Source organism: Sphaerodactylus townsendi, linkage group LG13 (assembly GCF_021028975.2).
Source record: "Sphaerodactylus townsendi isolate TG3544 linkage group LG13, MPM_Stown_v2.3, whole genome shotgun sequence".
NCBI classification, from domain to species: domain Eukaryota; kingdom Metazoa; phylum Chordata; class Lepidosauria; order Squamata; family Sphaerodactylidae; genus Sphaerodactylus; species Sphaerodactylus townsendi.
This window is the reverse complement of record NC_059437.1, coordinates 4,838,684-4,982,862: the sequence shown is the minus strand read 5'-3', so window position 1 is coordinate 4,982,862 and position 144,179 is coordinate 4,838,684. Positions and strand designations below refer to the sequence as shown.

The window sequence follows — 144,179 nt, the reverse complement described above, 5'->3', positions numbered from 1 at the left end:
ACCCCCCCCCCCCCCCACCCCCCCCCCCCCCCACCCCCCCCCCCCCCCACCCCCCCCCCCCCCCACCCCCCCCCCCCCCCACCCCCCCCCCCCCCCACCCCCCCCCCCCCCCACCCCCCCCCCCCCCCACCCCCCCCCCCCCCCACCCCCCCCCCCCCCCACCCCCCCCCCCCCCCACCCCCCCCCCCCCCCACCCCCCCCCCCCCCCACCCCCCCCCCCCCCCACCCCCCCCCCCCCCCACCCCCCCCCCCCCCCACCCCCCCCCCCCCCCACCCCCCCCCCCCCCCACCCCCCCCCCCCCCCACCCCCCCCCCCCCCCACCCCCCCCCCCCCCCACCCCCCCCCCCCCCCACCCCCCCCCCCCCCCACCCCCCCCCCCCCCCACCCCCCCCCCCCCCCACCCCCCCCCCCCCCCACCCCCCCCCCCCCCCACCCCCCCCCCCCCCCACCCCCCCCCCCCCCCACCCCCCCCCCCCCCCACCCCCCCCCCCCCCCACCCCCCCCCCCCCCCACCCCCCCCCCCCCCCACCCCCCCCCCCCCCCACCCCCCCCCCCCCCCACCCCCCCCCCCCCCCACCCCCCCCCCCCCCCACCCCCCCCCCCCCCCACCCCCCCCCCCCCCCACCCCCCCCCCCCCCCACCCCCCCCCCCCCCCACCCCCCCCCCCCCCCACCCCCCCCCCCCCCCACCCCCCCCCCCCCCCACCCCCCCCCCCCCCCACCCCCCCCCCCCCCCACCCCCCCCCCCCCCCACCCCCCCCCCCCCCCACCCCCCCCCCCCCCCACCCCCCCCCCCCCCCACCCCCCCCCCCCCCCACCCCCCCCCCCCCCCACCCCCCCCCCCCCCCACCCCCCCCCCCCCCCACCCCCCCCCCCCCCCACCCCCCCCCCCCCCCACCCCCCCCCCCCCCCACCCCCCCCCCCCCCCACCCCCCCCCCCCCCCACCCCCCCCCCCCCCCACCCCCCCCCCCCCCCACCCCCCCCCCCCCCCACCCCCCCCCCCCCCCACCCCCCCCCCCCCCCACCCCCCCCCCCCCCCACCCCCCCCCCCCCCCACCCCCCCCCCCCCCCACCCCCCCCCCCCCCCACCCCCCCCCCCCCCCACCCCCCCCCCCCCCCACCCCCCCCCCCCCCCACCCCCCCCCCCCCCCACCCCCCCCCCCCCCCACCCCCCCCCCCCCCCACCCCCCCCCCCCCCCACCCCCCCCCCCCCCCACCCCCCCCCCCCCCCACCCCCCCCCCCCCCCACCCCCCCCCCCCCCCACCCCCCCCCCCCCCCACCCCCCCCCCCCCCCACCCCCCCCCCCCCCCACCCCCCCCCCCCCCCACCCCCCCCCCCCCCCACCCCCCCCCCCCCCCACCCCCCCCCCCCCCCACCCCCCCCCCCCCCCACCCCCCCCCCCCCCCACCCCCCCCCCCCCCCACCCCCCCCCCCCCCCACCCCCCCCCCCCCCCACCCCCCCCCCCCCCCACCCCCCCCCCCCCCCACCCCCCCCCCCCCCCACCCCCCCCCCCCCCCACCCCCCCCCCCCCCCACCCCCCCCCCCCCCCACCCCCCCCCCCCCCCACCCCCCCCCCCCCCCACCCCCCCCCCCCCCCACCCCCCCCCCCCCCCACCCCCCCCCCCCCCCACCCCCCCCCCCCCCCACCCCCCCCCCCCCCCACCCCCCCCCCCCCCCACCCCCCCCCCCCCCCACCCCCCCCCCCCCCCACCCCCCCCCCCCCCCACCCCCCCCCCCCCCCACCCCCCCCCCCCCCCACCCCCCCCCCCCCCCACCCCCCCCCCCCCCCACCCCCCCCCCCCCCCACCCCCCCCCCCCCCCACCCCCCCCCCCCCCCACCCCCCCCCCCCCCCACCCCCCCCCCCCCCCACCCCCCCCCCCCCCCACCCCCCCCCCCCCCCACCCCCCCCCCCCCCCACCCCCCCCCCCCCCCACCCCCCCCCCCCCCCACCCCCCCCCCCCCCCACCCCCCCCCCCCCCCACCCCCCCCCCCCCCCACCCCCCCCCCCCCCCACCCCCCCCCCCCCCCACCCCCCCCCCCCCCCACCCCCCCCCCCCCCCACCCCCCCCCCCCCCCACCCCCCCCCCCCCCCACCCCCCCCCCCCCCCACCCCCCCCCCCCCCCACCCCCCCCCCCCCCCACCCCCCCCCCCCCCCACCCCCCCCCCCCCCCACCCCCCCCCCCCCCCACCCCCCCCCCCCCCCACCCCCCCCCCCCCCCACCCCCCCCCCCCCCCACCCCCCCCCCCCCCCACCCCCCCCCCCCCCCACCCCCCCCCCCCCCCACCCCCCCCCCCCCCCACCCCCCCCCCCCCCCACCCCCCCCCCCCCCCACCCCCCCCCCCCCCCACCCCCCCCCCCCCCCACCCCCCCCCCCCCCCACCCCCCCCCCCCCCCACCCCCCCCCCCCCCCACCCCCCCCCCCCCCCACCCCCCCCCCCCCCCACCCCCCCCCCCCCCCACCCCCCCCCCCCCCCACCCCCCCCCCCCCCCACCCCCCCCCCCCCCCACCCCCCCCCCCCCCCACCCCCCCCCCCCCCCACCCCCCCCCCCCCCCACCCCCCCCCCCCCCCACCCCCCCCCCCCCCCACCCCCCCCCCCCCCCACCCCCCCCCCCCCCCACCCCCCCCCCCCCCCACCCCCCCCCCCCCCCACCCCCCCCCCCCCCCACCCCCCCCCCCCCCCACCCCCCCCCCCCCCCACCCCCCCCCCCCCCCACCCCCCCCCCCCCCCACCCCCCCCCCCCCCCACCCCCCCCCCCCCCCACCCCCCCCCCCCCCCACCCCCCCCCCCCCCCACCCCCCCCCCCCCCCACCCCCCCCCCCCCCCACCCCCCCCCCCCCCCACCCCCCCCCCCCCCCACCCCCCCCCCCCCCCACCCCCCCCCCCCCCCACCCCCCCCCCCCCCCACCCCCCCCCCCCCCCACCCCCCCCCCCCCCCACCCCCCCCCCCCCCCACCCCCCCCCCCCCCCACCCCCCCCCCCCCCCACCCCCCCCCCCCCCCACCCCCCCCCCCCCCCACCCCCCCCCCCCCCCACCCCCCCCCCCCCCCACCCCCCCCCCCCCCCACCCCCCCCCCCCCCCACCCCCCCCCCCCCCCACCCCCCCCCCCCCCCACCCCCCCCCCCCCCCACCCCCCCCCCCCCCCACCCCCCCCCCCCCCCACCCCCCCCCCCCCCCACCCCCCCCCCCCCCCACCCCCCCCCCCCCCCACCCCCCCCCCCCCCCACCCCCCCCCCCCCCCACCCCCCCCCCCCCCCACCCCCCCCCCCCCCCACCCCCCCCCCCCCCCACCCCCCCCCCCCCCCACCCCCCCCCCCCCCCACCCCCCCCCCCCCCCACCCCCCCCCCCCCCCACCCCCCCCCCCCCCCACCCCCCCCCCCCCCCACCCCCCCCCCCCCCCACCCCCCCCCCCCCCCACCCCCCCCCCCCCCCACCCCCCCCCCCCCCCACCCCCCCCCCCCCCCACCCCCCCCCCCCCCCACCCCCCCCCCCCCCCACCCCCCCCCCCCCCCACCCCCCCCCCCCCCCACCCCCCCCCCCCCCCACCCCCCCCCCCCCCCACCCCCCCCCCCCCCCACCCCCCCCCCCCCCCACCCCCCCCCCCCCCCACCCCCCCCCCCCCCCACCCCCCCCCCCCCCCACCCCCCCCCCCCCCCACCCCCCCCCCCCCCCACCCCCCCCCCCCCCCACCCCCCCCCCCCCCCACCCCCCCCCCCCCCCACCCCCCCCCCCCCCCACCCCCCCCCCCCCCCACCCCCCCCCCCCCCCACCCCCCCCCCCCCCCACCCCCCCCCCCCCCCACCCCCCCCCCCCCCCACCCCCCCCCCCCCCCACCCCCCCCCCCCCCCACCCCCCCCCCCCCCCACCCCCCCCCCCCCCCACCCCCCCCCCCCCCCACCCCCCCCCCCCCCCACCCCCCCCCCCCCCCACCCCCCCCCCCCCCCACCCCCCCCCCCCCCCACCCCCCCCCCCCCCCACCCCCCCCCCCCCCCACCCCCCCCCCCCCCCACCCCCCCCCCCCCCCACCCCCCCCCCCCCCCACCCCCCCCCCCCCCCACCCCCCCCCCCCCCCACCCCCCCCCCCCCCCACCCCCCCCCCCCCCCACCCCCCCCCCCCCCCACCCCCCCCCCCCCCCACCCCCCCCCCCCCCCACCCCCCCCCCCCCCCACCCCCCCCCCCCCCCACCCCCCCCCCCCCCCACCCCCCCCCCCCCCCACCCCCCCCCCCCCCCACCCCCCCCCCCCCCCACCCCCCCCCCCCCCCACCCCCCCCCCCCCCCACCCCCCCCCCCCCCCACCCCCCCCCCCCCCCACCCCCCCCCCCCCCCACCCCCCCCCCCCCCCACCCCCCCCCCCCCCCACCCCCCCCCCCCCCCACCCCCCCCCCCCCCCACCCCCCCCCCCCCCCACCCCCCCCCCCCCCCACCCCCCCCCCCCCCCACCCCCCCCCCCCCCCACCCCCCCCCCCCCCCACCCCCCCCCCCCCCCACCCCCCCCCCCCCCCACCCCCCCCCCCCCCCACCCCCCCCCCCCCCCACCCCCCCCCCCCCCCACCCCCCCCCCCCCCCACCCCCCCCCCCCCCCACCCCCCCCCCCCCCCACCCCCCCCCCCCCCCACCCCCCCCCCCCCCCACCCCCCCCCCCCCCCACCCCCCCCCCCCCCCACCCCCCCCCCCCCCCACCCCCCCCCCCCCCCACCCCCCCCCCCCCCCACCCCCCCCCCCCCCCACCCCCCCCCCCCCCCACCCCCCCCCCCCCCCACCCCCCCCCCCCCCACTGGCAGGGGCTGATGGGAGTTGTAGTCCATAACATCTGGAGTGCCAAAGGTTCGCCACCACTGACCTAGAAGGTCAAGAAATAGTTAAAGGAGGCCACTAAATATAAAACTGCTAAGTATCAAAAACACATCTGTATTTATTACATATCAAAATAATCTACGTTTATAAAATCATCTACATTTATGTGACATATTGTTCTGATAAAGTTTGTTGTCAAAAACTATTACAAGATAAGAAGGAGAATATTACTAAATGGGTAGCAAAATTCTGTCTATTCATTATGAAAAAGAAAAAATGATCTGAATATGGTATCCCCCTTAGATATTTTTATTTTGTTTAGTATTCTTATGCTGTTTGGTGTGTTTACTAAGTATAATGATATATAGAGGGATAGTGCTGGAATACGGGAGAGAGATCTGTATTCTTGTTTTGTTTGTTTGTAGATATTTTGGAGTTTTTGTAATACATCTGGTCATTGACTGTAAATAAAGTCTTCTTCTACATTTATGCTCACAGCGTCATAATTACAATACACTGAAAGGTTCAATACTTTTTTGACCCTTAAAAACAGTTGCGTTTTGTCCGATTGGCCTTCCTCAGTAATCAAAAGTAATACAATAATATAGTGTTTCGCTACCAGACTACAAATTACAACATTTTTGTGACTGAGACCAATTATTAGAGAGTTGTTTAAAATTGGAACCCAGGTCTGTCCCACCAAAACCTGTCCTCTTAAAGTGTATGATGCAATGTGTCAGTCATGCCCAATTCTGCTATGGCAAAATCCAATAATGCCTCAGTCATGGAGAATTCTTTTAGTCTGGAGCAAAAGGATCTGTTTTTAAGGGGGCTGCCCCCCAGGCTCATGTGGGCTGTGGGGGGATGGGAGCAGGGGGTGCAGGGGTGCCTGGAACAGGTGTTCCCCCCGGGCACCATTTCCCTCGGACACGCCTCTGGATTTTCCCAACTTGGATTTGGTACCCCCCCCCTTCTCCTACCCCCTTGCCATTGGGGCAATATTGTTTTTTCAACTATTTCTTTCTCCTGCCACCCCATCAAATGGCAGTGGGCAAAGAAGTGGGAGGCCAGGAAATATGCAGCTGAAGCAAACGACCTGGTCTCCCTGCCTAGAGATTTGAGAGAACTGAGCACGTCAGAGTGAAAATATTAGCACAGGCCTCTGTCCGATGAGCTCGTAAATTACATTCAGGCTAGAAACTGCCCACCCAGGCCCCATTTCGTTCTGTGAATGGACATGGAACAGAATGAAGTGGTCAAGTCCCGAAGCGCCAGGACCAGACCACTTCAGACTTGAAGGGATGGGTTTCCAAATGTTCTGCCAGAAAACCTGTGCAGGGAAAACCAGCACAGTGAGCGGTATTGGACCATCCCTTCCTCCCATATGTCCTAATTTTTTACTTGGAGAGAGAATTCAGAAGTGCTGTCTTCCAACTCCAACCTGAAGTAGTATAATTCATTCTGCCTCCTTGTGGGGAATCAAAACCAGTTCTCCAGATTAGAATCCACCTGCTCTTAACCTGAGGTGACCAGATGGTCACCTTCGCAAACCAGGACAGGTGGGTGGCCCTACGTGCATACGCGCATGCGTGCGCAGCCACAGAAGCGCACTGCCTTTTGGGGCGCTCCTGTTTTCCGCCGTGTCACAGGGCGGGAAACGGCAGTGCCCCCCAGGAAGCCTGCGCGGTGCATCTTCCTGCGTCACAAGAGAGGAGGCTGCCGCAGACTGCTCTTTGGCGCCTCCAGAAGGCAGTGCGACAGCCTTCCAAAACCCGGGACATTTGAAAAAACCCGCGGGACACGGGACAAGTTGTTTCAAGGCGGGACTGTCCCGCCAAAAGTGGGACGTCTGGTCAGCCTATCTTAACCACTACTGCACGCTGGCTCTCTTTGGGGATGTTTCTTCAGAGATGAGCTCTTTGGCGGAAACCTGATGGCAGGGCCCCCTCCTCCAGCTGACGACTTACAGGGAGTTGCCACGGGAATCAGTTAATATACTCCTAGTATTAATTATGTTATGAATAAAACTTGCATTTGAGGCCATCTCTACAAGCGGCTACCTCCACAAGCTCCTTCCCTTTTACTTAGGGTTAAGACACGTTGTAAGCTGCAATAACGCAGTCCAAATTCTGGTCACAACCTAAGTTTGACCCCAGCAGAAGTCGGTTTCAGGTGGCCGGCTCAAGACTGACAGCCTTCCACCCTCCCGAGATTGATGAAATGAGTACCCAACGTGCTGGGGGTAACATATTGATGCCTGGGAAGGCAGTGGGAAGCCAGCCTGCAAACATAGTCTGCCTGGTAAATGTTCAGATGTCCAGTGGTGGGATCCAAAAATTTTAGTAACAGGATCCCACGGTGGTGGGATTCAAACAGTGGCATAGCCGGGCATTCTGGGGGCGGGGCATTAATAATTTCTCTGTTACTGTAAAAAACTCTTACTGTAAAAAAAAAGTTCCTAATTTCCAGCTGGTATCTTTCTGTCCATAATTTAAACTCATTATAGCAAGTCCTATCGTCTCCTGCCAACAGAAACAACTACTTCTCCTCTAATTGACTGCCTGTCAAATACTTAATACTTTCAAATACTTAATTTTGTTTCTAGAAATCAGAAGAAGGAGACTTTCCTTAAACAAGGAACTTCACCATATTTCTAAAACATGTTTTTAAAACAGCCCAACAAGGGAGAATTTATCCCGTTTTCTACCTTTGCTAACCAGCCACGTAGGAAACAACAGGACTTTATGATTTTTGGACCGAATGGAATTTCTAACGGAAAAGCAGACCCAATTAGTAGCCCCCTCTCGGCACGCACAAATAATTAGTAACCCACTCTCAGGAACTGGTGAGAACCTGCTGGATCCCACCTCTGTCTATTTGCCTCTAGACGTATGGGCGCAACCTGTCCATCACCTGGAGAAAAACGTCTAGTCAATTTTAACTTGTAGAAAATGGGAGGTGGATGGTTGGCAGAGGAGAACATCATGTGGCAAATAGCATCTCATTAAGCCTCTGATAAAGGAACAGGGCAGTTTTCTCCGGGTTATTGGCAACCCTCGGCACGTTGCACCCACACATCTTCTGGAACAACAGTCAAGCCCGAGGAGGTTCCCGGGGCAGCCGCCCCGCCTTGCCGTAGGCCGCCCGCTATTGCTCTTCTGGGAGCTCCTTGAGTGCGAGGCTGAACATTCCTGCTCCTTACCGTAAGGGGCTCTTTCATCACGCTGGGCTCCTTCAGGTCAGAGCATGCCCCTGCTTGCGTGTCTGGCGCACGTCTCCCCTGCCTGCATTCTTGAGCGGGTGATGCTACAGGACAAGTTCAGAGGCGAGGAGCTGGGCTTGCTTGCCTTCATCCCTGCCTCCCGGGCATCCTGGGTTTGTCTGAGAAGCATCATGCGGCTTGCCTGGCATGTTTTCCCTGGCGGTGCATGCCCCTGCTGTTATTCCTCAGCCTCCTGGAATGCCACCTCTGGCGGAAAGAGTTAGCCGGCTGCACATCATCTGTTCCGTTCATCTGTGCCCCCCTCTGTTTGATCAGCCGGTTTTACCGAGTTCTTTTAGTTGCGCTGGATTTGTTGTCTGGTTTGGGTGCCAGTTGTGTTGACTTTTTAAACGGTTTTTACTCTAAGGCGCTCAGTGGGCCTTTTGGGATACTAAGCTATGTTTTTTTAAAAAAATTAAATCAATAATTAATTACCGCTCCAGCAGAGAACCACAGTTCGGGAGGGAGGGAGAGAATTCTTTCCAGGTGTGATGAACTGATCTCCTATATGACTGACCTACAGGCTACCAAAAGTGTACAGAGATATCCTGTCACCCCATAAATTTAGCTGGGTGTAAAGGGCACGGCTGTGTCATTTCTCTGTTACTGGGAAAAACGATTTCGCTGCTGTTACATGCTGTACTTTAAAAGGTCACAGACAACAACAGGACTCTGACAAATCAGGTTTGACAACTACACCGTGAGTCAATCATAACAAAACAAGATGCCTCAAAATGAGTAAACAGCCAAGCAGAGTGTTAAGAATAACTGGTGTTCTACTTGACAGACAGCCTAGGGCAGTGATGGCGAACCTTTTCGAGACCGAGTGCCCAAATTGCAACCCAAAACCCACTTATTTATCGCAAAGGGCCAACATGGCAATTGAACCTGAATACTGAGGTTTTAGTATAGGAAAAATGGTTGGCTCCGAGGCCCGTGTTACTCAGGAGTAAGCTTAGTAGTAGTCAGTGGCTTTGCTCTGAAGCAACTGTGCAACACTTCAAATGGGTGAATCACGACCCTAGGAGGCTTTACTCAGAAGCAAGCCCCATTGCCAGCAACTGAGCTTACTCCCAGGTAAAGAATCACACTTTAGTTCTTTGCATGAAAACCAGTGGGGTTTAACAGGGGGTTTAACAGGGTTACCTGCACTGCTTCTCCAAACCTAGGTCTTAGGTTTAATGCTAATAATCGAACCCAGCAGCCCAAGCCAGCCTGGGGGGTGGGGGGAATCTGTTTGCGCATGCCCACAGAGAGGGCTCTGAGTGCCACCCCTGGCACCCGTGCCATAGGTTCGCCACCACTGGCCTAGGGTTGCCAGTCTGCACGTGGGACCTGGAGGTCTCCTGGAAGTAAAACTGATCTCCAGATTACGGAGATCATTCCCCTGGAGAAAATGACTGCTTTGGAGGGTAAACTCTGTGGCCTGACATCCCACTGAAATCCCTCCCCTTCCCAGGCTGTACCCTTAAATCTCCAGACATTTCCCAACCTGCAGTTGGCAACCTAAAAGAAGAGGAGGAGGAGGAGGAGGAGTCTGGATTTATACCCCATCTTTTTCTTCCTTAAGGCATCTCAGAGCATCTCACAAACTCCTTCTCTTCCTCCCCTCACCACAGGAAACTTGTAAGGCAGGTGGGGCTGAGAGAGTTCAGAGAGAACTGTGACTAGCCCAAGGTCACCCAGCTGGCTTCATTGGGTAGGACTTGGGAAACCAATCCAATTCACCAGATAAGAGTCTGCTGCTCTTGTGGAGGAGCGGGGAATCAAACCCTGTTCTTCGGATTAAAATCCACCACTCTTAACCACTACACCACGCTGACTGGACAGAATGGCTGATGGGAAGATTTTTTGGGGGGGAAACCAGTGGTGGGATCCAAAAATTTTAGTAACAGGTTCCCGTGGTGGTGGGATTCAAACTGTGGCATAATGCCAATGGGGTGGGCAGGGCACGAAGGGGGCGGGGCATTCTGGGGGCATGGGCGGGCATTCCGGGGGCGGAGCATTTCTGGGCAGGGCTGTGGCAAGGACACAGCCACTGCGCCGGTCCTTGGGCGGGAAACGAATGCACGCAGGCGCAGGCTGCCACACACGCCGGTGCACCTCCTGCTAGACTGCTTCAAGTTCTGCGCACTACTGCTGAGAGGAGGGGCATAACTAAGGCAAAAATCACATGGCAAAATCACCAATTAGTAGCCCCCTCTCAGCACACACAAATAATTAGTAACCTACTCTCGGGAACCTGTGAGAACCTGCTGGATCCCACCTCTGAGTAAATGTCATAATGTGACATCACCCCATGGGTCAGAAATGGGGCAGGGCGTATACAAGGAAGTACCTTTACCTTACCTTCTTTGGCTTATATAAATTCCCAAGACAGCTAGCAATGTTTCAGCACAACATAATAGCTCAGGGATGGAGACAGTTTTCAATCATGGTTAAACTCTCTATCGCTCCTTGACTGCACCACCAATATAATGGAGGCTACTCTTTTCCATTAAAAAAAACTGTGAAGATCAGTTCCCAGAAGAGCTTTTCTTTGTGGGTGAGACTCTGAAGAGCACAGTTTAATATATACTGTGCTCCCAGACCTATTCGCCTCAGAATGGTATCAATTACTCAAATCAAAAATTTACTCTCTAGCTTTACTATTTGAAGATCTTTGTATAAGGTGACCAGATTTTCACCTTTTTAAAGCGGGGCGTGCGCATGCGCACCCGCAGCTACAGGAGCACACTTCCTTTTGGGGCACTCTCCGGTTTCCCCGCCTGTAACAGGGTGGGAAAATGGGGAGCGCCCCAAAAGACAGTGCGCTCCTGCGGCCGCGTGCGCGGGAGGCTGCCGCACTGCCTTCGGGGCGCTCCCCTGTTTCAGGGGAGTGCCCCAGAAGGCAGTGTGGCAGCCTTCCAAAAATCGGGAAATTTTTTAAAACCCTCAGGACACGGGACAAATTACTTAAAAGCAAGACTGTCCTGCCAAAAGCGGGACGTCTGGTCACTATGTCTTTGTATGTTGTCACCCAGAGAGATATTGCAAACCTTAAAAAGCAAACTTTTAGAACAGGAATACCATATCTTATTGGGGCAAGCAAATAAATCATGCTTCCCGCTTTCCGTCGGAATAGTACCTGAACAGGGACATGTAGCTAAATATCTTGAATTATTAACTGAACCCCAACAGAGATGGATTATCACAAGAGCCAGATACAATACTTTCCCATCTGCCATTACGAAGGGTTGCTATTTATCTATCCCTCTCCAGGATCGGGTTTGTCCACACTGTAAAAACCAAGAGAAGACTCTTGCTCATATTATACTCAACTGTCCGAGATACGTGGGTCTTAGGAATTTCTCTCCTTGGCTGGCCCCAGACAAATCTGAAAGAGACTCTGACAACTGTGCTCTGGGGGTTCTATTAAACAATACAGGTGTCATGCTCTCGGAAAAAGCAGCAACATTTCTTTTACAAGTGACAAAACTTTCTAAGTAATATCTAATGCTAGATACAGTGTCTCTGTCTGTGTTTTGATCATATTCTTGCTTCGTACATTACAAATGTCTGGTAAAGTTCCAGAGCTTATGTTATATGCCTAATAAAGCTTGTTGTTGTTGTAAAATGTCTTTTTGGGCAGTATCCAGAACACTTGGGAATATGATCCAAAGACCAGGTGTGGGTGGTTTCAAGGGTTAACAGAATTGTTTTGTAAACACCTGCTAAGTGGCCACCCGACTGGGGAATTTGCACTCGGGACCAGAGGAAAGAAAAAAAAACCTTTTGCTTGCAATGATGGGACCATATGGAAGACTGCAAATAGATTGTTCTGCTCTGCTCTGCTCTCCCCCCCCCTCCCTCTTTCGAGTTGAAAGCTTTTGGCTTTCCATGTGTAATTTCTGTTGACTTGAAAGCTCCCCAGGCAATGGCTAATTTTCATTTAAGACTGCCTCTTTCCTCATTTGAGAGCTGAATGATTTCCTTCTGTGGTTTTATCAATGGACCAGAAGGACTGATAAGATTGCTTCCTTCCTGGGCGAGCTGCTCTTGGACTTCTGCCATCCATGTTGAAAAGTAATATATTTCCCTTCCTGTCTTGAGCTGAGATGAAATGGAGCGGGAAGCAGAGTGGCCTTCATTCACAAAAAAAGAAAAGGAAGAAAACGCTTCCCGAGGAGCTGCACAAAGAAAAACAAATTTGCACCAGAGTCCTTTGGGGAACCTGTCTTGCAACTTTTTCGAAAATATTGGTGGTGGGGAGGACAGAACAAAACTGTTTGGGTAGCCCCATCTTCTTCCCATCAGGTCAAAGGATCTCCCCAAAGACTAGTGTTAGGTCTTGGAACCTTAAGCCAATAAGCAGACTCTGAAGTATCAATCAGCAGCATTTATGGATGAGGTATTGAAGCATCATACGGCTGAAAGACCCCCGCCCAATTTCCCAAAAATTCGTGAAAAACAGTCTTTGGAGCCAAGATTGCCCCAAGGTTGGCAGCAGATAGCGAGAGAGCCACCTGGCTTCCTGCCCCTATGAGACAATGGATGTAATTCTTTTCTAATGGGACAGGAGTTCCAGGGGAAGCCTGGTTTTCTACAAAGCATGTGAAGCCATAAAGTAAAGATCAGGGAAAGAATGTACAGATGGCAATGGTTACATATAGCAGGCTGGTTGCATGTATCTCAGAGCAGCATTGATTTGTTATTTCAATCAGTTACACAGAATTAGGAATGCATCTTAATCACCCATCCTTCTGACAACTAGGGTGCCAGCCTGTAGGTTGGACCTGTGGATCTCCTGGTATTACAGCTTATCTCCAAACTACATTTACCCTGGAGAAAATGGTGTCTTGGGAGGCCTTGTACCACACTGAGGTCTTTATCCTCTCCAGGCCCCACCCCCAATCTCCCAACCTGGATCTAGCAATTCTACTTCCCGTCCCCATCCTTTGCCAGTGGCCAGGGGGGATCTGGCGCTCCTACCAAAGACCTCCTCCATCTTATGTCAGATCTGCTGTGCTCCTTGTTCAACCACTTAAGGAGGATTAAGAATTGCCTCCTACCGGAACATGCTCACAGAGTTCAAACAGTCCAGGGAACTTCAGGCTCTTAATCCAATGGTTTCATGTTAGGTTGGAGGAGACATCCCTCCAGTTAGCCAAACTGGAGGCACACTGATGGAGTTGGTACTTCCTGAGCTCAGCATATCAGGTGAACTTCCCAGCTGCCCAACTCTCCTCTGGCTCTAATAGTAATAATAATAATAGTAACAGCAGCAGCAACAACAACATAACAACAACAGCAGCAGCGGTTAGCAACTGGAACTCTGAAAAAGGAAACAGAATCACTGATTTTAGTGAGTGGGTTGGGGAAAAATCTGCCTACCACAACGTCTATGTTATGGCATGCTCTGTGAGTTGTCTGTATTGTTCAGCTGAGCGATTAGAAGAAACTTACCTCACAACACATATAGTGTAATAAAATTGCCGCTGGTCTTTTCAAACATAAGAACATAAGAACTAGCCTGCTGGATCAGACCAGAGTCCATCTAGTCCAGCACTCTGCTACTCGCAGTGGCCCACCAGGTGCCTTTGGGAGCTCACATGCAGGATGTGAAAGCAATGGCCTTCTGCTGCTGCTGCTGCTGCTGCTCCTGAGCACCTGGTCTGCTAAGGCATTTGCAATCTGAGATCAAGGAGGATCAAGATTGGTAGCCAAAGATCAACTTCTCCTCCATAAATCTGTCCAAGCCCTTTTTAAAGCTATCCAGGTGAGTGGCCATCACCACCTCCTGTGGCAGCATATTCCAAACACCAATCACACGTTGCGTGAAGAAGTGTTTCCTTTTATGAGTCCTAATTCTTCCCCCCAGCATTTTCAATGGATCCTCCCTGGTTCTAGTATTGTGAGAAAGAGAGAAAAATGTCTCTCTGTCAACATTTTCTACCCCATGCATAATTTTATAGACTTCAATCACATCCCCCCTCAGAAGTTTGGGACCCAGTGGGAAAGGAGGAAATCAGGGGCGAGAAGAATCTCATCTCGCACGACGTGTGCGGCAAAATGGCCACAGGCCTTCCCAAATGTAAGTTTGGAAGCCAGAAGGGGAGGAAGTCCGCTCGGGGTGCGATTTGCAGCACAGAAATGGTGAAAATGGTTGAATTCACACCCTTCCATTGTGCCTCCACTTCACTGTTCCAAATCTTTTTTTAAAAAAGGAGGAGGTAGTCGGAATTTGGTTGTGCAGGTCTGCATATCGTCAGAATGACTCACAGCGGAAGCTGTGGCGTTCATGCCCAAAATGTGTGGAGGTAGCTGCGGCAGGTGTCATGCTAGTCCTGATCTTCAATTAGGTCAGATGACAATTAATTCTGACAGGAGAAAGAGGCTGATTGCTTTAGGCTCAATTTAACGCGAACAAACCCCTGCGTAACACAGTAGTCTTCAGTCGAAGGAAGGATCTTGCAGTGAAACTGTTGGGTATCCCCTCCCCTCTCCAAAAATATAATGAAAAAGAAACAAGGACTTTTAACCTGGTATGAAGCGGGATCAAATACAATTGCGCTCAGAACGATGCCAGAACATTGCAGGACTGTCCTACCAAGAGGCAGGGCTGGAATTTAACTCGGTTGGGTCGTGAGTAAATTGATTTACGATATTGGGGTAGATTGGTGGGGAGCATCAGTTGAAGCTAAATCCAGATAAGCAGATGGGGTGATTCCCCACGGTGAAAAAAATCCCATGACAATCACAATGAAAATCCCGGCTTGGGCAAGGAGTTCCCACGTCTTCAGTGCCCAACTCGGCTCCATCCCGGCCCTGGCGAGCACTCTCCCTCTCATCGGCAGATCGGTGGGGAGACACAGGGGGAACAATCAGTTTATTTTTCTTGCCCTAGGGCCGTGGTAGTGAACCTTTGGCACTCCAGATGTTATGGACTACAATTCCCATCAGCCAATTGGCCATGCTGGCAGGGGCTGATGGGAATTGTAGTCCATAACATCTGGAGTGCCAAAGGTTCGCCACCACGGCCCTAGGGAGTGATGTGAAACATTCCAGCCAATCAGAGTGCAGTAGGCTGGGCATAGAGCACGCAAAACCTTTGTGTGTGTGTGTGTGTGCGCGCGCTGATCATGGCTACGAAGACGTGCTCCTGCGAAGAGAGGAGGAGCAAGCTAGCATACGTGGGTAGCAACGATGGGGGTTGCCATGGCTGGCACGAGGTAAAAAAAACTACCTGCGCTTCTATAAAGCTGTGAGAAAAATTTTTTAAAAGCAGAGAGTAGGGGTATTGTGCCCACCCCAACACAACCCCAACAGCCAATCAGAACGAAGAACAAAAGAGCCGCAGAGCAGATCGCGGGTTCGTGGGAAATAGTTGCATTGTTTGATACCAGGATTAACTTCGAACGCACGCTGCAGTGGGGAGGGAGAAACTGTGATAAAAAGGCACTGTATCTTATGGAAACGGGGGGAAACGGGTTTATTTTTTCAGGGGGATTTGCCCAGGGTGTTTGGTGGGTAGGTTTCCAGAACATGAGGATAGAAGAAGAAGAAGAAGAAGAAGAAGAAGAAGAAGAAGAAGAAGAAGAAGAAGAAGAAGAAGAAGAAGAAGAAGGAGAAGGAGAAGGAGAAGGAGAAGGAGGAGGAGGAGGAGGAGGAGGAGGAGGAGGAGGAGGAGTTTGGATTTATATCCCCCCTTTCTCTCCTGCAGGAGACTCAAAGGGGCTTACAATCTCCTTGCCCTTCCCCCCTCACAACAAACACCCTGTGAGGTAGGTGGGGCTGAGAGAGCTCAGAAGAGCTGTGACTAGCCCAAGGTTACCCAGCTGGCATGTGTGGGAGTGCACAGGCTAATCTGAATTCCCCAGATAAGCCTCCACAGCTCAGGTGGCAGAGCTGAGAATCAAACCCGGTTCCTCCAGATTAGATACACGAGCTCTTAACCTCCTATGTCACTGATGCTCCTAATTAGGCTTCCTAATTGTCCGAGCCAGGATGGCTTGGTTGCCAGATCACTCCCCTCGACTACCAGTGGAGGGATGGGAGGTAGAGGTGCCAGCTGCAGGTTGGAAAACTCCTGGAAATCTGGGGCTGGATCCTGAGGATGACGGGGACCTCAGTAGGGTACAATGCCAAAGATTCCACCATCCAAACATCCATTTTGTCCAGGAAAACCGATCTCTGTAGAGATAAGATGTGATTCCAGGGGATTCCCAGATTCCAGTTAGATGTTAGTATTCCTAGGGCCAAGTGGGGAATTCCTGACCCCCGGCACTAAATCTAATTAATAATTAATAATTAATAGATAACAATTAATAAATAATCATTAATCATTAATTATTAATGTATAATAAATAATAAATAATAAGCAAATTATTATTAATAATAATAATAATAATAATAATAATAATAATAATAATAATAATAATAATAATAATAATAATAATAATAATAATAATAATAATAATAATAATAATAATAATAATAATAATAGTGACAGCAGGATTGATGAGAAGCAACTGGAAAAACTTACACGATACGAGGATTTAAGGACTGAACTACAAAGACTCTGGCACAAACCAGTAAAGGTGGTCCCAGTGGTGATCGGCACACTGGGTGCAGTGCCTAAAGATCTTGAACGGCACTTTGAAACATCACTGGCTTGACAAAATCACCATATGTTTGCTGTGTCACTCCTACTCGGCTCTGCACTATTATTTCACGATACATCACACAGTCCTAGATGCTTGGGAAGTGTCCGACGTGTGATGTAATACAAAATCCAGCATATTGATCTTGCTTGCTGTGTGTAACTGTTTTGTATAATAATAATAATAATAATAATAATAATAATAATAATAATAATAATAATAATAATAATAATAATAATAATAATAATAATCTGCCACCCTTGAGAAACTGAGGTGGGGGGGAATGGCCTCTGCAGTGATGTTCTAGGAATTTCCTCTTGTCTCTATGGTCTTTAACTCTGAGATTAGGGGGAATTCCTGGAGCATCTCCTACAAATGATATCGCAACATCATATCTTCACCAAATTCCTCTGTCCCTAGCCATTGCCCCCCAAACATCCAAGAATTTGCCTTGAAGTGTTGGAACCACTGCAAGGAACTGTAGTTGGATGAACAGTGGATAGAACTGCATCCCCCCTGAATGACCCCATTCTTAGTTGGAAGGCACATTGGCAGAAGTTTGCTGCATGGCGGAGGTGAATGTCTGCCGCAGCAAGATTTCTTGTATGGATGTATTTCCTCTAGCCCCCTTTACACTTTCTACTCTCTCTGTGGCAAGCAAATCCACTTATAGCATGATTTTAATTTTGTCTTGCTGCTGTAGCAGAACAGTGGGCACAGCTTTGTCCTGGACCTCTTCCCTCCACCCACAGCCAGCCTGCTTGGTCTCACCCCACATTCCCTCATACTGCTTTGCATGCTTCCTCCTCGCACTGCGCCTTGTTGCTGATTATTTCCTGCTTCTTGTTGTGCCATATCGTTTCCATTGCCCGTGGCCTCCCTGCTCCTGCATATCTTTAGATCAGGGGTGGGGAACCTTTTGTCTGCCAAGGGCCATTTGGATATTTATAATGCCATTCGTGGGCCATACAAAATTAAAAATTAGCCTACTATATTTAGTCACACATTTAATTAACTCCTAATGTGATGGCTGGCAGCCTCTAGTATCCAAATAGAAGTCAAAGTTCTCTGTGTTAATTGGCCACTAATTGGAGAGGGGCCACAGAGCCAGGGGCAGAGGTGGGATCCAGCAGGTTCTCACAGGTTCCCGAGAGTAGGTTACTAATTATTTGTGTGTGCCGAGAGGGGGCTACTAATTGGTGATTTTGCCATGGGATTTTTGCCTTAGTTACGCCCCTCCTCTCAGCAGTAGCGCGCAGAACTTGAAGCAGTCTAGCAGGAGGTGCACCGGCGTGCGTGGCAGCCTGCGCCTGCGTGCATTCGTTTCCCACCCAAGAACTGGCGCAGCGGCTGCGTCCTTGCCACAGCCCCGCCCAGGAATGCCCGGCCACGCCCCCGGAATGCCCTGCCCAGCCCCATTGGGACTACACCACAGTTTGAATCCTACCACCATGGGAACCTGTTACTAAAATTTTTGGATCCCGCCACTGGCCAGGGGCTTTGTATATACAACTGGCACAGGTGGGAGGCTGAATGCAGCCCATGCTGGGGCTCTTCTCCACCTGGCCAACATGGCACAGGGCAGTAGCTCCTCCCCGGTCGTGCCGTACTCCTCCAGAGCCTCCCCTCGGCTCGGCACTCACCCGCAAGCCCAATGCCCTCTGCTGCTGAGCCAGCCCTGCCTGGCCCAGGAGGGGGCCACCAGCCTTATTGTAGCTGCAAGGAAGTACTGGGAGAAAGCACTAGGGGAGCCTTTGGAGAGCCTCCGCCACCGTCTTCTTTGCGCAGGGCCAGCCTGCACGGAGGTGTGCACCGTGTTTGCTCAGATATCAGTGTCCTTGGGAAGCCCTCCTTCTTGTCTTCTTGATGTGCCTAATTTTGGGGCGAGGGTGGGATGGGTGCAGTGGTGGGATCCAAAAGTTTTAGTAACAGGTTCCCATGGTGGTGGGATTCAAACTGTGGCATAGTGCCAATGGGGCTGGGCGGGGCACGACGGGGGCGTGGCCAGGCATTCCGGCGGCGGGGCATTCCTGGGCAGGGCTGTGGCAAGGATGCAGCCACTGCGCCAGTCCTTGGGCAGGAAATGAATGCACGCAGGCGCAGGCTGCGACGCACGCCGGTGCACCTCCTGCTAGACTGCTTCAAGTTCTGCGTGCTACTGCTGAGAGGAGGGGCGTAACTAAGGCAAAAATCACATGGCAAAATCACCCATTAGTAACCCTTTCTCGGCACACACAAATAATTAGTAACCTACTCTCGGGAACCTGTGAGAACCTGCTGGATCCCACCCCTGGATGTGTGGCGACGGGCCAGTCCAAATGAGTACCCAGCTTGGTGGGGGGGCATTCCGGGGGCATTCCGGGGCAGGTGGTGGTGCATCAGTGGCGCAGGGCACTCATGGGCCCCGGGCGCAGATTCCCCTCGCTCCACCTCCACTCATAAGAGTAACCACTTGGTACCTTGGTGGGTCAAACTGCACGGGACGTTGTGATTAGAATTCCAAGCCTGTTATTTGGAGCTGCGGCGGGATGGGAAATAAGAGGAAGACTCCGAGGAAACCTCTGCAGAGGAAGGCAACGGCAAACCACGACTGCTTTGTGCTTGCCTTGAAAGCCGTTTGCTGGGGTTACATCTAGGGAGCAGTTCTAGGCAGATTAATTTTAAAAGAGTGTAGTTGTAGAGTCGGAGTCTCATGTATTATTTGGCCCTTGTTTTTATATATTGCAGTGGAATTGGCAGGTCCCTCAAAGGTAAGGTGACCAGATGGTCACCTTAGCAAACCGGGACAGGCGGGTGGGTGGCCACGTGCACACATGCGTGCAGCCGCAGGAGTGCACTGCCTTCTGGGGCGCTGCCGTTTCTCGCCCTGTGACAGGGCGGGAAACGGCAGTGCCCCAGAAGGCTGTGCGCTCCTGCGGCCACGCGGCAGTGCGGCAGCCTTCCAAAACCCGGGACATTGGGAAAAACCCATGGGATGCGGGACAAGTTGTTTCAAGGCGGGACTGTCCCGCCAAAAGCGGGACGTCTGGTCAGCCTACTCAAAGGATATCAATAACCTTTCCACTTGGTGCCCCCATCTTGTCTTTCCTAATTTTGTGTGCACAGGACGGTCAAAGAGAGCCAGCTAGGCAACCCAAAAGCTCTTTCTGTTCGTTGTTCTCACAACCCTACAAATCTGCTCCCTGTGTTGTGACGTTCATGAAGTGTGGGGAAAGCACGTACCCTTTGGCTCTGTTGTTGGCAGGGGAAGAATTAACATGGCTATGCAAACCCTCAGCCAGAGAATCTGCTCGTGGATTTGCATGCGCAAACATTAGAGGCAAGTATTTCCCAATTTACAACTTCCTCGTAATGATTACTGGAACAGCTCTGTCAAAACAACGGCATCTGTGTTACGGAAAATATTTGTGGCTGAAAGTTTGAAATGGCCCAATGAAAACTAGTTGCCTGGAGACTCCCACTATTCAGAAAGGTGTTTTGCAGCTGACTGGTATCTGCTCTTAAGTAAGGTCTGTATGGCAGGAGGCCACCTTGCAAGTGTGACAATTACACTTATACTGGAGTGAAAAACATTCCGCCGTGTGCTGACGCTCACCAAACCAGGTCGTCCAACAGTGATGCCAGGCCGAAAGGGCTGCTGTACTGAGACCGCAACCCAAAAATTAGGGGTGGCCAACTTATGGTGCTCCAGATGTTCGTGGACTACAATTCCCATCACCCCCTGCCAATTGGCCAGCCCTGCTGGCAGGGGCTGATGGGAATTGTAGTCCATGAACATCTTGATCAGCATAGGTTGGCCACCCTGCTTGAAGAGGTGATAACACGAGGTGATAACAACCAGAGCGGAGACATCCATCCATATCATCAAGCATAAATAGAAGCATAAATAAATCATCACCATTAAAACAACAACAACAACGACCCAGTAGTTATCAGAAAGCCTGTCTAGAAGCCAAATGGGGTAGAAAATGTTGACAGAGAGAATTTTTTCTCTCTTTCTCACAATACTAGAACCAGGGGGCATTCACTGAAAATGCTGGGGGGAAGAATTAGGACTAATAACAGGAAACACTTCTTCACGCAACGTGTGATTGGTGTTTGGAATATGCTGCCGCAGGAGGTGGTGATGGCCACTCACCTGGATAGCTTTAAAAAGGGCTTGGACAGATTGATGGAGGAGAAGTCGATTTATGGCTACCACTCTTGATCCTCTTTGATCTGAGACTGCAAATGCCTTAACAGTCCAGGTGCTCAGGAGCAGCAGCAGCAGAAGGCCATTGCTTTCACATCCTGCCTGTGAGCTCCCAAAGGCACCTGGTGGGCCACTGCGAGTAGCAGAGAGCTGGACTAGATGGACTCTGGTCTGATCCAGCTGGCTTGTTCTTATGTTCTTATGTTCTCAAAGCAGTAACAAAAGCCTTTAAAATGTTGAGATGGCCAAAGAAGGTCAACCAGAAAGATGTTTAAAATACCAGAGCAATTAGAAATGGCATAATGTTAAAGGCGGGCCGTTTTATAATGTCATTAAAATATCAAAGACCCCTCAGCAAAAAACCTGGTTGAAAGAAATGTTCTAAACCACAGGTGTCACTTGCAGCCCTCCAGATGTTATGGACTACAGTTCCCATCATCCCCTGCCAGCATCATCCTGCACAAACTCACCACCTATATCCCATTGCCCCCTCCCACCAAGCCAAAGGGCTCCTACTATCGCCCTACAACAGTGATGGCGAACCTTTTCGAGACCGAGTGCCCAAACTGCAACCCAAAACCCACTTATTTATTGCAAAGTGCCAACACAGCACTTTAACTTGAATACTGAGGTTTTAGTTTAGAAAAAACAGTTGGCTCCGAGGCGTGCGTTACTCGGGAGTAAGCTTGGTGGTAGTTGTTGGCTTTGCTTTGAAGCAACCATGCAACTCTTCAAACGGGTGAATCATGACCCTAGGAAGGTTTACTCAGAAGCAAGCCCCATTGCCAGCAACCAAGCTTACTCCCAGTTCTTTGCATGAAAATCAGTGGGGTTTAGTTCTTTGTATGAAAATCAGTGGAGTTTAACAGCGCTTAACAGGGTTACCTACACTGCTTCCCCAAAACTAGGTCTTAGGTTTAATGCTAAATGCTAATAATTGAGCCCAGCGGCCCAGGCCAGCCTAGATGTGTGTGAGGGGGCACTCTGTTTGTGCATGCCCACAGAGAGGGCTCTGAGTGCCACCTCTGGCACCCGTGCCATAGGTTCGCCATCACTGCCCTACAAACTACAAAGCATTGCGAGCCTGGGAGCAGTTCACACTTCCCTGTGATAAGATCTGTGTCCGGGATGTCCTGGGGTGGTGAGGGGAAGACACCGGACCTCTGCCCAGTATCAAGAAATGGTAAACCCCCCCACCCCCTGCTCTACCTGCCATCCGTCACTGGCAGGCTCAGTCCTGACACTAAGGTTGCCAACTTCCAGGTGGCAGCAGGATCTGTCCCAGAATTACGACTGATATCCAGGCTATGCTTATCAGTTGCCCTGGATGCTTTGGAAGGCTGACTTTATGACATTATACCCTGCTGAAGTCCCTCCTCTGCCCAAAATGTGCCCACCCCAGATGTTACACCCAAAACCTCCAGGAATTTCTCAACTCACAGCTGCCAGCCAGAGGTGGGATCCAGCAGGTTCTCACCCAGTTCCCGTGAGTGGGTGACTAATTATTTGTGTGTGCCGAGAGGGGGTTACTAATTGGGTCCGCTTTTCCATCTCCACGCCCTCGCCTCCCCGAGAGGCATCCTGCCTTTGAGCGTGAAGGTTCCACATAGCAATTGCGACTAATAATGTAACTCCCTGAACTGGGTATAATCCCTTCCAGGTCCTGCAGTTCATGGATTCTCAGCCTTTCGTGCCTTTTATCTCCCCAGTCTCTATCAAAGAACCGGTGTGTTTCACCATTGCTGGGTTCAGATTTGTGAGTTGGGGCATTTTCTATAATGGGATGATGATTTAGAAATGACCTGGTGCAAAAAAATTGGGGGGGGGTCGTGGTGGGGTGGCTGCCCATGGGGGGGCATCCAACGCAGGTTTTGCCCAGGGCTCAGGTTTGCCTAGGTACGCCTCTGCCCCTTTTTGCTGAGGGGGGGGGCTGGCGAGGGAACCTGTTACTAAAATTTTTGGATCCCACCACTGCTGCCAGCCCTAAATGACGGGTGATCATCCTAAACACAGGCTCTATGAATGTACAGTTAAGACACACTACAAGAACACTGACCCCTGTTCCTACCAATATGCAATTTGTTTCACTCCCCCCTGATCAGGAACTCTGCTTCTCAAAGGTCCTGATCACAGGGGTGGGGTCTGTTTGTGCAGAGCCACACCCACAGGAAGTAAACATGCACAGAGGGGGAGTGCTGTGATGCACCTTGGCCCTTTGCGTGCCTCCCCCACTTGTGCATGGCTCATGAATATCATTGGATAGGATCAAAGTGGGGGCTACTTGATGCTGAAAACCAACTGCTTTCTACTCAGCACATGAAAGGCATTTTACCGGAGGGCTTCTACCTTCCCCCCTTCAGTAAAGGGCTACCAAGATATTTCTATAATATATCTTTGCCGCACCTCCGACGTACCCTAATGCTAGCCCGACTGAACGTCCTACCCTCAGCAGTCCTGAGCGGCAGATTTCTCCAGATCCCATACCAACAAAGACCGTGTCCCTGCTCACAAAAAGCCATCGAAACAATCGAGCACATTGCGAACTATATGCTTCATCTAGAAGACAATATATAGACCCGTATACTGAGAACTATGCCTACTCATCAGACAAGGTCAAAGCTTTCTATCTGCTTTGCGATCAGTCTCCTCAGAGATCCCTAGACGTTGCCAAATTCTTGGCGCTGGCACAACAGATTCGCCACAGATTTTAGTTTATTTATTTATTTATTTATTTATTGTTTTAACTGCTGGAAATGTCTGAACCTACTTATTTTAACTTGATTCTCCTCAACCTCTCTGTTGTATTTTAAACTCATGCCAATAAAAGGTTGATGATGATGATGACAAAGTGGGGGCGGGGACAAGGGGTGCTGCCTCCTGTCTTACTTGTGGGCTTCCTGGAGCCGTGTGGTTGGGCATTGCCCCCAACGAACACTGCCAAACAACGACCTGTGTCAGAAAGCATGCTGGAAAATATGCCTACAGGAGAAAGCAGGGCACGTGGTTCTGATTAGAGTTAGGAGAGATGGTTGCAAAGCCCAAGCATGGTTAATTCTTTCCAGTGAGGTAGCCTTTTTTTTTCTGCTTGATGTCAGCGGAAGGAATTCATCACCTCTCCGGACAGACTCACAGAACCGCACTGGGGAGGCGACAACACGCCGCAAACAAAGGTGTGGGCTGAGCATGACTTACATTCCGTCGCCCTTTGTGGTTTCTGCTTTTCCTTTTCCTTTGTACACCGGACCACCTCCACCCACTTTGGCATTCAAGGCAGAATCCCCACTCAACAAGAAGAAGAAGAAGAAGAAGAAGAAGAAGAAGAAGAAGAAGAAGAAGAAGAAGAAGAAGAAGAAGAAGAAGAAGAAGAAGAAGAAGAAGAGGAGGAGGAGGAGGAGGAGGAGGAGGAGGAGTTTGGATTTATATCCCCCCTTTCTCTCCTGCAGGAGACTCAAAGGGGCTTACAATCTCCTTACCCTTCCCCCCCTCACAACAAACACCCTGTGAGGTAGGTGGGGCTGAGAGAGCTCCGAGAAGCTGTGACTAGCCCAAGGTCACCCAGCTGGCGTGTGTGGGAGTGCACAGGCTAATCTGAATTCCCCAGATAAGCCTCCACAGCTCAGGCGGCAGAGCTGGGAATCAAACCCGGTTCCTCCAGAGTAGATACACGAGCTCTTAACCTCCTATGCCACTGCTGCTCCAGGGGGGGGGGCGAGGGGAGAGGGTTGCCACATCCAGGTTGGAAAACTCCTGGAGTTTTGGAGGTGGAATATGGGGAAGTCAAAACCTCATTGGGGCATGGTGCCATAGAGCAGTGATCGCAAACCTTTTCGAGACCAAGTGCCCAAACTACAACCCAAAACCCACTTATTTATCGCAAAGGGCCAACCCGGCAATTTAACCTGAATACTGAGGTTTTAGTTTAGAAAAAAACTATTGGCTCCGAGGCGTGCATTATTCAGGATTAAGCTTGGTGGTAGTCGGTGGCTTTGCTTTGAAACAACCGTGCATCTCTTCCAACGGGTGAATCACGACCCTAGGAGGGTTTACTCAGAAGCAAGCCCCATTGCCAGCAACTGAGCTTACTCCCAGGTAAAGGATTGTGCTTTTGTTCTTTGCATGAAAATCAGTGGGGTTTAACAGTGCTTAACGGGGTTACCTACACTGCTTCCCCAAAACTAGGTCTTAGGTTTAATGTTAATAATCGAGCCCAGCAGCCCAGACCAGCCTAGATGTGGGGGGAGGGCACTCTGTTTGTGCGTGCCTCCAGAGAGGGCTCTGAGTGCCACCGCTGGCACCCGTACCATAGGTTCGCCACCACTGCCATAGAGTCTACCTTCAAAGCATCTATTTTCTCCTGGAGAACTGATCTTCCTAGTCTGGAAATGACCTGTAATTCCAGGGAATCCCTAGCTCCTACCTGGATGCTGGTATCTCTCTCTGTAGGCAACATCTGGAGAACATGGCTGCTTTGGAAGGTGAACTCCTTGGCCTTATACCCCACTGAAATGAAGTCCCCCCCTTCCCCAAATCCCGCCCTCCTCAGACTCCACCCTCAAAAATCTCCAGGTATTTCCCAACTCAGTGCTGGGAACCCCACCTGAGGGTGGTACTGCTGGTCTCAATTTCTCAATGGATGCAACGTTAACAACTCCACAAACAACCAACGCGCTGCATCAACCGCTGCTTTATCAATTGCGCTAAGCCCACATATAAAGTGCAATACATAAAGTGCAACCAGTGAAAAGTGCAAACAACATCAGAGCCTAGACTCTTACAATACTGCACATATCACATCACCCTACAACATAGTCACGGTGACTAAACGATGTCTTCTTCACTCGGTCCTATGTCTTCGTCCGTATAGGTACTTGGACGGGACCTCTTCTTTGAAGAGAATCAATCACTTATCAATAGCTGCATATACTGCATTCCAGTCAGTAGAAGTAAGTCTATATGGCAATGCGGACCGGTCTGAGCCAAGTCCGTCAATTGAATATCCAATAATAAACGGGTTGCGCTACTGTAACCGTTTTTGATAGATTCTTCTTCAGATTACAAGGGAAACTGAATGGATGTGAGGGTGGTCCTGCTGGTCTCCCAGAACGACAACTGATACCCGGATAACAGGGCTCACTTGCCCTGCACGAAACGACTGCTTCGGAGGGCGGACTTGGTGGTATTATACCCCACCGAGGCCCCTCCCCTCCACAAGCCCCGCCCCTTTCCAGGGTCCACCTCCACATCTCCAGTAATTTCGCAACCCGGAGTCGCCAACCCTACCTGAAGGCAAGTCGTTTGGTGCAGACTATGCTCCCTGGTTGACTAAAGCTGCAATTCTAAAAAATGCTTTCGTGGCAGTAGGCCTCGCTGAATCAAACAGGAGTTGCTTCTGGGCCAAAGTGCTCAGGACTGATCTCTCAATAAGGTCTTTTAGCCCAGCACAGAGACAGGGCTTAAGTGGACGGTGAATGGAAAGAGGTCAGGCCATGAGCAGTGAATGGCTCAGGCGCACGGAGGGCAGCTTCCTCTGTGGGTGGCATTCGGGCTGACAGAAGCCTTTAATTATTTGGTTAATTTATTTCCCACGGCCCTTCCGCACAGTTTTGGCATCGCTGTCAAAAGGCATTTATGCATGCACTACTTACCACACGGCTGAGAAGCAGTCGGCTCTCTAACTTTGCTCCACAGTGGGGTGTTCTTTGTTTCCCTGAGTTTCTTGTTTACGCAGGTTACCCTCCTGTGAAGTATTCCTAGCTGAGGTGGTCTGCCATTTTTCCCACCCGCCCACCTCCTTGTCGTTTCCACGCAGCCTCCTTGGGGAGGTGGTCTGCCTCCTTTTTTGTTCAAGCTGTAGTTGTATTAACTCAGTATTAACCCAGTATTAACTCAGCCTTGTCAATTTCATTGGACTCGCAGATCCAGAGATAGACCTCCACCATTAAAATAATAATTAAAAGCCCTTCTGATTATCTTGAAATAATGGCCTGAAGAGTGGAAGGAGCTACTGCAGTGTGGGCAGGGGAAAGCAAGGAGGTGCAAGAAACCCCGAGGATAGCTTAACTCATGATGAGCTCCTTCGCTTTCCCTGTGAAGGGAGAGAAAAAGTTGCACTTAGCTTTCGGAAGCTGTGGGGATTCTCTGAGTTGATGGCAGGGCAAGTGCCTAAGAGGGGGGAAAGGTGTGCATAACTGAGAATCAAACCTAAGGGAATGTGCTCTTAAAGTAAAGGAGACTATATGGCCTTAGACAATGGTCGATTCCCCACGGACAATTAATCGTGTGGTACTCACACGAAAAAGCAAGCTTTCAGGTATGCCTCCTCACTGCTTGAGCAACTAAGGGGGTTTCTTCCCAGTTCTGTTGCTCGTCTCCCCCCTTATTCCGCGTTTTCTCTGTACCTGCTTGGAAGAGCAACTTTGCCATAGTTCTTTCCAGTCTCGAGGGGAAGGACGGGGTGCTAATCTTCACTATTTTCCTGCCCTAAAGAGTGACGCAGATCCCGTTGACCAATCAGCGGTCGCCGGGACTTAGCGAAGCGCGCACAACGTTTGCTGGTTTCGTTTTCACCTTTCGGGTCCGAAGAGACTGCAAGCGCTAGGAGGAGACAGGAAAACGTGCGAGCACGGTAAATGTAAGATCGAGCAGCCGCTTAAACGATTTGCTATCCACCGGTTTAATCACCTAAACGATCTAACCCCGTGGTGGCGAACCTTTGGCACTCCAGATGTTATGGACTACAATTCCCATCAGCCCCTGTGGCCATGCCATGCTGGCAGGGGCTGATGGGAATTGTAGTTCAGATTATGGGAATTGTAGTCCATAACATCTGGAGAGCCAAAGGTTCGCCACCACTGATCTAACCTTTTACACAAAAGGCAGGGGTGGACGTGCTTACACGTCTAACGTTATGACGTGATCATGTTTTTTGCTGGAAAGAAAGGACCCGCCCATACCGTGCATGGCAGCAAATCGGGAGAGTCAAAAAACGAAGATCCATTTGTTTGTGGGGAGTGCTGCATTTCCGGAACCTAATATAGATCTACATGTCTTCGCAGACTAAATGGGCAGTGGGGAGGTTGAAACCCCGATGAAAAGGTGCAGTTTATTTTAAAACTTGGTTTAAACTATATTACATTTCCAGTGGGGAATCAACCAATGGCCTGGATCCAGACTAAATTGGTAGTTTTCTCTGATTCTCTTTAATGCCGTTTATCCCGCCTCCTGTCATTCCTCAGCATCTCCTGTCCCCTGCAGAGAAGGGATGTGTGGAGCTGGACGGACTGTCTGCAGAAGGGAGTCAGGAAAGTGCCATTCTGCTATTGCAAAATGAAGTTTGGGTCACGTGGTCAGCGTAAGAACGAGACGAGACGCGGAGATAACATCTGGTGGAGATCGCCAGCAGCAGGAGCCCGGAGGTCGCGCAAGTCTTCTAGCGAAATCTCCCGCCGCGGCCGTTCCCGGGCACCTTTTATTGTTATTCCCATCGCTGTGGTGTATATGCACCGGGGGGAGTTCCGGGAGAGCTGAGGCGGGAGGTCGGCATCATCATGTGATGCATGATCTCACCTGGCTACGTGCGGAGATATTTTAAGCTGCCTGGAGCCTAATCCTCACCTGGGGGCAAGCATCTCCATTGTCCCTGCGCTCGGTGACTGAGCCAGATGTGCTCATGACCCGTGACTCATAGGTAGATGAGGAGGGGGTACCAGAAGGCCGGTGAGGTCCGCTTACGCCCCAACGTTTCTACCACGTTGGTGCATTACTACATCTCCTCCTTTACATTTTGTGAAGGGGACCAAATGCCAGGCGGGCAGATTTAAAGTACGCTTGTCTCCGCCCGTCACGCTTGACCGAGCTGCTGCAAAATATTAGAACTTGGTTAAGGGTAAGGGAAATTCGAGGGGCTTACATTGTGGTTACAGGCAATATTAGACATACATTGAACGTAAACAAGATCCGATAACGGCATGCTACTAAACCAATGCAGAGCTGTAATAATAGCACTCAACCATCTCCCGCAGCCAGCTCCAGAGGGCTGACCACCAATGGGGCAAAACATCATACTTCAGATTGTGATACAACTTCCAGCACTGCACTTTCATATGAATCAATTGGGAATTATCAGAGAGATTAAAGCAACACATATCAATGCATATCTCCGCCAACCTTGGTGATGCAACAACAATAAGTAATCAATAGCTGCACGACATCTGCTGGCCGCTTTGACGAAGTTCCCGCTGCTCCTCGGAGGCCAGGGCATCCAGAGCGGAGGTAGAGTTGATAGACTTCAAGATGGGCACAGCCAGAACGCCGATAGTCTTAGTGTTACATGAACAGTCCGACTCCTGGCCGAGTCGAAGGAACATATAATTGTGAGCCGCTACCGCCCGCAAAGGGCTCCAGGTGAGGGCTGAGCCGGGCACCGCGCTTCAGTCTTGTTTCCGATGTAAAACAATGCAGACGGCAAGGTAGAGAGTCCCGCAGATAGGTATGGAATGCAAACAACAGCAAATACTATAACTTCTAAAAAATTAAGGCATGCAGTAACTTCAATAATCAGTCGGTCATAGTATTCTCAACAATTCCCCTTGGAGGTCGGCCCAATGGGCAAGAAGGCATCAGACATTGCTGGCAACAATATATACACAAGACATGCATGTTTGTAGATAGGCTACATCATATAAAATGAAAACAATAAACATAGCCAAACAGCACATAGGCTAGACATGTAAGGAAGGAAGGCAACCCGTAAGTGGTTGCATAATTGTCCAATGCATGGCTCTTGCTGTTTGACTACCAAAGCTACAGATGCATGGTATGCTTAGAGTCCATGGGTTTTCAAGATGTGGAGAGCTTACTGATAGTCTTTAATTATTCCGCCGCTGAAACAGCTGAGAGTCCCAATGGGTTAATCTATCAGGAATGTTCCTGGCTGCAATTCCAAGTTTCAGCCAGGCTTAGAGAGGGTTACATCTCCTCGCGGAAGAATGGGTGTACTCGGTTCCATGAGAGGTCCTCCATCTTGCCCAGGCTGGGGTGATCGGCTCTCTCAACAGGCTGGGCGGGTCGATCCTTCCAGGGAGGCCCGCCCGACTCGATGGGCTGGCCTGGCATGGCGAAGGACTCTGTATAGAAGAGAGAAAAATGTTTAATGCCCCAGGGTTTGTGGCGCGGCTGGCTGAGTTAGTTCTTATAGATGACAATGGAAAGTCCGAGCCCTGGAGGGCAGGCAATTTTGATAGAGAATAGAGAAGAGTACTTTGATATGGTCTGCCGGATGAGACCTTGATTGGGTCAATAGGGGAATCACCCTTCTTTCGCTTGTTTTGGGCTGCTTTCTTAGGTGCAGTTGGCCCATTCCCGGTTTCCATCACTTGCAACACGCTAAGGCTTATTAATAAGCGTTTAACCGTCCGGCTATTTAGGAGAAGGGAGAGGTCACAACCAGGTCGGCAACTTAAACAATCTCACAATTATAGTCATATCGTAATATACAGCATTCATAGGAAAGATTTAGAGAAAGATGCAAAGAGAACAGTTCCTGGGCTTCTGAGGTTTGATCACTGAAAGCAATTTGAGAGGGGTTTGCAAGAAAACCTTTGTCAGATCCCAGATCTAGAGGTGGGGTACAGCCCATGAGAGAGAAGGTGGGTGTGCAGAAAAGAAGGCGGGGAAGGGGTTTGAAGTCAGCTCTTACCTTCCTCCTGTAAGGACTTTGGCCGGTTTGATTGCCACCTTCACATGAGGCTGTGTAAGATAGGTGGTTAGAGACACCCCGGCAATCGCGACTGCTTTCAGCAGGAAATGAGCATGAAAATAATTCTGCCCACCACCGTGGCAGTGTAGGCCCAGATGGATCTACATGGTGCTGGTTCTCAAGGAGAGGTTTGAAGAAGAGTTTTGAAGGTTTAAACTAAGATGGAAAGGCTGAAGCAGGTCCCATCGGGTATCCTAGAGCACCATCTAGCCGTGTCCCGGCGAAGGCGGATGCTGTAATGGCCAGGCCTTCAAGGCATTGGCAATATAATCAGAAGGAGAAAAACTTTTAATTGAAGCACAAGAGCATAGCTTTAGAAGTACGGAAAATCCCTCTTATGAGGGGAAAACTTTAGGGTCTCTTGGAAAGGGGCAAGACATACAGAACATACAGGCATACAGAGCAATAAGTAAAGTAACGGTGGAGGATTGCGAATTTGATTTGAGATCTTGCTCTCTGGAGGTACTGACGATTTTGCTGCCACTGAGCTTTGAGCTGTGCCTTGCACAGGCTCAGAGGCTAATGATCTGGTTGGAACCTACAGCTGGAGAGGCTAAGGGGCCGCCGGGCGACTTTTGGCTTATGCCGCCAGCGGTTATCTCCCCTTCCATGCCTCATTGTCCTGTAGATTGGCTATGGGGGGCATTCTGAGGAGGGCTCAAAACGCAGTCCCCTCTTCCGCTTTCAAAGCATTTCGTTGCAATTCAGTGACTGTGGACTCTGCAGATTTTGAAATGCGTGCCATCTCTGGGGCACTGGTGGAGGCATGGTGACTTTGGAAGTAGAAGCGCTGGCAGAGCAGGAAGTATAGACGGGGAGCAAGCTGGCAAGACCGCTTCCAATGGTCTCCGGGTGGGGATGGGATCACTATACTGAGCTGGGCAGCTTAAGATCTCATGGGGAGCCCGGGAAGGGTTTGAGGTGCGGATCTTGGTTCCGGCTGTGAGATGCCCGGCTGCCCCATGGCATTGGGAGCCTCCGTCTTAGACTTCCTGGCTCGCCTTCTGGGGAGACCTCCCTCCTCGTCAGGTTGTAGGCCCCCCCCGCCGGCAATTCCTCCTCGAAATGTCCTGGCTTGCCGCAATTGAGACACTCCGCCTCCGCTGGCTGTCTCATGGCAGCCGAGAGGGCGGGCGGCTAGAAGGCTGGCTTGATGGGCTTAAAGACCCTCGACATCCTGGCAAGCTTTGAGCATGCCGCCAGCTCGGGTTCCTTCCAGGCCTGACGCTTTGGCGGCACTCAGCGGAGGCGTTTCTCCTGGCATACGCTTTAAGGAGTTCTTCGCCTCTGGCCTCCTCGCCGTTGTCAATCTGCTCTTGAGGGCCTCTGGAGCCTGTTCACAAACTCAGCATAGGGTCCTTGAGGCTTCTTACCGGTGCTAGAAAACTTTGGGTTGGCTGTCCTGCATTGGGACTTTCAAAAAAACGCCTTTGTAGGCTTATCCAGAGGCGACCGTGAAGTGCGGCTACCGGCAGGGCGAATTCTGTGGCATTGGGTCAGCGAAGCTTCGCAGCCATAAAGCTGCGCAGGGTGTAGGCCGCCAGAGGGCGGCTGCCCTGCTAAAGCATTGCTGGCGAACTCCTCGCCTCCCAGATCACAATTGTGCAGGGCTCAGGAGCATGCGCGAAGGTGGTCTTCCAGTCGCCCAGAACCATTAAGTGATTCCTCGCTGATTGCCTCTAGCATGCCTCTCAATGAAGTAGTGATTCCTTACCGCCTTCGCATCGCTTTGCGAGTCAGTGAGGATGTTATAGCTTTAAAGCTGGCTGCACCTCGAAGCAACCCGTTTAACAATGCCACCCTCGGTATCTGTGAAATGGACGGGCACAATGCGAATATCGGCATCGCCTTCCTCGCCAGGGTTTTCTTTGCAGATCGCGGCCATTACTCTGCGAAAGAGTTTGAAACCCGCCATTACGCGGCTTTGACGGAGGTGCAGTGGTTTCGAAAATGAAGGCGGAGCAGAGGCTGGTTTCCGGAGTTTGAAACCGGGCGGAGGAAGTTAAGGGCAGAAGGAGGACAGGGCGCCCAACGAAGTGGATAGAGAAAATTCAGTTGAATGCAGCTGCGAGCGATCAGCAGGCAAGGGAGCCATAGGTCTGCAGGCTTGATGCATATTAACATTGTTCCCCATCGCCAGTAGCGCAGGCAGGATATCGGCGCCATGAGGCTCCAGCGTAAGAGGTACCGATGTTTTCCTGCAGTCCCTTTAAGATTCAATGTCCCCTCTGCGTACCATGGACACTGAGCTTCAATCTCTCAACCACCCTGGCGAGTTCCCTTCTTTACGGGACCTCTGCCGTGATTTTCGGCTTAACGCCAGTTCGCTTAACGCGGCTTGTCATAAGCCCTGCTTTTGCGTTTTCTCCTATACTCACCGGTGTTCCATCGGACGAGAGTGTCCTAGACGCTTGTTCTGGATGCCATCCAGAGGACAGGCGAAGGTCAAACGTGGTCCCTGGATGCGCCATCCAGCGGACTTCGGGTATCGGGGCTCTTCCCAGGCGACGGTGAGCAGGGTGGAGGTTCGAGGATTCCCGGGTTTCGGCACCAGCTTGTAGTCGACCCACGTGGTCAGCGTAAGAACGAGACGAGACGCGGAGATAACATCTGGTGGAGATCGCCAGCAGCTGAGCCCGAGGTCCGCGGTGGTTCCTTAGCGAAGTCTCCGCTGCGGCTGGTTCCTGGCACCTTTATTGTTATTCAATGCAGTTTTGTAGAGGGAGGACCGGGGAGTCTCGAGAGCTGGAGGTATGGAGGTCGGCGATCATCATATGATGCATGATCTCACCTGCAGCTACGATCGCGGAGGGTTTGAAAGCGCCTGAGGTTTCCTAATCCTCATCTGGGGGGTAGAGACCATTGTCCTGGCACCGTGACTGAGCCAGACAGTTCATGACCCGTGACTCATAGGGGGATGAGGAGTGGGGGTGTGGTGCGACCAGAAGGCCGTAGGTCCGTTGGCGTCCCAACGTTCTACCACGGTGCTGCTGGGTCAGCAGTGCATTACTACAAGTCAGGAAAGTGCCATTCTGCTATTGCAAAATGAAGTTTGGGTCCAATCCAATATATATATATATAAACCTTTATTAGGCATAGAATCCATATAACAGCCAACATTGTCCAAACAAGTATCCCATACATGAGAACCATCGCAGGTAATCATTTCAAAGTTTCTATAAGGAACCTAGCTACAAAAGTTAAAATCTCGGAGGCGGAATTGTTTAGTAGAAACATAATCTTCCCCACTGTAGAGTATTCATTAAAGATTACAGGACAAAGAGCCAAAAGTCTGGTCCTAGATCCCTCGTACTTGGGGCAGTCGAGCAATATATGTTCCATGGTTTGAATTGCTGTGGTACAATGAGGACATTTCCGCTCTTGCAGGTCGATTTTTTGGAACCTTCCTTATAGCATAGAGCAAGGGAAGGAGTTACATCGAGCCCTAGTGATTATCCATTTGTGCTTGGGCTCCTGAAGTAAACTCAAATAATCTGCCATGTGATTGATTTTAAATTTGATATTAAAAAAGAGGGGGGAGCAATTGCTTCTCGCCTTGTCCTGCAGAACTTGAAACTCTTGATCTAGCAGTCGCCTTTTTAATTGAGAGAAGATTTCCGAAGCAGGCAGCATTTGCAAGGCTTCCCAGGAAAATCCCAGGGACAGTATTTTAGTTTCCACTGCCCACCACCACTTAGATTCATGAAGCTGGGGGAGGATAAGATCCAATCCAATATTTATTTGCCCATTTGCAAGTTTGCATATCTCTACTGTCCAGGGAGAGTAAGTGGCAATATGTTTGCAGTTATCTTAATTCAAGTGTATCTTTTTTAAAAAAAAACAACAACTATGCTTTTTAAAGAATGACATCTGTTTTCCGGGTAAGAACACACACACCCCCGCCTGCTTTTTTTTTTGCAAACGCTTAACAATATATTGAAGAAGACAATGTTTCATTGAAAGCATTGTGTTGTCTTCAGGAAGTGTCAGAGTCTCATTCCAAACCCCTGAATCATTCATTTATTTCCTTTCTCAGGCTCCATAAAGAAGTTGTTCGATGCCAAAGGATGTCCCTCGACTATAAAAAGGCCCCCCCGCACACCGTGTTTTATTTGGCCCACACATGCATGTCAAGTCCTGAGGAGTAATGAGTCTCTTAATTGAGACATTCATTCACAAGAAGACACATCAGCGCTATGTATGGGCTGGCTTTGACTCATCTGTGGTCAGACCAAGCGTCCTGGTATATGCCAAGAAATGAAGGAAAAAGTTACCAGCGCTTCAGGAGGAATAAAGGTTAAATTTTGGATCATGTTAAACAGTTCTATGGTGGCCGTTTCTCTGTTGCAGGTTAACAGGGATGCCAGCGCTGGATTTGGAAATTCCTGGAGCTCTAGGGGTGGAGAACATAAGAACAAGCCAGCTGGATCAGACCAGAGTCCATCTAGTCCAGCTCTCTGCTACTCACAGTGGCCCACCAGGTGCCTTTGGGAGCTCACATGCAGGAGGTGAAAGCAATGGCCTTCTGCGGCTGTTGCTCCCGAGCACCTGGACTGTTAAGGCATTTGCAATCTCAGATCAAAGAGGATAAAGATTGGTAGCCATACATCGACTTCTCCTCCCTAAATCTGTCCAAGCCCCCTTTTAAAGCTATCCAGGTGAGTGGCCATCACCACCTCCTGTGGCAGCACATTCCAAACACACATTGCGTGAAGAAGTGTTTCCTTTTATTAGTCCTAATTCTTCCCCCCAGCATTTTCAATGAATGCCCCCTGGTTCTAGTATTGTGAGAAAGAGAGAAAAATTTCTCTTTGTCAACATTTTCTACCCCGTGCATAATTATATAGACCTCAATCATATCCCCCCTCAGATGTCTCCTCTCCAAACTAAAGAGTCCCAAACGCTGCAGCCTCTCCTCATAAGGAAGGTGCTCCAGTCCCTCAATCATCCTTGTTTAATGGAGATCAAAGAGGGCATATTTGTGGGACGGTGACGACTTCAGTAGGGTATAATGCCATTGTGTCATCCACCAAAGCAACCATTTTCTCCAGGGGAACGGATTTCTGTCATATAAAGGTCAGTTGTAATTCCAGGAGATCTCCAGGCCTCACCTAGAAGTTGGCACCACTAGGTCTATATAGTAATCAAGTGGATTTCATCCTGAGAGACAGAATTAAGAAGCTTTTATTTTGTTTCTATTGTAAACGGACTAGGCCAGAGTCTCCAACTTTTTCTAGCCTGCAGAACCGGTAGCTAATTTTCTTTCTAGTTTAGGGAATGGTTGTAATCCCACCACTGAGTCCTTTTGGAACCGGTTGTTAAATTATTTGAATCCAACCACTGCTTGGATCCCACTTAGAATTTGTGTGTTTGTGCAAGGAGGCAAACACTTCTGCCAATTGGCAAAAATTGCCCTTCGTACCAGCCAGAAGTTCTGCATGGGAACCTTAGCAGACTTGGTGCTCAAAAGCAGCAGCAGCAGAAGGCCATTGCTTTCACATCCTGCATGTGAGCTCCCAAAGGCACCTGGTGGGCCACTGCGAGTAGCAGAGTGCTGGACTAGATGGACTCCAGTCTGATCCAGCAGGCTTGTTCTTATGTTCTTATGTAACCAAGCCATGCTTGTCCAGGGGGAAAATGGTGCCCTAAGACAGCCATTCTCCATGCACCCTCCCACTATGCCTGGGGGCGGGGCTCAGGGTTGTGGGCCCCCACCCCCAAGTTCTGCCCTAGGCCTCAATACCACCTCCCGGCTCCCCACCGGCAGCCGGCAGTCCCTTCTGCCCTCCCCTCTGGGGAGAGCAGAAGCAACTGCAACATTCCGTCCTGGTCTCCTTTGCTTTTATAAGCACAGTGTGGGGCTTGGGGGTGGGCCCCCACCCCCAAGCGGCAGAGCCCTGCCCCCAAGCCCCACCTCTGTGCTTATAAAAGCAAAGAAGTCGAGGACGGAGCCTTGTAGTTGCTTCTACTCTCCCCAGAGGGGAGGGCAGAAGGGAATGCTGGCTGGAAGCCAAGAGCTGGGGTGTGTGTGTGAGGCTTGGGGGGCGGCGTCCTCGGGCTTCCTTGGCTACACCCTCATCGATGATGACATGGGCGGGGCTGAGGGCGCCAAAAGATGATGAGGCAGCAGGACTAGTGGCGTCCGGGGACAGAGGGTACACCCTGTCCCTAGGCAGATACGCCACTGCATGATTGCTGTGTAATACTAATAGGAGAGCACAGGAGCTGGCTTCTAACAGCACAGGCAAGTGGAGGCTGAAGGGTTAAACCCAGTCTTCCTTCCCAGCAGAGCCCTGAGGTAAATAGAGGCTGTGTGCGCAAGTCTGAAATTTGCATTTTATTGAGAAACCAAGATGTAAAGATGCAGATGTCATCTGTTTCAGCCCTTGAGGTCAGATTCACCAACACTCCCATAGCATCAATAATAGGAAAGGAGCAAGGATTTTTTTTGGGGGGGGGGTTGATCCTGGAACTGACATCATCCTTTTTCTCCTGCCGTTGAGAGTTTTGGAGTGAGTCCACATGAGCACAGACCATTACATCAGACCGGAAAAGCCACAAGGATTTTGCAGGAAAGCTCCATGAACTGAACACGGCTGGCCTGTTGACAGACTCTTTTCTCTGAAAAGAAAAATGAAATGCATATGACTGTTTTCCATCCTCCTGTAATATTTTCCATGTGTTCTTAATAGTAGTGACTCCAAAGTTCTCTTGTGTGTTGGGCGGGGGGGGGGGGGCGCAGGGGAGTTACGTCATAACCTGCTCCAAGAAAGAATGGGAACTGGAAAAAATATCCAGGTGAGCTGGAAATAAGAGTAAATGCCGGAAAAAAGAATACTTTCAGAGAGAAAATGGAACCCTTCCATTAAAAGCCTGGGCAAAAAGAAACGTTTCAGAGAGATAGTAAAGTCAGTAGAAATTTATTTCTTTGTTTCAATTTATATGCTGGCCTCCTTGAAAGGGCTCAGAGCGGCTGATAGTAATAAAACGTAACATATAAAACTCGATTGAATAAACAATTAAAACAGCTATAATCATTAAAATCAACTCTAGGCTGGGAAAAACGCAATTAAATTAAGAGCAACTTAAAACTTAAAAACTTAAAACCAGAATTAGAATTAAAACCAGCAACAGATGTTATTGAAAAACAGATAAGTGAGCCGCCTCGAGCCCTTCGGTGGTGAGGCGGCCTATAAATCTAACAAGCAAACAAGCAAACAAACAAACAAACAAATAAATAAGGGGTTAGGGGTTTAGGGCCAACAACAGAAGTAAGTGAAGTTGAAGACAATTGCAGTTTTGGACCTCAGCTGAAAGCCTGCGGAACAACTCTGCCTTCCAGGCCCTGCAGAATTGTATCAAATCCCGCAGGGCCCTGATGTCAGGTGGCAGAGCGTTCCACCAAGTAGGGGCCAGGGCTGAAAAAGCCCCGGCCTTGGTTGAGGCCAATCTGACAGTAGACGGGCCAGGGACCACCAGGCGATTTGCAGTTGCTGACCTCAAATTTATCTGCGGGAAATATGGGGCAATGCAGTTTCGGAGAGCTCAAAAGAGCAGTGGTGTAGTGCCAATGGGACAGGGGGCGTAACACCCTGGGCGCACGCCACAGTGGGGGCAAGGCTGGGGTGTGGAGGGGGCGGGGCAGGGGTGTTCTGGGACGTTCTGGGGTGGGGCAGGGGCAGGCAGTGATGTGGCAGGGGCGCATGGCGCGCGCATGCCCCGGACACAGTTTCCCCTCACTCCACCCCTGCAGCAGAGCAAAAGAAAACAGTTGAATTGGCCCCGGTTTACTGAATGTTGTTTCAGACTGACTACACTGGTACAGGAAGTAATCTTTGAAAGGTATCATATCATTTCCTGCTGACCAACATGGCCCAGCATATTGTTGTTTGGTGAGTTCCGAAGAACTGGGACTAGCCCAAGGACTGCGGAAACATCTGGTTCACCAGGCAAGCCTCTGCCACTCAGGTGGAGAAGTGGGGAATCAAACCTGGTTCTCCAGATTAGAATCCACCTGCTCTTAACCACTACACCACTCTGGCTTAGAAGATGTACCGGTAATTCTGTTTAGGATGACACTCCAGAAGCTTTAGAGGCAGGGCAAGGGGAGGATATGACATCATACTACATGTTGGTGTCATCTCCGGGCAGAAATCATAAAATTTCTAGAGTGTCAGCTGACACGCCGACGTCACATATGGGTTTTTGCCTGGACATGATGTTGACATGTAGCAGATGGTGTCCCCTCCCCCCCCCACACACACACAACATGCACAACACTGATCTCCTACTGGCCCCTGAGACAACAGTGGGAGGGCCCAGTGGCAGGAGAATATTCCTACCTTATGGATGTTGAACTGACGGGAGAGTATGAACTAAATACTTACCTGAATTAATATGGATGACCCTGAATCTATCTGTTATAATTGTTAAAAATAGGTTGAACTTACCTGTTGGATGTTGTTGACAAGGAATGATTGTATTTATAACTAATGAAATATAAAAATATGAACAATGATATAAACTCAGGTATATAGATATACGTATTTGAAAAATTAGTTATAGCCAGAGTGCAACAGTAGCTGTAGTCCTATTATTAATATTTACTGTTGCACCCCCTTTTCTTATAGGAGAATATTCCTACCAGAAGTGGACCACTGGCACCCCAATGGCTCCACCAACATCACAGTTTAGCTGAAATGGAGTTGGACATACCTTCTATTCCCAGTGATCAATTAGGGGAGTGTCTCAAGGTCTTTTGCTGTTGAGGCCAACTTCACCTTCTCCTCATCCTCTACCCACCCCAACTGGGAGCTGGAACAATGAATCCTCTGCACCCCAAAGCTCCCTCCAGCGCATCCTAGCCAGTCCACGCAAGTTGATATTACCTTCCAAATGCTTGCAAGGTCCCATCCCCTCAGAACAGTTCAGCCATGGTTTTGGGTGCTGTAGTAACCATCACTGACCATGATTGCTTACAACAGCTAAATTCGAGTCCACATCACCTCAGAGATGAAGAAGATTTGTGGGGTGGGGGGGGGGATGAGCTTGTGAGAGACAAAAAGGCTGATACAAGGGGGTGTCTAACGACGGGAGGTTTGCCTCTCGAAAACTCCTCCCCTGAAAATCTTGTTGGCCTCTCGGGTGCTCTCTGGAGTCAATTCTAGCTGCAGACCAAGCTGGTTACCCTTTGAAGCTGGCGTGATTGTTCAGGTGATCAAAAAGACGGCCGACGTCTCACAAGAAGGAAGGACTCTTACAACCACTGGGAAAGCCTTATTGGTCATGTGCGGCCCACTGAGCAGCTAGGGAAGACAAGACAAGAAGAAGAAGAGTTTGGATTTACATCCTCCCTTTCTCTCCTGCAGGAGACTCCAAGGGGCTTACAATCTCCTTGCCCTTCCCCCCTCACAACAAACACCCTGTGAGGTAGGTGGGGCTGAGAGAGCTCCGAGAAGCTGTGACTCGCCCAAGGTCACCCAGCGTGTGTGGGAGTGTACAGGCTAATCTGAATTCCCCAGATAAGCCTCCACAGCTCAGGCGGCAGAGCTGGGAATCAAACCCGGTTCCTCCAGATTAGAAACACGAGCTCTGAACCTCCTATGCCAGTGCAATACCATCTCCTCCAGGGTCTAATTCAGGAAGCCAACTCGCGGCCCTCCAGATGTTATGGACTACCGTTCCCATCGTCCCCTGCCAGCATCATGCTGGCAGGGGATGATGGGAACTGTAGTCCATGGCATCTGGAGGGCCGCGAGTTTGACACGTGTGGTCCAAACTGAGGTGGGGCTGGAGGACAGGATGGGAGGCTGGTGTCGGATGGATGGGAAGGTGTCAAATCCTCCACCCTCAAAAAACTTTGCTGCCTGAGTTAGCCCAACAGTAGAGCAAGTCCTGTGGATAAAAAGGGGGACGTTTATTCTCCCACCTGCTTCATCCTACTGAACCCCAGTGCCCGAGGCCTCTGCTCTGATCCGCTGTTGAAGGTTCAGTTCTGTTTGCTGCATTTACGTACTCATCAATGCCCAGTCTCCTACTGACGGAGAAGAGGATGCTTGGGTAAGGGCCATCATTCAGAGGCAGAGAATCTGCTTGGAATGCAGGAAGTTCAATTCCCAGTACCTCCAGCTGTGGAAATTAGGTAGGAGGTGAGGCGAAAGACCTCTGCTCGGATTCCAGAGAGCCTCTGACAGTCTGAGTCAACAACCGTGGTCTTGATGGACCAAAGGTCTGATTCCGCAGAAGACGACGTCACGGGTGCTCCTGGCTCTACTGAAAAAGACAAACGAGCAAACAAAAACCCTCGCTCTGATAGTCCTACAGTCTGTTCTCAAGAATTCAGCAGCTGCAAGATATGACAGAGCTGGGCCTATGCGATAAAGGCAGTGGTGGGATCCAACAATTTTAATAACAGGTTCCGATGGTGGTGGGATTCAAACAGTGGCGCCGCCGCACACACGCCCCTCCAGTCCCTATTGGGCAGGGAGGTTGCTTTAGTAACCCCTTCTCGGCACTCAGAAAAAATTAGTAACCACTTCTAGAGAAGTGGTGAGAACTGGTTGGATCCCACCTCTGGGTAGGGTGACCATCCGTCCCGATTTTTGCGGGACACTCACGCTTTTGCGTAGAGTGTCCCGGGTCCCGCTGGGCTTATGCCATTGTCCCGATTACGGACAATGGCCCGCAGCAGCACACTACATTTTGCGGCGGCGCTCCCCAGTCAGGAAACAGGGAAGCGCCCCAGAAGGCAGCCGCAGTGCCATATCTCTGCATATTCTGTGACTTTCAAAATCCAGTCTTCTTTTGTTGGGATTTTATTATCCCTCCATTTGTATGCATATAAAATCCTTGCTGCAGTTGAAATATACATAAAAAGTGTTCTGTTTTGATCAAGAATACTTTCCCCCATCAATTGCAACAAAAATGCCACAGGTTTGTTTTCAATTGTTATTTTCAAAATCTTTTCCTTTTCGTTTAAAATCATACCCTGTTTCCCCGAATATAAGACATCCCCAAAAAATAAGACGTAGTAGAGGTTTTGCTGAGGTGCGAAATATAAGGCATCCCCCGAATGTAAGACGTAGCAAAGTTTTTGTTTGGAAGCATGCCCGACAAACAGAACACAGAAAAATAAGACATCCCCTGAAAATAAGACATAGCGCATCTTTGGGAGCAAAAATTAATAGAAGACACTGTCTTATTTGGGGGGAAACACAGTATTCCAAAACAGTGTTGCCTGTTTACATGTCTACCACACATGAACAAAACCCCATACTGTTATGAAAAAAGAACCATCCCGTTGAATATTTTCTAAAAGTATTTGAGTGGCAGCAGTAGAGCATTTGAGGGGCGCCACGTTGGGGACCCCGAGACAAAACAACTCCAAAGACTGCCAGCATCTAAACCTCCATTTGTTAAATCTTTCTGCCATTTCCCTCCCAAGCAGTCGGCTGCCTTTGAAACTTCACCACTGATTCAAAGCCTGTTAGGGATTTCCCTGCAATGTGACATTTCTCCTTGCTTTCCACCCCCTTTTCCACTGGAAACCAAATTCCACTGCATGTGGAAAGCAAATATATTGCACCGTGTCTTGGCCTTTCGACTTCAGACAGACACATGGTGACTCAGCTCTGCTCTGATGTTTGACCTCAATCTCAAACCATATATTGTTTGGTAGTCTAGGAATGTCCAGCCCTGCGTCTGACCTTAGACAGGAATTATTGCAAGGGCTTAGCGATACATAATGTTGTCATCTGGACGGCATGCCTGAAAGCCGGTCCAGAAGTGTTGCTCATGCACCACCTGTTGGTGAATGTTGGAACTGCTACCTAATAGGAATACGACTATGGCCCTTTCCACACAAACCTTTTTAAAACGTTTTGAGGCATGACATGTTTCCTTCCACGGAGTCATGCGTTGTTTTCCCCCACTTTGGTTCTGAAAACATTTCATATCAGCCTCAGAACCTTTTCAGTGAATCTCCTTTAAAAATTATTATTTAGGCTGAAATATCTTCAGAACGGTTTCATTGCTATGCAATCTCGTTAAGACGTTTTCCACACCTCTGTGCCATTCCCAAACGTCCACCTTCGTGCCATTTTCTAGATCATTCCCCGATCCCCCTCACCTTATTATTATTATTATTTATTAGGTTTATAGACCGCCCTCCCCCGAAGGGCTCACCTGTTTTGTAATCATTTCTGTGAGTTTCTTTATTTTGGGAGGGCAGGTATGAGGCAGGGATTATATGAGGTATGGAGAATTGTAACATGAAGGCGTGATGCCTTGAAGCATCAATTCATTTAACTAACTAAAAAGGGAGCAGGGGATCAGAGGGATTGTATGTAGGTGATTGATATGCATTCCTAACTCAATGTAACTGCTACAAGATATAACCAGCCTGCTAAATGCTACCAGTGCCATTCTGGGGTATTCTTTTCTTGATTGTAATGGCTTCACACATTGAGTAGTTAACTAGGCTTTCCCCTGACACGTTGGTCTCAAGAGAACTGGGATTGTTTCCACTATATCGTGGGGGCAGGATGCCAGGTGGCTCTCTATCTGTTGGCGACATTGGGGCGTCTCAGCTCCAAACTAACTATTCTCACATTTCGTGGGAAAATGGGAGGTGGAACTTGCCCTTGGATGGGAGCAGGGGTGGGATCCAGCAGGTTCTCACAGGTTCCCGAGAGTAGGTTACTCATTATTTGTGTGTGCCGAGAGGGGGTTACTAATTGGTGATTTTTGCCTTGGTTACACCCCCTCCTCTCAGCAGTAGCGCGCAGAACTGGAAGCAGTCTAGCAGGAGGTGCACCGGCAAGTATGTGTGGGCAGCCTTCCGCGCCTGCGTGCAGGTATCTGCTTTCCCAGCCTGCTGATCGACGCATTGCGGCCCTAAGGCCCTGCCACAGCGCCCCGCCTTCATAGCAGTGCCCCGCCCCTGGAATGCCCGGTCACGCCCCCGTCGTGCCCCGCCCAGCCTCATTGGCGCTACGCCACAGTTTGAATCCCACCACCATGGGAACCTGTTGCTAAAATTTTTGGATCCCACCACTGGATGGGAGACTACTGAAGAAGTCAGGGGGTTCTAGAAGGAGGCAGGCAACGGCAAACTATCTCTCCTCATCTCTTCCCTTGAAAACTCTGTGAGGGGTTTTCATGAGTCGGCTGCAACTTGACTTCAAATTCTCATTTTCTGTCTCCTTTCACAAACCAGAGCATCAGATGCACCTGAAAGAGAGGACTCTGGTCTGTGTTGGTATGTACCCTGAAGTGACAATGGGAGCTCTAGGAATTGCCAAAAACTATAGTTTCTAGGGTTTTTTTAAATATTTATAACCTTTAATGGCATAATTTAGTTTCTAGTTGTCAGGCCTTTGCCGGATTAAGTCTAGGACTGTGGTGGCGAACCTTTGGCACTCCAGATGTTATGGACTACATTTCCCATCAGCCCCTTCTAGCATGGCCAATTGGCCATGCTGGAAGGGGCTGATGGGAATTGTAGTCCATAACATCTGGAGTGCCAAGGGTTCGCCACCACTGGTCTAGGACATCAGGAAAAAAAATCAAGATTGAAAAACTACTCTCTGACAAAAATCCTCCAAAGGTCAGACAAGTTGCGAAGTTTTGAACCAGAGTGTATAAAGCTCACCAGACATCAAGCATGAAATATTATTAGGGAAACTTCAGGGTCATTTTTAGTCTATCTTGGGTAAGGCGTTCTTACAGTCTGTGAAATGATTTTAAATAATCATTTCAATAAATAAATGATTTAAAATAATGTTTGCTGCCCATTTTAACATGTATCTTAGGTTAAATGTAGTGTTCTTTTAAATGGCCTGGTCCCGTAATACATTTTTCTCCTTTTCCTCCTCCTCTTCCTCCTCCTTTTATAGTTTCTAGTCATTCCTAAAGTTACACATTGTCCCCTCTGGATTGCACCTAGAAGTTTCTCGTCATTTCTAAAGCCTCCCTCCCCCCACCCCTCCTGTTGCTTCCGTGGCTTGGCCTAGCAATTCTAGCCACATTCCACACATGCGTGTGCTCACACAGCCTGCTGGGAGTTTCTCCAAAGTTCTCTGGGCTTCCTGTTCCTTTATCTGCAAAGTGCTGTCAAATCACAACGGACATGCAGTGAGCCAGAGGTGGGATCCAGCAGGTTCTCACAGGTTCCCGAGAGTAGGTTACTAATTATTTGTGTGTGCCGAGAGGGGGTTACTAATGGGTGATTTTGCCACGTGATTTTTGCCTTAGTTACGCCCCTCCTCTCAGCAGTAGCGCGCAGAACTTGAAGCTGTCTAGCCGGAGGTGCATCGGCGTGAATGGCAGCCTGCGCCTGCGTGCATTTGTTTCCCGCCCAAGGACCGGCGCAGCGGTTGCGTCCTTGCCACAGCTCTGCCCAGGAATGCCCCACCCCCGGAATGCCCGCCCCCGCCCCGGAATGATCCGCCCAGCCCCATTGGCGCTACGCCACAGTTTGAATCCCACCACCATGGGAACCTGTTACTAAAATGCTTGGATCCCACCACTGCAGTGAGCTCGTATGATTTTCAAGGCATGAGATGTTCACAAGCAGTTTGCCATTGCCTTCCTCTGTAGAGCGACCCTGGACTTCCTTGGTGGTCAACCACCCAAATATTAAATCGGGTCCAACCGTTTTTAGCTCCCAGGGTTTAACAAGATGGGACGGGACTAACCTGAGCCACCGAGGTCAGGGTGCTATCCCTTTAAGAGGAGCTTAACAGGCAGTTATCTACCAGGTGATGTTATTTACTTTCATGCCATGAAAAGCTTGGTCCTCCATGCTATGCAAAAGGGGAAGGTACACAACCAAAGTGAAAAGAAGAAAACTTGTACCAACCAGGCTACATGATGGGCTGGCCTCCACGCGGGCCAGGGCATTTACTGCCCTGGCCCCTGCCTGGTGGAACGTTCTTCCTCCAGCAGTTAGGGCCCTACGAGGCCTCGGAGAGTTCCGCAGGGCCTGCAAAACTGTGTTGTTCCACCGGGCTTTTGGGGGGTCCGGCCGCTGAGCCCGCCCCTCTTTTGTTGCCCGCGCACTGGCTATATATCTGACCATCTGCCTGCCCCCTCCCACCCAGGGTTTGTCCACTGGGGTTTGATCCCAGACGCCTTTGATTATCATTCATTTTTTGTAGGTTACTGCTGCTATAGTTTTAATAGTTTTAAGGTTTTGTATTGTTTTAATTGGGGCTATTCGATTTGTTTTATTGTCTTGTTATTTGCTGTTGTACACCGCCCTGAGCCCTTCGGGGGTAGGGCGGTTTATCAAATCGAATAAATAAATGAATGAATGAATGAATAAATAAATAAATAAATAAATAAATAAATAAATAAATGATAGGCAGGCAGGCAGGCAGGCAGGCAGGCAGGCAGGCAGGCAGGCAGGCAGGCAGGCAGATAGATAGATAGATAGATAGATAGATAGATAGATAGATAGATAGATAGATAGATAGATAGATAGATAGATAGATAGATAGATAGATAGATAGATAGATAGATAGATAGATAGATAGATAGATAGATAGATAGATAGATAGATAGATAGATAGATAGATAGATAGATAGATAGATAGATAGATAGATAGATAGATAGATAGATAGATAGATAGATAGATAGATAGATAGATAGATAGATGATAAATACTTCAAAAATTTGATAAATACTTCAAAAATTTACTCCAGTGGGAGACAACATTTTTGAAGTAATTATTGTAGCCTGGTTGGTACAAGTTTTCTTCTTTTCACTCTGAAAAGTTTGGTCTGCAGAATGCCACACCGCTATTAAAGGAACAGGCGCTTTTCTCCAGTCTGACTGGCAACACTCCTCTCCCCTCCTCTCCAGCTCTGCCGCTGCTGAGTGTTGCAGCTGGCTATTTAAATAAAGGCAGTTTTAAAAAGTGGTGTTCGTTGACGTTCATTTGGTGTTCGTTTACGTTTATGTTGCCAATATTGTTTAGGCAATGCGCATTTTCACACAGCCTTCTGGGAGTTGCCGTTTTCCCCACCAGTGTCCTTTCACCACGCTGAGGAGAAATAAAAGGGCTGCATCAGTCACAGGAGATAAAAAAAATAAAGGCCAAGGATGATTGTGCAAAACATATTTGATTATACGGTTAATATCCCCCAAATTCCCTATGCATTTCACCAAGAGGCTTCTGTTAGTCTAGCAGTAATTCTCCAAAAAGAGTATCAGAACACACTACAGATGAGATCTATTCTGTTGGTGGAGATATTTTTTTCTTACGCTATAATGGAAAGAACCACCCCCACCCCTGATCCAACCCCAACTTGTTCTTGAGGAATAAAATAATGAATACAATGCAAACTGGAAGGGAGAGCGGGTGCTCAGCTGGAGCCGGATCCAAACATAAGGGAATGGTTCTTGGCTGCTGCCCAGTGGTGGGATCCAAAAATTTTAGTAACAGGTTCCCATGGATTAAAACTGTGGCATAGTGCCAATGGGGCTGGGTGGGGCACAATGGGGGCTGGGCGTGGCATTCCGGGGGCGTGGCATTCCTGGGCGGGGCTGTGGCAAGGATGTAGCTGCTGTGCCGGTCCTTGGGCGGGAAACGAATGCACGCAGGCGCAGGCTGCCACGCACGCCGGTGCACCTCCTGCTAGACTGCTTCAAGTTCTGCACGCTACTGCTGAGAGGAGGGGCGTAACTAAGGCAAAAATCACGTGGCAAAATCACCCATTAGTAACCCCCTCTTGGCACACACAAATAATTAGTAACCTACTCTCGGGAACCTGTGAGAACCTGCTGGATCCCACCTCTGCTGCTGCCTGTGACGATCTCAGCACTCCTCTGCCCTGCGCTTTGTACGCAAGTGTCTCCAACATCTGCTAAAATCCAGGTGTATATTTCCAACTGTGGCACTTGAGGAAGATCTACATCAGTTTTCATCAAATGGTCTATTTGCCATCTTTATGTGCTTAACTCTCATTCCTTACAGCCCGTCTGATCCCCCACGGTGGGGGAGCATTGGAAGGCCAAGCCAGGTTGCCTACAGTTATGGTTTTAATATTATATCATGCCTGTAGAATGTCCTGTTATTACTGAGCTTTCTTAAGCAATCTGATGGGAAATCACTCATCATCGTCCTCTTGGATTGGAAGAAAGGTTTTTGGCTTTCCAACTGGCTGTTGACATCCATCTATTCAACCCTGATCTTCTTTTCAAAAGAAAATAATGTGGTTTGCTAGGGGGGAAAGTGTGCCAATAATTACAGTCAGATAAGCTTTCGGAAAGACTCTGCAGCCAAATTCACTGGGGCTGGGATCCAAAGAACAGCATAATTCTAATCCTTGATTAAGTTATTCCACACAATTGACCTCCGCTTAACTGAGACTGCTATGGAATAAACCACTTGTGGATTTCAGTGGCAGCCTTCACGTTCTTCATTCCAAATCAGTATTCTTAATTGGACTTCTCAGGAGGACATCAGTTTAGGTTTGCTATTTACTAACTAGTGCTGCGTGTTCTAGTAATAAACATGGTTTTAATGCCAGTAATCTTTTTCAGACCCTTGTTGGAGTCTGGTAAATTGCAGTACTGAAGTCAAAACTCTGCTTATGACCTGAGTTTGATGCCGACGGAAGTTGGTTTCAGGTAGCCGGCTCCAAGAAGGTGGTGGATTACGATCTTTTGACCCACTGCCTCGCCATAGCTGGGGTTCTTGGTACTGGAGAGAGCATCCTCAAACCTGGCTTGGAAGTAGGACGGATGGGCTGCCGGGAGGGGACAAAGCCCCAGTTACTGGCTTGGGGGTTCAGCTGAATGGAGATGCTGAGTAGTGCGCACTATGAAAAAGAGGCCACAGAGGAGGAGGAGGAGGAGGAGAAGGAGGAGGAGGAGAAGGAGAAGGAGAAGGAGAAGGAGAAGAAGAAGAAGAGGAAGAGGAGGAGGAGTTTACAAGCTCCTTGCCCTTCCCCCCTCACAACAAACACCCTGTGAGGTAGGTGGGGCTGAAGGACCATAATCCACTGGTGACTTCGAGGCTTTTCTGAGCATTCAGGCTACCTCTTCCCACAATTGTCCGCTATCTAGATTTTCCTCTGCTTTGCTTCAGTGTTTCCCAAACCTGATCTGATATTATTGTTCAGGAAGGACCACGGTTAACCCCTGTTTGCCAGCTGTGTGTGTAGGAAGACTCAACCCCATCTGGCTTCCAACGCTCCCCCCCCCACCAGAAAGAGGTGGGGTTTTTTGCTTCCAAAAAGGAGCAATTGACATGCTGCTAAAGCATTAGAGGCTGTATGGATGTGTCAATTCACCATTTTACGCTATAGCAAGATGTCAATTACCAAAGGTAATTGGTAACTGCTATATTATTATTTCTTTTAAGCTCCATCAAGCCATGGGGTGTGGTCATGAGATACTGGGCTAGCAAAGGATGCTGGTGGTGGTGGGGAACTACCACGTGGACACTTAGTTGTCGCTGCTTCTGTATTTGCAGTGTCTATGGCAGCTTCCTAGAAAATCTTCGCCATGTGGAAGCAATCTTTAGGTCAAATTATATCGGACATTCATCTGTGCTGAAGCATGACCGTTTGGGAGAATTCAGATCTGTTTGTGTATGAGAGGTGTGGAAGGTATTGAAAGGTGTGTGTATGAAAGGTGTGGAAGACATTGTCCCTGTGTGTGTGTGTGCGCGCGCGGGGGTGTATAAAATGCCTTCACATCACAGCTGACTCCTGGTGATCCTTTATGGCAGTGATGGCGAACCTTTTCGAGACCGAGTGCCCAAATTGCAACCCAAAACCCACTTATTTATCGCAAAGTGCCAACACGGCAATTTAACCTGAATACTGAGGTTTTAGTTTAGAAAAAACAGTTGGCTCCGAGGCTCGCGTTCTTCGGGAGTAAGCTGGGTGAAGCAACCGTGCAACACTTTGAATGGGTGAATCACAACCCTAGGAGGGTTTACTCAGAAGCAAGCCCCATTGCCAGCAACCGAGCTTACTCCCAGGTAAAGGATTGTGCCCAGGCTAGCCTAGATGTGTGTTTGGGGGGTGATTTTCTGCCCCCCCACATGGTGAGCTCTGGGCTCGCGTGCTACAGAGAGGGCTCTGAGTGCCACCTCTGGCACCCATGCCATAGGTTCGCCACCACTGCTTTATGGGGGTTTCAAGAGAAGAGACTGGCAGAGGTGGTTTGCCATTGCCTCCCTCTGCATAATGTCTGTGGCATCCCAAGGAGGTCTCCCATCCAAACACTAACCAGGGCAGAACCTGCTTAGCTTCGGAGATCTGACAAGATCGGTCTAGCCTTTGAGATGTATCGTAAGAATTTGTACACAGGAATGTTGCCAAGTCACTGTTTCAGGAAAGAAATGCTCTCCACCTCACTTCATGTATCACTCTGCGGGCGCAGTCTCCATTTCAGACATGATTCGCCTGCTCCAGTAGCTTTGCTCCTGTTTTGGCTACGAGATTCTTGCCAGACTGTTTCACTTTTGGCTTTGTTCTAGTCCAAAAGCTTTCTGGCTTAACGAGATGTACGCAGAACATTGTTTCAGGACGAGTCACAAGACAAAATAATGAAGTTGTTCAGCCAAACTTTCCCCCGCTCCTGACACAGTAATAGATAAGCACGGCTGATCGGAAAGACATGCAACTTTAAAAACTCTCCGAAGATGAAAAAAAGAGAAATAAAATTGGGAGACAGATGGAGGACAGACAGGTCATTGGTGTGTTGTGGGAGAGCTATTTACAGTTTCGGTCTTGTGTTCCATAGTCCACCTCTCTGATCCCTGCAGGGTCAAGTCCATAAAAACATTATGAGCTGGCACTATCGGCCTGACCATCAGAATGCCATATTCCAACCCTGTTGGAATTAAAAAGGCACACACACACACACACACCCCACACATCATTATCATCTAGATTACAGGCATCAAACTCGCGACCCTCCAGATGTTATGGACTACAGTTCCCATTACCCCCTGCCAGCATAATCCATAACATCTGGAGGGCCGCGAGTTTGACGCCTGTGATCTAGAGCAGGGGTCTGAAACCTGTGGCTCTCCAGATGTTCATGGGCTACAAATCCCATCAGCCCCTGCCAGTGTGGTCAATTTCTGCCTATAGGCTAGTTTTCTATGTAAAGGAGGGAAGGGTTGTCTAGAGAAACCACATGAACTCCTGTCTGATGTGGTACAGCCCCAACACTCGTTTACTGGTCCCAGTGAAAAATGGTCCTCAGTGTACATTAGAAAGGGAACTGCACCTACTTTTGCTTCTTGATGAGTGCTTGATGTTTAGCATCACATATGTGGGTACGTTTGGGATGATCCATCTGGGGAGTGGGATTTGGGTAGCTCCAGTTTTCTCAGCAGATCTGTCTGAAGCTCCAGCAACATTTTTTTTAAAAAAATTATTATTTCAAAGACAAATCTATATTAATAAAAATGTAAGTGTTCGTTTGTTCGAAATTCCAAATCTCCAAAAGTCCTTCACCGTTTGCTCTGAAATTTGGACACAACGTTCCATTCCACTCCACATGTGTTTTTATGCATTCCTTTCGAATTTTGACACAATGTTGCATCAGCCAATCAGGATGCATTCTTCTTCCTTCACATGCTGTTGGTAAATGGACCCTCAAAGGGGTGCCATACAAGGGAAGTTATGGACCCTCAAGTTATGGACCCTCAAAGGGGTGGCATGCAAGGGAAGGGGAGGGAGGGAGGGGTGGCATGCAAAGGAATGGAAGGGAGTTAGGGGTGGCATGCACCAGATGGCATTTCACCAGATAAGCCACAGCAATGCGTGGCCAGGTATGGCTAGTACATTAATAAAAGAACCAAAGATAACAAATATCTTTCATTCTCATCAAAAGAAAAGTATATCAGCCTTTTTACAACCAGAGCATCATCTTATAATAAATTAAAATCCTCAAAATTAAGTAATTGTGCTGACATTCAGATTGGGCAAAGGCACAAGTAAGATTTAAGGGAGGAAAAAAAGGGAATAAAATAGGAGAGTAGAGAGAGACAATAGGTGAAGAAGAAAGAAAAAGAGATGAAAAGACAAAGACATTGGATAGAGAGATAAGGAAATAGCAGAAGTGATAGGGGAAATGAGAAAAAGCTCCAGCAACATTTTCTCTTCAAGCCAATGCTGCTCCTAACATCCTTTGCCATTATCCCACTGACTCCAGAAAAGATCCCCATGGGTGGATTCTAGCTATTAAATTAGCTATATACCTTTTTTAAAAAGACTTATAGAATAGGCTGACCAGACGTCCGGCTTTTGGCGGGACAGTCCCACCTTAAAACAATTTGTCCCGCGTCCTGCGGGTTTTTTCAAGTGTCCCGATTTTTGGAAGGCTGCCGCATTGCCTTCTGGGCGCAAGGCAGGAAACGGGAGCGCCCCAGAAGGCAGTGCGCTCCTGCGGCTGTGTGCATGCGCGCGCGGCCGGCCGCCTACCCGCCCGTCTTGGTTTACAAAGGTGACCATCTGGTCACCTTATTATAGAAGAATTAGTTAGTGGCAGCTTACCAGTGTGTGGGTCGTCTTTTGCCAGCGCACTTCTGGTCAGGACAGAGCCTTACTTTGAAAGTTAGGCAAACAGTTTGTGTCGATGTTCCCAGCAATTTTCATTATCTCAGCAGGCCCTAAAGTAGAAAACAAGCAGAAGTTTCTACGTTATAGATGAGTCAACCACCAGGGCAAGGGAGGCAAAGTACGAGATGCTGCGTGTTGCTCGCCGTATAATTTAACAAGCAGCTTAATAGATAAAAATAGGGGCATTGTTTTTGCCAATAAAATTTGACTGCTTTTCAATCAATGCATTGGAATCTGTGTAATGAGGAGGAATGGAGCAGATTGCATTTTATGGTCCTGAAACTGTTCTGCATGTTTATCCTTATGGCAAGGATCTAATTAATCTGCGTTAACGTTATACCAGCACCCATTAAGGAGACAGACGGAGTACATTAAGTTGTACTGTAGAGTCTGCTGCATTGTCTAGGTTACGAGAGCATGGTAGTCCCTCTCCGTGGGCATCTCAGATTGCTGCCAAGGTGTATATTCTTTTATGCCATTGCTGGAAGTCAGTGTTGCCTCAAACAGTGTCAAGATTATTGCCTTTGTTTCTGTTTTTATGGAGATGAAACTCATTTTCTTACATTAAATTTTATCTGGTGTTGGGCATCCAATGTGGCATACAGACAATAATATAGGGCTCCACAATGTGGTACTCATGGGCACCGCGGCATCTGCTGAACCTTTCCTTGTGCCTGCCAAGATTCTTTGGAAAGTAGGTGGGGCTTTTACCTAGCACGATTGGCTATTAGAGATTGGACTGTGCATATTCTTTTTAAATGTTGCTTTGGTTAAGGTGACCAGATGGTCACCTTTGTGAACCGGGACGGGGGGTAGGCGGCTGCGCGCAGCTGCAGGAGCGCACTGCCTTCTGGGGCTTGCCGTTTCCCGCCCTGTGAAGAAGAAGAAGAGTTTGGATTTATATCACCCCTTTCTCTCCTGTAGGAAACTCAAAGGGGCTGACAATCTTCTTGCCCTTCCCCCCTCACAACAAACAACCTGTGAGGTAGGTGGGGCTGAGAAGCTGTGACTAGCCCAAGGTCACCCAGCTGGCGTGTGGGGGATTGTACAGGCTAATGTGAATTCCCCAGATAAGCTTCCACAACTCAAGCGGCAGAGCTGGGAATCAAACCCGGTTCCTCCAGATCAGAGTGCACCTGCTCTTAACCACTACGCCACTGTGTTCAGCTTTCTTTGGATTTTCCCACCCCTCCCTGCCTTTTCCCACCCACAGAACTGCAGCTCTGCCCACTCTTTGGGCCAGCTGTTCAGGAGGATCAGAGGGGTTTCTTTTTATTTGTTTAACATTGTAGGTCTATTACAGGAGCTCTAGACCACGGAAAACCCTGACGAAGGGGAAAAAGTGCAGAAGCAAATTCAGAAACAGCAAGGAATGGGGGGTGGGCAAAATGGAAAGCTGTGATTGGTTCTTTCCATTGGGGAAAGGATTTGGGGGGAGAAGCAAGCAGGAGCCAGGAGCGGCAGCAGCCGTAGAGATCCCTGATATAAGGCCAAGACCCATGCCACACTCTGCAGAAACGTGCTTAAAGAGTCACATTCTTTTGATACACAGATCTGGTCTACAGCCTTGTTAAAACAGATGTCTTCTCATTTTGTAGAATCTTACTGAATTAAAAAAAGACTCTTCTGTTCTCTTGCCACGCTTGTTGGTGGATGGTACGATTAATCTGCTATGAGGAACAATCCCATCCTACCGAGGGGGAGAGAGGCTGTGATCTAATGTGTCTCTTCCAACATGAGACTCTATGATCCCTTTGTGAAGAGAGAGAGCTCCCTTTGTTGAGGAGGCTGTTCGGAAATAAAAAATAAGTATTTTTAAGCCCCTGTTTTCCTCATTCCTGTTTGGCTGTACAAGGAACAGAAATATCTAATACAGCAGCGACATGAAAGGGCGTTTCATTTCCACACCTAACCTCAAGCTTTGGCAAATGGTAAGGAGGAAAAGAGCTTTTCCGCTTGCTTCGTTGTCACAAAACCAAGTGTGGCTGTCACCATGCATGAAACTCTTGTACTCTGTAAAGGAGTGCAAATGCATGGCTAAATTGTATTACAGCAGTCATGCTGGGGTACCAAATTTTCAATCGGCCCTCGTTGCTGTGCCTTGAACAACAGTTAGCACCGTGGTGGCGAACCTCTGGCACTCCAGATGTTATGGACTACAATTCCCATCAGCCCCTGCCATCATGGCCAATTGGCCATGCTGGCAGGGGTTGATGGGAATTGTAGTCCATAACATCTGGAGTGTCAAAGGTTCGCCACCACTGAGTTAGCAGATGACATGCATGATAGGACTGGGGCAAATCCTTCCTTCCTTCCTTCCTTCCTTCCTTCCTTCCTTCCTTCCTTCCTTCCTTCCTTCCTTCCTTCCTTCCTCCCTCCCTCCCTCCCTCCCTCCCGCCCGCCCGCCCTTGGATTTAAAAAAAAGTCTTTAGGGCAGTGGTGGCGAACCTATGGCCCGGGTGCCAGAGGTGGCACTCAGAGCCCTCTCTGTGGGCACGCTTGCACAGAGTTTGTCATGTGATAATAGTGTAATTATTTCAGGGAGATTATTAGCATTTTTAGTGGTGAGATTATTAGTGGTGAAGTCTCCTTCTTTGGAGGTTTTTAAAGAGAGGCTGGATGGCCATTTGTCAGGAGAGCTTTGATTGTATTTTCCTGTATGGCAGGTGGTTGGATTGGATGGCCCTTGTGGTCTCTTCCAACTCTACGATTCTATTATTCTAGCTGCAACAGAGCTTCAAAATTCTCCGTTCTGTAATAATGATTGTCATACGCAATTTGTTTTGGCTTGATTTAAACCAATGTATGAATGTATGAATGTATCCTAGAACTCTTCTCAGTTAAGAAGTCCACAACAGCAGTTCTCAGTCATCGACACTGAACATTAGTTTTCTATACATTGTGTCAGGGAGTACAGAAAACACAGCATCAGATGCAAAAACCGCACCATTAACAATTACCTGTTTAGAAGTTATATCCATCAGCATTTTCTGGTTGGCCGCTTGACAAACAAGAGAGTCCATTTCAGCTTATTTGAAACTTTTAGAAAAAATAATGTACTCACTTTTCTTCCAAAATTCACACTTCCTGAAAACTGACCGGTTTGGGTGAGATTCTTGCAGTTTGATTCTGAGCTGTAAAGAGCGTTGTTGCGCCCCCTAGTGGTTCCTGTATGACAACGGCCATGATTTTAAAGAATGAAACAGCAGAGAAATTTCATCCGTGGAATGTAAAGAAGAAAAGCAGGCTGAAGGAACAAGGAAGTGGTCGTTATAATTATTTAATTTCCCCCAAAAAAAGGATAGATTCAAGCACCAGCTCATTTTGCAGACTCAGGGATTGTTTATGAATATTCTTGTGATAAGGTTACATGTATGTCACATTGCATACCCACTTAGCACCAGGACAGAGTGAGTAGAATTTTCTATCCTTGCAGGCAAAATTTCCCTCTTTTAACTTTGGAGATTTTACAAGCACAAACATGGAGTTAGAGTTTGGGTTAGTGATATAGTACAAGGTACCAGAGTGCAGAAACCAAATCTTCAGAGGAAATGGGAAACCTAGCTTTCAACTGGTGTCAGATCTTTGGTGCCTTTCCCCTTATATCTCTACAATGAAAAGTGCTAGAGCCTGATTTTTTTTAAAAAAATGGAAGCTGGAAATACAAAGAACCTATTACGTTTACTGTTATGTTGATAGAACGATATTTACTTGCTGATTAAAAAGTCCTCCAAAACGGTTCTTGGTGCGGGGAGAAATGGCAACTGTGGGAAAATGAGACTGGGAAAATCCAAATTTCCCAACCTACATTGCAGCCATTCAGGCTTAGCTGGGGACCTTTTCCAAAATTTCTGAGCAAAGCAGGTTTGGGAAAGATCACAGGTAATACAGGAAAATCCCAGGAGGCACATACCCTTAACTATGTTCAGAACCTGGGGGGGGGGGGGGGGACAACAGCATCAAATGTAGGGCAGATAACCTGTGTGGAGATTTGGGAATCGAGCTTGATGAAGACAGGGTTTCAGAAGTTACTTCTATGCCTTAAAGTCCACCCTCCAAAGCAGCCATTTTTTCTGGGGAAATTCATCTCTGTCAGCTGGACAACAGGTCCCCACTGGAGGTTGGTAACCTTACAACCAAGCAAACACTGACATGGACCAATGCCTGCTTAGCCACATCACGTCCTTTCCACCCTCCCAAAGTAGCGAGATTATGTCTGACAACATAAACAAAAGTGAACTTATTTAGCAGTAATTCCAAACAGGCACAAGGAACTTGGCTCATCCTTGGAAGTCACGTCTGCAACTGCCCTTGCACTCAGCACGCAGGATTGTGATACACGCCAAGCTGGTGCTCCAAAAAGGGAGACAGGGCAACACTGACTGATCTGATGCAGGAGACAAGCAAAATGTCTCACCATTTTAAAAAACAATTTTAACATAGCCATGAGAAGGTCTACATTTAACTGGCGTAGCAGTCATTGGGAGGGAATAATTACCCTTTTCTCATGGCTGCTTGCCCATTTTATTGCTACGGATTCCATAATCCTTGTTTTCTGCTGTTGCAAAGACTAGGACAAAGAGTAATGGGTTCAAGGTACAGGAAAATAGATTTCACCTAAACCTTAGGAAGAACTTCCTGGCAGTAAGTGGAATGCACTGCCTTGGAGGGTGGTGGAGTCTCCTTCTTTGGAGGCTTTTCAACAGAGGCTGGATGGCTATTTGTCAGGAATGCTTTGTGTGCTGTCATTGCAGGGGTGTTACCATGTCGCCTTGGCATAGCTGGGGTGGTGGTACTTATTCACAGGTATCCCTGCCCGTGTGCCAGCCTAAAGGGCTGGCGTTGCAGAGATGGGGTGCCCATTCTCTGGCAATAGAAGAAGAATTTGGATTTATAACTCCCCCCCCTTTCTCTTTTGTAAGGAGACTCAAAGGGGCTTACAATCTCCTTTCCCTTCCCCCCCCCCCAACAAACACCCTGTGAGGTGGGGCTGAGAGAGCTCTGAAGAGCTGTGACTCACCCAAGATCACCCAGCTGGCATGTGTTGGAGTGCACCGGCTAATCTAGTTCCCCAGATAAGCCTCCATAGCTCAAGTGGCAGAGCGAGGAATCAAAACCAGTTCTCCAGATTAGAGTGCACCTGCTCTTAACTACTATGCTTTTGCTGCTCTCAATAGCCAGGTCTACCTACAAGGAACTTCCAGGATTTTTCTTTCTTTCTGTTCTCATGCTCTCAGCTTGCTTGCCACAGCAGCACATTTTCAGCTCCAAAGCCAAGGAAGAACGTGTCCTCAACACGATACAGTAGCTCTGCTGAATGGATACTCATTTCTAGCCACAAGAAAACCTCTGACGACATTGCCTCCCCTGATTATCTTAACCCAGATACTCCCTTCTGTAACTAACTTCTCCTGACCACCTTACAGTACACTCTATTGTTTCTCAACCAATCCATCCGGACGCCTCCCAAAGGTCGTCCTGACACCCCCCAAGGGTGGTTCTTCACCCTATAAATATCCTATCCTCCAAAGTGCCAATCGCCAAGTGCTATTGACACCTTTCCATCTTTGTCATAAGAATAAACCAATTGCAGAGCGTTGTCCTCCCTGATGGTAACCATTATTGTACTTTGAAAAACCCTGACCTGCTTTTCCGTGAAGTTTAACGAGGCCAGTTAGTTAATTATCTAGAATCTGGCTATAGATTACATTGCCGTGCCGTTCTAACTTGTGTTTATATATATTACTCCGATGGGAGAATGTAAACAATTTTTCCAAAACATTTTGTTACTGTTTGTCAAATTATAAAATTATTTTGGTTACTTACAAGTAAATTGCTACTCCAGTGGGAGAACTAATTTTTTGAAATCATTATTGAAATCATTATTTCTTCTTTTTCACCTTGATGTGTACCTTCCCCTTTTGCATAGCAAGATGGGAGGGGGGGGGCAATTTCTGAGACATGTCCTATCAGTCACTCCTGTATTGGTGTTAGCCAGAAAACTGATGCTGAATCTCCCTCCAGTACAGAGACCCAGGAGATGAGCATAGTAAAAAAGAAAAAGACTCTTTTATTTAGCTGGTTAAAGGGAGATATAAGCAACTAAGGTTTCCCAAAACAGAAATATTTTGCAGCTTCCCTTAAGGACAGCTTAATTCATGATAGATATGATGACTCCCCTAAATAAAACCTGAGCGAATTTTATGAGATGTCTGCAGTTCAGCTGAGTTATTGTATAAAAACCCCCACCAATATCTCTGTTTACCGTGACCTAGATGGCCCAGGCTAACCCAATCTTGTTAGATCTTGGGAGATATGCCCAATGCACAGTGACCCATGGAACTAGACCAGGGGTAGGGAACCTGCGGCTCTCCAGATGTTCAGGAACTACAATTCCCATCAGCCCCTACCAGCATGGCCAATTGGCCATGCTGACAGAGGCTGATGGGAATTGTAGTTCCTGAACATCTGGAGAGCCGCAGGTTCCCTACCCCTGAACTAGACACAAGTTGGCCATGGTAAGTATTTGGATAGCAGACCACTAAGGAAATCCAGGGTTGCTACGAAGAGGAGGCAATGGCAAACCATCTCTTGTCTTGAAAACTTTGGGGAGTCACCATCAGCTGCATCCATTTCACGGTTCTCATTTCATATGGTCAAAAAGTACCCCTATATCAAAAGCTACACCCGGACGATGCCTTCCTGGAAGTGCCACTCTGTGCCGCAGGTGTTTCAGTACTGACTATGTTGACTGACAGCAGCTCTCCAGGCCCTTTCCCAATACCTGCTAGTCAGGATCCTGTAACTGGAAATACTAGGGACTTACTTATTAACGTGTTAAACATGTAGCTTGCCACTGGGTGATGGCTTTTCATAAAAGTACAGCAAAGCAGACTGCCCCCAGTAGCTAACAATGTAAAATTTCTACCCCCCCAAAATGAAAAGGAATCAGTTCTAGAATGATTTATATTTGTATACGCTAAATAATTTTGTGGCAGCAGCTGCAGGGGTGATAAAACCTCTGGCACTTAGTGGCTGGGCCGATGTGATGGATTGTTGCTGAACATTCTATGTGCCCAAAATGATGAAGTTGTCAACAATAGGGTTTGCAGTGCAGTTCTGCTACTGTGAGTGAATGAAATTAACTAAGAAAAATGCTCACACAGGTCCCAGCAATGAGAACAGTTTTATTTATTTATATTTTACTATTATATTAGATGCCATCCTCCTCCTGCTGAGGTAGATTCAGCATATAAGAGTACTGGTAGATCAAACTGGCAGATCTATCTAGTTCAGCATCTTGTTTCACACAAGCACCAACCAGCCAACCCTGGAAAGCCAGCAAACTGGGCACAGACGCCCATGATGTTGGCTCCAAACTAGTAGCATTCAGACATCTCCTACCTCTGCTTAAAGAGATTCCCTTTAGTTATTATGGCTAGCAACCATTGATGGAACTCTCCTCCATGAATCTACCTATCCCCTTTTAATGCTGTTTATACTCATGGTCACTGCCATAGCTACTAGCAGTGACTTACACAGTTTAACAATTCACTGAGTAAAGAAGTATTTTCTTTTTTTTCTGTGCTCAAGCTGTTCCCCATCAAATTAATTGTGAGCCCCCCAAGTTCTCTAATGATGGGAAAGGGAGGGAAAAGTTCTATTCCACCCACTTTTTACACCTTACACCTATTGTTACAGACCTCATGGTTCATGACCCCTTTAGCCATCTTATATCTAGACTGAAGAATCCCAGACTCTTCAGTCTTTCCTCATAAGAAAGACCGACCTCCTTAACCATCTTGGTTGCCTCTTCCTGCACTGCTTCCAACCCTGCAATCTTAGTGTGCCCACCAAGAGAGTCCAGGGTTTCTATGCAGAGGCAGGAAATGCCAAACCACCTCTGTTCACCTCCTGCCTTGAAAATCTTATGGGGTCGCCCGCAATTGGGTGTATACATAATTTTTTTAAAAAAATGTATACACAAAATAAATAAAAACGTTGCAACCTATACGATTGCCAACCTCCAGGTGGCATCTGCAGCTCTCCCAGAATTATGACATCTCCAGACCACGTGTATCTGTTCCCCTGGAGGAAACGGCAGCTTTTGAGGTGGACTTTATGGCATGATATCCGGTTGAAGCCCTGCCCTCCGCAGGCTCCAACCCCACTACATTTCCATGCAACCACCAACCACCCCAAAGGGACCTCCAGCCCAAACTTCCGCTAAACAAAAGGGAACCAATACTTCCCACACGGCTATTGCCTACCGGAAGTGAGGCATCCGGTAGTCGCTCTAGGCCGCTCCACCTCTATGGTTACCTATGGTACTTTTTACCTCAGGAGAGGGGCGAGCCAAACAATTCACCGTTCAACCGGCTCTCCCTTTACCGGCCTTGACTCCCTTCTCCTACCTAAACCCTGCGGCGGAATCAGAACCTGCCCCAGGCCGGAACTCTAGGTCGAGATTTCGCGTCGCTCGCCGGACGTAGTTCGGGAGTGGAACCGGAAGAAAGGCGGAGGACTTCCGCTTGTCCCTTTTCCCGCTCCGTCGCTCGCCGTTTGTGTCGCTTCACTCCAGGGACGCCCCATGGCTGCCACTGTGGTGAGCGTGGTCGGGGTCGGTCAGTGAGAGCGGCGGCAGGGCTGCGTTCCGAGGGGGGGCAGCCGCGTTGGCCGGTTCCTCGCGAGACCAGTGCTCGGAGAGCCCGGCAGCTCCCCTCTCTTCTCCCGCTCGCCCTCGGGCAGGATCCTGAACCAGCTCTGCTCGTCAAGGGATCTTGCCTGCCTTCCTAGGGTTGTCGCGAGGGTGAAATTGGGACGCTTCGCAAGCACGGCTGGGCGGAAACGAAATCAGCCGGGTTTCTTTTGAAAAATCCTATGAAAGAGGGTTTGGGGCGTTTTTTTAATTGTTTGTTTGGAGGTTCTAGCAGGGGAGCGCAGCTATCGTATACCCTTGACCGAAGAACGGTACACTCCTTCTATCTGGGATGGTCGTCCTCTTCCACCGAGCGCGCAGCTTCGGGAGGGACGCACATGGAGCGGTGAGGGAGGTAGGGGACACCCGCCTAGCCAGCCAGATCAGCCGAATCAACCCTGGCGATCAATGGGGTGACAGATGTCGCAGCCAGATCGCCCTCACATCCGTTTTTTTAATTGACTTTTATCAGGATTTTTTAAATTAGACAAAATAATAATAATAATCTGAAGGATTGATGAGAAGCAACTGGAACAACTTACACGATACGAGGATTTAAGGATTGAACTACAAAGACTCTGGCACAAACCAGTACAGGTGGTCCCAGTGGTGATCGGCACACTGGGTGCAGTGCCTAAAGACCTTGGACGGCACTTAAAAACAATTGGCGCTGACAAAATCACCATATGTCAGCTGCAAAAGGCCACCCTACTCGGCTCTGCACGCATTATCCGTCAATACATCACACAGTCCTAGATGCTTGGGAAGTGTCCGACGTGTGATGTAATACAAAATCCAGCATATTTTATTTATTTATTTTATTTATTTATTTTATTGGATTTTTATACCGCCCCATCCCCGGAGGGCTCCGGGCGGTGTACAACATTTAAAAACAGTATAATTAATAACATTTAAATCTTGTTTGCTGTGTATAACTGTTTTGTATCAATATAATAATAATAATAATAAGAAGAAGCCTTTATTTGGCATAACAATAATCATAACACAATAAAAAAAACCCTGAGATAAAAGGTACACAAATACAAAGGGTGAAGATAGAATATAAATTATTGTGCATCACCTCCAGTAAAAATCGTGCTACCAATTCACAAGTTTCATTGTCAGAATTGTCCAGAAGGAAAGGGAGTCTACCTGATTCTCCCATTTCACTAGGTATCCTAGAAAGAATATAAGAATATTTTGATCTGATATTAGCAAATTTAGGGCAGCAAAGTAGTTGATGTGCCAATGTTTCAATTTGTTGTTCACCACAAGAGCATACCCTTTCGCTCATTTCCAAGTTGTTAAATCTCTACTACTAATGCGGAGGGGAAAAACATTGAAGCGAGCAAGTGTGAGGGCTCTTCTCTGCATAGGATTAGTCAAAAAATACAAATAGGGAGCCATCCTGTTTTGATATAGGGGTATTGAAAGATTTAAGGGAGAACAAGTTTTCATAGCAGCCCTAAATAAATTAATCCATTCGCTTTCCTACAATTTTTGTTTTAACAAGTTGTAGGATTTTGGACTAGATAGCGGGAAAAGCGAGTCGAGAAATTAGACGATATAAAATGTTTCCTTTAGGGAACAGACCTTACCAAGTATCCTCTTGAGCCGGGTGTCTTTTGAAAAAGAATGAATATATTGGGAAGTTCTTACTATACCCATAGAAAAGTAGTTGTAATAAAACACAGTATGGAGGGAACAGAGGCAAACCGCTCCTTTTATGCAGTCTTCCCCCTTCCCACCATCTGTGTTTTAATCATGCCTGGTAGCCCTTTGTAAGAGTGAATTCTCTTTAGGGGCGGCGCTGTCACTTCCAGCTTCCTTTTGGGTACTTGAAGCCTTCATTAAGCATATACTCTTTGGAGAAGGTATTGCTGGACATTCCATGATCCTCAAATAGTTTGAGGTAGTGTTTTATTTTTGCAACAATCCTTGGGGGTTGTTTAAGTGAATCGGTAAAGGGACTGGCCCGAGACATCTGTGATGCCTTCATAAAGCTTGGCTTTAGTAACAAAGCTCTTTTGTTGGTAAACCCCATGAGAAGTTTTTTTAAGGATCTGGCAACCTGAGAAGAGCTAGTGTTTTTAAAGGTGTCTATCTTTGGAGGAGGGAGAGACCCAGCTGACTTTCTCCAGAGAAAGGTCCCAGCTAGACGTCCAGGAGCTTTGGGGGTAAGATAAAGGGCAGTTTGGCGTGGTGAAGAGTGTCAGACTGGTATCCAGGAGACTCACTCAATCTTTGTCACGGTCTAAGACCAGCTTAAGGTAGATCAGATACAAGCTATTTAAAATATAAGATATATTAAAATAATAAATGTATACCTAAAAGAATCTGCTGTGGAAAAATGGGCACACAAGAAAGAGGAACATAAAGGAACAGGATAAGAATGTAAATTAAAAGAAAATAGCAGTCATTGGACTCATTAAGTACATGTTGAACCAAGACCTAGGGCTTTGCACGTACAAGTCAGAGGTATTTTTTTTCAACAGAGTGGTACCATTTGGCCCATGCAGCATTTTTATGGTATTGTGCTTTACAGCATACTAATCTGGAAGAGGCAGTATGAACATGTAAGGCTTGCTGGCAGTTTTGAGTTTGTGTATTTTACCTGTATAGCTTTGTGTTCTAACAAGGGACTCATCATATTGCTTTTGACTTACTAGTGGCTTTATTTGGTTTATCTTGGCTGTGTGTTTTGCTTATTTAGGACTTCAAAACATACGTGGATCAAGCTTGCAAAGCCGCTGAAGAATTTACAAACATCTATTATGACACCATGGATAAAAGGCGGCGGGTGTGTATGTTCCTGATGCCTCTTGTGTATAACGAATGTGCAAGTAGCAGCATTGGCTGTTTTCTCAAAGTGCCTGGCTGAGCTTGCTAGTTGGCGTCTTCTTTTGTGACTGTGTTGATATCATTTAGGGTAATTTTGTGTAACAATGAACGCACACAAGTAACCATTCTTTTATATCTTTAACAGTACAATCCTATTCAGAATTAGTCCAGTCTACATCCATTGAAGTCAGTAGGTTTTGACTACAGTAAACCTGAGTAGGGTAGCACTCTTGGACAAAAGATACATCCTGCTAATAGTCTTGGGGAGCAAATCCAAAAAAGTACAAAAACAGGATCATTGTTACATATCATATAGAACATGGATTAAAAATGTAGCAACTGCTTCAGAAATTTCTACATTAGGGCTGTTCAATAGCTTAGACATTTTTTGTTTGTCTGAGAGAAACTAAATTCTAGAGGTAGTAAAGCTCCCAGATCAGTTCTAATATCATTATACCTTGAACAGAAAAGCAGGATATGAGGGATTGAGTCTATAGCATTGGGACAGTACCGACAGCAACACTCACTTTGTGGGATGTTAAGGAAACGACCTTGAAGATAGACAGAGGGGCAAAAAGCCGCCATGAAACAACCAGCATCTTCAGCTGGTCAGGCAGTATCATGTGCATTGTTCTTCAGTCCTCTGGATGTGTCATAATCACTGTGCTGAATTGTATTGTCGAAGGCTTTCACGGCCGGAATCACTGGGGTGCTGTGTGGTTTCCGGGCTGTATGGCTGTGTTCTAGCAGCATTCTCTCCGGACGTTTCGCCTGCCAGCCACAGATGCAGGCGAAACATCCGGAGAAAATGCTGCTAGAACACGGCCATACAGCCCGGAAACCACACAGCACTCCACTGTGCTGGAATTGATTTTTCAGTTGCTGTTAGAACACAAAATTGTGTAATGGCTTTTAAGGAGACACATTAGCTGCATCTGTCCCAAAGCTTGACGTGCAAACAATTCTGTTCTGGGCCACTCTATGAAGCTCAGTGGAAAGAGTAGGTTGTTTAAATATTTGAGTCTGTGAAAGGAAGGTTTTCCCTGAAGAAAGTAATTTAGTGAAGGAAGATTTAAACTGAGTCAACGTTCTATCTGTAACATCTAAGAACTGTCTATAACAGTGATTCTCAACCTTCCAAATGCCACGACCCTTTAATACAGTTCCTCATGTTGTGGTGACCCCCAGCCATAAAATTGGTATATATAAAATATAAAAAGACCATTTTCCGACGGTCTTAGGCGACCCCTGTGAAAGGGTCATTTGACCCCCAAAGGGGTCACGACCCCCAGGTTGAGAACCACTGGTCTATAACAACAAAATATTTATCCAAGTATTCCTAAGGAGAAGATTTATCCAAGTATTCATAAGGAGAAGAAAAGCTTAATTATCTCTGTAACATCTATTCCAGCAATTCTGTAAATAAATATTCCTTTTATAGTCCTTTTTAGAATTCAAAGTCCTTTTTAGAGTGCAAAGGGAAAGGAGATTGTAAACCCCTTTTGAGTCTCCTTAAAGGAGAAAAATTGGTGAGGGGGTATAACTCTAAACTCTTATTCTTAACATAATATGAAATCAACAATAAAGCTTTTCAGTCTTTTTATTTGCCACATTTTCTCACCACCAGTCACAGATCAGATTTTTCCAGCTTGATTTACAAGAACAGTTCTAAGCCACAACAACTGAGTCGATCTATTGGAGTCCTGGCAGTGCTGCTGGAGGTGGTGGAATGGGTGATGGTAATGGAAGGGGCTTGTGCCTGTCCTCACCTGCCAGGCCTGGATGGCCACTAGCAGGTGAGGCCCTGGCAGTGCCACAGGGCTGTACTGCCTCCCAGCATGCCTAGCTGATTCTGTACATGCCTCCCAGCATGCCTAGCTGATCCCCCCCCCCCATTTTTTTGCCAGCACACGACCAACAATTAGACACTGAAGATTTTTCCATTCTTGAGCCAGAATGGTCCCCTACCCCTGCCATAAAATAATCAGGGGGGAAAAGCCTGCCTTATTTATTTATTTACTTAAAACATTTATCAGCCACCCTGTTTCCTTCTGGAGTTCAAGATGTCTTACAAATGCTTAATATGAAATATAGTAAAAACCCAAAATTTAAAATTACAAATGAGGACTGCTAGTGACCGTAACCAGATGCAGTCCTAAACCAAACCATCTTCAGCTGCCTTCTAGAGAGTGAAAGGGGGGGGGGCACACTTCCCTGGGGAGGTTGTTCCATATTTTGGGGGGTGCCACTGAAAGGGCCTTTCCTGTGTTCCCAAAGATTCTTTGAATGATGGGTTTCTCTTGTGCTTCCTGCTGTGCTTCTTGCTTCTTAGGTGTTGACCAGAATGTACTTGGACAAAGCGACATTAGTGTGGAACGGGAATGCGGTCTCTGGGCAAGAGGGACTGGCTGACTTTTTTGAAACGCTGCCTTCCAGTGAGTTTCACGTGAGCGTGTTTGACTGCCAACCTGTTCACGGTAAGAGAGAGCAATCCAGTCTCGCAGATTCGTAAATCGGGACAGCTGGCTTGATTCCAAATAAAGTTGCGGAGTGGCGGTTTTTGGCCTCTGTGCACGGAGTGAAGTGTGAACATCTCCCACTTCAGTGAAAAAATGTAACTTTTATTTAATGATACGATATCCTCCCTAATTCACGTGGTGATGAGGAGGGAGCAGCAGGGGATATGGAGGGCAGTGATACTTTTGTGGGGAGGGAAACAGGTTCCTGGGGAAATTGATTTAAGCCTTAATCGACTATGGCAAATGTGCAAATGCTTGCAGAGTACTCAGGAGAGCCTGACAGAGAAAAAATTTGACTGAAGGGGTCCAAAAGAGGCAAGTAATAGCAAACCCTTTCTTAGGGGCGTACAGCCCTGTCCGGGGGGTGGAGAAGCAAAGCACAATCTGGAAGCGGTGCAGGCCTACTTCAATGCATTTGCCCATCCCTCTGGCACAGGTGGCACCTATGCTGGGTGGGGAGGACAAGCAAGGTGATGAACAGGCACAGGTCTGCATCACCCGACCCAGAAGAGGCTGCCTTCTCCTCCAGAACTACAAAAAAAATCTACAACAACAACCTTTAGTTGGCATTTAAAAATAGGTTCTAGAGCATTGCCAGACATTTTTGAAATACAAATCAAGAGTACATTCAAAGCGCAGACAGGAAGACTGTATATAGCAGTATACAGAACTATGCATGTTTATCTGAGGATGCTGCCATGGGTGGGGGGGGGGGGAACATTCCCAGAAGTGGAGCTGGCTGGTTGGCTTCCACGGGGTTTTTGGCCTAGGAATGCCTCCCTCTGTGGCAGCAATTTTCCCGTGGGCACTTTTTAGGCCAGTGGTGGCGAACCTATGGCACGCGTGCCAGAGGTGGCACTCAGCCCTCTCTGTGGGCATGCGTGCACAGAGTTTGTCATATAGGGGGAGTGGAAAATCACTCCCCCCACACACACATCCAGACTGGCCTTGCTTCTGAGTAAACCCTCCTAGGGTTGTGATTCACCCATTCGAAGCGTTGCACAGTTGCTTCCCCAAGCTTACTCCTGAGTAACGCGTGTCTTGGAGCAAACCATTTTTTCTAAACTAAAACCTCAGTATTCAGGTTAAATTGCCATGTTGGCACTTTGCGATAAATAAGTGGGTTTTGGGTTGCAGTTTGGGCACTTGGTCTTGAAAACGTTCGCCATCACTGTTTTAGGCGGTCAGGAATTTTCGTCTTTTTTTCTCCTTCCTGCATGCCCGAAAGCCCTTTGGGGGCAGTGCAGTGGCGGCCCCATCCCTGGTCACCGTGTGGTCTGGATTGGGTTGCCCGTCTTGATTTGGCAAATCATGATCAAGGAAAGAATTTATTCCTTCAAGACTCTCACTCTTCTTACATAGGCAAAACAGTGTAGGTTTAGTGGTTAGAGTGTCAGACTAAAATCTGAGAGACCCGGGTTCGAATTCTTACTCTGCCATGGAAACTCGCATGTGGGACAAACCAATCACATGCTCATAGCCTAACCTACCCCGCAGGATTGTCATGAGGACAAAATAGGGGAGAGGAGAACAACGTAAGCCACTTTGGGTTTGCACTGGAGAGAAAGACAAGGGTATGTGAAGTAAATTGTTCCACTGGATCGTGGGAGTATTGCTCCAGAGGCAACTGTAGATCTCGTTGTGACCCAGAAAAACGTCTTTCCTAAGTTTGCATATTTACTTCATTTAAACCCTACCTTTCTCTCCAGTGAGGAGCTGAAGAAGCTGACCTTGTTCTCCTCTCCCCCATTTTACCCCCACAACAGCCTGCAAAGTAGGCCATGCTGAGAGGGCGTGACTGCATCAACCATCGAGTACTTGAACTCTGATCAGCAGGGATGATTTTTTAATCCTGCCGTTTCTCCAAGGAGCAGCAAGGTTGGCTCTCTGCTCTACGACGCCCGCGCAGCAACCCTGTTGAGGGGTGTTATGCCGAAAGCGTGTGACTGATTGAAACTTGTCCTGTGCATTCCATGGCCGAGTGGGAATTTGAACTCGCCCTCCCTAGGGTGGTGCTGCACCCACCACCCACTACTGCAGGGGTGGGCAATTATTTTTTCCATGGGGCCACATAAGAAACAGAAAACATTGTGGAGGGCCAGGCAGGGGAAAGCCCGCGAGAAGCCAGCAGCCAAGGCAACCGCTTCTGCGGCTTTCTGCCTTGCTCCCCAGCAAGGCAGAGGGGCAAAGGCTTATGAAAGCCCGCTTGAAGCCAGCAGCCAAGGCAACCGGCTTCTGGAAAGTTTTAAGGCGCCAGCCTCAGCAAGGCAGGCTTAGGCGAAAGCCCCGCAGAAGCAAGCGGCCAAGGCAAACCGGCTTCTGGCGGGGCTTTCCAAGATGCCTTGCTCCCCAGCACAACAGGGGGGGGGGGGCAGTCAGGGTCCTCTGGCGGGCCGGATGTGGCCCAGGGCCGGATAATGCCCAGGTCTGCACTACTGCAATGAAGCAGGATTATTAGTGTTCTGTTCTTGCTATTTAGGAGGGGAGAAATGGCCCGATTGAACATTGTCTGCCCTCTCTCTTTGAAGAGCAAGCGACCCAGAGCCAGGCGACCGTCCTCGTCGTCACGTCCGGGATCGTAAAATTCGAAGGGAGCAAGATGCAGACCTTCAACCAGAACTTCTTGCTAACGGCACAGACTACAAACAACAATACGGTCTGGAAGATTGCGAGCGACTGCTTTCGCTCCCACGACGTGGCGAGCTAGCGGGCCGTTTAAGAAGTGGTCGCTTTGGACAACAGACTCCGTTGCGGGAACGGCCAGAGACTGGATGCGGGGCACCCCTCCCCCGCCCCCCACTCCCTCTGCTCTTTTGGAAATCGTCAGGAATTCCTGATTCCATGATAATAAAATATTATTTTGAACCATGTTTAAAATGGGAAAAACCTTCCGTGCCTTCAAGATATTGGTAAGCCACATCACTGAGATGCCGGGGAAGCCCTTCTTCCAGGTGTTCATATTGTTAGATTGTTCGTGTAGTGTTGAAGTCAGTCCAGGAAAAGTCTCTAGGTTCTGCGGAAGGCTCTCCTACAGTAGCGTATTCCACGTTCCATGCGAGTTGGACACAGCCTCTCCTCCACGTTTTTGCACCACCCCAGTCAGTGCGAAGAGCACCGTCACTCTCAAGTTGTATGTATTTCTATGAGAAATTAAAAAAATATGTCTGTAGCTATGGCAGAAAAAGTGTGCCTGTATTTCCTGTCTTCTTCCTCTTTGTGAGCAAAGTAAACTCATAGGAGCCAGAGTGCTTAAAGATTGTGTAATTTAACCAGTGCGAGAGGACTTGGAATGGGCCAGTATAATCTCTGAATTCCCTGAAAGTCACACAGTATGTATGACGGCATGCTGATGGGCTACTGTTTCATTTCCTTGCCGAGGAAGCGGCTCTTTCTGGCTGAAGCCAAGCATTACTTGGCAGTACTCGTTCAATTTATTCCAGACAGAAATGTTCTTGGGCAGCATCCCTGTCTGTTTTGTCATAAGAAAATTAAGCGGTCGGCCCTCACAACTCTGGGATTGGCTTCGTTTTGTGTAGTAAATTCCCACTACTTCACTGAAAAGGATGAAAACTCTAGAGGTGTCACAGTGACGTGGGAACAGCCCCAAGGGAGCCGTTTGGCAGGGGCTGATGGGGATTGTAGTCCATAACATCAGGAGTGCCAAAGGTTCGCCACCACGGCAATAAGAGATTCTCAGTCTGGCCAAAAGCTCTCTGCTGTAGACTACTTAGATCTTTCTCCTGTCCCATCTTCAAAGCAGCAGCAGTGGAAGGAAGAAATTGTGAAGGGTAGATAGGCAGAAGTTTTCTAAGGCCACTGATGTCCTGTCGGTGCTGCAGCCAGACACACCAGCTGCAATTTATCATCCCATCCTGTAAACATTTACTGCAGAAGATGGAAGGGGCAGCCACCCCTCTTGGCAGAACCCTGATATAATTCTTGTATGAACTGGACCAGTGTTAGGCGACGCTGGCGTAGGAGGTAAACAGCTCATGTATCTAATCTGGAGGAACCGGGTTTGATTCCCAGCTCTGCCGCCTGAGCTGTGGAGGCTTATCTGGGGAATTCAGATTAGCCTGTACACTCCCACACACGCCAGCTGGGTGACCTCGGGCTAGTCACCGCTTCTCGGAGCTCTCTCAGCCCCACCTACCTCACAGGGTGTTTGTTGTGAGGGGGGAAGGGCAAGGAGATTGTCAGCCCCTTTGAGTCTCCTGCAAGAGAGAAAGGGGGGATATAAATCCAAACTCTTCTACTCTTCTTCTTCCTTGGTCTTTTTCTCTCAGCCCTCAGCTTGGCAGGCAGTGGTTTCAACACATGTTGCCATCAGTGTGTATAAGGAAATCGGTACAGTAAAGTCCTTGCACAGTAAAGTTTTGTGTGTGTTTGTGGGGGACTAGAATGGCACTTTGACACAACCCCTCTAGAACATTTGCTGCCGCCACAGTAGTTGGTCGGCCATGTAGCTAGGCTGGCTGTTACTCATGTCGGCACACCCACGTTCCTCCCAGCCCAAACCTCCATGCCCCGTATGCAAGGTAATTGGCTGCTCCAAATGGAACTGCATTCCGACCCTCCCCCCTGTAACATTTTGTTCCCACTGGGTGCGAATCACACTGTTTCCCAAAGTGCTGCCAAAATGCATCACATCAGGTGGATACATCCGCTGCTACCTGGCAGCCCAGGAGGAGAAGAACAGACTGGGGTTCTTAACCTAATCTTAGCTGGAGTTCCATTTGGGGCTTCTGGCCCCCCAGACCTATTCCCTGCCCACCCAACCTGGCAGGCCACATGCCCTGGGCTCTTTCAAACTTGGTCCCACTTCTGCTCCACCACTTCAGTCTTCATGTGAAGGAAGGAGGAATAAGGAGCCGCCACCAGGTGTTTTCCGGACCCACAAACGCCTGGGACTTTGGTCTCCCTGCCCAAACCGAGCCAGCATCTCAGCGGGGGAAAGAAGCGGCACAAGACACAACTGGGTGTTCATCTAGTTTATATTTTGCTTTTGCCGCACAGGCATCTGCAGCACCTCAAACGTACAAGAACAAGGAATGGCCCCTCCAACTACTCAGAAGGGGGTCCCGGCAGGCATTCGGACCCCAGCTTGCCAAGGCCCTCGGGGCAAGAAGGTCCCCGAAAGGTCGTCAGGTCGGCACAGATTAAATCCAGAAGCGGTGGGGGAGGGGGGCATGGCCAATTGGCAGGGGCTGATGGGAATTGTAGTCCATAACATCTGGAGTGCCAAAGGTTTGCCCCCACGGATAGTGGCTTTTCTCTCTTCCATCAAAGGGGTCCAATCCCTGAAGGGCCCCTAAACCACGCACCCTCCCGCCCCCCCCCGACTCTGCTACCCCACGTCCCCGCGTGCGCCTTCACCCGCCGCCGCTGGCCTTCCGGACAGGCCGGGGCCCGGGGCTCTGACACGGGACGGCGCGGGGGGTGGGGGTGGGGGTGTTCCCTTGCTACCCATGGAGACGGGGCGGGCGGGGGGCCTGCTGCAAAACGCGCCGGCGGCCGAGCTTGCTGCGAGACGGGAGCGCCGCGGAGGCCGCCAAGTTCAGCGCCGGGCCAAAGGCCGCCACCGGCGGGATCCCTGGACGGAGCGGCGCCGACACGCGGCTCTCCTGCTGGCGGCGGCGCCTCGATCCCTTCTTTTACGCCGCCGCCAAGGCCCGGCCGCGCCCTCCAGGCAGGCAGGCAGGCAGGCAGGCGCGAGGTCTCGGCTTGGCGGGCTCTCTTTGTGCGCCCGCGGGAGGCCATTTTTCAGCCCCCTTTTCGGCAGGAGCCTCCCTTCCCGGAAGGAAGGGAAAGGGGGGTGGAAAGAAAGCGAGGCAACCGAGCCCTCGACGGCGAAGTCCGGCGCCCCAGTGGTCCTCCAGGCGGGCCCGTCGCGTTTGCGGCCGCTCCGGAGCAACGGACAGGGCGCCTCCTCCGCGGAGCGGCCAGGTCGCTTTGCCCGGGGGCCGTCAGGCGTGGCCGGGCCGGGGTGCGGCGGCCGGGGCCGTCCAGGGGCGCTGGAGGTCGGGGTCGGGCTGCAGCTTCCTGGAGCGCGCGTGGGCCAGGGCCAGGGCCAGGGCGGCGGCCAAGCAGCCGCAGAAGAGCAGCAGCAGCAGCAGCAGCAGCAGGAGGTCCGGGGGGGCGTCGTCCTCGGGGGAGGCGGCGGCGGCGGCGGCGGCGGCCCCCGTCGGAGCCAGCGCCGCCGAGGAGGCGTTGGGAGGCGCTGGGCCGCCGCGGAGCTCCTGCCAGAGCCGGCTGAGCAGCCGCTGGAGCCGTCGGCTTTCGCTGCAGTTCATCGCCCGACCCCGGCCCCTCGTCTGCAACCAAGCGGCCAAGAGGGCCGGCCGGGGGGTCCGGGAGCGCAGTTGCCCGCCCCCTTTCTTGGGGGGCGCCGAGCCCAGAGCCTGGCGGGGAAGGACGGCGCTCGGCTGCCCCTCTGCGCGCCAGCCAAAGGCCGCCAAGTTCAGCCCCGGGCGAAAGGGAGTCCTCGTGGAGCGGGGTCTGGACAAAGGGAGGGAGGGGCGTCGGGGACTTTTAGACAGCGTCCCCTCCCCCCGGCAACAGAGACTCTACTGCCCAAAGGAGAGGCATTTTCTCCCGGGGAGCTGATCTCTGTCATCTGGCACTGAGTTGTGATTCCGGGGGATCCCCCAGCCCTCACCTGGAGGATGGCAACCCTCCCTTCTCTTCTTGGCTTCTGACAGCCCTCGGAAGAGGTGTATAATGCTGCTGACCTAATATCCCAGAGACACCCCCCTCTCACACACACACTCACACTCTACAAAGGCAGCACCGATCAAATAGGGATTTGGGCTGATGGGCATCTGGCCACAGGACTCCTCCAGTGTAGAACTGCAATCTGAGCGTGGTGTGCAGAGATCATCAGTAAATCTGCCTTCGCCGGCTGCTGTGTTTTAAATGGCCCCCTGCTTCCTTAAGGCTGCTCTGGCATCACCAGATGGTTGTCTCTCCTGGACATACTTACCCCCTTTCAGTTGCTTCCCCGTCCTGTTAAAACTTGGATCCCTCTGATACTGGCAACTGCTTGGCTGTTCTCACTTCATAAGAACAAGCCAGCTGGATCAGACCAGAGTCCATCTAGTCCAGCTCTCTGCTACTCGCGGTGGCCCATCAGGTGCCATTGGGAGCTCACGTGTAGGATGTGAAAGCAAGGGCCTTCTGCGGCTGTTGCTCCTGAGCACCTGGTCTGCTAAGGCATTTGCAATCTCAGACCAAGGAGGATCAAGATTGGTAGCCATAAATCGACTTCTCCATAAATCTGTCCAAGCCCCTTTTAAAGCTATCCATGTTAGTGGCCATCACCACCTCCTGTGGCAGCATATTCCAAACACCAATCACACGTTGCGTGAAGAAGTGTTTCCTTTTATTAGTCCTAATTCTTCCCCCCAGCATTTTCAATGTATGCCCCCTGGTTCTAGTATTGTGAGAAAGAGAGAAAAAATTATCTCTGTCAACATTTTCTACCCCATGCATAATTTTATACACTTCAATCATATACTCCCTCAGACGTCTCCTCTCCAAACTAAATTGTCCCAAACGCTGCAGCCTCTCCTCATAAGGAAGGTGCTCCAGTCCCTCAATCATCCTCGTTGCCCTTCTCTGAACTTTTTCTATCTCTTCGATATCCTTTTTGAGATGTGGCGACCAGAACTGAACACAGGACTCCAAGTGCTTTATATAAGGGCATGACAATCCTTGCAGTTTTATTATCAATTCCTTTCCTAATCATCCCCAGCATCGAGTTTGCCTTTTTTCACAGCTGCGATGTATTGAGTTGAGATTCCTATGGAACTATTAACTAAGACGCCCAAATCCCTTTCACTGGTCTGTGACTGATAGCACTGACCCTTGCTTGAAAGCTTGTATGTGAAGTTTGGATTTTTTGCCCCTATGTGCATCACTTTGCATTTTGCTACATTGAACTGCATTTGCCATTTCTTAGCCCACTCACCTAATTTATCAAGGTCCGCTTGGAGCTCTTCGCAATCCTTTGCGTTTCTCACCACCCTACATAATTTGGTATCATCTGCAAACTTGGCCACCACGCTACCCACCCCTACTTCCAGGTCATTTTGGGAGACCCTCCGATTCTTGATGTTCAGCAGATGAACATCCTGCTTTTGCTTCATTCAGACCCAGTCTTACTCCCTGATGTGCACCCAAAGGTCCTCCCCTCAGTCGCCTCCCCTTCATTTATCTTGACAACAACCCTGTGAGGTAGGTTAGGGCGAGTGTGTTACTGGGCCAAGTCCACCCTGTGAGCTTCAGCGGAAGAGTGAGAATTCAAACCAATTGGCTGTGAACATCTGGAGCACCATAGGTTGGCCACCCCTGCTCTAACCACTGTATCGCACTGCTTACTGTAAACCTGCAAAAGACATTGCAGTGACTGAAATTAACAGCCTTCAGCTGATGTTTGTCAATCGAGTTTGCTCTGTAAAAGCAACATTTCCTTTTTAAGACACTTGGAACAAACTAAAACAAGTTAGGCTTTGGTATGTGCTGCGTCTGGGGAGGTTTGCTTTCGGTCGGCCTGCTGGCATTCCGCTGTGCAAACAGCAACTTGGAATGACCAAAAAAGGCCCAGAGAAGACAATTGTATTGTGTTCAAGCCTGCTCCATCATCTGGACAGACTCATCTTCCTTTCTAGAAGCCTCCGGGTTCTTACCTTCTGCCAGGCCAAATGCATCTGCTTGAAAGAGGGCTGGCGTCAATTGAAAGCAAGAAGCAAAGTGTGCGTTTGGAAGAAGGGAGGACTTAGGAGCCAGGAGGTGTGAACTGCTGCCCCTTCCCAGCTGTGGCCTCAGTGGATTACTTTGATTGTGTTTTAGGAGCAGTCGTGGCGTAGTGGTTAAGAGCAGGTGCATTCTAATCCGGAGGAACCGGGTTGGATTCCCCACTCTGCTGCTTGAGCCTGTGCACTCCCACACACGCCAGCTGGGTGACCTTGGGCTAGTCACAGTTCTTCGGAGCTTTCTTAGCCCCACCCACCTCACAGGGTGTTTGTTGTGAGGGGGGAAGGGAAAGGAGACTGTAAGCCCCTTTGAGTCTCCTACAGGAGAGAAAGGGGGGATATAAATCCAAACTCCTCTTATTATCTTTCAGCTCCCTCGCCTGCAAACCAGAATTATTTTTAAATAGTGTTCCATGTAGGGAAATCATATTTAGCGTTTGTGTAGCACTTCTGCCCTGACCTGAGTGGTCCAGGGTGGGCCGTCCATAGTTAGTACTTGGATGGGAAATCCAAGGAAATCCAGGGCTATGCAGAGGCAGACAATGGCAAACCACCTCTAAACCTCTCTTGCCTTGAAAACCCGGAGGGGTTCCCATAATTGGCTGTGACTTATTGGCACCTTTATACACACACACAGTGCTTGTAAAGATTCAAAGCCCCCTTCTCTTGCTACATCTCCTCCACTAGTTGTCTGTCTGTGCCCAGGCTCAATTCTGAGTGCTGATTTTGACCATTGGAGACCACAATGACTAAACTATATGAGATGTAGGGAAGGAGGAAGAGGAGCTGGGCCCTAACCAGCCCAGCCCCAAACAGGGGAAGCTAAAAAGCGGGTTCCCAGTGGGGTTGGGAGGTGCCTCCCAGGCTGCTACATGCCACAGAAGGCACCAATGCTGTAATGGGCGTCGGAGCTATTTGGCTGGTGCCCACGGCTATTGCTTACCGGACAGACATCCTTGCTCCCTGCTGTTATCAACCTTCCAAGAGGTCACACGGGAAGTGATTCGTTTTAACTACGTCCTGCCTCCTGAAAGCAGAGCACTGGAATACCCATCAGAGACTTCCTACGTCCCAAGGAGAATAGGCTGGTTCCTAAAACATCCTGTTCTAGATTCTACCCCACAGCTAAAGGGGATTTGACATTCCTTTCCCTTCAGTGGGTTCCACTGGGGCCATTAGAGACCCATTTAGAGACAATTTGTGGCTGCACTTGTTTCTACAAGCTGCTCACAGAAACCTGGCCCGGGGCTCTGGAGACCAGCCAGCAATTCCAGATAACCCAGACGGCAACACCAAAGTGAGCACTTCGCACAGACTATTGTTTTGCAGAGACAGATTCCTCACTTTTGAACAGAGTAATCATTCTCTTTGCTTGGTTGTTCTATATCAGTAGTTCCCAAACTTATTTGGCCTACTGCCCCCTTTCCAGAAAAAATATTACTTAGTGCCCCCTGGAAATTAATTTTTTAAAAATTTTAATAGCAATTAAACAGAAAGATATATGTATTAATGTTTCTACCTGTGGCCATCACCGCCCCCCTGGATCGCTGCAGCACCCACCAGGGGTTGGTGGCGCCCACTTTGGGAATCACTGTTCTAGATGTCATTTCACAGAGCTAGAGGTCCTTTGGCCAGAGGAGTCAAATCCACGTCCCAAGGAAAACTAATGGGCACCTATTGTGCAAGGCTGGAGGCAATGCTACTTCTCCATATCCACAGCTGCTCACCCCCCACCCCCACTTCTTTAAAGACACAGGATTTCCATTATTGCTTGTACCTCTGCAGCCTTTTGACTTGCATTGATTGACTGATTTTCTTTAGACTTATTGCCAGCCCATCATCGAAGTCCCTGGGTGGGGTATGCCCCAAAGTATCCCAACGTGAAGCTAAGCTTGCAAGAAAGCGTGCAGCCCCGGCCTGTGCAGAAAGATACAGTCCTCTGGGATACAGATAGATACATATCAGCAAATAGTTTCCAAGGTGTGCTCTTCTTACTAAGTAGATTTGCCCTGAGGCGCGCAGTAGATAACCTCATTTTAATATCACTTTGCCAATAAAGAGGCACTCGCTCCACAGATAGCTCACTGGCCGTTCCCATCAACCTAACTGTGTGTCTGGCACACAAACCTCACTCTAGAAGACAACTCCTTCTAATTTCCAGAGGATGTCTGAGCATGTAGCGTTGCCTCTCCCCCCCTGTAGCTGGATTTTTGTGTATCTGGAGAAGAGGGGAAGGCCTTTCAATGAGAGGAGTTATGACCCAAAAACAGTATGCAAGCTTTTGAGTTCTCCAGGAAAAGCTGGATGTTAAAAATAAATGCTGTTTTGGAAGTTTCCTTCAAGTTTCACTCTAGTTCTGCATGAGAACAGGTGGGCAGAACATCTCTTCATGCGTTTACAAATTGAATGGAGCTAGCATTCAACAGTGCCCCCTGCGTGCTCCATTCCATCCACTTATTCAGCTGCATACGTTGACCTAGTTGACCTAGCCCAGTGATGGCGAACCTTTTCGAGACCGAGTGCCCAAATTGCAACCCAGAACCCACTTATTTATCGCAAAGGGCCAACACGGCAATTGAACCTGAAAACTGAGGTTTTAGTTTAGAAAAAATGGTTGGCTCCGAGGCGTGCGTTACTCGGGAGTAAGCTTGGTGGTAGTTGGTGGCTTTGCTTTGAAGCAACCGTGCAACTCTTCGAACGGGTGAATCACGACCCTAAGAGGGTTTTACTTGCAGGAAGCTGCAAGCCCCATGGCCAACAACCGAGGGATGGTGGCTTTATGGAGAGTCTTCCACATAAGAAAATCAAGTGGGGATTTAACCTACACTTCTTCCACCAAAGAGCTAAGGTCTCTTAGGTTTTAATGCTATCAAAATAATGTCGAGGCCAGCGGACCCCAGGCCGAAAGCCTAGATAGGCGAACTCTGTTTCGCATGTAGTGCCCACAGAGAGGGCTCATGGTGGATTTTTTTCATATTGTTTTAAAAATAAAACCACTATTTTTATCTCGAGCTTACAGCAATTATGAAACGATCTCAATTTCTAAAGAAGCTATCCATTTTTTTGGAACATATTGCAGGTGCCACATTGGGAAACAAAATGTGACTCAAGTCATAGACGGTGAGACAAACAGCCACGTGTGGCTCTTGACCCCCCAGAACGAGTGTGAGAACGTTGCACACTTAGGCAAAATATCTTGGGCAAGTGTATCCATCGTGACCATGTTTGCTGTGGAGAAACAAAAATATCCTCTTAAAACATTTTGCAGCCATTAAGGTATAATCCAAATTGTGAAGTTGTTAAAGAAAAAAATATCTCTCCTGTATTCGGGAGATTGGTCAACAAAACTTATAAGAACAAAACAGTAAAAGTGACTGTACTGGATAAAACGTATGATGGGGTGTATTCTGAAGAACCTTCGCAAAACCCGCTGTCAGATTTAATCACGCAACAGCCATTCGCTCCATACATCTGTTGTATTGCAATTGTTGTGTTTGACAGAAAATCAAATAGTGGGGTTTTTTTGTCTAAATAGAAGACCAGTTTTATCACAGAATGAATGTAACAGACCACAAAGACAAGCTCATTTTAAAAAACCAAAAAAAAAAACAAACCCCACCCACCCACTATCCACACGGGAAGCATTTCCTGCATATGTAAACAAGTGTATGCGTTTGGTTAAAGACCCACCAAGAGGCAATTTCCTGGTCCCTTTTGCAAAAGGCTAGAATTTCCTGCCCCTGTAAGCAGCAGCCAGATTTAACTTGAGGGTTTGGGTCTCTACAAGGTTGGTTGGCCGTGTGCTGGTTTGGCTGAATAAATTAGTCAGGTGAAAGTCATTAAAAACTCTTGTTCGTTGATTAAAAACTACAATTGGTCCTCTGGGATGGGATGGCTAGTTTTGGTCAGAACCGCTAGTCTGTAGGTTTTAGCAAATTTGCTGTTGGCCAACCCCACACATACACCTCATATAAAGAAAAACTTGCCCGGCTTGCATTTAAAACTGCTCCCATGTGCAGAAATGACACATCGTATAAAAATCCCTTCATTCTTCAGTTAACAATACCAGATTATTATTTTTTTCTTTTGACCATAATATACACATTTAAATATTATGAATAAAAGAATTCTAGTTTATAAATACTTTAGATCCAAGTAGAACACATTGCAATCAAGGGCCACATTTTTACAAAAATGGAAGCAACATATATAAAAGGATTCAGAAAAAAGTGCAAAGTAGAACAGCATCAAGAATCGCCACATCTTACAGTATTTCTGGTTCAAGTATGAACTGCTAGCAGGGATACACAAGCCCAAAGTATGGACAAAAAAAGAAGAAGACACTCTGTCAAATGCAGCACATAAAATGTGCAAACCGTAGTGGATTCTGCGCAGCATGTTTATAATGAGTTGCAATCGTTATAAATATGCTGTGCAGAACCCACTCACGTGAGGCTCACGGCCTGCCCCGCCTTCTCACACCAAGAATTTCCAGTTTTAAAACAAAACATCGTCACAAACAGAAAGACAAAACAAGTTTTAAGTACAGGGTTCTCCCTCTTCCGATTAGCTCCTTAAACGACAAAAAGACTAAAGTTCCAAAGACCAAGTTCACCACAGTTAGAAATTTACAGCTTCTACAACTTGTTTTGTGTGATATATGAAAAGATAAAGAGAATGCCCTTTCAAAGTGAAAAAAGTAAGCTTAAAAAAAAAACCCAAACAGAAACCAAACTTTGGATAAGATTTAATTCTTGGTGTGTATGAGTTTGAAGGAACAGGCAGAGAGATCCCCAGATGTCACACCTGTGATGTACAAGTGTGTAAAAGATCCTTCCGACAGGTCCGTGCCAGTTCTTTACCCGTCAAGGTTTGTTTTGCCCCACTGATTTCAGAGATATAACCTAGTTTAAATAAAGTCTTTGAAAACGTGTGGATGCCAGCAATCTCTCTATTGTACAAGCCAGCAGAGTACTGAAGAAGGCAAACGTCACTAGCCTATCTTATTTTGAAGACTATTCTTTTGAGGTTTGAGTAAGGAAAGAATCTTTGTGGCAGTACTGGAAATGCAGGATGGAAAGGTAAAAACGAACTGCGGACGGCCAATTATTCACCCCCTCTTAATTGTTCTGGGTTCCCTTTTAGGCACTAGAGATGCTCAGAATCCTGGCATGCGGAAGATGGCAGCGCTGAATTCCTTTGCCTCACAATTCAATTCAGAAGTTTGAGAACAGTTCAGCCGAGGGAATGTTGTGATCTATGCTCAGGAAAAGGCCGAGGATATTGGAGAGAGTGGCTTTTAAAGCTACAATTACGTTTCTTCCCTGTAGAGTAAAAAGGAGCAAACTGGACTTGGGCCCTTAATACTCGAGGGAAAAGTACCACAAACGCCTCTTCTCTGGGTACTTTCACATAGCTGAAATTTCCTCTTTAGCAGCTTAACTACAGCCGGCGTCACTGAACGGAAGAGAACTCCTTCGGCAACTTCACAGCTAAGAAACCCGGTTAGCTGCATATACATGGGGCAAAATTCAAGCAGCCAGCCGTGACGAGTCAGTTCTGGCTGTGTGAAAGTAACCATTCATTCAGCACAGGCGCTTCCCCTTCTTAGTCTCTTAGCTCTTCCCGGTTATAGTCAAGTTACACAGAGCTCCCTTCACCTGGCAAAGGGCCTGAGATGGCAGACCACGAAGCAGCATTCTGTGCAAGCTACCGGCTCAGTTCTCTCTGCTCGTTCTTCACTTTTTCTTGTACAGTGCACACATTAGACACAGGCTCAATTCTGGGGGGAAAAAACCCCCACCATGGAACCCTCAAATTCCATAGGAGTCGTTATAGGAGGCGAAATAGAAGAACGAAACAATGGTTTGGCCAGGGAGGGGGTTTCATGTGAACACAGCCATCCAAGGACTGGCAGTGATCAAATGAAAGAAGGCCATGTGGCAGTGGTCAGTCATTTTAACAGCATCTTTGAAAGAGTCGTTCAGAAAACGAGCGCTGCTCCTTCTCGGAAATGGGAGGGCGGGTCGCTCGTCTCGGTTTCATGAAGGGCCCCCTCTCTCTCCATTTGCAATTACAGCCAATATTTGGGGAATTAACATTCGTCACTCAGTCTGTGTAGGAACCCTGAACAGCCTCCCACTTAAGAGGTGGCTTGGAGGTTATTTACCTCCGTACATTCGTTCAATGTCATTGAGGTAATGGTTCTTCAGCTCCTTCCGTTTCAGTTTGAAAGCGTCCGTTACCAGGCCGGTCTCTGGGGTCCAGGGTTCTGGGCTTAGCCGCACTTTGACTGGTATTTCAAATCGCTCCAGCTTCACTACAGGAACAATTGGGGGGGGCGGGGGGGAGAGAATAAGGAAACAAATATTAACAGTCATATGACTCGCGCACGTGTCCATGGCTGACGTTCACTGGCACGCAACGCAGCAGAGAGCAAAAACTTTTCGTTAGCTAGATCTTGGAAGCTCAGAAGGATTGACCACGGTCAGCACGTGGACGAGGGACGGCCGAGCAAGTCCAGGGTTGCTACGCCGAGGCAGGCAATGGCAAAACATCTCTCAACATTTCTTGCCTTGAGAACTCTTTGGGGTTACTATAAGTCACCTGCGACCTGATAGCACTTTTCACCGCCAAAACTTTCAAACTAAGCCAGCGGTTTTCGAGTTTTAAAGAAGAAGAAGAAGAAGAAGAAGAAGAAGAAGAAGAAGAAGAAGAAGAAGAAGAAGAAGAAGAATTTGGATTTATATCCCCTCTTTCTCTCGTGCAGGAGACTCAAAGGGGCTTACAATCTCCTTGCCTTTCCCCCCTCACAACAAACACCCTGTGAGGTAGGTGGGGCTGAGAGAGCTCCGAGAAGCTGTGACTAGCCCAAGGTCACCCAGCTGGCGTGTGTGGGAGTGCACAGGCTAATCTGAATTCCCCAGATCAGCCTCCACAGCTCAAGCGGCAGAGCTGGGAATCAAACCCGGTTCCTCCAGATTAGATACACGAGCTCTTAACCTCTTACGCCACTGCTGCACCACACCGTGTGAGATACGTGGGGCTGAGAGAGTTCTAAGAGAACTGAATAGCCCAAGGTCACCCGGCAGGCTTCATACGGAGGGACAGGGAATCAAACCCAGGTCTCCAGATTAGAGTCTGCTGCTCTTAACCACTACACAACGTTGGGTCCCCAGGGGTTTTAGAGCCCACCAACACCTTTCCTGGAATCTGCCAAATGTTTCTAGAAAGTGAGTGGGGCCAGAACGGACTGCTGCCCAGCAGGGTTTCTGACTGGCCACAAGAGATCTGGTTGGCTATGCAAATTAAAGTAACATGTTTTCAGTGGCAACAGCCACCCTAGTGGGGTGCTGTGTGTTTTCCGGGCTGTATGGCCGTGTTCTAGCAGCATTCTCTCCTGATGTTTCGCCTGCATCTAAGGCTGGCATCTTCAGAGGCCACAGATGCAGGTGAAACGTTAGGAGAGAATGCTGCTAGAACATGGCCATACAGCCCGGAAACCACACAGCACCCCAGTGATTCCGGCCGTGAAAGCCTTCGACAATATATAGCCACCCTAGTGTTGGTTTTAGTCTCTGTCTGACTCCTCTTTCCCAGTGTATTTTTAGCAATGACTCCTTTTGTACCCGGCATTTGGAATGAGCATGTATTTGTAATTCCATTTCCCCTGGTGCTTTTGTGGCTGTGCTCTCAGCCCAGAATTTCAAAGGTACCCCCGGGCTCAAAATGGTTGTGAACCTCTGCTCTAATCATTGTAATCAAATGCTCTGGCATCCAGAGGCGTACATATGAAATTAGAATACACCTGCTCTTAACCACTACGCCATGCTGGAAAAAATAGGCATGGTTTTTCATTTAGGAGAAGAAGAAGAGGAGTAGGTTTTTATACCCCTAAGTAGTCTCAAAGTGGCTTATGATTATATTTCCTTCCTCTCCCCACAACTGACGTCTTCTGTGGTAAATGGGGCTGAGAGAGTTCAGACAAAACCCCAACTGGACCAAGGTCGCTCAGCAGGCTTCATGTGAAAGAGTGGGGAATCAAACCTGGTTCCCCAAGTTAGAATCTGTTGATTTTAACTGCTACACCTCTACTTATTTCCAAGAGCTTTAAATATCCTTTGTGTCACTAACATTAGCCACTAGGTGGCAGAGGAGCCATGAATTATGATAATGAATGGCAATTCGCTTTCGGTCTGAACTCCAACCAGCAGCTTTCCTCTTTAGGAGAGTTTGGTCTCCTCCTACATGCTTGCAGCTTTGTTGGGTCAGCTTCCCTGTCCCAAAGAAGTCAATCAACCAGGCTACGAGTGTGTAGTTAGGGCAGGCATCAGCACAAAATCCCAAGAACCAGGCACTGCTGCACACGTTCGCTCACTGTTTGACAGGCTTTGGCTTTTCATGACACCCCATTTCCTAAAACAGATCTGCACTGAAACTTTTAGTTCTAGGCTGCATTACTTGACCCATGTACGGTCCTTACCCTGTTTCCCCGAAAATAAGACAGGGTCTTATATTAATTTTTGCTCCAAGAGATGTGTTGGGGCTTATTTTCAGGGTATGTCTTATTTTTTTCCAGATCAGCTGCGCCGGGGAATCTGTAACTAGGGCTTATATTTGGAGTAGGGCTTATATTTCAAGCATCCTCCAAAAAAAATCCCTAAAAATCATGCTAGGACAGTGATGGTGAACCTTTTTGAGACCGAGTGCCCAAATTGCAACCCAAACCCCACTTATTTATTGCAAAGGGCCAACCCGGCAATTTAACCTGAATACTGAAGTTTTAGTTTAGAAAAAACAGTTGGCTCCCTCTTCCTCCGACCCACCCGCTCGAGCAGGGGCCAGCCTGCATTAGCCTCTAGAAAGTCCTGCACGCACCGCTCTGTGCCTCTCTAGCATCTCTGCCTCCTCTTCACTCCCCCCCACCTCCCAGGCAGCAGCCACCTGGGGCACAGGCACCAGGCCCACCAGCTGAGTCCTCCCCGCTCACCGTGGTGCACACACGTCATGCTCAGTGGCCCAGGCCAGCCTAGATGTGTGTGTGTGTGTGTGATTTTCCAACCCCCACATGACGAACTCTGTGTGCACGTGCCCACAGAGAGGGCTCTGAGTGCCACCTCTGGCATCCGTACCATAGGTTCGCCATCACTGTGCTAGGGCTTATTTTCGGGAAAACAGGGTAGTAGTGCCTTGGCGCTGAGCAAAGAAACCTTGGTGTGATTTGCTGTGCAAAGCTACCCATGTCAGCACGATTCAAGCCAGAGGAAGCACTCGGTGACAGGACAGCTGTGAGCTTGGCTGTGTAAGCGTGAAATCCAATCGAGTTTGTAGGAATCTTGAGAATGCAGAGAGACGCAAGCCCTGGGCAGCTGAACTTCTGCCTCTTGTGCTATTCCCCTAGGCTACTTCTCTGCCCTTAAGAACATAAGAACTTGCCTGCTGGTTCAGACCAGAGTCCATCTAGTCCGGCACTCTGCTACTCGCAGTGGCCAACCAGGTGCCTTTGGGAGCTCACATGCAGGAGGTGAAAGCAATGGCCTGCTGCTGCTGCTGCTCCCGAGCACCTGGTCTGCTAAGGCATTAGCAATCTCAGATCAAGGACGATCAAGATTGATAGCCACAGATCAACTTCTCCTCCATAAATCTGTCCACGCCCCTTTTAAAGCTATCCAGGTTAGTGGCCATCACCACCTCCTGTGGCAGCATATTCCAAACACTAATCACGTATTGTGTGAAGAAATGTTTCCTTTTATTAGTCCTAATTCTTCCCCCCAGCATTTTCAATGGATGCCCCCTGGTTCTAGTACCTCTCCCTTAAAGGGGAGAGGGTGAAAAACTGGATTTCTAGAAGGATCCCATCCTAAAGCAGCAGAGCCGTCCCCTCACCCCACTGACAATTTACTCTGCAGGAAGTAACCAATGCATGCAACATCCGTTTTGGATTTCTGCAGGACTTTTACACACAACCTCGAGCTCCGTGTGGGACAGAGAAGCATCACTCTTTGCTTACTTTTGTCAGCCACCTCCTTAATCTCTTTCAGGATCTCAGATTCCATTATAGGGTTGTTACAGATGTCGACCCAACCTCCGGTCACACCTTTCTGCTCAGCGAGATTGGTGAGTTTCTTCTGATTTGGAACCACAAAGCTGATCACATAAGACTGATCACTAGAACAAAATGCAAAAGAACATCAGGTTAGTCCTAGGCCTTCACTCAGTTGTCTGTGAAACTATTTGCAAAGCATGGACTGGGCTCTGATTTCTGACTTCACACACCTGAAGAGAAAGGGTGCAGGGGAATCTTTGGCCGTGACACATCCAGCCCACAAGGGCCAAGAAAATACAGTCCCGTACTTTTAAAAAAAAATTTAAGCCTTTATTGGCATAGTCAGAAAGAGTTACATAAATCACGAACAATTGCATGAATACATGATAGATAAAAGGCCCCACGGGGAGCACAACAAATACGTTCTACTGGGAACTCTCAACTACCTCCGCAATGAAATTGGCGATCTCTTCACAAAGACTGGGGTCCGAGTTGTTTAACAATAGAGATAACCTAGTCAGATCAGGCAGCCCAGATTGGAAGAAAAAAAATGTAAGTTGGTATATTTAGATCTGATGTTATCAAATCGGGTGCAGTGCAAGAGTTGGTGAGTCAGGGTTTCGACCACATTAAGTTTGCAACTGCATAACCTAGCGGATTTATCTAAATTGCTGAACCTACCCTTTAATAGGGCAGAGGGCATCACGTTAAAATGTGCAATGGTAAGGGCTCTCCTTGCGCGTGGGTTCGTTAAGGAATGGGGGTAATAGGCCATACCTCTCTGCTCAAATGGAATTAGGAGTTGTGTTGGAGAGCAGGTTCGTTTGGCTGCTAGATGTAAATTTGCAAATTCTAGATCTAAAAGCCGATCTCTGAGCCTATTGTACGCTTCTGATTAGGACATTAGGTAGAGTGATTCAACAGGCAGGCCGATGGAAATAATCTTTCTCTCGATTAGAGAAAACCAGGGGTTAGCCTGCGTGTCCTGTAGTGTCAATGAGACAAGGGAGCATTCGGATGGCAGGTAGTGAAGGCGGAGCCAAAATCTGAAGGCTCTAAGCCAAGCTTTATGTTCTTAGTATGTCTCATACTAAGTTCAGCATCTACAGACAGAGGCTCCTAAGCAATATTACCATGCTTCTGCACAAATGCCGAAGACCAAGGAAAGGGACAGGTCAAGAATTACAATAAAGCAGTTTTCGTAAAATATATTGGCAATGTTCAGATCCTACATAATTGGCATATATTAATGGTTACCCATCAGATCCCTAGAAGGAACAAATGGTAGTCTCTCTGGCCCTTTCAGATGACTGCTGTAATTGGGACCAAGAAAGACCCTCTGTTGTTTAGTTCATTTATACCTGCATTAAGTATCATTTAATTCATTTTACAATGGGGACCCCAAATAGCTTACCTCACTTTCCTCTCTTCCATTTTCACTTTATTATCTACCCTGTAAGGTGGGTTAGGCTGAGTGTGTGACCGGCCCAAGGTCACCTGCCGAGTTTCCATGGCAGAGTGGGTCTCCAAACTGGGTCTCCTGGATCCTAGTCCAATGCTCTAACCACTACACCACACCACCTCTATCTGACACCTGGTCTGAATTTATGCAGCACACAGTGAAGTCTTTGAATGCTGGAAACGCAGGCTGCTACATTTAAATCTCAGTCGTTCCTTGAAAAATACACCTTCCACAAGAACCCGACGTTATCGAATCTCACCTTTTGGCATAAGCACAGATGTTGTCAATCAGCGGACAGTTTTTCAGGACTGCCTCGACCTTGCCCAGCGATACATATTCTCCCGCCTGCAGCTTCACCAAATCTTTTTTGCGGTCTAGGGGGAAATGATTGGGCAAAACCGTTAGTGCTTTGCGGTCCAATCCAGACCCGGGGCGGATGAGGACAATGCTGCTGCCACGCTCCTCCGTACGTCTTCCAGGCAGTGTGAGGAGGCAGCTGGAAAACCCCATTCACCCAAAAGCCTTCCACGGGGCTTAATGGAGTTACACCACCCAAAAGGTTGGCATAAGTCCATTGACTTCCATGGGATTCTCAGGCTCCGCCTTCAGGAATGCCTCCAGCTACATCTGCCTTCACATTAGACCGGTGCAGCGGTGGAAGCAGTGCCTGCCTCCCTATTTATCCTCCTGGTCTGTGTACATGCCACTGAACACCAGCTGGGAGGGCAAACACTTCCTGTGGCCATTCCGCCTCTCCACATCTGGACTGGGCTTTGCGGAGTTCACTCCTGAACGTAGGAGTCATCCAATGTCGGAAATCTGTATATATTATAGCTAGAACGTTGGGCTAAAATACTATGTTATGTATTATTTATGCCATGTTATTCACTTCTTGTTTATTAATGTTATGCTCTTGCAGGATTATTGCTGTTGTTTATTGATGTTATGCTCTTGTTGGTTACTATTGAATGTTATGATTACTGTTGTTGTTACTCTGCAGCGGTTGTTCACCGCCCTGAGCTCTTCAGGGGTAGGGCGGTATACAAATGTAATAAACATAAACATAAACATACTGGGCACAAATGTGTCACAGAGAAAGCTCAAAACAGACCAGCCATCTTGAATACTGATTCTGATTGGTTTACATAAAAATGTAGATCTCATTTTAATAGTATTAAATGTCACTCAAAGACGCTTCCAAGCACCCCCCCAGTAAAATCGCACTCAAGGTGAGGGTTGCATTCAAAGGTCTTAAAAAAACAAAGAAGAAAAATTAGCCTAGTAAAGGCAAGAAGTGCTTGTTTTGCTGTGCAGCTAGTAGTCAGAACACCAAACTTCTTGTAACATTTTAGGGCATAAAGAGACAAGTGACAATAGCAAGCGAGATCACCATCCTGATAACAGACAATGTTTTCAGCTGCATTTTAAGGTTGAAATTCCACAAACTACACTGACCTGGGCATTATTTATAAGAGAGAGGTAGGATATACGTTTTCCAAGTTTACTTTTTTTTTTGCTGTCAAGTAACAGCTGACTTGCCACAAACCCTTAAAGCAGGGGTGTCAAACTCGCAGCCCTCCAGATGTTCATGAACTACAATTCCCATCAGTCCTTCCCAACAGGAGCATTGACTATACTGGTAAGGGCTGATGGGAATTGTAGTTCGTGAACATCTGGAGGGCCACAAGTTTGGCACCTGTGCCTTAAAGGGTTTTCAAATCCAGAGGTGGTTTTGCCATTGCCTGCCTCTGCAAGGCAACCCTGGACTTCCTTGGTGGTCTTCCACCCAAGAACTAACCAAGGCTGATGCTGCGGCCACTCGTCCAAGAGTAGATGAGACTGGCCTAGCCTGGGCCAATCAGGTCAGGGCAAATAAATATAAAAATGTTTCACACTGCTCTTTCTAAACTAGAGGTGGCCAACCTATGGTGCTCCAAATGTTCATGGACTTCAATTCCCATCAGCCCCTGCCAGCATGGCCAATTGGCCTGTTCTAAACCGAACTAGGCCCAGTCATCCAGACGGGGTACCCACCTATGATTTGCAGGCAGCCGTCAGGGTGAAACTCTCCAATGTCCCCGGTACAAAACCACCGTTGACCATTTTCATCAGTGATGAAGTCTTCTGCCGTTTTCTCTTCGTTTCTGAAGTAGCCCATGGATACGTTGGGTCCACCAATTATAATCTCACCCCTGGGGTTTGGTTTGTCTCTATTTGTGTAGCCTCCTGGAAAAAAAAGGTTATTATAAAATAATTGATGAATCCGGTTATAAGCTCTTGACTTCTGGCAGCCACTAAGAAGAGGAGGAGTTTGGATTTATATCTCCCCTTTCTCTCCTGCAGGAGACTCAAAGGGGCTGACAATCTCCTTGCCCTTCCCCCCTCACAACAAACACCCTGTGAGGTAGGTGGGGCTGAGAGAGCTCCGAGAAGCTGTGACTAGCCCAAGGTCACCCAACTGGCGTGTGTGGGAGTGTACAGGCTAATCTGAATTCTCCAGATAAGCCTCCACAGCTCAAGTGGCAGAGCGGGGAATCAAACTCGGTTCCTCCAGATTAGAATGCACTGCTCTTAACCACTACGCCACTGCTGCTCTCTAAGAAGTGAATCAAAGTGAATCAAAGCTAATCTAACCTCAAAACGAAGCAATATGAAAACAAAGGTTCCACCTAAAAATAAGTTAGCAGCAAGGATTAGCTACAACATTCACTTAGCAAAATGTCATCTTCAATAGGACTAATCAATGCTAACGATATCCAGCCTGTTACATGGATACTTGGGCTGGAAACACATGCTCACCAACTTGGAAGCAACCTTATTTTATTTGTTCATTTATAAAAATTTATACCCCACCTCATACCTGCATCTCTAGGCAACTTACACAGGTTAAAAACCATTTAAAACCCGCAACAAAACAATATAAACAAAATATAACAATGAAAACAACATTATAAACAACCCCAAACTCCACTCCCATGAACAGCAGCTGCAGAGAGGGTTTTCAGTGAAGCTAATCAAATGCCTGGGTGAAGAGAGAAGTCTTCACCATCCACCTCCAGTGGTGGCGAACCTTTGGCACTCCAGATGTTATGGACTACAATTCCCACCAACATGGCCAATTGGCAGGGGCTGATGGGAATTGTAGTCCATAACATCTGGAGCACCAAAGGTTCGCCACCACGGAAACCCATAAAGAGTAGGCACACGGTGGATCTCTGAGGGGGAGGCTATTCCAAAGGTCCGGGGGCAATCACGGAGAAAGAACACACTTCTAAGAAAACGGGCTCAGAATTGGGATGCCAGATTTACTAATGAAGTTACATACTACATAACCTTCGAAGATTAGCTAGTGCTTGTGAGACATCTCTCTTTTGGGGGACCTGTTTGGAGCCTCCCCCTCCCCCCCAAGCTTGAAGGAGGAGGAGGCAGCATCGGTTTTTATACCCCACATTTCCCTATCTTTAAGGAGTCTCAGAGGGGCTTACTATCACCTTCCCTTCCCCTCTCCGCAAGAGCTGGTTTTTATGTATGTTATTTTACAAGTTTGTATTCTATTTAATGTATACTGTTATATTATGTTGTTCGCCGCCCTGAGCCCTACGGGGATGGGCGGGGTATAAATCTAAAAATGAATGAATGAATGAATGAATGAATGAATGAATGAATGAATGAATGAATGAATGCCCTGTCTTCCTCTACCACAAGGAGTCTTAAAGTAGCTCACAAGCACCTCCATCTCCACTCCCCCGCTTGTGAGGTAGGTGGGGCTGAGAAAGTCCTGAGACAGCTGTGATTGGCCTAAGGTCACCTGACAGGCTTCATGTGGAGAACCTGGTTCTCCAGATCAGTCTGCCGCTCTCAACCACTGACCACGCTGGCTCTTTCTTTTTCCCCTTGGATCTTTGACATCTGAGATGATTTAACCCCTTAGGGTCTGGGAAAATCCTGCATTCAGATAAGGATGGGGTCTCCCAAATTAATGGTCACTCTTGTTCCCCAGCAGGAGGGAATGTGAAAACCTGAAGTCCACTTCCAATGTTTCACATAGAGAATCGAGATTCAGGGGGTATCTTTTTTTATACAGGCGCACTGACGTGTTTAATGTTAATAATTCACCCATGGCTCTATCTCCAACCCAGGTAAAAGAAAGTCAACTGATGCAACGTCAAAGCTAATGCTAATACACAATCACAAAACGCGTTGCATCCACCACTTTTTATGTGCTTAAAAAGTGCATAAACAATAAAGTGTATAAGACATCCTCGAAAAATAAGACATAGTAGAGGTTTTGCTGAACTGCAAAATATAAGGCATCCCCCAAAAGTAAGACGTAGCAAAGTTTTTGTTTGGAAGCATGCCCGACGAACAGAACACAGAAAAATAAGACATCCCCTGAAAATAAGACATAGCGCATCTTTGGGAGCAAAAATTAATATACTGTCTTATATTCGGGGAAACACGGTATACAATTCAAATCAAGTGCAACAATGCTAAACAGCAAGGCTCTATACACTTAACAGCTTCCGAGACACAGTTCCCAGTTGCAACAAGTCTCAGCTGTAAAAGTATCTGCGTTCATACGCAGTGTTACCAGTTTGTTATCTGCGTTGGGCGTGCTGTCGCGCTTTAAGCTTATTGGGCTTGAAACGTCGTTATCTTGTAGCAACTCATTTAACGGAGTGCCAGAGAATCAACCGGATCCGTCTGTGCGACATGAACGGAATGCGCTTATTCTAACCATTTTCGAGTAGTATTCATCAGATTAGACTTTCATTTTAGCAGCCATAATTTGGGGTATATACCCTGTTTCCCCGAATATAAGACATCCCCGGAAAATAAGACGTAGTAGAGGTTTTGCTGAAGTGCGAAATATAAGGCATCCCCCAAAAGTAAGACGTAGCAAAGTTTTTGTTTGGAAGCATGCCCGACAGACAGAACACAGAAAAATAAGACATCCCCTGAAAATAAGACATAGCGCATCTTTGGGAGCAAAAATTAATAAACACGGTATTTTAGGTCAAACCTTCACATCCATGCACATCCCCATCAAGCACGTCAACGGAAGCTGTTAAGTGTACAGAGCCTTGCTGTTTAGCATTGTTGCACTTGATTTGAATTGTATATATGCACTCTATCTCCAACCCACCTGTATCGCCCATAGGGACAGGTGGGGTCAAATGACCCTGGGCACAGCGCAGGGGGTGGGGTGGGCGTGGCAAAATCGCCCCCCCTTCCTCCCCCGCACCGACCTGACTCAGAAAAGCTGGGTTGGCACAGGGGAGGCGCCTAAAGACAGAGCCGTCCTGCTGCCACAATGTCCATCCGAGCTGCCTCTTTCCCTCCCCAGACCCTCGGGGGTGCTGCCGGCCTGCTGCTGCTGCGGTGTCCGTCCGGCCGAGCTGCCCCCGAGCACAGGGTGGGGGGGTCGCTTGGAGCAGTTGCTGTCCCCGGGCACCATTTCCCCCCCGATACGCCTCTGAGATAGAGCCACAGTCAAATGTACCGGAAATACCAGCAAAGCATCTTCTCACCTTCTTGCCAGTCTCTCAATTTAATCTCACAGCAGACGAGAGGAGCTCCTACCCTGCCGGTGCTGTAGTCGGCGACTAGAGGGAAAATAACAGAGGAAAAGAGTAAGATAGCAGCTAAAGCAGTGATGGCGAACCTATGGCATGGGTGCCAGAGGTGGCACTCGGAGCCCTCTCTGTGGGCACGCACACACAGAGTTCGTCATGTGGGGGGCAGAAAATTACCCTCCACACACACACACACACACACACACACACACCTAGGCTGGCCTGGGCCATGAGCACGACGTGTGCGCACCGTGATGAGCAGGGAGGACTCAGCTGGCGGGCCTGGTGTCTGTGCTCCGGGTGGCTGCTGCCCAAGCGGGGGGGTTGCAGAGGAGGCAGAGATGCTAGAGAGGCACAGAGCGGTGCACGTGGGACTTGCTGGAGGCTAGAGCAGGCTGGCCCCTGCTTGAGCGGGTGGGGCGGAGGAAGAGGGAGCCAACCAGTTTTTTCTAAACTAAAACCTCAGCATTCAGGTTAAATTGCCAGGTTGGCACTTTGCGATAAATATGTGGGGTTTGGGTTGCAATTTGGGCACTTGGTCTCAAAAAGGTTGGCCATCACTGAGCTAAAGGAATTTCTTTGACACAACAGAATGACTTTTGAACACAGGAACTGGACAAGAGAGCGGACGGGCCTGGTTGTTCAACAGGCGTGTTAATCTGGATACCAGAGAGCTTCTGGGGATGGAGACTGCAGCTGTCCAACTGCCTCTTACCTTCTGTGATCGTTCCAGCCCCGCAGGTTTCTGTTAACCCGTAACCTTGGCCCACAGGACAGCAGAAACAGATGTTCATAAACCTCTGCGTCTGAGGCGAAAGGGGGGCACCTCCAGACAGCATCATGCGGACGTTCCCGCCCAGCAGGGCCTTTACTTTTTTGAACAGTAATCTTCGGAGGAAAAAAAGAAACCTGGCATTAGCACGACAAAAGCAAGTGCTGCATCCAATAACATTCTACCACAAAAGGCATTCCGCGACCGCTTTCTGACACCGGCAATCTAGCTCTGGATTGCATCCCCCTGTTAGAAGTCTGCCTGCCTATCACCTTTCCAGAAAGGAAACCAGAAGCATACGATTTTCGCTGAGAACGGCAGCTGTCAAGACCATGCTTCAAAATTGGTCTGCCTGGTTCATATATGAATGTGCATGTGAATTTCAGTCAAGTCCGGAAGCTGAAGCTGGTCCAGAATGCAGCGGCCCGGCTTTTGACAGGTGGTGGTTATTTAGATCATATCACTCCTGTGCTACGCCATCTGCACTGGCTCCCGGTGGAGTTCCGGATCGTTTTCAAGGTGCTGGTATTGACCTTTAAGGCCTTATGCAGCATGGGGCCCTCATACCTGCGGGACCGCATCACCCCTTATGTCCCACATAGGCCGCTGCGTTTGGCAGCAGCAGAATTGCTGGTGACCCCTAGCCCCGCGATGATATGGCTGGCCTCAACCCGGGCCAGAGCCTTTACAGCTCTGGCCCCTGCCTGGTGGAATGCTCTACCTCCAGCTGTCCGGGCCCTGCGGGACCTTGGTGAGTTCCGCAAGGCCTGCAAGACGGAGCTATTCCATGGGGCTTTTGGAGGGGCCAGCTGTGGTCCTACTGCCCCCCACTGAAATTGAGGCTGCCTGTTTCCATCTTTTATTATGGTTGGGCCTGATTTATGGATTCCATCACGGTCCCTGCCTATTCCCTCCCTTTCTTTCAGCCTTAGATCGGGCGCCTGCTTTTAAACAACTTCTGTTTTATAAAAACCTTGGTTGTCTTAATTTATAGTTTTTTGCTGTCTGTAATTGCTGTATAGGTTTTAATGGGTTCAGTGTTTTTATGCTGTTGATTGCTGTTCGGTAGAACAGCCGTATTGTGAGCAGCCTCGAGCCCTTCGGGGATGAGGCAGCCTATAAGTTCAATTAATCAATCAATCAATAAAATAAATAAAAGTCCATTTAGGTTAAGAAAAAAACTTCTGTTACAAAACATCACACATCCACGCAGTGGTTTAGCCGACCAAGTTCTAGCATTAGATGGGGTTACTTCAAAAGTGAGCATTTTCAGCCAAAAATTTCTAACTTTAGACACTCTTCATCAGTTAAAGTGTGGCAGACTGCTCACCTACCAGTTCAGTTTTAAACACGGTTGCCCCTTCCTAACTCATCTGGAGTCCATGCTGTTAGAAGGGTGTCATTGTGCTGAGAACTGCACAGCCCACAACCTCACAGTAATAGCCCAAGGTTATAAATCCCATTAGTTCTGACATAAAACACCACTCAAATTGATTGATAGCAGCAGGGTCATGCTTAGGAATTTTGATGGCTCATTAGAAAAAACAACTGCAAAATACATTTCACCAGCTGAATCTCATCACACAACATTAAGATTTGCTCTTCTACACTTTTACTGTGATGCTGCAATTACTCATTTGGCCAGACAAAGGCAGGCCGTACTTACAAGTTACAGAGTGTACAGAACTGTACTTACAAGTTACACAGCGGGGCATCGTAGCCCCTTTTGATTTGCTCCAATTTATAATCATAGCCGATCTTGAACAAAGTCTTTTGAATGTAGTTCATCTCTTGAACTTTACTCATTACGTTTTTATAAATTCGATCCATGATTTCCTGTAAAGATTAAGGGTGGGGCGGAGAAGGGAAGATGAGAGGAAAAATTACTGCTTTGCATTAGTGCAGGTTAACTATCTGAAGCTGGTGGGAGTGGAAAGCACCTGCCCATGAATTTTAAACAGCTTGGTTATTGCAGAACACTTAATGTGCAATCTAGCTGGTCAATCTGTGGTCAGTTTTAGCTGGGGGCTATTCACGGTATAGGCAGAGCAAGAGGAGGCAAAAATGCAATGGAAATATTACATTTCCCTCCTGCCTCACTGACTGACACACTCTCGCTGGTTGAGGTTTTAATACAGCAAAGGCTCAGAGGAGGATACAGAAGAGTAGTCTGACAGTTCTTCCATCTAAACAGAATCGCAGTAGCATCTAAAGGCAATATGCTTCAAGGCAAGTAATGCTGATAACCTTGTTCCCATTTTTCGATAAGAAGTGTGGGTTAACAGACAGATCGTAAAAGGGAGGGCAGGAAGAAGAAGAAGAAGAGTTTGGATTTATATCCCCCCTCTCTCTCCTGCAGGAGACTCAAAGGGGCTTACAAACTCCTTGTCCTTCCCCCTTCACAACAAACACTCTGTGAGGTAGGTGGGGCTGACAGAGCTCCCAGAAGCTGTGACTAGCCCAAGGTCACCCAGCTGGCATGTGTGGGAGTGTACAGGCTAATCTGAATTCCCCAGATCAGCCTCCACAGCTCAGGGGGCAGAGCTGGGAATCAAACCCGGTTCCTCCAGATTAGATACACGAGCTCTTAACCTCCTACGCCACTGCTGCATCAGAGTTGCATCAGTGCTTGGCTCTCATAGCCTTTTCTTACAGGCCCAGGGTAATGCCACTTTGGGGTCAAGAAGCAATTTTCTGCCAGGCTGGATTGGCCAGAGATCCTGAAGGTTTATTTTGCCATCTTCTGGGCATGGAGCAAAGGTCACTGGGAGTGGGGCGGGGGTGGGGGGTGGGGCGTAATTGTGAATTTCCTGCATTGTGCAGGATATTAGACTAGATGGCTCTGGAGGTCCCTTCTGACTCCATGATTCTAGTTCAGTGGTGGCGCACCTATGGCACTCCAGATGTTCATGGACTACAATTCCCATCAGCCCTGCCAGAACAGCCAATTGGCCATGCTGGCAGGGGCTGATGGGAATTGTAGTCCATGAACACCTGAAGTGCCATAGGTTCACCATCACTGTTCTGGTTGCTTCCAGTTTTGGGACCATTACATTCAAACCAGCAGAGGATGAGGTTGCATCGGCTCTGCCAACTGAAGGCTCGGTTTTCCCTTTGGAAGAGTGGCAAGCACAAACCACGCTTTGACTGCTCAGACTGATGACAAACTGTGGTTTTGCTATCTATCTGGAAGCAGCCGATGAACAGGAGCTTCATGAAGAAGGGAAGAGGAGGACTGAGCCCACGACCTGTGAGTCAGTTTACTGGGATTTAAGCACATTTACTGGAAAAAAAACCCTCTCAATGCGGACGCTTTCCTTCATGCTTACCGGTACAGCTGCCATCAAGGTGGGTTTAAGGACGGTACAGTCTCCTCTGCTCCCCTTCTTGATTTTGCTTGACTGTAATGGGAGGGAAGTGAGAAAAACCAAATGTAAATCTTTTGTTGGGGGCAGAGGGCTCAGTGTTAGAGAGCATTGTGAGCTGAAGCCAGTCAGTGTGTGCACAAAAAAGGAAATAACACGTGTTGTATTTCAAGATGTTACAGTGCCCTCTGGCCAAAAGACAGACAGCGCGGTGTATTGGTAAGAGTGGCCAAGTCCATTCTGGAGAACACAAGTCGGCTGTGACTTGATGGGTGACTTTCCATCACCACGGCCAACAGAACCACTCAAGATCTCTTCCTACTCTCTTGCCCTTAACAAACCTTTAGGCAGCCAGAAGGGAAGGGAGGAAAGGAAACATAAGGAAAACAGATTGAGAAACAGGAATTGGCAGATCAGTGATGGAGAGAAGCAAGGAAGATTTAGACCACCTCACACACAAACTCCTTAAATAGGTTAGCAGAGGCCTATTTATTGGGTCAATCGGAACATAAGAAACCTGGAAATAGGGGTGGGTAGCATGGTGGCCAAGTTTGTAGACGATACCAAATTATGTAGGGTGGTGGGAACCGCAAAGTATTGCGAAGAGCTCCAAGCAGACCTTTATAAATTAGGTGAGTGGGCTAAGAAATGGCAAATGCAGTTCAATGTAGCAAAATGTAAAGTGATGCACATAAGGGCAAAAAATCCAAACTTCACATACATGCTACAGGGGTCAGTGCTATCAGTCACAGATCAGGAAAGGGATTTGGGCGTCTTAGTTGATAGTTCCATGGGAATGTCAACTCAATGCATGGCAGCTGTGAAAAAGGCAAACTCTATGCTGGGGATAATTAGGAAAGGAATTGAGAATAAAACTGCAAAGATTGTCATGCCCTTCTATAAAGCAGAGGTGCGACCGCACTTGGAGTACTGTGTTCAGCTCTGGTCACCACATCTCAAAAAGGCTATCAAAGAGATAGAAAAAATGCAGAGAAGGGCAACAAGGATGATTGAGGGATTGGAGCACCTTCCTTATGAGGAGAGGCTGCAGCGTGTGGGATTCTTTAGTTTGGAGAAGAGACATCTGAGGGGGGATATGATTGAAGTTATAACATTATGCATGGGGTAGAAAATGTTGACAGAGAAAAATTTTTCTCTCTTTCTGACAATACTAAAACCAGGGGGCATACACTGAAAATGCTGGGGGGAAGAATTAGGACTAATAAAAGGAAACATTTCTTCACGCAATGTGTGATTGGTGTTTGGAATATGCTGCCACAGGAGGTGGTGATGGACTAACCTGGATAGCTTTAAAAAGGGCTTGGACAGATTTATGGAGGAGAAGTCGATCTATGGCTACCAATCTTGATCCTCCTTGATCTGAGATTGCAAATGCCTTAGCTGACCAGGTGCTCGGGAGCAGCAGCAGCAGCAGCAGGCCATTGCTTTCACCTCCTGCAGGTGAGCTCCCAAAGGCACCTGGTGGGCCGCTGCGAGTAGCAGAGAGCTGGACTAGATGGACTCTGGTCTGATCCAGCAGGCTCTTCCTTATGTTCTTAAGGCCATTGCTTTCACATCCTGCACGTGAGCTCCCAAAGGCACCTGGTGGGCCGCTGCGAGTAGCAGAGTGCTGGACTAGATGGACTCTGGTCTGATCCAGCAGGCTCTTCCTTATGTTCTTAAGGCCATTGCTTTCACCTCCTGCATGTGAGCTCCCAAAGGCACCTGGTGGGCCACTGCGAGTAGCAGAGTGCTGGACTAGATGGACTCTGGTCTGATCCAGCAGGCTTGTTCTTATGTTCTGGCAACTTTTTCAAGCTATTTTCGTTATAGATCGTTTATTTCTAGCGTTATAGCCCATCTTATAGCTTCAAAGAGGTTATCATGACAGCCCAGAAAATGAAACCACAGCTCTTAGTTCTAAAGCACTAATAAGATCAAGGTCCAGTTAAGTGGACACAACGAGGATTACAACTGCTTAAGTGTGCACGTGCTCTTTGATCCCGCCCTGGTTTTTAAAATCATTCCAGGAAAAGGTGGAATCTTTGATTATTGAAGTTGTTAACGCTTCGCTGAATGAGGGTATTTTCTCTAGTCCTCTGAAGTAAGCTGCTTTTCCACTCCTGATTCCACCACCATAACCCCCACCGCTTCAGTACCCGGACCTCAGAAGCATATACCAATCTGCAGGCTTGAAACAAAGACAATTCAGAAACGACAAGAAACTACAAGGGGTTCAGAGTGCAGCAGCAAGATTGTCAGGGGTTAGCCGGAATCTCATCCATTTTAAAATAACCACATTGGTTTCTGGTTTGTTTCCAAGTTCAATCAAGGTGCTACTTAGGAACTTCAAAGTCTTTTGCAGCTTATCTGAAGGGCTGTCTCTTTCCCTATGACCAACTATATCTCCTATGGTTAACTATAGTCCCTGGTTATCACCTTCTGGTTGTTCCCCCTCCCAAGGTGGCCTTCCGGTTCCCACCTTGAGGAAAGGGCTCCCTGAGACAGGAAGGAGACATCATTTTCAGAAGTACTTAGCAGACTATACCAGTGTTATATTTGCCAGAGAAAATCCAGAGATTTACAGCCCCATTCAATGGGTGTGTGCGTGTGCAAATCTGTGGCCGTTTCCGCACGGCCACGATTGGGGTTGGGTCGGCGTACACGACGCCGACCCAACCCCCCTGGGACCGTTCGCACGAACGGTCCCAGAAACAACCAGGAAGACGGCGCCGCGGAGTGCTGTCGCCTGGTCGACCTACCGTTGCTGCAGCCGTCCAGCGTGTCACCAAGGCCTGGGGACACGCCCCCCTGCCCTGCGCGACCGCTCCGGCATCGCAGGGCAGGGGGGGCATGTCCCCAGGCCTCGGCGACGCGCTGGACGGCTGCAGCTACGGTAGGTTGACAGTTGAAAGGGGGGAGGGAGGGCGCCTTCGAGCCGCTGCCGTTCGCATGGCAGCGGCTTGAAGCCGCCGTTTTCTGTAAACCTCGCTGGGGAAGCAAGGTCGGAAAACGGCAGCTTCGCGCCGCTCGGGAGGCGCGGCTGCGCAGCAGCTGCACCCCCTGTGCGAACAGCTCCCTGGGGACGGCGTTTTTGCCGTCCCCAGGGCGCTGTTAATGGCCCGTGCGGAAAGGGCCTGCCTGTAGGAGCAATGCAAGCAGTTTTGGCCTTCACAGATGTCAAGAGAGGATCCATTTTGGCAGCTAGAAGGCCTAATGTAAGATCCTTTTTCTCTCTCATGAGTTCACGAAAGTTCAGAAAGCAGGTGTCAGTGACTGGAGAAGTGCTTGTTTCACTCCAAGTTCATCATCCTGTTAGCCAGCATGAGATCATCCTCATTATTTCATCCAGGGGGTTTGTTAAAGAGGGTTAACTGAATAAGTTTCTCTTTGGAAAGGAGGGGCAGAAATGGGCTCATTGAGAACGTTCTGACCAATTTATCCCGATTGGTTAGTTGATGATCATCTGGTACGGCCTGACAAAACCGTAAATTACTGACATCAGTGAAATTTACCATCCTCTAAAGATCAGACTGTATGACCAGGAATACCAATCTCTCCTGAGTGCTGCACAAAGCTCCTGTTCCCCTCTATACTTTGGGATCACACCCCCGAAATCTAGCCCTGCTGTATACTTAGAACAGCTTGTTAATTATAAGTGCAGATGGGTCATGACCAGAGCAAGGGGCAACTCATTCCCCTCTGTCTATCTTCAAGGTAGTTCCCTTAACATCCCACAAAGTGAGCGTTGCAGTCGGTACTGTCCCAACGCTATAGACTCAATCCCTCATATCCTGCTTTACTGTTCGAGGTATAATGATATTAGAACCGATCTGGGAGCTTTACTACCGCTAGAATTTATGTTTCTCTCAGACAAACTAAAAATGTCTAAGCTATTGAACAGCCCTCATGTAGAAATTTCTGAAGCAGTTGCTACATTTTTAATCCATGTCCTACATGATAGATAACAATGATCCTGTTTTTGTATTTGGAATGTATGGTACTTCTGGTTTATGCCTAATAAAGGTTTTTGGATTGGATTGGATGCTTACATCAGTGTCAGCAATTGCTTTGCTTTTCCTTTGCCTGCACTTTTGCCTCCACTCTGCCTAAAGACAATACGGGAACTTTGCACAAGTGCTAAAGATATCTAGTACCTTTTGCCTGCAAGTATTTTTTTCTATGCAGCCTTCCGTTTTGTTGGTTTATTGCATATCTGATCTGCCCCTTTAATTTTGTGTTTCCTGTTATGTTTTTAAAACTTTATTTTACAATTTTTTAAAAATAATGTTTTAAAAATACACTTTCTTTCTGGAGTCCTGGTTCAGGGCCCACGGCTCGGTGTTGCCACCATCCTGAAGGCCAGGCTGGGTCTTCAATGCTGAGAATTTTGCCCTGCTGGAGGAGTTAATTCGCTGGTGTGCGGTGGTGGGAAGATGTGCTGGATGCCACACCAGCATCCCAGGGGGCCGGGCTGGGGGAGGAGCCAATGTTAGTTGGCTTCCTCCCAGCTGTTTCTTGCATAAGAAGAAGAAGAGTTTGGATTCATATCCCCCCTTTCTCTCCTGCAGGAGACTCAAAGGGGCTGACCATCTCCTTGCCCTTCCCCCCTCACAACAAACACCCTGTGAGGTAGGTGGGGCTGAGAGAGCTCCGAAGAGCTGTGACTAGCCCAAGGTCACCCAGCTGGCGTGTGTGGGAGTGTACAGGCTAATCTGAATTCCCCAAATTAGCCTCCACAGCTCAGGCGGCAGAGCTGGGAATCAAACCCGGTTCCTCCAGATTAGATACACGAACTCTTAACCTCCTACGCCACTGCTCTTAACCTCCTACGCCACATTGGCAGCCAGTGCCCTTTCGCACATGCAGAATAATGCACCTTCAATCAACTTTCACAATTGTTTGCAAGTGGATTTTGCTATTCCGCACAGTAAAATTCAGCTACAAAGTGCACTGAAAGTGGATTGAAAGTGCATTATTCTGCAGGTGCGGAAGGGGCCTCGGACTCACACCATCCAAAAGGTGGCATAAGTCTGCTCATCCCCAATGGGGCTGCTTGGTGGTGGGGGGGGGGGACTTTTTGAGCCTCCCCATGCTGCTGGGCAGCCTCCATTGGAGCAGTGGCTTGGTGTGGCTCAGGCACCACGGCTAGGCGCCCGACCTCTTGGATGGGACTGTTTGGCTGCAAGTATTTTCTTTGGGGAAGGAGGAGAAGTCGGTCTATGGCTACCAATCTTGATCCTCCTTGATCTCAGATTGCAAATGCTTTAGCAGACCAGGTGCTCAGGAGCAGCAGCAGCAGCAGGCCATTGCTTTCAAATCCTGCATGTGAGCTCCCAAAGGCACCTGGTGGGCCACTGCGAGTAGCAGAGTGCTGGACTAGATGGACTCTGGTCTGATCCAGCAGGCTAGTTCTTATGTTCTTAAGGAGTAACGGGGTTTTACTGCATTGTGCACAGTTTTACTTTGGGACTGTCATTTGTCTTGAGCTGCAAGGGAAAACACAAGGCGAGATACAAATATTCTAATAAACAAACAGTAAATTCCCGAAGGCGTCACAAGACAGTTTGATGTTTTGGCTACAATGGACGCCCCCGCAAAAAAAAAAAAATCTATATTGTTTAGCTAGCTTTCTAGGCAGCACTACTGAGGCAGCTGCAAGAGTGCATTCTCAGATGTTATCTCGACTGTATTTCGGCATACAGATCAGCACGTTCTTTATGGTTCGCCTGAGATCATTAACACTTTAACAAGTTGCCTTTAGTGATAACTGGAAGTTATGTAACACTGGGGTGCTGTGTGGTTTCCGGGCTGTGTGACCGTGTTCTAGCAGCATTCTCTCCTGACGTGTCGCCTGCATCTGTGGCTGGCATCTTCAGAGGATCTGATGAGATCCTCTGAAGATGCCAGCCACAGATGCAGGCGAAACATCAGGAGAGAATGCGGCTAGAACTCGGCCATACAGCCCGGAAACCACACAGCACCCCAGAGGATAGATCCTCTGAAGATGCCAGCCACAGATGCAGGCGAAAGGTCCGGAGAGAATGCTACTAGAACACAGCCCGGAAACCACACAGCACCCCAGCGATTCCAGCTGTGAAAGCCTTCGGCAATGCATTATGCAACACTGCCTCTTCCATCACAAAGCAACGAGGGAGCTCGACTTTAACGCCTTACCTGGTCTGACAGCGTGAGCGGAGAGGAGTATCCAATCCTGCAGCCATAAGTAATACAAGAAATTTCTGCGGTCAGTTCTAAGACGTGAGCTAAGGGCAGGTAGCCGATGTAGGTGTCCTTAGGTCTAAAGAGAAAGCAGAGTGTCCTTCAGCATTGCATGAGGTTGCGTTGGTACCTGTTTTTAAATGAAGGCATTTATCACGGCAAAGGGCTGCTTGGAACGATGTTGTGTAAAATGCAGCCAGGCTAGTATTGCCTCAATTCAGACCCTCAGAATAACTACAGAAGTGGGGCAGTATTGTTCTTGCCATTACGAATTACTGGACTCCTTACAGTCAATTATTTTCTAAGCAAAACGTTACCTCTGACCGACAGCAATTTGGGTAAGTTTCCATTTCAAACTCACTCGCCAACCTCCACTACATCATCGAACGCACAAACCTTTTTTCCCTTTGAACTGGTGTTATCGTGACAAGTCTCCAAGGACTGGCAAAGTCGCAACTCTCTGTACTTCTGCACAAATACTGCCCTTGGCTGGCCTTCTCAGAGCACATTTTATGCAGTTTTCGTGGAACTTGGATAACCATTAAAGCATTCCTGGCCTGCAAAAAGGGTTTGTGTGTATTTTCAAAGACAGTTTAAGGGTGTGCTTTTTTAAATGGTAAGTGGTATTGCATGTTTATAGACCCCCGTGGAGCGCAGCTGCAGTGCGGCCCCTGTGTGATCCTCGTGGGAGTCAGTTTTAGGTCGCCAGCTCAAGGTTGACTCAGCCTTCTATCCTTGCAAGGATCAGTAAAACACGTACTTTACTGGCTGGGAGTAAAGTGTGGATGACTAAGGGAGGCCACGGCAAACCATTCCATACACAGTTTGCCTAGTAAACGTTATGATGTGAGGTCATCCCATGGGTCAGCAATGACCTCGTGCAAGCGCCGAGGACGACCTTTACCTTCTTATCACACATTTCTCCCCATTTCATCAAGCACAGAAAAACAGCCACATTAACCACGTAGCTCTGGCTACAACAGCAAAGTGGTATCACGAAATCTGTCCCAAGCCACGGGGCCCTAATCTACCAACAGGAAAAATACAGCATTTAAACTGTGCAGAATCAAGTGACACTTCTGGGACGACTCCTTTTTTAAAGATGCGACACACCCTCCCAATAACTGAATATATCAATCATACAGCCGTAGACCATAAGCCTCCTTTCATATCGGTTGGAAGGCAGGATATTACTAAGCAATAACACAAGAGCTGCTATTGGCAAGTGACAAATGAGGGGAGGAGTGAGGGATGGCTATACCGGCCTATCGAGCCTTGCCTTTTCCTAGGGACAGAGCGAGGGGGAACTACGCCCCTCCAAGCCCATCTGCCCCAGAACGCCCTGTTCCGCCCCTGGAACGCCTCCGCAGGGGCACATGCCCGGTCCATCGTGCACCCCTCCTCCCCCTTGGTGCTACGCCACTGCATCCTCCTCTCCAGCCCAGGCCTGCCTGCTATCCTCTCTCCCTCTTCAAAAAGCACCGAACAGCCCTAGCAGACATAACACAGCAAAGAGAGACTCTGCTGCGACGTTGGCTGGCAGGATGCTATGCCCACCGGTGCAAGATCACCTGTTCCCTGCCCTCCATGGGGAGAAGGCTGGATTGTAGCACTAGGCATAGCTTCAGGCACACAGCAAATCTCGCTTTGTGATTGGACAAAAGCAGAAGTCTTTAATTAGATCACGGCATGGAAGGGGGGAAGGGGGAGAAAGCAGGAGGATCCCCTGAATGTCTTTGTATTGTGGCGAACTGTGCTGAAGGATGCAAAAAAGACAGAAAAGCAGGATTTTCAGGACAAGCAGAAATGCCTTACCCCAGTCCAGGTATTCGTTCACACTGTCCCGTCATTCCAGCGATCAGGTTTTTGTGCATCATCATCACGCCTTTGGGCCGGCCGGTGGACCCGCTGGTGTACATTACCAAGGCTAGATCAGTAGGAAGAGGACGACTAGGAGGGATGCTTACTAAAAAAGAAACAACAGATAACACCAGATCAGCTTCACCTTAAACCAAACAAGTCTTCTTTTAATAAGCAGTCTGATTGCTGACATTCCCTTATAAGGAAAACCAAGAGCATACTGAATTCTCTGGCCTGCATTCTTCTAATATGCCACCTTCGTGTTGCAGTGAAGGTAACAAAGTGATCGAGGGTCTTTTGTTATGTGACAAACAGCAAAAAAGCCCAGACTGACTAGGATTAAAAGCAGAAGGGATCAGATTTACATTCAAGGTACAAATGCAAACAGCAGTTTGCCAACATTCTCTCTCTCTGGATTTTCCAAATTCAATCCAGACATGAAAAGAAGCAGACTGATAAAGATGGATGTATGTATGTATGATATATAAAAGAGTGAAAAGTTCACATAAAGAGTCATTTCAAGCTAGCAGAAGGTTTGCCTGATCCAAAGGACGGAGACAGTCAGTCTAGGGGCAAAAGTAGCAACGATTAACCTTTAACATGATTGGTGAATTCAACTGTAATTCTAGACCAGGGGTAGGGAACCTGCGGCTCTCCAGATGTTCAGGAACTACAATTCCCATCAGCCTCTGTCAGCATGGCCAATTGGCCATGCTGGTAGGGGCTGATGGGAATTGTAGTTCCTGAACATCTGGAGAGCCGCAGGTTCCCTACCCCTGTTCTAGACCAATGAGAGGCTGTTGTGTGGGTAGGGAAAAGTGTCCCTGATGTATGCATTTGTATATGCTGAGTTGAATTGAGACAGAGTTGAGACTGAGTAAAGTTCTGTGTGCGTTGAACTTTGTTATAGCTGAAGAGTTCTGTATAGTATAATAGTCTTGTATAGAATAGACTTGTGTAACCTTGCAACTGCTAAAGTAAAAGCCTTCCTATGGAAAGAACATCTTGAGTGGAGAGTATTATTTTCCAGAGCGGTAAGAGGTTGCAGTGAGTGCAAGACGACTAAAGACCTTCTCATCTTACCAGAGTGACTCCGCTTTATATTCTGCGGATGGATGGATGGATGGATGGATGGATGGATGGATGGATGGATGGATGGATGGATGGATGGATGGATGGATGGCCTTTATACAGTAATCTGAATGTAGCTATGTTTGGTTTGGGCAGGCAGTGGTAGAACTTTGGAGGAGGATTGTGGAGACAAGTACAAAGCAAAACAGAGTTTTTTTCAAGTGAGTAGAAAGGTATGGTAATCAAATTACACAGCCACAAGTTGGCTTCGCCTTTTCAATGGCATAGTAATTTGTGTGTTTCATTTGATTTGCAATATTTTGACTAATTTGTATCCTGAATAGGCTTGTCAGGAGTCCAGCAACTGCAAGTTTGACTTCTTTAAGACTCTGGAAAAAATATAGGTTGGGATGGTGAAGTCCAGGACCTTCCAGGGGTAGCAGGCATAGGGACCAGGCAGGTCTCAATGCATGGATGAGATTGTGAGGTCAACAGAACAGGTTTACACTGGCTCGGCTTCTTTTATGGCAAGCTGAGCCTGAACAAAAATGAATTGGCCACTTGCTTAAACAGCTTTTAAAGATGCTTCACAGAGGATCGCTCAACAGATACTAGCCATGATGGCTGAATGGAATCACCGGACATTCTGTGTCCGCAATCACGAATACTAGTCAGTATTAAACAGCACAATAGGAGGCGTATGAAATAAACATGGCAAATGCCACTTGCGGCATTTATGCTGGCACTGGGGTACATATGCTGGCACCGGGGAGTGGCACGGGAGTACAACGGAGGGGCATTGGGGCAGTAGCTTATCCAGTGGTGGCGAACCTTTGGCACTCCAGATGTTATGGACTACAATTCCCATCAGCCCCTGCCAGCATGGCTAATTGGCCATGCTGGCAGGGGCTGATGGGAATTGTAGTCCATAACATCTGGAGTGCCAAAGGTTCGCCACCACGGGCTTATGCTGTTGCCAAAAGAGGTGTGCTTGGGGGTAGGGCCAATGTTAGTTGGCTCCCTGACCCCTTTTGGACCAGGAACACCCGCTTTTGAAGGTGCAAAGTTACGCCTGCCAAAGCCATGATTCAGCCTATAAGGCTCCAGTATAGGAACTGGCAAAGCACCCTCATTGGTGCAGCCCTGCCACCAAGGGTGCTGACTAGCGGCCTGATCAACAGTAAGTGCCCAGGTGATGGTTAACTCCCCTCCCCAGGAGTTAGTGGCCGACCCCTGGGGCCTTAAAACCCTAGCCAGAAGTCACCAAACTCCATACGGTAGGGCACGCGGCATGGGATGCTGTCCATCAGTCCCCTGACCCGGGGCCTGGCAGCAAGAGGCATGACACTCACAGCAGTGACAAAAGCACAGAGAGAGCACCTTTCACGACAAGGCAAGGACTTCTCACTCAGTGGGAATCCATTTCCTGCTTCTGCCTTTCTGTTTAGAACCGACAGAAGCAGCACAGAGAAAGATCTAAGACTTCCTAAAAGCTCTTCCAGTCTCAAGGAGATTTAATTCCAAAGCAAGTCATCCTATCAGCTGGAGCTGAATAGCTGTTGCTGCCCAGTCTAGCATGTCCGGAGACCCCTCGGAAAAGGACTCAGATGGGGAAGAGGGCACAGCTGTAGTCCCAGATAACGCCTACAGCAGTGATGGCGAACCTTTTCGAGACCGAGTGCCCAAATTGAAACCCAAAACCCACTTATTTATCGCAAAGTGCCAACACGGCAATTTAACCTGAACACTGTTTTAGTTTAGAAAAAACGGTTGGCTCCGAGGTGCATGTTACTCGGGAGTAAGCTTGGTGAAGCAATCGTGCAACACTTCAAATAGGTGAATCAAGACCCTAGGAGGATTTATTATTATTATTATTTATTAAATTTAGTATACCGCCCTATCCCCGAAAGGCTCAGAAGCAAACCCCATTTACTCAGAAGCAAGCCCCATTGCCAGCATCCGAGCTTACTCCCAGGTTAAGGATCATGCCCATGCTAGCCTAGATGTTTGTGTGTGTGTGGGGGGGTGATTCCCCCCCACATGATGAACTCTGTGCACGTGTGCCCACAGAAAGGGCTCTGAGTGCCACCTCTGGCACCCGTGCCATAGGTTCGCCACCGCTGGCCTACAGGCTCGGAGTCTGAGCCTTCTGCAGTACCTACAGGGCCTGGCCCAGAGGCTCAGGCAAAACCTTCAATAGTCCCTGCGGAACCAGGTCCAGAGGCTCTAACAGAGCAAGCAGATGGGAAGCCGCAGCCAGGTCCCAGCTCTGAGATTCCCAGTATCCTCGCAGCTCTCTCACCCCTTCTGTCTCTGCAGCCCCAAGAACAACATCAGAGGAAGCTGCGTGCCAGTTTGCAGGGAAGGAGATGCAGCAGCAGGCTAGAAACCACGGGGAGAGCTGAACTTGACAAGAAGTCTTTGCAGGAGCCAGACTGAAGCAACACAGCTGCATGAAGTGATTGCCGTGGTGGGTGGGAGATCTGCTATAAAAGTGATTGCCGTGGTGGGTGGGAGATCTGCTATAAAAGGGTTTGGAAGTCATGCTGTGCTGTGGCAGCAGTGTTGTGCTCGGACTCGGAAGCCACTGCTGGTGTTTCCGGTACCTGAACCCGGTTTTGACCTTGCTTTGGACTCTAGACTCAGCTTGGTTTCACCCTTCTGTACTTGGTGCATGATTACATTAAACTACTGATCCCACTGTGAGCTACTTCTGACTCTGCTTGGTAAAGGTGTGTCTACAACAGTGGTTCCCAAATTTATGTGGTCTACCGCCCCCTTTCCAGAAAAAATATTACTTAGCGCCCCCCTGGAAATTAATTTTTTTAGATTTTAATAGCAATTAAACAGAAAGATATATGTATTAATGTTTCTACCTGTGGCCATCACCGCCCCCCTGGATCGCTGCAGCACCCACCAGGGGGCGGTGGCGCCCACTTTGGGAATCACTGGTCTACAATAACAAGTGCAGCCTGCCCCATTACCCAAGAGAAAAGTTCAACCGTGGGAGGCGAAGGAGAACTTAAAATAAAATCTTCCTTAAGTTAAACTACTTACTGTTCTCCGGTTTGGCTCCAAGTTCTTCCACTGCTTGCATGCTGTGGATCTCCAGTCTTTCAGGATAGTCTGATTTACTGATAGTCTTCTTGTCGACATAAATTATATGTTTGAGACACGTGATGTTTGACAATACGTTCTGATGAACAAGAAACAATTGAGAGTGGACCACACAGACTGTAAGCTCTCAGTACAGAACTTTCCATCATGAAGGCATTGGAGAATAACATGTTAAAAATATAAGATCCAGATTAAATTGGCAATTTCCACGCATTCCTCTACCACACTGTGAGCCCCCAAGTCCTTTCTCAGTCCTCTATCTCCCCAAAAACACCCTTTCGTGGAAACTGGGATGGAGTGGGAGACAGAGGCAGAAAAGTTCCATAGCACAAATGGAAAATTGAGTCTGGATCCAACCCATCCTCTCCCTACCATGCCAGCCATCAAAGGCCTGCTGAAATGGAACCATCATGCATAGCTTACAGAATATGTTTATGTCAAAGCTGCAACCAAATCGTTTATAACTTAACTAGCGGGCCCGGCCACGCGTTGCTGTGTCTGAGTCTGGTGAAGTGGAAAAGAAAAGGGGAAGCGAACGGTTCGAACATGTGTCATTGCACAATGATTGCAAGGGAGGGGAGGGGCAAGGGGCCCCTCACTCCCCTCCCTCTCTCCCGTTCCCTTGCATGGCAACCCGGCCAGGCCCTCCCTAGCGTTCCCCTTCCTCTGCTAGGGTGGGTGGGCCATGTGCTGATCCTGTCCCTTTCACTCCCTTCCCTTGCAAGGCAAATTATCTAGCGTAAAACACGCTGGGAGGCATGAGCTATGTTGTGTTCAAATTTGGTCCAGTAAACCCCTGGACCCTCCCTCACCTTCCCCTTCCTCCGTTAGGGTGGGTGGGTCATGTGCAGATGGCCCGCCCCATCCCTTTCACTACAAAAGACAGTGGTTTTCAAGGAAGGCATGGTTGGTTCCCTTGTATCAGAGGGTGTTGCTTTGACGGCCAGCAGATGGCACTGTTGCGGAACAGAACTGTGGTTCCAACTGTCACAGGTGTGGCATGTACACAATAACTGGCACAGTTGTGACATGTACACAACAGGAGGTGTGGAAACAGTATGGGAACCTGGCCGCACGCGAATGCGACGTTGTGTGAAAATTTCAAAGCAATCAGTTCAGTAGTTTAGGAGATTACCTGTCAGCAGAAAAACGAACTAATAGATTTTTACATATATAGATTGGAGATGCAAGTGGTACCCATGCTGTTTGGTCAATTTCCAAGGATTTCCAAAATTACCTTTACTAAGGTAAGTTCACTGACCTCGCAGGCTCAGATTCCAAAACCACAAGATCCAAAATGCACATGGCTGCAATACCTCTCATGTCAAGCATCTAAGCCTTATGTTGGATTTAGCAACAGACCCTGTTTTCTTTAAGGTAAGGCTCTGCAATATGCCCTGCTGGAGCAGCCCACTGCCTCTGAGTAACACTGATCTACTGCACGCACACTGAATTAAGGTCAGGGCTTACCTTAAGTTTCCCTTCTAAAAGGTCTATGCTAGTAATCAGATACGATGCTCCGGATTCATTCAGCCCATAGGTGACTGCCTCTTCTCCAAGGGTTGCGTATAAAGTAACAACTATTTAACAGGGAAAAGAAGTTTAAAGAAGAAAAGAAGCTAAAACCAAATTTTAGGCATTTGTATATAACTCTGTCAGCAATTTTATACAGGGAACAAGTGTTTTAGTTTTCCGTCATTACTTATGCGTGAAGCAGCAGCACAATCTCATTGTGCCGTTATGTCTGCCAAGTGGGAATGGGATTGCTACCAGTCGTCCCTGTTCAAGATCTACAGTAGGCCCAACACTGCTATCCAAAGTTAAAATGCGTACAAGATCCCGCTCACTCCAATTCTGGCAGTTGTGAATGGTCACTATGCTTCCTTCCACCACAAGATTCAGCGGAGAGAATCATACTGCAACCACTACTGATGGAACTTGCAGTTGCTCCCTTGGATTGGAGGAAACCGCCCACTACGTCCTTCACCACTGCCTTTCTTACGACTCTGTGCAGAAAAACTTGCTTGAACCCCTTTTCTCTGGCCTAGACAGCACTGCGGATGCTGTCCAAACTCTGCTTTTGTTAAATAGCAACTCTTGTCTCAATACTGGAACCTACGGCCAGATTTCTGTGTGTCGTCACCACATGTTCCCAATTTTTCACCAAACAGAACTTTTAATCCTTTCTTTTTTTTAAAAAAAGAGACTGTTTTATTTAATTACCTTAAATTTTATATTCTTCAAGCCTATTGCATATTATATATTTTTTAAAATGCCATTACAAATTTCAATTTCACTATGCTTCCCTCGGATTTTGCAAAGAAATGCCACGATTCTGCTGTAATGGGTGCATTTCATGGCTTTATCCCCTCTTGCTTATAATAGGCCCCTTCCACACACGCAAAATAAAGCGTTTTCAAACCACTTTCACAACTGTTTGCAAGTGGATTTTGCTATTCTGCACAGCTTCAAAGAGCACTGAAAGCAGTTTGAAAGTGCATTATTTTGCATGTGCGGAATGAGCCCTATACATTATAATTTCTGCCAAAGTAAAGTAAAAACATCATGTTTTTAACAAAGCAGGTTCCTTTTCACAAAAGTTTGTCATTATTATCATCATCATCATCATCATCATCATCATCATCATCATCATCATCATCATCATCATCATCAATTTATTTAATATACCGCCCCATCCCCAAAGGGCTCTGGGCGGTGTACAACATAAAACCACAAATAAAAACACCGTACAAAACTTCCAGAAATATAATAAAACAACGATTATGTCCTAAGATGGCCTCCCACCTAAAACCTAATCCTCCTAGGAGGGGGAGGAAGAGGTAGCGGGTCCTGGTAGTAAAAAGGACCCATATATCCCAGTAACGGGTCCCGATCATATAGAGCCGTGGTGGCGAACCTTTGGCACTCCAGATGTTATGGACTACAATTCCCATCAGCCCCTTCCAGCATGGCCAATTGGCCATGCTGGCAGGGGCTGATGGGAATTGTAGTCCATAACATCTGGAGTGCCAAAGGTTCGCCACCACTGATATAGAGTTTGGATTTAGAAGAGTTTGGATTTATATCCCCCCTTTCTCTCCTTGTAGGAGACTCAAAGGGGCTTACATTCTCCTTGCCCTTCCCCCCTCACAACAAACACCCTGTGAGGTGGGTGGGGCTGAGAGAGCTCCGAGAAGCTGTGACTAGCCCAAGGTCACCCAGCTGGCATGTGTGGGAGTGTACAGGCTAATCTGAATTCCCCAGATAAGCCTCCACAGCTCAGGCGGCAGAGCTGGGAATCAAACCCGGTTACTCCAGATTAGATACATGAGCTCTTAACCTCCTATGCCACTGCTGCTCTTATAGGGGAGGGGGCACACTCAGCAGCTGGTAACACTAGTCTTTCCAGTGCCAGAAAACTTTTTTCCTCCACAGCAGCAAGCCTGCTGGATCACGGTGCTATTTAGTTCAAAAATTCCTCAATTTTTCAAATCCAATACTTACGAGGAAAATTGTAGCGGAAACAGGTCTGGGCAGCAATGATCCATTCTGCTCGCGTTTCACAGAAAATGGCAACTGTGCTCTTTGGTTTCAGCCCGATTGCAGCTAATCCGCTTCCAAAGTAGTTTATTTTCTGGTTCACTTCCTCATAGCTGAGCCATCTATAGTTACCTAGGATGAGCTGGTCAGAGATTAAAACACCACATCAATGCAGATCATTCACTGTGTCTAAAAAAATAAACATCTTACCCAATGATTCGGCACAGTTCCCTACCATGGTTATAGGGCAGCGATGGCGAACCTATGGCACGGGTGCCAGAGGTGGCACTCGGAGCCTTCTCTGTGGGCATGCGCACACAGAGTTTGTCATGTGGGGGGCGGAAAATCAACCCCCCCCCCCCAACACACACACCTAGACTGGCCTGGGCTACTGAGCATGACGTGTGTGCACCACGGTGAGCAGGGAGGACTCGGCTGGCGGGCCTGGTGCCTGTGCTCCGGGTGGCTGTTGCCTGAGGTGGGGGGGGGGGGCGCAGAGGAGGCAGAGATGCTAGAGGGGCACAGAGCGGTGCATGCGGGACTTGCTGGAGGCTAGAGCAGGCTGGCCCCTGCTCGAGCGGGTGGGGCAGAGGAAGAGGGAGCCAACCGGTTTTTTCTAAACTAAAACCTCAGTATTCAGGTTAAATTGTCATGTTGGCACTTTGCGATAAATAAGTGGGGGTTGGGTTGCATTTTGGGCACTCGGTCTCAAAAAGGTTCGCCATCACTGTTATAGGGACTATTGATCTTAACCATCATTCAGAAAAACAATAACAGAGCTGGTCTCAAAATGCAGGCATTTAATAACAAGACAAGTCTGACTTTATTACAACAAAATCTGCCCAATGAGGAGTCTTTGCCACTCAAGTGCTTCCTGCCCCAATCCTATCCACACAGCTTGTTCAATAAAAGGATATCCTCAAAAAGATGTTAGGTCTTATCCATTTTACCAGTGTCTATTCCTAACATATATGACCACATACAATGCTGCAGAAAGGCTACCAACATAGACAGCATTTCTTTAGACAGAGGAAAATATTTCAAATACCTGATGCAATGTCTGATTAAAACGTTAACTTGTAAATCCATTGTTTCCCTTTTCTCTTTCCCCAACCGTTGTTTCTGATATAAGTGTTGAAAATTACAATGATGATAATGCCCCCTTAGACATTTCCTGTATTTTATGTATTGCACAATCCAGGGGTTAACCCAGGGGTGTCCAACCCTGGTGCCCCAGATGTTCATGGCCTACGATTCCCATCAGCCCCTGCCAGCATGGCCAACAGGTTAATCTATCAGTAGAAGTCAATAATTAGTGGTACATCTGCATTAGTTAAACTCTCTCTATGTAAATTTAGTTAGACCAGAAGTGGGCCACAGAAGATTTCAATCGCTTAAGTTCAATTGACACAATATGTAGGACCCTAAATAATTTTATGTGCTTTCCTTAATACATTTATCTAGAAAAAATGTTCCAGGTTTTATGTCATAAATGTTTATTGTTCCTTGTTGACACAGATGAGAATGTTGGTATTAATAAATGTAGTAGATCCCTTGGTTGGATTTTTGTTTAAAGTATACATATCAACATTCCTGACCTCTGTCTTAATCTCAATAAATATTTTCTTACTTAAAAAATTAACTTGTGCTTGTATGACAAAGTAGCAACGTTGGACAAGACAATTTAAATTTTGCATTTAATTGCCATCACTGTGGAGAAAAGGACACTTTCAAACATAATAAATGAACTATTACTTGTATACATATTTCACTGATCCTTTTATTAGTGCTCCTAGTTCTTCGGAAGCCAGATACCCAAAACGTATTCTCATCTCTCCCAAAAATCTTACTGAGTATATTTAAACATTCATAAATCGTTACCTTTTTAAATACTTTTCCGTTGGGCTGCATTTCATTCTCTTCACTCAGGAGCTCCCTTGTTCCAAGACAATCCTTTCTCCCAAACTTTGCTACAGCATGGTCGAACAATTTGTCCAGAGTGTCCGCTCCAGGAAAGTCTATAGTGGCTAGTGTCTCAAGGTGGGAAATGGCTCGGTATGGGCTCCCAGGGCTGTCCGAGATGGGCTTAGCTTTTAGGCGCTTTGCCATAGCTTTTTTCTTCTTAGCATTGGTAAGAAAATACCATGGTATGAATACAAGGGCACTGTACAGAGATATCAGTAAGTATACAGGGAGCAAGAAAATGGCACGTAGCTCTAGCTTAAGGTTCATAATGGATAGTTTTTCCTTTTTCTTTTAAAGTCTGTTATCTGATTCCTGTCTCTTGAAGATTCCAAGCCTCTTAAATTTTCGGAAGGTACGAACGGAAGCAGCAGGCACACAAAAAAAAGCAGAATGAAGATTTAGATGGTTCAATGTTAGCGTAATCACTGGAATGTTAGAAAGATTTGGAAGCGAGCAGCAGCAATAGATTAATCAGTTGCTGAAGACAGTTGCTGAAGGTAATCAACGAGCAGGGGGAGAAATTAGTAACAGTTCATTAGTTTAAATCTTCTGTTGGTTTCATCTCAAAGCGAAGCTTCACTGGAGGCTGGAGGATCTGATCTAATGCATTAGGTATACGAGCAACCATTTTTAAAGGCCAAATCAGAACAAATATTTACTCCAAGATTCAAGCTTCCCTGCCCCAATTCATGTATTCCAAAGTCTTTGGGAAGTACTCTGCCCTTAACACATCACACGTTTAATCTAGTTTGGCAATATCAGCATTGCATCATTGTAGTCAAAAGTCTACAGCTGTTTCTTTAAACACTTGCGGTACAGAGAAGAGATTTAGCAGCGCTGTTTATGACAGTGAGAAGCTACATCAACTCAGTGTTTACAGGACGGGTTTACTTTTCAGATTTTTTGGCAGGGGCAAAGACTCGGCTGTTGAAATAGTGATTGCAAAATGCTTCCAAGGATCTCTCCAGCATTGATGGAGACATGCTAGATGACATGCCTCCCCCTAACTCTGCCACTGAAGAAGCCATCCAAAGAAAAGAAGAGGTTTTAGGCTAAGAAGAAGAAGAAGAGTTTGGATTTATATCCCCCCTTTCTCTCCTGCAGGAGACTCAAAGGGGCTGACAATCTCCTTGCCCTTCCCCCCTCGCCACAAACACCCTGTGAGGTAGGTGGGGCTGAGAGAGCTCCCAGAAGCTGTGACTAGCCCAAGGTCACCCAGCTGGCGTGTGTGGGAGTGTACAGGCTAATCTGAATTCCCCAGATAAGCCTCCACAGCTCAAGCGGCAGAGCTGGGAATCAAACCCGGTTCCTCCAGATTAGATACACGAGCTCTTAACCTCCTACGCCACTGCTTTTAGCTTACCCAAGAACAAAACAGAGACCTTTTAGGAAACCACTCCAAAGACATATTCCATGGCTTCTTACATGGAGTGTGTGACCTTTTAGGAAACCACTCCAAAGACATATTCCATGGCTTCTTACATGGAGTGTGTGACCTTTTAGGAAACCACTCCAAATACATATTCCATGGCTTCTTACATGGAGGCAACTTCTACTATTTGATAACAGTACTGAAGTTTTTAAAAGCCTCTGGTACATTGGTCATGAATGGGCCGAGCATCACTAACCATGACGTGATTCACCAGCCACAGGAAGCTCAGGCTCAAAGTTTTAACAGGATTTTCTGGGGAGCAGAAGGCAAAAAGCCCTGACATAGGCCACCAAACAGGGCAGTAAGCCACTTAATTCTCATTTCAGTGGCACTTCCGCATGATTCTCCCACAAGCCCCAGGGAGACTGATGGATGCTGCACAGGAAGAAGAAGATTTAAAGATGACTCTCCTTCTCAGCTACAGTGTCTATGTACCCCATCCATTAGAACCATGGTGGCGAATCTTTGGCACTCCAGATGTTATGGACTACAATTCCCATCAGCCCCTTCCAGCATGGCCAAAGGTTCGCCACCACTGCATTAGAGGCATCTGTTAATTGCTCAGAAACCTGCTTGTGATAAATCCCTTGGAACTGCTACGGGGACGGGTCACGACGACAGACAATTAAATCAGCTATAACTTTAAAACAGACACATTCAAATGCAAAAACAGATTTTAAAATCAAATACAAGCATTTCCCAAATTAGAGACAGTTCTGGCTCAAATTTTCTTAGCTGCCAGGGCAAAAAATGACATTTAAAAGAAATGAAAGGTTCGCTATCGGAGAAAAAAGGGTTCTCCAAATCACTGAAAGAATTGTTATTTTTATTTAAAAGGCAGCAAAAAATTGGATCTGGGTTCTGGTAAAAGGCTAGAAACCCAAGTCACAATCCTTTTAAAGCCGGTGGCATTAATCTCTCCTTTAAGTGTTGTTTTGATATTTTTAGTCCAGTTAATTCAGCACTCCAAATGAAACAGGATGCATACAGAAAACAGACACAGACATGTTAATACTGCAGTTAAAGTACTAGAAACGCAGCCCTAGAAGGAGATTTCTCACAGTCTTCAGAAACACAAAGGCATGCAACACAACAACTGTAGGTACGAGGTCCAACACACATTGTACAAGCAACACGTTCAACTGAATCCCAAAGACCCCCTTTTCATCAGAAAAAATCGCTGCAGAAGTGGGCGGGGGAATAGGACCAAAGTGTAATGGGGTGACATTTACACTCTTTCCATCCCTGCACAGTGGTTCTTTCAAACACCCCAACCTACACTGCAAAATACATATTTGAAACTGTACAGGTGGCAGAGCACAGCCTGTTGAGGCCATTTGCAGCAGGCAAGTAGCCGACAGGAAAAGATTTCGAACTTCTTCCATTCTATTTCACCTGTTCAAATCAACCCTTCCTAAAGTAGTTTTTGCTGAAGGACGAGTGCAAGGGGTGGTAAGAGGCTTGGCCAGGGCAGAGTGATACACGGCTCACCAGCGGCTTAATTCTTCCATTTCTCTTCAGAATGAGTGAAATTCCTGAAGTTAACATGGATTGCCTGAGGTGTAAAGAGCTATCCCTATTATCCCTATTAAGAAGAAGAAGAAGAGTTTGGATTTATATCCCCCCTTTCTCTCCTATAGGAGACTCAAAGGGGCTTACAATCTCCTTGCCCTTCCCCCCCTCACAACAAACACCCTGTGAGGTGGGTGGGGCTGAGAGAGCTCAGAAGAACTGTGACTAGCCCAAGGTCACCCAGCTGGCGTGAGTGGGAGTGCACAGGCTAATCTGAATTCCCCAGATAAGCCTCCACAGCTCAGGCGGCAGAGCTGGGAATCAAACCCGGTTCCTCCAGATCAGATACACGAGCTCTTAACCTCCTACGCCACTGCTGCTCCAGCAGATCTATACCCTGAGAATTTAAGATCTAACTGCAAATTTCTCAAGCCCCTTGACAACTAAAATAGAAAGGATATTGATAGAACATTTGCTTCACTCCATCGTCTCCAAAAACAGAAAACCACAGAATGGCATCTGGCAAGCGCTCCTTTCCTAATTTATGCAAACTATGGTGAAATGCTTCTGTTGCCTCTATTAGTTGAACCAAATTCCTGGCATCAGAAAAGTGCACCCGCAAAACTAATATATGCCCTGAAGATATATTTTTATTTATTTTCTTTATTTGTGCCCCACATTTCTCTCCAATGGAGACCCAAAGCAGCTTACATAATTCTCCTCTCCTCCGTTTTATCCTCACGACAACTCTGCAAGGTGGAGTCTATGTGACTGGATCCCGTCACCTAGCTAGCTTCCTTGGTATAAGTGGGAATTCCAACCCAGCTCTCCCAGATACTAGTCCAGGGGTGGCCAACCAGATGTTTATGGACTACAATTCCCATCAGTCTCTGCCAGCATAGTCAATTGGCCATGCTGGCAGGGGCTGATGGGAATTGTTGTCCATGAACATCTGGAGCACCATAGATTGGCCACTTTTGGACTAGTCCAACACTCTTAATCACTATACCTCATTGGCTTTAAGATTTGATTCACAGTAAAATTATTCACTTCAGTTTCTGCCTCTTTAAAAAGGAGAATTTAATATGCCCAAGCATTAATTGTATCAGATAACTGTGTTTGCCTAACAGTAGTTCATTAAAAAGTGTTATATCAACTATTCTACATATATTCTCTGCTCTTAAAATGCTATTCCAAAACCAGAAGTACATTATATATTAAGTTTTATGTAGCAATACTTCGGGGCTTTCATATCACCAGACCAGAAATGCCACATAACATCATTTACATTAAAGCCACGGCTTTAGAATAGCCTGTGCCTCTAATATGCTTCCAATTGAAATTTTACACCAGCGTGCACATTGTCTAGAATTAGGGTTAGGTCCCATGGACCAGTTCTGCTAATTATAGTATTTTCCCCTGGTGCAAGGACTCTGTTGCAAGAAGCCGACTGCAAAAGGAGAAGGACTCCCTGTACTTGAAGGAAGCGCTACCGTTAATGGAAGAGATCCACAGGATCCAACTCGTAGATGTAATTCGCTAGTACACAGCATTTGTATCAAACGCATGTTCCATTTTTTAAAAACAATTCAGTTAAACACTGATAAAAAAATATCAAAACGAGGAAATGCCGGTTAGCTGTGACACTTACAGTGTTTCCCAAAGAAATTATGAAATGGTCTTCTGAGTTACTTCAGTCCAAATGGGCACACCGACTGTCTTTGGACCTAGGTTAAAAAGAAAACTTTATCCAAAACTGAGCATCTTTCAGACTGCTGTACATACATAATATCACAAAAGGCATCGTTATCCACAGATTTTTTCTAAAAAAGAGAGACAAACATCATGAACAGATATCCTACAGCAAGAGAACTGCAATGACCACGCTTGTTCAAAAGGTTGCCTGTCATTTCCCACATTTCAGAGGTGGTGGAGATGTGAATGGGAAAGCTTCAGCCAACCCCCATGACGGGATTTAAAGTGTTGGGCTGCTAACCAATCATGCTTTCTTTTTTCCAGACTTGCTGAGAGGAAGGTGCACAAGAACTATTTTCTACTAAAAGGTTGAACGCCATCTGTTTTAAATGTTTATAAGCTTGGAGCGCTGCATTTTAACTTGTATAAATTTTAGTATTTTATCTTATTTATCCACTTGTATGTATTATGTTGTAAACCGCCCTGAGCCCTCCGGGGGAGGGCGGTATAAAAGTGGAACAAATAAATAAATAAATAAATAAATAAATAAATACTAATTATCTCTTGCGACCTCTGGCAACATTCATTCATGGACTCATAAACAAACCACGGTTTAGCAACCAGACAGCAGAGGGCATCTTAACTGGGTTACGTTTCGAAAGGACAGATTCCAGCGGCCAGTGAAAAGGGGCCAGAGGGGGAACCCTCTCAAGGTCTCCGCCTTTGTACTTCTCTACTATGATCGCATAACAGCTGAACAGTCAGAGACAAGAACAGCCTGTTCCCTGAAGCTTTGTTGCTAAATTGGGGGTTGGGGGGTGGGGCAGAGAAAATGTTATACTTCCAGGCCATACATTTTTTAACAACTAGATTACTGAGCAACTTTTTATGTGCATTTTGTAGGGAAATCATCCAAGAAAATACGGATACTCTGGAAAAGTTTTGATTAAATCAATCGCATCTCTCAGCCAACCTGAAGGCAGGCAAGGAATGGCAAACCACCTCCGAAAGTCTCTTGCTTTGAACACCTGATGGATTTGCCATAAGCCAGCTGCGACTTGATGGTGCATACACATACACACACGTACTAAATCAACATTTGTAATGGAATTTTAAAAAATGAGCAACTTTTACGTGCATTTTGTAGGGAACTCGTTGAAGAAACGCTGACCGACGGACAGAGTTTCGATTAAATCAATTACGTCGGCGTACGCATTGAACCAACATTTGTAATGGAATCAAAAAGAAAATCTAGGCATATTTTCCAAGACCAGAAAAATCACACCCACTCACCATTCACAAAAATTAAGAACAGTCTGAATCAAACAAAACAAACATCCCTTTTTTCCAAATGTCACCAGTGACACAATCCCTTCCCCCATTCACGAATCTGACCAAAGCTGAATTCTATAGAACATCTAACAATGACGTGGCAGCAGCTGGAAAAGTATTTGAGTCATTTTTGTCACTAGCAGGCCACAATAAAGAATGAACAAACTTCCAAGAAGGACTGAGAGAGTAGTGAGATTCACTTCTTGAAAATGAATCCATTAAAATTAAAGAGCTAGACCCAGAAACAAACACCTCCACAGACCTATTTACGGAGTCAAAGTCGGCACTGGATAATTTTAAGAGTGCTTGATGCGACTATCAATCAAATCAGTATGTAGATTTCCAGTAAAAGAACTTTAGTCGCTTTTTCCCCCACAGCCCATTTTACGATAAGCTGGACACAAGAAAAAAAGAAAAGGAAGAGTCTAACAGCAAGTGAAGGCAGCACGATACAGACCAGGGGTGTCCAACTCTGGTGCCCCAGATGTTCATGGACTACGATTTCCATCAGCCCCTGTCAGCATGACCAATTGGCCATGCTGGCAGGGGCTGATGAGAAGCATAGTCCATGAACATCTGGGGCACCAGAGTTGGACACCCCTGATATAGATGGATTTCATTACATAAGCAGGGTCAGGGAGACCACCAAGGAGGACTCTGCAGCAATGGCAAACCACCCCTGCTTCCCACCATACTCGAAACATACATACATATGGTGACCCCTCACCATAAATTGCCTGCAATATGACAGTGCTTTACAGGTACACACAGAGTCTAACAAGACCCTTGGATAGTCATGTCTTCACCTGGTTCAAATTAGCTCTATTCAACAACTGGCTCAGCTACAGCTGTATTATATATGTTCCAACATCTCCAGGGTGTTTTTTTTAAATTGCCATTATACAAGGTGCTGAGATAGATGGGGCTGTAGTGTATGTGTGTATTTGAGTGTGCATTTGAGTGTGCGGCTGTGGGGGTGTGAATGCGAATGACAGAAAGTGAGGAGTCTGTGAGAGAATGAAGAAGAAATGGGTCACACCAAGGGATTTTTTTCCTTGCTGACTTATGGAGACCCTGTAGGGTTGTGGTGGCGAACCTTTGGCACTCCAGATGTTATGGACTACAATTCCCATCAGCCCCTGCCAGCATGGCCAATTGGCTATATATGGCCAATTGGCCATGCTGGCAGGAGCTGATGGGAATTGTAGTCCATAACATCTGGAGTGCCAAAGGTTCGCCACCACTGCTGTAGGGTTTTCAAGGCAGGAGATTCCATAGGTGGTTTGCCATTTCTTACCTCTCTGCAGCAACCATGGAATTGCTGTGAGGTCTCCTACCCAAATACTAACCAGGGCCAATCTTCCTTACTAGTGAAGTTCTGATGAAATTAGGGTATCCTGATGAAATTAGGCTATCCAGGTCAGGGCAAAGGGATTACACTTGAATTTATACAGCTTTACACTGTGAACTGAACTGTTAAACAGCCAGTACTGTTACCTACTTGCGGGTAGGTTTGTTTTCAGTATTCATATTAGGATTTTGTCCATTCATACAAGCCAGTTCATTTTATCAGTTCAAAAACCTATTCATCAGAATTCTAGACTACAATTCATTCAGTTTATGCATAACATAGTCATATTACAGGTAGTAAAGTTCCTAAAGGCCAACAATAATACATTTGCTTTTGTACTACTACGTATAACACGGTTAGAGAACTTACTCTGTTTTTCCATAAGTATGTGACTCAACCACTACAACAATACAAATAGCTATTGCTATTAAAAGCATTATTCTTACACTACAGTTCCGCTTTGATGTTTTTCCAGTGTTTTCTGAAATGGAATTTGATAGTCCTCTCCTCTCTTCTAGTAACTAGACACTTGCAATAAAATCTGAACTAGGTCATGAATGCTAGGACAACACAAAGGTCCTTATGTTACGGCATCATTAATTTTTAAATGGCCCACATGGACTACGCAAGGAACAAGACTACATCCCAAAATAGTATTCTTATTTTTTTGAAAAAAATGTGAAAATAGCAAAAAACAAAAAAACAAAACCACAACCCACTACCACATTATAATACTCAAAGAAAAGTGTTTGTTATTAACATGATAGGTAACAAAACTATAGCAAGTAGAATTGGCTTCCCAGGGTTTGATACATGCTGCTTAATTAAATTTTGTCAGATGATATACAGGTTTTGCGGTGAAAGGTCCTTCACATCTATTACTTTCACAACGAAGTAAATGTGTATTGTGTCGGCTGGAGCATTTAACCATCTGGCAGAATTTATTAATATTATTCTGTTTGCGCACAGACCTGAATAGCTATTCAAGAAAGTCACAGAACATGATTAGAAGACTTGAAAGTGTTAAAAAGATTAGTGGAAAAAGATGCCCACGCACCCAAGCTTAACTATACATACACAAAGCCCAGTTACGCACCTCGTCAGTTGTTGTTGCATGAGAGAGCTTCTAAGGCAAATACTTGCACAAATGTAAGAAAAACGTTTTATGCTGTGTTACAACCACAGTGGAAGGAAATGATTCAGAGCTGTTATCAGACTGCTAGTGTTCCTGAAAAGTTGAACAGTATATTCTGTACCCGCATCTGACGAAGAGAATGCTGACTCATCAAAGCTTACACCATGGTAAATTCATTAGTCTTTAAGATGCCCCCAAACTCTGTTACGGTTCTGTGTTTTTCTAAAAAAGCACAATTGTTCTCATCAAAATTTATCACAAAATACACAGAACAGCAACTACAAATTTTGTTGTTAAAAGGAACACTCATGCTTAGAATATACCACTGCAATTAATACATTTGGAAATTGTATTTACGTTGGTTGAAGTGCAGTTTGATTAAGACGGCTGGATTTGTATCTGGTAAACTCTGGTTGATATTTGTATTTAAAATGCAGAAACTACGAAAGAGGCCTTTTATATTACTGTCCCTGCACAGGAACTTATTTGGAAATTGTATTTATACGGAAGGGGTTTAAAGAACGACACCTCCCATCCCCTAAGAAACAGGCTATCCAGTGTATGAACTGTGAAGAATCACACATATTATTAATGAAAACTGAGCAGTACATTCGCAAGTCAGCGTCAATACATCTTATTCCAAATGAGGCCACAAAGGGTGGATTAAATCAGAAAAAAAGTAACAGACAGGGATGATTTCTCAGTACACCAGAAGAAAATTCCAGCTTTGCAAAAAAAAAAATCTGAGATCTTAAAAATAAAAATAGGGGAATTAAAATCCCCCCAAAATAAAAATGATACCTGTAGCTTTAAGAAAAGAATGCCTACTGAACTCACAGTGGCCATTTTGTAGTCCGGTAAGCAACCTTCCAAGTTTTGGTTTCTGCAAAGAAAAGCCAAAGAGTGGGAGCAGGGGTGGATTTGGTGACCAAAACAGGCAAACTAAATCACCTGTCCCCCTCATGTCCCGTGAAAGAGAAGGTATATCCTAAAACAAGACTGACAGCAACCACCAGAGGCTCACTGCCCACACACCTGGTCCTGGTCCATCAGTAAGCAGTGACCACTACACAACTAGGCCTGATCTGCCCCTCCTAACTGGTGGTGGTCACTGTGCAATTCACCTAGCCTGGTTCTGGAGGACAATGCAACTTGATCAGACTTTTCTGGAGAGAGGCTACCAGATGAAGGAAGGATGATACTCTATAGAAATGGGGACAGATAAATGCAGGTTGGCTGCTGGGTATTAAGGAGTAAAATAAAGGAAGCAAGTAAAGGTGGAGAGGGGGATATGGGGGGGGGGGGAAATGAGATAACCCCAAAAGTCCTTCAAGGACTCCCACTTGTATATAACTGATCAAGAATAAAAGGTTTCTTCTTTAACAGTGGTGGCGAACCTATGGCACGGGTGCCAGAGGTGGCACTCAGAGCCCTCTCTGTGGGCACACGCAAACAGAGTCACCCCCACCCCCCACACATCTAGGCTGGCCTGGGCCGCTGGGCTCAATTATTAACATTAAACCTAAGACCTAGTTTTGGGAAAGCAGTGTAGGATAACCCTGTTAAGTACTGTTAAACCCCACTGATTTTCATGCAAAGAACAAAAGTGTGATCCTTTACCTGGGAGTAAGCTCAGTTGCTGGCAATGGGGCTTGCTTCTGAGTAAACCCTCCTAGGGTCATGATTCACCGGTTGGAAGAGCTGCACGGTTGCTTCAAAGCAAAGCCACCAACTACCACCAAGCTTACTCCTGAGTAACGGACGCCTCGGAGCCAACAGTTTTTTCTAAACTAAAACCTCAGTATTCAGGTTAAATTGCCATGTTGGCACTTTGCGATGAATAAGTGGGTTTTGGGTTGCAGTTTGGGCACTCGGTCTCGAAAAGGTTCGCCATCACTATTCTATTACCTCAATGTAGCATGTCTCTGCCTCACTGCAGTTATTAAAGCAGGACAGCTCTTAGGAGATGCTCTTTTTAGAGCATTCTTTGGTTAGTGGTAGCACAAAGACTGAACCAAAATGGCAGCAGAGACACAATACATTGTGTTCCACTGGAGAGTCTATATAAGTAATAAGAGGATAATGAATGAGGCCTACTTCTCAAACAGGCCCTTCTACTGTCTCTACCTTGCTGAGGCCAATTACTCTGACACACGGGGCCAAGATAAAGGCCGTTTCTGCACGGCCATGGTAGGGGTTGGGTCGGTGTATGGTGCTGCGCTGCGCGATCATCTGGTTGACCTACCTGCTCTGCGGCCCTCCGGCACATTGCCGAGGCCAGGGGACACGCCCCCCTGCCCTGCGTGACCATTCTGGAGTTGCAGGGCAGAGGGGGCGTGTCCCCAGGCCCCGGCGACGCACCGGAGGGCCGCAGAGCAGGTAGGGTGACCAGGCATGGGGGGAGGGAAGGCGCCTTCGAGCTGCTGCCGTTCGGTGCCGTTCGGGAAGCGAGGTAGGAAAACGGTGGCTTCACACTGCTTGGGCGGCGCAGCTGCAAAGCAGCTGCGCCCCCTGTGCGAACGGCTCCCTGGGGATGGCATTTTTGCTGTCCCCAGGGCGCCGTATTAGGCCCGTGCGGAAAGGGCCAAAGAGTCCCCATTAACGTGCATGTAACCTACACCTCTGCTTAGGTTGCCGCTGTCTAGGCGTTACACCGCATGAGCTCTTATGAGATTCATCCATTAAAGAAACTCGGAACAAACAAAAAATAAAAAATTACACATTGTGAAATCCTTCAACAAATAATTTACTGTTTATCACTGAACATTTAAGAATAATCCCCCCTTTCCATGGTAAACACTATAGCAATTTCATATCGAACAGAAATGGTTCCTGGATACAGAAAAAGACATGTGACAGATCCAGGTATAATCTTTGGAAATGAAAATTAGCAGTAATGAGACCTGGACTGCTGAGGAGTTAAAAAGAAACCTACCTGCATCAAATGACTATTCTAACCCCAACATATCCTGTTGAATCAAAAAATGCCAGTGTTCGCAAAGAGGACAAGAGATACCAGAGCTGGGATTTTCAAGACATGAACCATTTTATAAGTAGTGACTGTTAAACTGTCACAAGTTTCATCAAGCCTATGAGGGTCTTTAAAGTCAGTGATGCATGTTTTAACAATGCTGTAAACTGCAGACTGACTGCTTGTTGTGGGTTTTCTGGGCTGTGTGGCCGTGGTCTGATAGATCTTGCTCCTAATGTTTTGCCACAGACGTAGGCGAACAAGATCTACCAGACCACGGCCACAGTCTGGAAAACCCACAAGCAGCAGCTGAATCCGGCCGTGAAAGCCTTTGACAATACACTGTAGACTGACTAATGATGATCCTTTCAGCTGGCTGTCAGTGTCTCCGTTAAGGCGAACTAGTGGGCTTATAGCTGCTTAGACAACAACTGTCTTTTACTTAAATGGTGGTGAATGGCAGTGAGGCCCAAAATCCTCCTTTCTGGATTCTCCATCCATTCAGCATTTTTTCAATGAATGACATCTAGAATTAGAATGGTCATATAAAGGAGTAGGATAACAGGATGGAAGATTTATGGGACAATAATTTGCATAGAATTATTCATGCAAACTGATGCTTGCCCAAAGGCTTCTTGGGTTTATGAATCCCCAGCTAACTAACTGAACTAACGAGCTCTCATGTTTGTGTCTTTCAAAAGTATCACAGCAGAATTACCGCAGTTTAGGTTATTCACAGGACATCTATAGCATATGTGCCAGGCACACATGCAAATTTTTCTTCCTGGTCACATTCTCTACTCCATACTTTCTTGCAGCCTACTCTGATCTCCTTGAACACTTGCACTGGAGATGCAGGAAAGCCCAGCAAGCACATTCACACAAGACCAAGTACAGTGTCAGTGCAGCACAGCTCATGTGTTTTCAAAACATGCATCACACAGAACAGGCATAAAACCAGGAGGGGGGGCTGGGAGTGAAGTCCTGCTGAGAAAGGATGAGAGGGGAGCACTGATTAGTTCCTAACCCTCCATTCTCTAGCTCTTTTATTTATTTCCCAGGGTTGGAGCTGACTGAGAGAAAGTGAAAATGGAAGAATCACTTAGCACATCCCTCCCAGCCCTCTCTGTGCATGATGAAGTGCCAGCCTGTGTTTTAAAAATACACCTAGTTAGGCTCTAAGAATGTATGCCTTCAATAACAGGCCATTTGTAGATTAAAATAGGTAATGCCCTGATATGGATAGTCCAGGCTACCCTGATCTTGTCAGAAACTGAGCAGGGCAAGTATCTGGATGGGAGACCGCCATGAAATACCAGAGTTGTGACTTGGCCATGCCAAATTGCCAAAACAGCTGAATCGGCCCCAGTTCGGAAAATTCGGCTTGTATTTGGGCCGAATTCAAGCTCCCCGAATGCAAGCCGAACCAAATCCATTGGAATGCCTGATCCGAACCGCGACTCGGGTATTCAAATTGAGTCGGGGGTGTTTAAAGGGAGCCTAGACAGCCCCTTTAAATCCACTCCCCAATCCACGTTCTCCTAAAGTGGACCTTCGAAGGTTCTGAATCCGCATTCTTTCTTATTGAAGGTTCCCTAGTTCAGGCTTGCTCTAAGAGGCTGGCCACTGGTTACAAGAGACTAAGCCATTATAAGCTGTTAAAGTGCTTAGATTCACAACTGGTCAACCATTCTGAAATTTTCTACAACAGTACCTGATTATACGTATGTGAGCCTGGAAACTCCATCCATCAGGATTACCCTGCTCAAAACTCAAGCACTTTAACACTATACAGTGTCTGTGCAGGAGGAGGGGAGGATAAGGACACTTCCTTTGTGGTAACCATTTATATATTTTGATATGATTATTACTGGGAAATTATCAAGATAAAGTTGGGTAGTTGAAACTAGTATATACAAAGAAATGAGATTAGATTAACATTTTGGTTTGTTAACGATAAAGTTGCAAAATTAGTAGCATTGGTATGAAGAATTCTGCTTCACGCTTTCTGTAAAAAAGGCATATTACATCTCACAGCAGTTTTAGTTGCAAAAGGTTTGACATTAACATTTACACAGCACTTATTCAGCAGCAATGTACTTCCTGTAGGAAAAGCATGCCGATTTCTCAGCGATGAACTATAATAACCTTCCTGGCTAAGAAACGTCACAAACCAGCTGCTATGAAAACTCAAAACAGCTCTATAATCCCACAGTAGTACTGGCCAAGTAACCACAATGCATGGGATGAAATAAGAAAATAAAGTTTCAAAGCTAAGCAGCACACGGAAACATTCCACACCCCCATTCAAGCCAGCTTATTTATTTCATATTAACAGACCAATCCTAAACAGATCTACTCAGAATCTTTCTCAGGACTTATTCCCCGAAAAGGAATCTCTGGATTGCACTGCAAGAGATCCATCAGGACACTCAGCAATTGATTTTGACACATTTAATCCTTACTGCTTTGCTAACAATATTTAACCATTACTTTAAATATATATATTTATGAATCTTCCTTTTTAAAGATGGCCAGGACCTACCTACAAGACCACGAATTGAGTTCCATAAGTGTAAGGGAAATATCTTCCCAAATAATATGCAACACCAGGGGTCTGCAACCTGCGGCTCTCCAGATGTTCATGGACTACACATCCCATCAGCCCCTGCCAGCATGGCCAGTTGTAGTCCATGAACACCTGGAGAGCCGCAGGTTGCAGATCCCTGTGCTATGCAGCAAGCTGCTTCTGACTCTGACGACAATGCCAGCCTCTAAGAAAAAAATATTTTGTATTTATTTTTGAAACCCAAACATGTGATCAAAGGGTTACTTAAGATCATACATGAGCATTAATAAAAGGCCATAAATCACTAATAAGAATAGTTTGCAAACTGTATAAAACAGACATAGATGATCATGACTGAAGAGTAACTAAAGAAGCTTGATGTCTGGGAGGGTGGGACACAGTGCAATTTTAAGCAGGTCTACTCCAAATCCTACTTGAGTCTTTCTTTTCTCCTAGGACAGTGATGGTGAACCTTTTCGAGACCAAGAGCCCAAATCGCAACCCAAACCCCACTCAATTATCGCAAAGTGCCAACCCGGCAATTTAACCTGAATGCTGAGGTTTAGTTTAGAAAAAAACGGTTGGCTCCCTCTTCCTCCGCCCCACCCGCTCGAGCAGGGGCCAGCCTGCTCTAGCCTCCAGCAAGTCCCACGTGCATCGCTCTGTGTCTCTCCAGCATCTCTGCCTCCTCTGCGCCCACCCACCCCCCTCAGGCAGCAGCCACCCAGAGCACAGGCACCAGGTCCACCAGCCAAGTCCTCCCTGCTCACCGCGGTGCGCGCACGTCATGCGCAGCAGTCCAGGCCAGCCTAGATGTGTGTGTGTGTGTGTGGGGGGGTGATTTTCCGCTCTCCACATGACAAACTCTGTGTGCGCGTGCCCACAGAGAAGGCTCCGAGTGCCACCTCTGGCACCCGTGCCATAGGTTCGCCATCACTGTCCTAGGATGGAGAAAGGATTCTTAGGACTGCACTTTAAAGTTCCTGATATTTTAAAAACAATTAAGATGGAGGGGGCTCTCTTCTCCTACTCTGATGACCACCATAGATCGAATGGGAATGGGTGGGGCATACTCCTTTAAAAGAATGAGACAAGACTTAAAATATGCTCAGAAAGCTCATCCTGTCCTGCAGTTGGGACTCTCAAATCCCAAGAGTCTTGGCACCTTCTTCACAAGCTGTTTCTGTTATCAAAAAGAAAAGCGGTGATGCCCTTTTGAAATTATACCAAAGTGCAGGCATCAAATCTCCAACATTTCTTTGGTACCTCTTTTATTCCTGTGGAACTGGGGTGGGGGATGTCTCCCTTTGCGTTCCGCTTGACATGAAACTCTAGAGCAGAAACTCTTTGACATGTTCTAGAAACTCTAGAACGTGTCAAGCAAGTGGCCTAGGGGCTGGATCCAGCCTCTTAAGGGGGTTTACAGGCCCACAAGCTGGCTGAAGCAACCCTCCCACCTTGAACACAATCTGGCCTGATCCCCCCCCCCCCCCGGCAGCCACATATACACACCCCTGCCCCAAATCTGGCCTAACCAATTCACATTTATGTCACATTCAGTCCTCGTGATAAATGAGTAAGGCACCCTTGCTCTAGAGAGCTTCCCCGGTTAGTTAGAACAGACCTTTATCTCTCCTTTTTCAGATTTTTTTCCAGTAGTGTCAACTGTGGCTCAACTCACGTGGCAAACTTTAACCAATTGATTGTCCTTTTATGCTCTGAACTTTTCACCTGTTTCAGCCTTTGACCTGAACCTCCTATCAGGGTGTGCAGGAATCTAACTTTAGTGTCAGAGTAACCTGGAGTTGTAGTGGTGGAAGAATTACACAAGAGTCCAATACTGGCCATCAGGATAAGATAACGGAAGGTCAAAACAAAACAAATACGACATGGCAAGAGGGCACAGCTGAATATGTGGACACAGTTTTTGTGTATTCTGCCTCTCCAGCTCACTCGCATAATTGATAAAACTCGACCGTTTATTCATAATCTCTTAATGCAATTAGTTAACTTCATTCCATCTACCTGCTGGCCACTGAGACTGAGGCCCTTTCCGCACGGGCCAAACACAGCATCCCAGGGACGCTTAAAACAGCATCTCTGGGAGACCGTTCGCATGGCCGGCGCCGGCCTCACAACTCCCGAGCAGCGTGAAGCTGCTGTTTTCGAACCTCGATCCCTGAGCGAGGTTTTTTGGAAACAGCGGCTTCCAACCGCTGCCATGTGAACAGCAGTAGCCGGAAGGCGCCATTTCCTCCCCCCCTTTCCCGAACACCTTACCATCCCTCCGGCCTTCTGGCACGTCGCACAGGCCAGGGGACATGCCCCCCTGTCCTGCGACTCCAGAGCTGTCACGCAGGGCAGGGGGGCGTGTCTCCTGGCCTGTGTGATGCGCCGGAAGGCCGGAGGGACGATAAGGCCATTGCTTTCACCTCCTGCATGTGAGCTCCCAAAGGCACCTGGTGGGCCACTGCGAGTAGCAGAGTGCTGGACTAGATGGACTCTAGTCTGATCCAGCAGGCTAGTTCTTATGTTCTTAAAAGAAGAAATAGTGAGCGTGGGGATACTGGGGAAAGTGAGTCCCCCCTCAAGTCCTTGTGATCCTGCTCTTGTCTTGTTCCTATACTAATTTTAATTCTTCTGTCGGCCTCAACACTAAATATGTGGCCAATTAGTTAATTACAAAATAAAAGGACATTCCTATGGGAACAGATTCCGAAATTTGGAAACAGGAAGCAAGCCAAAATGTAGGCTGGCCGTTTCAAACACTCAAGAGGCGTGCTTTCGTGCTTTTTTAAAAAAAGTGTTACTTTTATCGTTGAGATAGCTCTGTGCTAAATACATTAAAGGAACACAAGATCTATGATGGCTGTTAGTCATGCATGTTTAAAATACATTTGTTTAGGCACAACCCTCAAGCACAAACAATAATGCACCTTCTGCTACTTGCTCGCTTGAAGATTGAGAATCCCCGTCGTTCCCTGAACAAGCATACGGCACCATGTTCACCTGCTGTTTAACTTGCTCAACGTAAACAGAACCTCTCTGCCAAATCTCCGGCTTTTTTGCTATGAATGTCCAGGACACAAAATACAATTAGGAAAGAGAAAAAAATGTTTGGGGAGTTCCCGTGCTTCATTCAAGGAGGATCAGCCTGTTCCCGAGAAAAGCAGAAGAACTCATTAGTCACCCCAGGCCTTCTAAAAAGGAAAATGCAATTAAAGTTACCAACGAGTAACAGTTACTCAGAACAAGCTAGAAGGAAGTACCTCAAATAAAAACAAGAGCACCATGGAGCTATTGTTAACCTCGTACTCTTGAAGGCACAGACTTCCATGCTCAAATTTCCTTTCCATGAAGCCAGCCAAATTGGAAACAAAACCCAGAGACTAAATAATTATGTAAACAACTAAATATGCAATGGAAACTTACACAAATATGCCAGTCCTTTACCACACAGCTTTAAAAAAAGATTATAACCTGGCAGGTTTCCTTTTGAGAACGGACAGCATATTTTAAGGTTTTATTTGAATATTCAGCAGAAAATGTATTCAGATCCCAAACAACATTGTCACTGATATAAGCCAGGGATCCCCAAACCTTCCGAGGCTGTGAGCGTATTTGGAATTCCGAAACACCATGGCTGCGCAGCGACAAGATGGATGCCACAAAATGGTTCCGCCTCAGCCACAAAATGCTTGCCACGGTTTAACGTCAGTACTACAGTGTGGATCCCTGTGTTGTGGTGGCAGCTGCTGTCAAGGCAACCTTTAAAAAATCTGCACAGCCTATCAAATTTCCAGTAGCCAATCAGAAACTTTGCTGGGCAAAGGTCCTACATAACTCCACCTACTTCCTAAAAACACTTGGGGGTGTTACAGATAGTGGGTGCATGGCACCCATGGTTTTGATGGTCATTTCATAATAGCAATGAATCTTGCGTGACAAGATCTATAATTAAGGCGTTATCTTCCTAGATTGGAGAGATCTAGATGAGCAGCATCTAGATCTGGTTTTGATGGTCATTTCACAATAGCAATGAATCTTGAGTGATAAGATCTATAATTAAGAAGTTATCTTCCTAGATTGGAGAGATCTAGATGGGCAGCATTCAATGAACTGATATCCCGAATAACGATTTGAACAAATTCGGGGTATTCTTAAAGCAGCATTTCTTTACCTTGCCTAATTCAACATACAGCCTAATAATCTGGAATTTTATCCAAGAGTTCAGAGGATGTAGAAGATACGCAAAACTTGATCTGTTCAGTGTATATATACATAGATTACGTATAGCTGAAACAGCACATTTCCAAAGTAGCTTATCACAATATTAATTTTGTTTGTTATTCTCATACAAAACTTTAGCCAGGAAAAATATTTGATGATGTAGCATGGAATCCCACAATATATAATGCATCAACTGAAATCCAAGGGAAGCGGGGAAAATAAGCATCTTATAAATGTCTTTATTTACCCTAGAAGCGAAATGTCCTTTAATGAATGGAAGAAAAAACTGAGTGGGTTATCTAAAAGAAGCAAAATTCAGGCTGCCACTGATGAATAAAAAGAGAACTAACCTAATAAACTGCAGTGTTCTCTACATACCAAGAGGTAACAATTAGTTCTTGCTTTTCCACTTACCTAACAAGTGTACATTTTGGGGGGGAGGAACATTAAAACAGATTTTTTAAAAATTCGAAACCACCAGAATAAATCTTCAGCATTTGCAAGGTGCCAAAATTTAACACACAACTATCCGATTCATTGAAATCTTCAGCTAACTGCTAATTATATCTACGAAGCGGCTAATGATTGTCCTCACTGACACACAACGCATATCCAAAACAGAAAAGACTTTGACAGCACACGGAAAACGCTTTCATTTTAATCCGATTTTTGAAAAGGTGAACACAAACGTTCTGCTAAAACAACACAAAACATAGCTGATTTACCTCTTACCTCAAGAGGGAGAGCACGCACTCCCGTTTTGCCTTCGCATTCACTCTTATCATGACAAGCACCGTAAAATATGCAACCCTGATCGCTGCTAAGTGGTGAATCACATTTTCCCGGGGTCCCCCCCCCCCCGTTACATCAGCATCAGGCCACATTCAGAGCCCAGCCTCCGAGCTGCGCTGCGTCTAAGGAAGGGGGCGTGAGAGGAAGGAGATTACGTGGCTCGGGGCACGGGGACCAGAGGGAGTCACTTGGCTGGAATCCAAAAAGATCCTACGGATTCAAACCTAGAGCCACAAAGAACAGCTTGCTTCCCATTCAGCCACTGGGGGAAAAGATGCTCCTGCTGGACAAAGGCCAGCATCAGCTCACAGAGACTGCTGTTTCCTTCCAGCTCACCAAGGGAAGCTGATATTCTGCCAGGCAGGTATCAGTGACAGGAGTCTGGCTGCCTGTAAGAGGACAAAGCCTAAACATCTGGTAATGTATTCAGGCAATGCAAGGAGCTTAACAAGAGGCCCGGGAGACGGAAAATAACAATAAGAGTGCTGAGCATGCGCTGTAATAAAACCACCTGCTTTGCATCTTTTATTCGGCACCTGAGGCACAAGAGGAGGCAGCATGCCAAAAACCTTCCCAGTCAAACTCCATTTCCCACACAGGTATAGTTACACTTCATCATGCACAAGTACGCATTCATTGTGGAGACATGTATAAGTCTGTTACGTGAACAGCTCTTGCAGGCACAATAGGCACATTATGGTGGCACATATTTCTCCAAAGGCTACCAGGATCATTTCAAGTCACCCTGAAACAAGCCACACCCCCTCCCGTTTGAGACATTCACCCAAATGGGTAGGCACGGGCTCACTCAAGAATGTATGGACTTCCTTTCTACCTTGCCTTTCTCTCCAATGGGAGACCCAAAGCAGCTTACATCATTCTCCCTGCCTCTTTTCTATCCCCACAACAACCCTGCAAGGTAGGTTAGGCTGACTACTTGTGACTGGCCCAAAGTCACCCAGTGAGTTTCCATGGTAGAGTGGGGATTCAAACATGAATCTTCCAGATCCTAGTCCACTACGTCACACTGACACCAAAATGGGATGCCGAAATGGGACGCCGACAGCATCATTAACTATGAGGTATCACTGAAACTTACACATTTCGTTTTGGTTTCCTTCAAACGTTTTTTACCCTAGATCGCTGCTCCATACTTAGCTGAAAGTCTTTTTCAGAACAATTTGTTCCCTGCCCAAGTCCATGAACAGGTAACTTTAGAAAATGATTGTATTAGATTCCAAAGAATGGCAGTTTCCAGGAAATGGAAATACACTGGTGAATTGTTTCCATTGTGGGAGAGACATATTATCAAACTGTTTCTCTACGTAACTTCTAGTGTACCCTTTTCACTGGAACGAGGCCTTTGAAGAGGAGCAAAGTTAGTTCATTTATCTTGTCTCTCCAAATCTACAATAACAAAGCATGTGTTTACATAGCTTTAGCTCTAACAATGGCAGACCGGGGGCTCCCTGCTTCATCAAAACGGTCAGTAACCTTAGGAAATCTGAGACGAAGCAGCTGGTGCCACATCAAAATGGAGGGGGGGGGGGGTCCCAACTGCACAACTTGGGGAGGTTCTGCATCTTCCTGTGATCAAGGCAGCAGTTTCCAAGGGGGAGGGGGCAGAGAAAGGGACACAGCACATATGTAGGCAGGATCTGGAAAGACGCACACATTCCTGGCCGTACAGTGTGTAAAGACACGTGGATTACAGGTTGAATAAAGTAGACTTGGGAAAGATCACAACAGCGTGGTGGAAAACACAAAAAGTGGATGATTAGGGAGCAAAGTCATCAGGATACTCCAAAACCCACTCCAGTTTAGATCCCAAATGGGGGGCAAAAATCTCTGCGCAGAAGCAGCTTACTACAGGGCACGAACGACGTACGGTAACACCCTTCTCTATTAACTTAAATTGCACCCAAGCCAATGAAACACAAAGAATCCATCCCCTTCAGTGAAATATCTTTGATCCCTATAACTTGAAAGGCATCTAGCAGGGCAGAGGAGGTATAATACTCCCAAGCAGTACTGTAGAAACGTGGGAGGTGTGCATCTATATATGTATATGCACATGTGTATTAGAACTACACTCTCTACCAAATGGTGTGTGCGGAAAGAGCCGTCAAGTCACATCCGACTTATGATGACGCCATAAGACAATGATGGCGAACCTTTTCGAGACCGAGTGCCCAAATTGCAACCCAAACCCCACTTATTTATCGTAAAGGGCCAACCCGGCAATTTAACCTGAATGCTGAGGTTTTAGTTTAGGAAAAAACGATTGGCTCCCTCTGCCTCCGCCCCACCCGCTTGAGCAGGGGCCAGCCTGCTGTAGCCTCCAGCAAGTCCCACGTGCACCGCTCTGTGCCTCTCTAGCACCTCTGCCTCCTCTGCGCCCCCCCTCAGGCAGCAGCCACCCAGAGCACAGGCACCAGGCCTGCCAGCCGAGTCCTCCCTGCTCACTGTGGTGTGTTCAGAGGCCCAGGCCAGCCTAGATGTGTGGGGTGTGTGTGTGTGATTTTCCGCCCCCCACATGACGAACTCTGTGTGTGTGTGCCCACAGAGAGGGCTCCGAGTGCCACCTCTGGCACCCGTGCCATAGGTTTGCAATCACTGCCATAAGAGATTATTTACATGTCCTTTCTCGGCAGAGCCTTCCTAGGACGTCTCTCTTCCAAGTTCTGACCCCGCTTTGCTTCAGAGATCTGATGAAACCGGGCTACACCAGGTTGCCTTCCCTCCCGCGACCAGATTTAACAGACCTTAAAACATGTTGATCTTTCTTTGTTTGTTATTCTCTCATATTGCCTGAAATACAATCTGGACGTTTCAGAACAGAGGTCGACAAAGGCCACGATTTTAGAGTTATCTTTGCTTGTGTTTCATATTTTTTGCCATTTTGTTTGTCACTGGAGATTTGTTTTATTCTTGTCCTAAAATGCCCTGAGTCCTGCCTGGGCAGGAGGAGGGCGGAATATAAATAAAACATTATTATTGATCAACTAAAATGGTGCCACTGGTTCTTTCCCCCTTAAAAGAAAAGGTTTTACTGCATTTAATGTAAGCATTTATAAAATGGCAAGCATCATGTTAGAGGAAGTAGTTCTCCAGGAGTGTGAGAAAAGAAGGAATGACTCTTCTAAGTGGTCTGTTTGGACTCATAAGGAAGATCACTAAAAATCCAAACTATGCTATAGAGCCGTGGTGGCGAATCTTTGGCACTCCAGATGTTATGGACTACAATTCCCATCAGCCCCTGCCAGCATGGCCAATTGCTGGCGGGGGCTGATGGGAATTGTAACATCTGGAGTGCCAAAGGTTCGCCACCACTGCTATAGAACCATTTGATATGATATGAAGAAGAGGAGTTTGGATCTATACCCTGCTTTTCTTAACCGTACGGAGTCTTAAAGGGACTTACAAACTCCTTCCTTTCCTCTCCCCATATCAGGTCCCTTGTGAGGTAGGTAGTGCTGAGAGAGTTCTGAGATAACTGTGACCAGCCAAGGTTGTCCAACAGGCTTCATGTGGAAGAGAAAGGAAACAAACCCAATTCACCAGGTAAGCGTCTGCCGCTCCTAACCACTACACCACCCTGGCTCTCCGAAACTATTCAGAAGTCTGTTGAAGAAGAGTTTGGATTTATACATCACTTTTCTCAACCATAAGGAGTGTCACAGGGGCTTACAAACTCCTTTCCCCTTTCTCTCCCCACAACAGACACTTTGTGAGGCAGGTGGGGCTGAGAAAGTTATGGGAGAATTGTGACCAGCCCAAGATCACCCAGAAACTTCATGGAAAGGGAAAAGAAGAGTCTCAAAGGAGCTTACAAAACTCCTTTCTCTTCCTCTCCCCACCTTGTGAGGCAGATGGGGCTGAGAGAGTTCTGAGAGAACCGTGACCAGCCAAGGTCACCCAGCAGGCCTCTTGCGGAGGAACAGGAAAAATAAACCCGGTTCACACCAGACTGGAGTCCACTACTCTCAATTCACTACACCACACTGGTTCTCATCATGCAAAAAGCATGCAGGGGAAAAAAATCACTTAAATGACTCATGAATCAAGTAAGATTTCGTAAATCGAGGGCAGCGCACAGAACTCCAAGGGCACACGCTTCACCCAGCATGCTCCGGATGCCAGTGGGCTTCACCCTACATGCTGCCACCTCACCCAGTCAGGCCCCAGCCATCCATACAGAACCTACATCTTGCTGTGTCGAGTGTCATGTCCCTTCATGGGCATCTCTGAGGGAATCGCAGGCAGGGCTGTGGTGCTGGGTGGCCAGAGGGGCCGGAAAGTCCCATACCCGTCAGCGTGTGGTCAGAATGACCCATTTGTCTGAGAGTGTGAATAGAATAGAATAGAATAGAATCTTTATTGGCCAAGTGTGATTGGACACACAAGGAATTTGTCTCCGGTGCATATGCTCTCAGTGTACATAAAAGAAAATACATTTGTCAAGAATCATAAGGTACAGCACTTAATGATTGTCATATGTCTCACCGCTGCACAGATCTCTGCCCCGACACACATCCATCTACCGGGGGCGAACCTTTGGCACTCCAGATGTTGTGGACTACAATTCCCATCAGCCCCTGCCAGCATGGCCAACTGGCCATGCTGGCAGCTTGATGGGAGCGATGATCCTAGCTCTAGATGGGTTCTCACCCAATCACACGTGCATTCTCTATAACGCCCTTCCTCTAAATGGGGCACACGTGGTTGTCCTCTCTCCGCTTCATCCTCACAACAGCCCTGCAAAGTAGGCTAGACCGGCCCCAAACTGTTAGTCACGAGGTCACGAACCGCAAGCGTGTGCCCGGATCCGGAGTGCTGGGGCTGTCCCCACCCTCACATGTGGCAGGCAGGCAGGCAGGCAGGCAGCCGCCCCTTTCCAGTGCCCGGAACGTACAACCGTCGGGTCGGGGGAGGCCACGGGGTTCCTCGCGGCGGCCGGGCGCCATCCCCTCCCCTCCGGCTCCCACGCCGGGTGTTGCGGGGGAAGGTCTGGATCCCCACCCGCGTCCCTCGCCCGCCGCAGGACAACCGCGGCGCGGATCCAGCGAGCGGCCATTCCCGCCTCCCCCCCGACCCGGTCCGCCGGCCGCTCACCTCGCCCTCCCGGCCGACCACGACAGCGACCTCCTCCTCCGCCTCACGCGCCGCCCGCTCCCACCGGTTTAAAATGGCTGCGCGGGAGCGCGGGGGCGGGGGGGGCGGGGAAAACCGCCGAGAAGGCGGGGCGCCTTCTCCGCCAGCCAATGCGGAGCCAGATCTGCTGATTGACGCAAGAGGCAGTCGTGGGGAGAAAGGGGGAGGGGCACGAGGCGTGGGGAGGGGGAGGCTTCACCACGGCGCTGCCGGGGATGCGGGAGGGGGGAGAGGGAGCCGAGGTGGAGAGCGGGGGCCTCTTGGGCTGGCTGGCTGGCTGGTTGGGCGGCCGGCGGTGTTCAGAGATGACGAGAGCGAATGAGAGGCCGGGTCAACAATGGGGGGCGGGATTCACAGTTTGAATCCGTAGAGAACCAAGGCAGCACTCCCCCCCCCCCCCCCCCCCACGCACATACAGAGCTCTCTGTCATATAGATATGGAGGGGTAAGGGGAAAGCGCTCATCATCTGGGGTGTATATGTGTGTGTGTGTATGAGAGAGAGCTGTGAGGGGAACTGTCTTGGGTTTTTATATGTGTATATATATGTATATACATACATATACACACATATACACACGCATACATATATATACATACATACATACATACACATACATATATTTTATTTTATTTATTTATTTATACTTTGGGCTTCTAGACCGCTTATTGATCACAATATGTATGTGTGTGTATGTAGTATGTCAATGTCGATGACATATATGGTATACTAACATGTGTGTGTGTGTGTGTATGCACACACACTACCACCACACCTTGGAGAGTTCACATAGAGACCTGTAAGACCAGCCCGTTCCACAGGCTGGGGAGCCAGCTGTTGAGGGGTGGCTTTAACATCTTGGGAGCAGTAATTAGATCTGCCCCCTCTCTGGGAGGTTTTATTATTAGTTTTACCCAAATCCTGGGCCGCCAAGTGGAATGCTGTAGTTTCATGTTTTAAATATGTATATTTATACTGATTATTTATTGTTATTATTGTTTCTGGAATATTATTTTGTTGTTGTTCACCTTAGGCCACTCAGGGATGGTATACAAATAACAATTATGTAATTATAAATAAAAATAAATAAATAAATATATGTATGTATGTCTATGTATGTGTGTGTATATGTGTGTGTATATGTATATGTGTATGTATGTATATCTGTGTATATATATGTATGTATATGTGTATATATATATGTGTATGTGTATGTGTGTGTATATATACACACACACATATCTATACACACACACATACAAACACAATTTGTCCATGTACATGTGTACTGCATGGCCAAAACACATTCACAAGTGTGTTTGTATGTATGTATGTATATGTGTGTGTGTATATATATATACACATACATACATATATCTATACACACACACGTATCTATACACACACACATACAAACACAATTTGTCCATGTACATGTGTACTGCATGGCCAAAACACATTCACAAGTGTGGGATCTGAATTTAGGGTTTGTGAGATATAAAATGTGTGCATGTTATGTATATGTGCGTATGTGTTTGTATATATATATGATACAAGCATACACACACATATATCTCACAAACCTAGAGGCCCAAATGATAATAAATGTGTTGACTGTGCAATACACATGTCTATGAACTAAATATATATCACTATTGTATATTTTCTATAGACATTAATGCATATTTATCCATGGATACATCTCTATATAACAGTGGTGGCGAACCTTTGGCACTCCAGATGTTATGGACTACAACTCCCATCAGCCCCTGAATTGGCCATGCTGGCAGGGGCTGATGGGAACTGTAGTCCATAACATCTGGAGTGCCAGAGGTTCGCCACCATGGCTATATAAGTTTTAATATGTTCACGTATAACATCAATATATATGTATATGCACAAGCACATGTCCCTTCTCTTTATTTATATGCATGTGTGTATTAGTGTATATTGCACAAACCCTAAATACAGCTACGTTTGCGGATGCATAACTGTAAACACATGTATTGGTGCCTTTTTTGAACATGCAAGACACATGTACATGAATAATTTGTGTACATATTAGTTGTGTGATTATGTAGACGTGCATGCACATAATTTATACATAGCTATATTCACATATAGTATGTATACTTGTATGCACTCATATCCTTGTATGAATGTATCTGGTGGTGGAAAGTGCTGTATGAAATAACACATTACTTATACATGGTTGTGTGTGTGTTTATTATTTAGTTTTTTATATTTATACCCTTCTTTTCTCCCCAGCAGGGATCCAAAGTTGCTTATGACATTAGTCTCCTCTTTGATACTGCCTCACAACAGCCCTGGGAGGTAGGCTAAGGTGAGAGAGAGTGACTTGTCCAGGATCACCTGGTAAGCTTCCATGACCTGGGCATCCTAGACCCTGGCCTAGTCCAATGTTTAATTGAGAGTAAGGGATTAAGAATGAAGAATTTATGGTTTTGCACCTACTAAGCAAAAGGGGCACAGTGGAGAAGTACAGACAGTTGAGATGGCGTTTTTATCTTGAATAGTTCCAATATTCAAAACTGAGCCGTACAGGACCTTATTATTAGCCCAAGAAAGAAAAAAAGGACAAGACAGGAATCTTGTCCATTCCCTGCCACAACACATTTCCAGCGTAATAGCAGGTTTGGGCGGGCATTTGTTACCTATTAACAAAACTGCATAGGACCTGCTAATGTTAACAGAGCAGGAGGTCTATGGGGCTATCAAGAAGAGACTTTTTGATAGAGAGTTTGAACAGATGCTAGAGGAAGCTAATAAAACCTGTTCCCCGATCTCTCTGGGAATACCTGTGGATAGATCAATTGTAGCCCAGTACCTTTACCTCCTGGTTGAGGCCCGGTGGCGTAGAGCAATCACATTAGCTAGATGTAATGCCCTGCCTTCTGCCTTTAGCCTTGGACGCCACCTTGCAATTCCACATAAAGAAAGGAAATGCCTGTGTGGCATGGGTTCTGTGGAAACAGTATCTCATATGCTGTTGAATTGTCCTTTTATAGAGATAGATAGGGAAGAAGCACATAATCCTTCCTGCATGGAAGTGAAGGCATTACAGATAAATAGAAGGTTATATATCTTTTAAACAGCCACAACTACGAGCTATTGGAAGCGGTGGCTACATTTTTAAATGGTGTTATTTTAACTCGTCAGAAGTTGTAACGGCTGTTATTATCTTGCAGTGCTAATGTGAAACTATTTATATGCCATTAAAGGTATTCGAAATCGAAACAAAACTGCACGGGGAGGAAAGGTTAAAGTCTTATCCCCCTCCAAACTCACACATCATGACCGCAATCCAAATTGGTGGATTTACTCCACTGTTGCAATTTTTCTTTTAAAAAATGGCTGGGAATCTCTGGGCCCTGTGAAACACTCAGTAGCTTGAGTCTGTTAGAAACATGATGAAACTGGAAACACTGGGGTAAAAGTGAGACTGGAGGAACCTGCAGAAGCAAATGCCACCAGAAAACAATGCACACATGTTAACCTGTAAAACTGATTTTTCCCATTCATCTCAAAGGGTCTGGGTCAGTGGTGGGATCCAAAAATTTTAGTAGCAGGTTCCCTCGCCAGCCCCCCTCAGCAAAGGGGGCAGAGGCGTACCTAGGCAAACCTGAGCTCTGGGCAAAACCTGAGTTGGATGCTCCCCCCATGGGCAGCCACCCCACCACGACCCCCAAATTTTTTTTGCACCAAGTCATTTCTAAATCATCATCACATTATAGAAAATGCCCCAACTCACAATTCTGAACACAGCAATGGTGAAACACACAGGTTCTTTGATAGAGACTGGTGGGATAAAAGGTACGAAAGGCTGAGAATCCATGAATTGCAGTACCTGGAAGGGATTAACCCAGTTCAGAGAGTTACATTATTAGTCGCAATTGCTATATGGAACCTTCACGTTCAAAGGCAGGATGCCTCTCGGGGAGGCGAGGGCGAAAGCAGACCCAATTAGTAACCCCCTCTCAGCACACACAAATAATTAGTAACCCACTCTCGGGAACTGGTGAGAACCTGCTGGATCCCAACTCTGGTCTGGGTCGTCCATAAATGTTTTCCAGTTCTTGATTAGATTACCTCAGTTGACCTTCAGAATGGCCTTGTGTGCATAGCTATGAAACATTAGTGATGCACTGCATGGAATGACTCTGAGCCGGCATTCTGTTACTTGAAAGATGCAGCCTTCAAGGATTTTATTCCTTCCTCTGCTTTCAGGCTTAAGAGGTGACCATATTTGGTGTGGGACTACAGCAGCCCTTCCTTTTTCTGCTGTGCACAAGACACAGGGCAGGACACTTCTTTCCCCACCCTGCCCCCTTAAAGGTCACAAAGCCACAGCTGGTGTTTTGACCACATGTTGAAAGACTACAGTCAGCGCTCCACAAAGCAGAGAGTTTTACAGCACAATCCTATACAGAGTTATGCCTCTCTAAACCCATTGTAGTGAATGGGCTTAGGCTAGAACAGTGGTTCTCAACCTGTGAGGCGGGACCCCTTTGTGGGTCAAACGACTCTTTCACAGGGGTCGCCTAAGACTCTCTGCATCAGTGTTCTCCATCTGTAAAATGGATAAATGTTAGGGTAGGGCAGTGATAACGAACCTTTTTGAGACTGAGTGCCCAAACTGCAACCCAAAACCCACTTATTTATCGCAAAGTGTCAACACGGCAATTTAACCTGAATACTGAGGTTTTAGTTAAGAAAAAATGGTTGGCTTTGAGGCGTGTGTTACTCGGGAGTAAGATTGGTGGTAGTTGGTGGCTTTGCTTTGAAGCAACCATGCAACTCTTTGAACAAGTGAATCACGACCCCAGGAGGGTTTACTCAGAAGCAAGCCACATTGCCAGCAACCGAGCTTACTCCCAGGTAAAGGATCGCGCTTTAGTTCTTTGCATGAAAATCAGTGGGGTTTAACAGCACTTAACAGCGTTACCTACACTGCTTCCCCAAAACTAGGTCTTAGGTTTAATGCTAATAATCGAGCCCAGCGGCCCAGGCCAGCCTAGATGTGTGTGAGGGGGGGGAGTGATTTTCCACCCCTCACATGACGAACTCTGTTTGTGCGTGCCCACAGAGAGGGCTCTGAGTGCCACCTCTGGCACCCATAGGTTCGCCAACCCTGGGGTAGGGGGTCACCACAACATGAGGAACTGTATTAAAGGGTCGTGGCATTAGGAAGGTTGAGAACCACTGGGCTAAAATAACTGTCTTTAGGACTGCGATTGTAAGCCAAACAAGACTGAAGTGACCATGAACTCAGCAGATGAAATTCCAAGTAAATTACTTGGACTGGTGTGCCCAGTCTTTGTTAGAAAATGCCACATGCAAATTTTGTCTCTGTTCTGGCTTTGAGCAAATATTCCTTCTCCCCCTGACCCTTCTATTGATGCAATGCATAAGAGTTCAGCCACTGGCGACCTCAGTCCTTATTTAATTTTTATGGCTTTTCATGTGAGATGACAGCTCAGTCTTGGTGTGGCTGACACAGCTGCCCGTAACATGATCATTTTTCAAACACATTGTTTTTTCCCTTTCGTTATGCAGTCTGCTGTTAGGTTCCTATATTACAAAAAAGAATGACTAAAGATCAACTTGCACGAAAGATTTCTAGATTCTAACCTTCGATCGGTGGTAGAGAAATTCAGGAAGAAAGTCATAGCTTGAATCCTTAGCACGTAGTGTTTTAAAAAGGATCTCAGGTAACAAGATTGGGGGTGGGGGGAGAACCCTGCCCAAAACCTTGGGGTAGGGTGACCTATTAGAATAGACAGCCCTGGACCTCAGGTAGCTATGCAGATGTGTTCTTCAGTATCTGTTTTATAATTTGGGATACAGTCTAGGTCCAATAAAGGCAATGGGGTTTTTTTCTATGTATTTCAACATATAGGTGAATTATTAGTATTAGAAAGTATTAACACTG

General features: G+C 48.5%; 2 protein-coding genes across 11 annotated transcripts; one reads left to right on the top strand and one right to left on the bottom strand.

Annotated features, from left to right (window-relative positions):
- The first annotated feature begins 60,650 nt into the window (after positions 1-60,650).
- On the top strand, positions 60,651-69,490 carry NXT2 (nuclear transport factor 2 like export factor 2). The gene is made up of 4 exons (XM_048515019.1): positions 60,651-60,853; positions 63,660-63,746; positions 66,120-66,264; positions 68,835-69,490. Exons 1-4 carry the CDS (start codon positions 60,839-60,841, stop codon positions 69,011-69,013), a joined length of 426 nt encoding a protein of 141 aa, XP_048370976.1. The 5' UTR covers positions 60,651-60,838; the 3' UTR covers positions 69,014-69,490.
- A 9,026-nt stretch (positions 69,491-78,516) lies between these two features.
- On the bottom strand, positions 78,517-138,317 carry ACSL4 (acyl-CoA synthetase long chain family member 4). Of its 10 annotated transcripts, none has more exons than XM_048514321.1 (16): positions 138,189-138,317; positions 118,650-118,725; positions 113,971-114,545; positions 112,054-112,231; positions 110,020-110,129; positions 108,490-108,628; positions 104,317-104,467; positions 102,457-102,580; positions 96,244-96,315; positions 94,611-94,750; positions 92,858-93,030; positions 92,098-92,172; positions 88,601-88,792; positions 86,826-86,940; positions 85,069-85,226; positions 78,517-81,378 (listed from the first exon to the last, which is right to left on the bottom strand). In XM_048514321.1, the coding sequence occupies exons 3-16, from the start codon at positions 114,319-114,321 to the stop codon at positions 81,221-81,223; spliced, it is 2,136 nt and encodes a 711-aa protein (XP_048370278.1). In that variant the 5' UTR covers positions 114,322-114,545; positions 118,650-118,725; positions 138,189-138,317; the 3' UTR covers positions 78,517-81,220. The 10 variants fall into 10 exon arrangements, with proteins under 10 accessions (XP_048370278.1, XP_048370275.1, XP_048370272.1 ...); XM_048514318.1 differs by having other exon boundaries at positions 113,971-114,479; XM_048514315.1 differs by having other exon boundaries at positions 113,971-114,390.
- Positions 138,318-144,179: the final 5,862 nt, after the last annotated feature.

Bases quoted from the DNA above. Each gene is read 5' to 3' on its own strand.
- NXT2 (XM_048515019.1), top strand. The intron at 63,747-66,119 runs GTGTGTATGTTC...CTTGCTTCTTAG, and splicing joins CCATGGATAAAAGGCGGCGG to GTGTTGACCAGAATGTACTT. The intron at 66,265-68,834 runs GTAAGAGAGAGC...CTCTCTTTGAAG, and splicing joins TGACTGCCAACCTGTTCACG to AGCAAGCGACCCAGAGCCAG.
- ACSL4 (XM_048514321.1), bottom strand. From the start codon at position 114,321: ATGAACCTTAAGCTAGAGCTACGTGCCATTTTCTTGCTCCCTGTATAC. The intron at 108,629-110,019 runs GTAAGCCCTGAC...CTTGTTCATCAG, and splicing joins TTTTAGAAGGGAAACTTAAG to AACGTATTGTCAAACATCAC. The intron at 92,173-92,857 runs GTAAGAGGCAGT...TTTTCCCTCTAG, and splicing joins GGCTGGAACGATCACAGAAG to TCGCCGACTACAGCACCGGC.